The sequence below is a fragment of the Furipterus horrens genome, unplaced genomic scaffold (assembly GCF_987537825.1).
Source record: "Furipterus horrens unplaced genomic scaffold, mFurHor1.1.pri manual_scaffold_3, whole genome shotgun sequence".
NCBI lineage: Eukaryota > Metazoa > Chordata > Mammalia > Chiroptera > Furipteridae > Furipterus > Furipterus horrens.
Genome location: NW_028327173.1, coordinates 36,358,012 through 36,480,177, shown reverse-complemented (window position 1 = coordinate 36,480,177; position 122,166 = coordinate 36,358,012). Strand labels below are relative to the sequence as shown.

General features: G+C 38.7%; 1 protein-coding gene, 1 non-coding gene and 1 pseudogene across 2 annotated transcripts; 1 reads left to right on the top strand and 2 right to left on the bottom strand.

The window, feature by feature from the left end:
• Window positions 1–9,163: 9,163 nt before the first annotated feature.
• ZYG11B (zyg-11 family member B, cell cycle regulator) lies at window positions 9,164–101,974 on the bottom strand. Its single transcript, XM_090269473.1, has 14 exons — window positions 101,784–101,974; window positions 75,600–75,765; window positions 60,864–61,618; window positions 53,022–53,162; window positions 49,739–49,915; window positions 48,757–48,821; window positions 43,189–43,288; window positions 42,929–42,979; window positions 39,046–39,207; window positions 38,886–38,933; window positions 26,406–26,603; window positions 26,221–26,273; window positions 24,537–24,634; window positions 9,164–13,896 (listed from the first exon to the last, which is right to left on the bottom strand). The coding sequence occupies exons 1-14, from the start codon at window positions 101,811–101,813 to the stop codon at window positions 13,706–13,708; spliced, it is 2,235 nt and encodes a 744-aa protein (XP_090125599.1). The 5' UTR covers window positions 101,814–101,974; the 3' UTR covers window positions 9,164–13,705.
• Window positions 18,478–18,586, bottom strand: LOC150014912 (U6 spliceosomal RNA). Its single transcript, XR_016510202.1, has one exon. It is a non-coding gene; the product is annotated as a U6 spliceosomal RNA (small nuclear RNA).
• On the top strand, window positions 92,612–93,123 carry LOC150014911 (acyl-CoA-binding protein pseudogene; annotated as a pseudogene).
• Window positions 101,975–122,166: the final 20,192 nt, after the last annotated feature.

Here is a 122,166-nt window from a genome sequence, read left to right as displayed (position 1 = left end):
GATGTTTCTGTCTCTCTCTTTCTCCCTGCCTTCCCCTTTGTCTAAAAATAAATAAATAAAACTATCTACAATTTTTACAGTACAGTAATCCCTCTCTATATCACGGTTCACTTATCACAGCCTCACTGCATCGTGAGTTTTTTAAAAATATTATGTTTAATTATTTATCGCGAATTTTTCGCTATATCGCAGGATTTTGCAGTACTGTATATGTATGTTAAAGTTACATAGGTTTAAGAGTGTAGAATATGTTTAAGAACATAAATAGTGTTTATAAAAGTGTGGAAAAGGTTAATAAGGGAGTGGGAAAGGTTAATAAGGGACCAGGAATAGTTTATAAGTGTGTGGGAAGGATTTAGAAAGCCTAAAAATATATATAAATACTAAAATAAATGTAATGTTCCTACTTCGCAGATTTTCACCTATCATGGGGGTGGGAGGGTCTAGAACGTAATACCTGTGATAAGTGAGGGAATACTATATTCTCTTTGTCTGGTTTCCCTGCTTTCCCTCTTGTTCCTTTAATATCTATTCTCAACATAGGAACCAGAGTGATCAATTTAAATGATCATGTCATTCTTCTGCCCCAAAGCCTCTAATAGCTTCCCATCTCATACAGAATAAAAATAATAATAATAATAATGCTCTACAAGATTCTACATAATCTGTCCTCCCCATGCCCTTTTCTCAGCTCATCTTCTGTCACTCCTCCCTTTGCTTATTCCACTCAGGCACTGTTGGACTCCTTGCTATCCTCATGGATGGCTCTTATTTTCTTCAAGTTTTGCTTAAATGTTGTCTAAGCAATAAGGACTTCCTTCACTATGATGAACTAAATTGAAATCCTCACCGCCCCATCAGCGCACCCTCCCCATATTCCTTGTCCCTTTTGTTCTGCGTGCATACTTAACACTCTTTGTTATGCTATATACTTATTTTATTTCTGTTTATTTTCTTCCTCCTCCCACTAGGAAAAAGTCTCTAAACCACACAAAGGGAAGGACTTTATTATATTGTATCCCCAGGCCTAAAACAGTGCCTAATTTATACAAGGTGGTCAATAATATTGTTGGGGAAAAAATACATACAATTTTAACTGGAACAAATGAATTGTAGCTGTTGAGGGAAGTTTCTCTCTGAAATCAGACAAGGTTGCATCTATTTAGCGAGGGGCAAGTTTTGGAATAACCTGTTCCTCTACCTCTTTCTTCCATAATCTCCTCTTTATCTATCCTATACCTTTTCTCCAGTTTTCTCCTTTAATCTAATAAACCATTTCTGAGGATTTAGTTCATGCTCCTAACTGACCTGTTACCAGACTCATTCCTTCCAATCCTCTACCTAAAACATAAATCTGATCTGTTGTCCCTAGTTTAAACCACTTGTGTGGCTCCCCATTATCCTCAAAAACTAAATATAAACTTGTTAGGATGGTTTTAGGTAAGCTTTCATGATCTGACTCCTGGTTACCTCTCTAGTTTAAACCATCAATATTCTTACTATAACCTTTCTTTTGGCCATTATATATTGAAATTGTTTCAGTTCTAGAAATGTACTTTTGCACATTCATTGTTGCCCGCTTTGCCTCCCCCTAATAAGTAATTCCTATCAATCCTTCAGATCTCACTTTGATGTCATTTCCTCTAGAATGCCTTACATACATACCCAACATTCTTCCAGCCAACTCTAAAGAATAGGTAGGATAAGTATAGTACAAATACAGATATATTGGGAAGTTTAAAGAAATTAAATTTCTAAAATGAAATTACAAAACAATAGTTAAGATCTCTTTAAATCATGGTTGGAGTTTTTTAAGAATTTTGTATAAAATTTTTCTTCGTTGATTTTACAGAGAAAGGGAGAGAGAGAGAGAGAGAGAGAGAGACAAAGATCAGTCTGTTGTTCCACTTACTTATTATGTATTCATTGGGTAAGTCCTGTATGTGTCCTGACCAGGGGTTGAATGCCACAGCTTTGGTGCAGCAGGATGACACTCTAAACAACTGAGCTACCTGGCCAGGGCATGAACTTTGTAAAGTTTTTAAAGCTTTCTTGCCATAAAGTATAGGGAAAGATCATGAGCTTTGAAGTTAAAAAGCCTGAATTCAAATTTTATCTCCACCTCTCCTTTAGGTAGTTACTTAACCTACCAATTTCAGTTTCCGCTTCCTGAAAATGAGATAAATAATATCAAACGTGCAGAATTTCAAAAACTAAGAGACTGTTTAATACTTGATGTGTTATTTTTGTCTTCTCAGATAGGATGCTTTCTAAGGGAGAGGGTCCTGTCTTTGTCTCTTTCTGGGCATCAAACACACAAACACTAGCTGTTAAGATTTGTGATATGTGTTAGCTTTGGCTTACTTCTCCCACTGCAGTGATCAGCAGTAAAATCTTTATTGTAGAAAGGGCCTGCCTAGGAAATAAAGAAAGGAACTAGAACCTTAGAGGAGTGTCAGCAGAGTTAAACAGGAACGGGTTAAGCAGTCTTCCTGGAAGATTATTGGTAAAGGTAATACAATAAAGTAATGACCTTGAAGAAAGAGAAAGGGCTCCTGGGGAACCAAATTAACTAGGGAAATGGCTCCCTAAGGCTGTTTTATAGATTCTTGCTGTCTTTTTGAAATTATCACAGGTAGGCGGAAATGAGTAAAATAAGGACAAGTGATACATAAAAATCTAAATGCATGTATTTAAAGGATTGTCCCTGCCCTGGCTGGTGTGGCTCAGTTGATTGGAGCATGGTACCCTTCTCTGAAAGGTTACTAGTTCAATACCGGATAGGGCACATACTTCAGCCGCAGGTTCTATTCGTGTCCCTCCCTCCTGTCAGGGCCTGTACCGGGAAGGCAACCAACTGATGTTTCTCTTTCTCCCCTCCTCTCTAAAATCAATAAATTTTTAAATTTTTTAATAAAATAAAAGATTGTCCTATATTCTGACATGTCTTCCCATTTATTGTTGTTAATATTTTTAAATGAACTTACTATGAGCCTTGTTGGGAGGAAAAACTCTTCTACTAATTTATGTCCAATTGGTTGGGGGTAAAGGGAGATCTTGAATTAACTGACAATAAATGAACAGGAGAAAAATTGTATCTAGGAATACCCGATAGAAATTAGCTCCCAGAACAGCTAGGGACAAAGGTTTATGTTTATATGCAAGAGAGTGATTTAGAGCTTCAAAGGACTGATGGTTCTGATGAATGTTGTTTATGCCATCGTTTTGGAATGTCTTGGTGCCTGAGGTCAGCGCCTCCCTGACTGAAGACCTTCCTGAAGGTACCCGGAGTTTGTGGCATCTGACTCTCATAAAGACCTGTTCTAGTCAGATAAGGGATGTCAGATAAGATTCTTTCTGTAACTTCTGTAGTTCAGGTATTTTCACATGAAGTGGCCTCCAGACCAGTTTGGTGGGTTGTTTATCTCGTTAGCCTGACCCAATAAATTTTCTCCCCAAATATGTAAAATGGTATGTTTTATTGTAGGGCCAGTGAGGTAAAAAAATTGTAAATTTGAAACGCTATCAATGGTGTCAGTTCTTTGAGATAGGCCAAAAAGGTACGTAGAGATAGCCTTAATGGTTAAATTGCATTCTTCCCCTTTATAGCACAGTGGTTTGAGAGCATAGATTTCAGACCCTGGCCCCTGGCGGGGTAGCTTAGTTGATTAGAGCATCATCCAATATGCCAAGGCTTCAGATTCCATCCCAGACAGGGCACATACAAGAATCGACCAATGAGTGCATAAATAAGTGGAATTACAAATTCATGTTTCTCTCTCTCTCAAATCAATCAATAAATTTTTTTTAAAGAGCATAGATTTCAGAGCCTGACAGACCTGAGTCTTCTGTGTGACTCTGACACCTTTGTGACTATGGCAAAGTTATTTAATAATTCACAATTTCCTTATCCTCAAAATGGAATAATGATCTTCTTTTCAAGGCTGTTGCTGGCTTAGCTAAGAAAATATACATTAAAAAGGTTTAGCATAGTGCTTGCCTTGATATATTGTACTTATTGGCTATATTGGAACTCCAGGTCAACTACTGGAATCTGCTTAATAACTAGTGGTTGAAATGATAGACCCCTTGCAGTAGTACTTGGCCCATAGTGCTAATTGATTGACCCTATTAACGAGAAAACCAGAGGCCCAAGATCACTTGTGTTAAAACTCATGATACCAAACATAGATTTAATAATTGCTGTTTCAACATCTCCCAGAAACATATCTTAATCAACCAGTCTGAAGTTTTCTGGTCAACACCAATGAGGTAATCTGTCACATAGGCCCTCTCCATTTCCTGCCCCTCCCCCACAATAGAAAGAAGAGGTGATCTGCATGATCAAAACCCAAAAGAACATATCCTGGTCTAACTATATATAATAATTTCTCAGCTTTTGTTAATAAGTCCCTTGCTTTATCCTTCTTCCTATAAAAATTTTACATTCTGTACCACCCCCTTGGAGTGCCCTTCTATTTGCTAGATAGGATGCTGCCTGATTCACGAATCACTTAATAAAGCCAATTAGATTTTCAAATTTACTCTGTACAATTTTGTTTTTTATCCACCCCTAATCCTAAACTAGTTGATCTATTCCCATAGGTTTTTTTTAAAAAATATTTTTTCAAAAGATTTTCTTTATTTTTAGAGAGAGGGGAAGGGAGGGAGAAAGAGAGGGAGAGAGATATGTAGATCAGTTGCCTCCTGCACCCCGTCACCCTGACCTGGGCAGGGCTGCAACCCAGGCATGTGCCCTAAGCTGGAATCAAACCAGTGACCTTTTGGTTTTCAGGAGGACACCCCACTGAGCCACACTGGGCAGGTTTTTAAAGGAGAACACTCTTTAAATCCACTGCTAGTATCCACAAACAATAATGTGATTCATTTCATGAACCAGTTTCAGAGGGCTTTTTTTTAAAAAGGACTTGAATTTTTTTTTAAGATTTTACTTATTTATTTTTAGAGAGAGGGGAAGGGAGGGAGAGAGGGAGATAAACATCAATGTGTGAGAGATACATTGATTAGGTTGCCTCTCACATGCCCCCAACTGGGTACATGGCTTGCAAACCAGGCATGTGGTCTGATTGGGAATTGAACAGGTGACCTTCCGGTTCACAGGCCAGTACTCAATCCACTGAGCCATACCAGCCAGAGACCAGAGGGTTTTTTTATTACACTTTTGTCTTCACATACAAAGACACCACTGCTGAGACTGTACAAAGCAGAAAAGGGTCCACAAAGAGTGGGGATTCTGGTATTAAACAGTGTCTAGTTTTAATCTACAAGTTCCTCTACTTATTATCTGTGTGAATTGATGTAAGTCATTTGACATTAGGCTTCCCCTTATCTGTAAACCAGGAGATGATTATCTCCCCTTATAAGATGTTTGAGGGTTAGATTGAACACAGTACTTGGTTCATTATTCAGATTTGCAGTTTTGAACTGACGAGATCAAGAATTAGGTAGAAATTGTATTTGGTAACTCAATCTCCATATTAAAATATGATAATCATATTCTAAATATGTGATTGAAATGGTTCCCTTTAAAAAAAATTTTTTTTAAGTTTTCACCCTGGCCTGTGTGGCTCAGTTGATGGAGCATCTTCTGTACACCAAAAGGGTGCAGGTTCCATCTCCAGTCTAGGCACATGACTGAGTTGCAGGGGTTCGATCCCCAGAGGTGCATGCGGGAGGCAACCAATTGAAGTTTCTGTTTCACATCAATGTTTCTCTCTCCTCTCTCTCTCTCCCTCCCTCCCTCTCTCTCTAAAAATCAATGAACATATTTTCAGGTGAGGATTTTTTTTTTTTAATTTTGTAAGAGACAAAAATGACCAATGTGAGTGCTCATGATTACTGCCTTTTAGCTCCTCCCCTCAATTTGAGGAGTTATGCAGTCAGTCAGACTAGTTCATTCAATTATTATGATGCAGATTAAAAATAGGAAATTGGAGATGGCAGGGTAATAAGAAGAAAAGAAAAAAATTAGCCAAGACAGAGTAGGTCTATCTACACAATAAAAACAGTGAGAAAGGGTGGGGGAGGCGGAAAAATAGAAGCAGGCTTTTCTTTTTTGTTTGTTTGTTTTTTTAAGATTTTATTTATTTTTAGAGAGAGGGGAAGGAAGAGAGAAAGAGAGGGAGAGAAACACCAGTGTGTGGTTGCCTCTCATGAGCCCCTAACTGGGGACCTGGCCTGCAACTCGGGCATGTGCCCTGACTGAGAATCAAACCAGCGACCCTTTGGTTCTCAGGCCAGTGCTCAATCCACTGAGCCACACCAGCCAGGGCAGGCTTTTCATTTTTAATTTCAAAGTGTTGGCTATAAACAAAACAGCTCGACAACTTTTTGGTTTAAATATTAACCAAAGATATTTGTTGTCTTCATTGGTATGTATGACCCATAGTAATATCATGTAACAATTGAGTGAATTATTGGACAGGCAATAAACTCCTTTTAAAACCCCTATTACTCCAATACACCTAATCTGATGTTTGTGTTGTGAAGTGGTATTTGTAGTGACCATTCATTAACAATTCTATAGCACCTAAACACTAATGCTGCCCAATAATACCATCCCCAAAGGACAGTTAATTCTACACTGACCATTTTTCTTTAAAAGGTTATTTATTTATTTATTTATTTTTAGAGAGAAGGGGTGGGAGGAAGAGAGGAGAAATATTAATGTGTGGTTGCCTCTCGCATGCCCCCAGCTGGGCACCTGGCCCACAACCCAGGCATGTGTCCTGATTGGAAATCAAACCTGCCACCCTTTGGTTCACAGGTCGGCGCTCAATCCACTGAACCACACCAGCCAGGGCTCTATTCTGACCATTTGGTGCATATTCTTTTCTGTACCAATGCTATCTATGTAAATAGTTGTTACACTGAATTGTTTAGGGAATAGTGAGAGGAAAAATAAGTATGTACATGATCAGTAGAGACACAAACATCATAGGCCCAATTATATAGCACACATCATTAACAAAGTAATTTTTTTCCAAATATTTTCCATCTAGTGTCAGTTGAATCTGTGGATGTAAAACCTGCCAATATAAAGGGTCAACTACATTGCCTAAATATAAGAAACCTCATGATATTAAGCAACAATATGGTGTGTGAGGGGTGGGAGCGTATCCATTGAATTGGAGGTTGGGAAATAAGAATGGTGGTAGAGTTTTTTACTGACTTGCTGTGAGACTTGGGCATGCTCATTTTACCTAAGACTTAGTTTCTTCAACTGTAAAATGAAGTTTCTGAAACTAAAATCATTAAGGATTCTTCCATGCCATGGGGTTCTTACATAATATTATACTTTGTTTTTTGGTACTCTCCCTGACTAAATTTACTTTACAGTTAATTATCTCAATTGTTTTGTGAATGAATGTCAACCCAGATATTATGTTCTCTAGTAAGTCTTCTTGGGCTGTCTAATGGGTGCCCAGTTTGGCTTAGGTATAGTCTCTGTGCCTCTACAACAAGCACTGTAGACTGGTCTGTAATACAATGTCAAATAATATTTATTTATCTACTTATTTAATATTCTCTTCCACAAATCTGTAAGTTCCCTGAGGGATTTTTATAAATGATATCTAAGTTCCAACACTCAAACAGAACCTAGCACAGGTATTTAATGAAATGAATAAATGGAGCTCAAGTACTAGAAAACTTTTGCAATAAAACTGAGGCAAAGCCCTAGCCAGGTAGCTCAGTTGGTTAGAGGGTTGTCCCAATACACAAAGGTGGTTTTTGTTTTTTATTGTTTTTATTTTTAAGATTTTATTTATTTACTTTTAGAGAGAGGTGAAGAGAGGGAGAAAGAGAGGGTGAGAAACAGCAATGTGTGACAGATACATTGACCAGTTGCTTCTCACATGCCCCTAAATGGGGACCTAGTCCACAACCCAGACATGTGCCCTGACAGGGAATTGAACCAGTGACCCCTGGGTTTGCAGGCCAGTGCCCAATCCACTGAGCCTCACCAGCCAGGGCAGTGGTGGTGGGTTTGATTACTGGTCAGGGCACACACAAGAATCAACCAATGAGTGCATGGATAGGTGAAACAACAAATTGATGTCTCTCTCTCTCCCTCAAATAAATAAATATAACAAGTTTTTTAAAAGGAAAAGACCTTATTTTTAAAAACTGAGGCAGGATAGTAAGAAGCAAGGAAATTCCTTGGCAGATGGAATGGGGAAACTGACAGAAGGCTGATTCAAACTGGCCTTATCCAGCATCTTGACTCACTTGCTTCAATCTCCCTTGCACAACCACTCCCTTAAGCATTAAAGTCCTCAGGGCAATGAGGTTCTAATTAGCATCAAATAATCTTAGGAAAAAAGCCTCAGGTCTCTTGAACACAGAGATAAGAGTTTTGGTCAAACTAGAAATAACATCTAGGCTTCAGCTGTGTTTCAATTCCAGGCCCAGAAAAGCAGCAAAACCAGAGGAAGCAATGCCATGGCTGACATCAGGACCAGATGCAATGACCAATGACCCCCTACTGTGGCACTAACCAATCAGTAGAGACCACACCCTGGCCCTGTAGACATACCTGGAAAGCTAATGAATATTCTGTTGAGATCCTCCCCTAAAATTCATGCCTGTAGAAAACAGATAAAAACCCTTAAGACAAAGGACCCAGTGTGTGCACTCTCTAGAGAAAGACTGTGGCTCCTTTCTTTAGGCATGTAACTTTGCTATCTTTCTCCTAAGCTCCAAGGGTCCCCACGAGACTTGCAACCAGGGGAGCAGGGGGCAGCAGCAATTAGTCTGGGGCTAATGACCTGAACCTGTCTCCACAGGCGCTTTTTTTTTTTTTTTTTTTTTTTGCCTCTGTAACTTGTTTCCTGAGCCTGTGCAGCTCAGCTGCCTCTGTGACTTTCTAAAAGGCCAAGGCAGCTCTCTCCGCAGTCCGCTGGAAGTTTCTCTTCCATTGCTTTGCAGGCTAAATATACTTCCTCTTGCATTAAGAGTTCTTGGCTCTGAATTCTTTCTTTGCTGAACTCAAGAACCAAGAGCCAACATTGCCGGTAACAGCACCACTGGTCTTTTTCAGAGAGCAATGTTACAAAGAGATAACTAAGAAATCTGAATCATGCTTTAGTATTAAACTTTAAAGCAAATGTTTAGAATTAAAGTAGACAAGACACACTTTACATAAAATTTATAACATTTATTTAGGCAAAAAAAAAAAAAATCTCAAAACAAAAATCTGTACACAAAACATTAAAACCTAAGGGATGTCCTGATTTAAAATACAGCATGATTCATGTCCAGAGTACTGCCATTCATCTGGCCACTGTGAGAACTGTGCCTTCAGTCCAGATAACTGAGGACCTCTGAAATGTGTACATTATACTTTCCAATAAATTTTTCATATCCTTTGAAAGGAGTTAAGCTAAACACTTGATTAGAATTTAAGCTAAAGATAGCTTTTCTCACACTCACAAGTCAGAAACTGACAGTGGGGTTTCTACAAGTCAGGGATTTTTACATTTTATTCTTGCAGATTATCTGAGAATATAAATCTTGAATAACATCCTCCCATTGTTAAAGGGAAAAAATCACTCATAAGAATTTCTTGCTTTTAAGAAAGTATGTTCAGCTTCCACTAGCTAAGTAGCTTCTTCCTTCCATGCTGATTAGAATAAGTTTAAAAGAACCCAATTTGAACAGTTATCCAAAAGGGAGACCCAAATTGAGCACATACTATTAATGAACTATATTTATAATTTCCTACAAAATAATTTTAATAAATTTGGATTTTCTAAATATTCTTAATAGTCACTCTGTCTAGCTATAATGTTAGGTTGTGCTGTCCAAAAGAGCTCTGCTTCATCCAGAGAAATAAGAAACAGCACTGATTTTCTCATAGATTAGCCCCCAAAACTGGGGAAGAAACAGGCAGAGAAAGCTCTTTCTTAGGCTACCTATCAGTTAACATAGAATATCTTACATTAAGATTTGGAAACTAAAGAATGTATAATTAGGAGTGTACCATGTCATGCAAAGACTATGTAATACTAAAAAAGATAAAGCAATTACTCACTTAAAGCACACTGGGCAAATTTTTCTATCATACTGCTGTTCTCATCACTGGGGAAGGCTGGATGTGCATTATTTCTAAAATAAACAGTTCATGAGTTAACACTAAAAATTAAAAATGTGTCAATACAAAGCAAATGGTAAAGATTAAACATCCAATATCCACACAATCATTTGAAACTGCTACAGTGGATTTGAGAGGGGAACCATGAGTTTACAACTCTCTCTGTAAGCTGTCTTAGAATACTGCTCTGAAGCCCCAGCCGCAAAGTCCCCAAATAAGTATTCAATAACATACAGATAAAACTGCCACATCAGCTAACAATGTGATAGTACCTTTAACTTAAACTTTTAGTTTAATAATACTGTTTATCCCAAAATAAAAGTTGCACAATAACCAAACAGTAAGTTTGTTTTCCCTGCTACTCAAGACCTCTTTTCAAACTTGGGTACTGCTGCCCATTGTTCTATGGCAGGGAAGGGGTGGTGGATGGTAGTGGGTGGGTATCATCCATGCATTTTTAAACATTAAGCCAAACCCATGATCCATTAATCTAGTCTATCTCAGTTTATCACATAAAATGTTTTAATTAAAATGTGCTCCAAAGGGCTAGAAGATGACCCAATGTTATCTTAACGTACGGCATAATAAAAAATTTAGCCAAATGAAAGTGACTGGGGAGATAAAGGACCAACTCAAAAGGTCCCACTAGTAAAAGCAACTTTCTAGTCTGGATATATAGAATTAATGTTATTAAACATGGGTCTTTCTTTGGGTGTTTGCAATCAAAAGATAAAATTAAATTCTCACAGTAGCCATATGGTAATTCACCGCTACCTTCGGTAATTCACTTAAATTGACCAGTTCCACTAAACAGCATTTCTATCCAGGAGTGAAGAGCAGCAATATTTAAGTCAATTCCTGGAATTGTGGGTCTGTTATGATTTTTAAAATCCTCAATTAAGAGCAGTAGCCACCGAGTCCTTGGCCAGAGGATAAATTAACCCCTTATTATTACAATGATTTATCTTTCTTTTCAAATGCAAAAGAAAAAAATTTTTTTAGAATACAAAGACCACAGCAAAACTCACTTGATGGAAGCAATGAGATGGCTTAATTATTTTTGTTTTAATTTCAGATTGTTTTTGTTTTACTCAATGATGCCAACATGCATCAGTATACTCTAAATTTAGAGTCTATTTTGATTTCCTTTAGCTCTAACTCTTGCTATTGCTTGTGGACTGATGTAGTGATATTTTACAGTAGCTGAGCGCACCTACAATTTGAGCAATGAGTGGTTCAACCCTAGACTAAATTGTGCTTGAAACAGTACCTTCAAGTCATTGAAGAGGTAACCTGTGAAGGCACCAAGTACTGTTAAATTCTATTATACAAATGCAAAAGGGAGGCCTAACAGATTCTAACCATAGAAACAGACCAGTTATGCCTTATAATTTCAATATACACATCTATTATATTTTGGCCAGATTCTAGACCTTAGAAACAATTCTGCGCCTTAATTAAACATACAATTTAAAGAACCATCCCAACAATAAAGGCACTACAATTTTTATGTATTTGGGATGTAATCAATTATTCTGCTTTTAAGACTCAGAGGTATCTGGCCATCACCAGTTTTCAAAGTAGTAAATTAAAATATTTTTGAATCTTCATCTATCAACAAGTTATTCTGCATAATGAAGAGATTTATTATTTTCTGTATATTTATAGTCATTTCGAAAAACAATCTGTTAAGACAAAAATCTAGGATTTGCCTATAGGGAACATGCACTTTTGTCTTCAATAGGAAGTAAGAAATATCTGAAGTCAAATTTTCAAATAGGCTTTTCCCTTAACCACACAAGTGAGGAGACCCGGAAATGGTCAACATAGTAGCAACTTCCAAGCTACTGTAGGCTGTCATTTCCTACTTTTTGCCTTAGACATTAAAATAAAAAAAGGATTGGCGGGTGGGAGCATTTAAAAGAATATTCCATTTTCTCGGAAATAGAATTAATCTGTGAAAATATTTCCTGTACCTGTAACATTTTCTTAAACCAATTAGGTCAGAATTAATCCATAATTTCATTCGATTTTTAATGGTTCTAAAAACCTATTTAATACTTTTTTTAGTTTAAATTTTCATCCCTGTGGAGGAGTAGCAAATAATTCAAGTATGATTACTGTAATAGTGGTATAAAATATGTATGTCAAAAATGTTAGCATACTAACAAACCAGCTCCTTTCTAAATAAAAATGTTTCTGAATTATCACAATAATTTAAACATACCATTTAAAATCTGTACTGAAAACATTTTGATCATCTATGAAAAACAAATTCAGTCATATGAGATTGTGATTAACCTTATCATAAACAAGAATTTTAAATGGGAATTAAGTTTCTTCATGATTTGCTGCCTCCCAACTGCCATTATTGATATAATGATAACTTATTCTTTACTATTCTGTAACAGGTATATTAAAGGAAAGGCAATTGTCTAAAAAAATAATCCATCAAAAAGTATTTCCTTTTATGCACTGCAACTGGAATCACTACATTTAACAGAACAGTCTAATTCTTCTTGTTCATTTTTGGCAGTGAGATATGGACATCTTTTTCCAACATGAAAACATTAAGATAAACATATTTCAAAACAAAAAAAATTTAACTTCTTGTGGAAAAATTTACTGTTATTAATTGTATTTTAACTGACAGGTAACATCATGTGTAGTCTCTATTCCACTGAACAAAATGACTTTGAAATAGAGGGACAAGAATGGTCAGTTTTAACGAGACATTTTAAAAATTCACATTTTCACAACAATGTGACATGTAGATTCAGACAGTTCATCTTTAACACAGAATGCTATAATATTTTACACTGTGATGCCTGGGGGGATATTTTTAGAGAGCAACCAGCAGTCTGCATAGGAAGCAGAAGCCCATGCTTCCAGGAATAAATATGAAGAAGCAGCTACTGCTCACTGCCCAAAGACAAGTGACCTTCAAAAGGATAGCCTGCTCCAGTTTAAAAACTATACATAAAACCAGACCTTTCCCCAGTTTCTAAACTCTGTTCTCCCTTAATAACTTTTCTTTTTAATATATTTTTCTTCCAGCCATCCAGGCTCCAGCCAGTGAGTTAGCTTCCCAAGGAGAGGATTCAGATTTCCATTCTTTCATACTAAGAAAGGCATCTTATAAAAGATACACAGATAGAGAATAAAGACATTTTATAGAGAAGCAGTATAAAATTTACAACTGAAGCAGTGCCAGAAATCAGATTAACAGCTTATCTGAAGCTGTAAACTGATTGTAAGGGTCTTTAAGATCAGAAAAGTATGGCCTAAGGGTTCGTGCAAATTTTATCAAGAAACTGTAGAATTTCAAGCACAGGTAAGTTCAAACACTGAAAGATGTGGAAAATTTCCTAAAAAGCAATGATGAAGAAAGAGAACCTTCTTACCTCATAAGTTAAAAATCACAAAACATATTAGACTGTTCACATGGGCAATACTGTACACGGTCAATCTCAAACTGATCTAAGTTTCTTGCCATTGAAACCCCAAAACATCACAGAGGGTAAATATATTCCAACTGAACCTATCACAAAAAGGATTCCTGTGATTCAGTTATCCAATTGCCTATAGCTATCAGTTTAGCCTGGCCTGGGGCTGCTTTTTACAGGGAGGTGGTCTCCCATGGCGAACAATGTGTTTTTCTAAGCTGTCCAGAATGGCCACAGCAATCTGTTGGACATGGGGATCAGTCTGTTCATGTTCTTTGATGTTGTATAAATGCTGCAATCCTCCTTCCTCAATCAGCATGCTGCAATACCTTGAAGCTGAAAGAAAATAAGAGAAAAAGCTTTTCTTAAATTACTTTAAAAAATTATTCCACACACACAAAAAGAGTTCTTTTTTCACTTAAATTTTAGCTGTTTTGTTATTGACGACGAACACATGCTAGAGCCAATGTTATGTCTACACTGCAAGGTCCCACACATAAACAATACACATACCATGTATATATTTACATTTATATTTTAATCATAACCTTAAGAAATAGACTTTCTGGAAAAAAATTTTATTTAACCCGAAATCACAGGTAAGGTAGGTGCCATTACACTTTTACATATTTCCTGTTTTTTTTGTTTTTGTTTTTTTATTTATGTATTTATTTTCACAGAGAGGGAAAAGGAGGGAGAAAGAGAGAGAGAGAGAAACATCGATGTGCAAGAGAAACCATTGGTTGCCTCTTGCATGCCACCAACTGGAGACCTGGTCCACAACCCAGGCATGTGCCCTGGCCATGAATCAAACCAGCAACCTTTAGGTTTGCAGGTCAGCACTCAATCCACTGAACCAACCAGCCAGGGTCTGTTTTGTTTTTGTTTATATATATAGATTATTATTTTTAAAGATTTATTTATTTATATTTAGATAGAGGGGAAAGGAGGGAGAAAGAGAGGGAGAGAAACATCAATGTGTGATTGCCTCTTCCACACTCTGACCTGGGGACCTGGCCTGCAACCTAGGTCTGTGCCCTGACTGGGAATTGAACCAGTGACCCTTTAGTTCACAGGCTGGCGCCCAATCTGCTGAACCACACCAGTAAGGACTATACACATTTTTCTAAAAATTTTTTTTTTTACCCTTTAATCAGTTTACATTTAATATCATTTTGTTTTAGTTTTAGGTGTACAACATAGTGGTTAGACAATCATATACTTTACAAAGTGATCCCCCAATATTTCCAGTACCCACCTGGCACCATACATAGTTATTCCAGTACTATTACCTATATTCCTTATGCTGTACTCTACATTCCTGTGCCTTCTTTGTAACGACCAATTTGTACTTCTCAGTCCCTGTCCCTTTTCCACCCAGTGCCCCCACCCCTCTTTGTTTCTTTTTTAACTTAATTGCACTGATATTGTACATACAATTTTCTTTATTTCTAAATATTTTTTTGTCTTTTGATTTTAAAAATATTTTTGTGCACTTGAGTTTTAAAGTCTTTTAGTTTTAGTCATTTACTGAAGTATAATTTACACATAATAAAATGTGTACACTTGTGTAACCACCACCACAATCAGGATACAGAATATTTTCAACTAAAAAGTTTCCTAGCCCAGTTTTTCAGTCCATCCCCCCTGCATCCCTTACTCCAGGAAACTGCTGTTCTAATTTCCATGACATGAACTACTTTAGCCTGGTCTACAACTTATTATAAATGGAATCATGCAGAATGTATTCTTTTATGTCTACTTTTGTTCAGCATGATGTTTCTGAGATGCATCCATGTTTTTACACATATGTAGTTTTTTTTTTAAACTGGTAAGTATTCCATTGCATTGAATATACTTCATATTTTTAATGTTATTGTACTGATAGAATTTGTTGGATTGTTTTCTCCAAGCGGTTTGTTACAGTAACAAAAATGCTATAATCAGACTTCCAGGCACTATCAAGTCCTACCTAGATAGACACGCTGTGTCTCCCTCCACAACTAAGAAGGAATACAACTATCTCAACACTAGAGACAACCAGAAGTTCCAGAAAATCGAGCTGCATGGAAGTACAACAATGATATAAAGAAGAAATACTCAGCCAGACAGGTAAGAGGGGCAGAGAAGAAGCAGTGTGGTGGCAGCAGTGGTAGGCTGGTGGAAAACGCAGTCATGTTTTAAAAAGTTGGAGGGACACCTGGGGAGCACTCCCAGCACAAGACCAGCTCACAGTTTCAGTGCCGGGGAAAATAAATTCTCATTGCTTCTGACTGTGAAAATCAGTGGGGTCTGGGGCAGAGGAAGAAACTGCCAGTCTCTCAGCAGAGTCCACTTGTTTAAAGGACCCCCATGGTCCTAGAACATCCTCAGACCCACCCACTCTGGGAACAATGGCCAGGGCAACAGCTAGAGGGGCGCTAGTCCCATACAGAAGTGGGAGAAGTGCCTGGAAAAGGAGCAAGTGCTGAGCAAGTGGCACTGTCCCCTCTCAGACCCCTCCCCTACATACAGTGCTGCAACCTGATGAAATGGGTTGCCCCACACTAACGAATACCTAAGGCTCTGCCCCTTACAAAGTAACAGGTGCAACAGCTCTACCTATGACACAGAGGCAAACAAACACAGGAGTCTGTCAAGATGAGGACACAGAGAAGTATGGCCCAAAACAGGGATAGGATCAAGATTCCAGTGATAGAACTAAGTGACGAGGAGATAGCCAACCTAACAGACATAGAGTTCAAAACACTGGTGTTAACAATGCTCACAGACTTGACAGATATGCTTAAGTATGGCAAACGGAGAAAGGAAGAAGTGAAGGTTATACTAAATGAAATAAAGGAAAATCCACATAAAACCAATGGTGAAGGGAAGGAAATCGGGATTCAAATCAATGATTTGGAACATAAGGAAGAAAAAAACAGTCAACCAATACAGAATGAGGAAACAAGACTTGAAAAAAATGAGGAGGCTTGGGAACCTCTGGGACAACTTTAAACGTGCCAACATCTGTATCACAGGGGTGCCAGAGGGAGAAGAGGAAGAGTAAGAAATTGAAAGCTTATGTGAAAGATAATGAAGAAAAACTTCCCAAATTTAATTAAGGAAGTCGACATACAAGTGCAGGAAGCACAGACAGTCCCAAACAAACTAGATCCAAAGAGGACCACACCAAGACACATCATCATTAAAATGCCAGAGATTAAAGATACAGAGAAAATCTTAAAAGCAGCAAGGGAAAGAGAGCTACCCACAAAGGGGTGCCTATAAGACTATCAGCTGATTTCTCAAGAGAAATTTTGCAGGCAAGAAGGGACTGGCAAGAAGTATTCAAAGTGATGAAAAGCAAGGACCTATAACCAAGATTACACTATCCAGCAAAGCTATCATTTAGAATGGAAGCGTAGATACAGTGCTTCCCAGACAAGGTAAAGCTAAAGTTCATCATCACCAAGCCATTATTACATGAAATGTTAAAGGGACTTATTTAAGAAAAAAGAAGATCAAATCTATGAACATTAAAATGACAACGAACTCACAACTATCAACAATTGAATCTAAAAAATAAAAACAAAATCCAACTAAGCAAACCAGAACAGGAACAGAATCACAGGTGTGGGGATCATTTGGCGGGTTATCAGCTGGGTGGGGGAAGGGGGAGAATTGGGGAAATGGTGCAGAGATTAAGAAGCATAATTGGTAGGTACGAAATAGACAGGGGGAAGTTAATAATAATATAGGAAAGGCTGAAGCCAAAGAACTTACAAGCAGGACCCATGGACATGAACTAAGGTGGGTGAGATTGCTGAAGGGAACAGGGGTAATGGACAGAGGGGAGCAAAGGGAAAAGAAATTGGGACAACTATAACAACATAATCAATAAAATATACTTAAAAAATAAAATGCTATAACCATACTTGTTCAAATTTACTTTTTAAGATTTTATTTATTTTTTATAGAGAGGGAAATTGAGAGAGAAAGAGAAAGAGAGAAACATCAATGTGTGTTTGCCTCTTACATGTTCCAACTGGGGGCCTGGCCCACAACCTAGGCATATGCCCTGACTGGGAATTGAACTGGTGACCCTTTGATTCACAGGCCAGTACTCAATGTACTGAACCACACCAGCCACTGCTACTTGTTCAAGTTTTTGGTGGCCTTTTCATTTAAGGAAATACCTGAAATCACCAAACTATTTTCAAAAGTGGTTGTATCATTTTTCCCTGCCATCAGCAATGAATGTGTAAGTTGTTTTGCACCCTTGTCAACTCTTGTCCTTGTCCACCATTTTGATGATAGGTAGCCTTCCTAGTAGGTGTGAAGTGGTATCTCATTTTTTTTTTTTTAAACGAGAGGGAGAGAAACATCAAAGTGTGGTTGCCTCTCGCGTACCCACAACTGGGGATCTGACCTACAAATCAGGCATGTGTCCTGACTGGGAGTCAAACCAGTTTGTAGGCCAGCACTCAATCCACTGAACCACACCAGCCAGGGCTGAAGTGTTCTCATAGTTTTTCTTTTTTATTCCAGAGAGAGAGGAAGGGGAGAGGGAGGGAGGGAGAGGACAAAGGAGGGGGTAGAGGGGTGGGGAGGGAGAGAGGGGGAGGGGGAGAGAGAGAGAGAGAGAGAGAGAGAGAGAGAGAGAGAGAGAGAGAGAGAGAGAGAGAGAGAGAAACATTGAGGTTTGAGACAAACACTGATCGGTTGTCTCTTAAATGTGACCTTTTGGTTCATGGGATGATGCTCCAACAAAGAGAGCCACACTGGCCAGGGGTCTCACTGTGATTTTAATTCTTATTTCTCTAATAACTGATGATGTTGAGCTTCTTTTCATGTGCTTATTGGACATTTGTATATTTTCTTTGGAAACATGCCTATTGAGATCCTTTGCCCATTTTTATTTTATTTATTTATTTATTTAATACAAAATGCTTCACAAATTTGCACGCTTATCCTTATGCAGGGGCCATGCTAATCTTCTCTGTATCATTCCAATTTTTATTATACATGCTGCTGAAGCAAGCACTTTGCCCATTGTTAAACAGGATTATTTTTCTTTTTATTATTGAGTTGTAAGAACTCTTTATATTAGTACATTCTGAAAACAAGTTCCTCATCAAATACACAATTTTCAAATATTTTCAATAATTTTGTGGGGTTTTTTACTTTCTTTTCTTTAAAGATTTTTTTTTTCATTTATCTTTTATAGAGAGAGGGAGGGAGGGAGAAAGACAGGGAAGAAAACATTGATGTGAGAAAGATTGATGGGTTGCCTCCTGCACACGCCGCAACAGTGGACCGAAGTGGCAACCCAGGCATATGCACTGACTGGGAATCAAACTGGCAACCTTTTACTTTGTGAAATGACATCCATAAAACTGAACTACACCAGTCAGTGTTCTTAGTTTTAAAATCTTTTATTATATCCAATTAAACTATTTTTTCTTTTGTAACTTACACTTTTGGTACCCTATCTAAGAAACCATTGCTTAATTCAAGGTCATAAAGATTTATACCTAATTCCTTCTGAAAGTTTTATAAGTTTATGTTTATGTAAATGTAGCTCTTACTTTTAGGCCTATAACCCATTTTGAGTTAATTTTTACGTATGGTATGAGGTAAGGGTTCAACTTACTTCTTTTACATGTGTCTACTCAGTATTTCCAGCATCATTCTGAAAAACATTATTTCCCTACTGAACTGTCTCAGCATCCTTGTCAAAAATCAACTGACCATAGATGCATGAATTTATTTCTGCACTCTCAATTCTGTAAAACAATTCTTTTTCATTTATTGATTTTTAGAAAGAAAGGGAGACAGACACATTGATTTGTTGTTCTACTTACTTATGCATTCATTGGTTGCTTCTTGAATGTGCCTTGATCGAGGATAGAACCCTCAACCTTGGTGTACTGGGAAAATGCTCTAACCAACTGAGCTATCGGGCCAGGGCTGCATTCTTAATTCTTTTTTTTTTTTTTTTTCAGATTTAATGTGTTTTATTGATTAAATTATTACATTTGTGCCAATTTCCCTTCCCTCTGCTCCCCTCCACCCGGTGGCCCCCCTCCCTCCAGTTGTCCCCCCCTTTTAGATTATGTCCATTAGTTGTGCATACAGTTCCTCCCAACCTCTCTTCGTCTATTCCATTCCCTCCTACCTTGATCCCCAATTCCTATATCATCTCCCTCCCTTTCCCCATTCCCCCTCCCTGTTGACCTCCCCCCAATATGCTTCCCGTACCCACAGTTCCTCTTCCACTCTCGTTGCCTATTTAGTTTGTCTTTGTTTCATCTCCCTAGCTTCTGTTTTTTTTTAAACCAGTCCCTTTAACATCTCATATAACAGTGGTTTGGATCTAATGAACTCTTTCAGTTTTATTTTGTCCTGGAAACACTTTCTCTGTCCTTCTATTCTGAATGACAATTTTGCTGGATAGAGTATTCGTGGTTGTAGGTTTTGGATTTTCATTACTTTGAATATTTCTTGCCAGTCTCTTCTTGCCTGTAGGGTTTCCCTTGAGAAGTCAGCTGATAGTCTAATTGGGACCCCTTTGTACATAATTCTTTTCTTCTCTCTTGCTGCTTTTAAGATTCTCTCTTTATCTTTAATTTTTGACATTTTGATTATAGTGTGTCTTGGAGTGGTTCTCCCTGGGTCCAGTCTCTTGGGAACTCTCCTTGCTTCCTGGACCTGCAGGTCTATTCCCTTCCCCAAGTCTGGGAAGTTCTCCTTTATTATATTTTCACTCAATTTTTCAAGTTCTAGTTCATCTTCCTCATTCTCTGGCAAACCAATGATTCTTATGTTGGGCCTTTTATAGCTGTCCCAGAGGTTTCTGATCCTTTCATTGTTGCTTCCCATTTCCTCTCGCTGCATTGGTTGACTGCTTGTTCCTTCTCCATATTCCAGTTTGTTGAAATGAACTCTGGATTTTATTTCCTTTCCTTCTGTCTCGTATGCGGTTTTGTTCCTTTCGTTATGAAAGTTTTTCGCTTCTTTCATATCTTTTTCCTGCTCTTTTGTGAATTCTGTAAGCCACCTGATAACAATGGCCCAGAACTGAGCCTCTGACAGGTTTCTTATCTGTTCATCTGTCAGGTTCTCTATCTGCTGCCTGGTGAGTTGTGTTACCGGTATTTCTATAGTTGCCTGCCTCATTTTGACAGATGCGTTTTGTTTTCTTGGGCTGGCTGTCGGGGGCAGTGCCTGTGTACGTGTCACAAATTAGCGACCGGCGCCTGCCTGTCCGCGACCTATTTCGCAGCCCTGTGGTGCTTTCTTTGGGGGCGGGGGTCCAAGATGGATTCACACAGTTATTCAGCTAGGAGACCGGGATCCGTCCTCCCGCCCCCCTGGGCCTCACTGTTCAAGGCGATGCGGCGGCCGCTCTCCCCAGCGCCGGAGTCGCGCACCGCCAGGGGCTTGGCCGCCGGGATTCCTCGCTGGGGTCGCGCACCGCCAGGGGCTTGCGTAGCCGGGACTCCTCGCTGGGGTCGCGCACCGCCAGGGGCTTGCGCAGCCGGGATTCCTCGCCACCCGCCGCTCCGGGTGCGACTGCAAACAGCACTGCCCTCTTTAACTCTTACCTGCCCAAATGGCACCGCTGGTTTATAACTTCATATGTTGGACTTCCGTGTAGTTTTATTTTCTGGAATTTCTAGTTATCCTTTGTTTTGAAGTAGTTGTATTCCTCTATAGTTGTAGAGGGAGACCTAGCGTGTCCATCTAAGCCTCCATCTTGGCCGGAATGACTTGCATTCTTAATTCTAATGCATTAATCTATATGTCTATCCTAATGACACTGAACATCTTTTCATGTGCTTATTCACTATCTGTGAAGAGTCTGTTCAACTCTTTTGTCCATTTTTTTTTTTTTACTTCTATTGTTTTCTCATTAATAAGCTTTGAGAGTTGTCTATATATTTTGCTTAATCAGATATTTGATTGGCAAATATTTTGACCCAGGGTGTGTACTGGCTTTTCATTCTCTAAACAGTGTCTCTTAAAAGTAGACATCCTAATCCCCGGACTCCTGGTCAAGATGGAGGCATAGGTAGACAATAAAAGAATTACAACTAGATCTCAAAACAAATAACACCCAAAACCATCAAAAAAATGAGCTCTAAGGAAGTCTGACAACCAAGGATTTAAGGAAGTCACATTCATCCAGATGGATAGGAAGGGTGGAGAGGCAAGGAGACGTGGCGTGGCGCAGAGAGTTGGCAATGGCGGTGGAACTGACGGTCCCACATTCACCCATGGTGGATAAAAATCAGGAGGGATACCTTGGGAGCAAGCAATCCCAGACCCAGGCCAGACCACATAGCCCGGGGTTCCACCACCGGGAAGATAAATCACAGTAATGTTTGGCTGTAAAGACCAGAGTGGGTTAGGAGGCTGAAGAAACTGCCTGATTTTCAGGAGACTCTGTTTAAAGGGACTGCGTGGACATAGAATGTATGCAAACCCACCCACTTTTGGATTAACCATCAGGGAAACAACTGGAAGAGCACCAGTCACATATGGGAAGTGTGTGAAGTGACTGGAAACAGGGCAAGTGCCAGGCAAACCTCCAGAAGCCAGGCAGCATTGTCCTCTCTGGGATCCCTTCCCCAACACAGAGTCACAAAGCAATGAAGAGGGTTGCCCTGTCCTGTCTATTACATTAGGCTTTGCCCCACACAGAAGAAGGCGATGTGAAATACACATGGAGAAGATGGCCATCTGACTAGAGTGAATAATCTGCAAGCCAAGGAATATCGAGGATTGTCAGCAGAAGAGGCAAGGAAGGATTCTCTCCTAGAGCTGTCAGAAAAAGCATGGCCCTAATGGATACCTTGATTTTAGACTTCTAGCCTCCAGAACTGAGAGACAAATTGTCCTGTTGTTTTAAACAACGTACTTGTGGGACTTTGTTATGGTAGCCATAGGAAACTGATGTACCATATAAGAGAGATTATGTGATTATTACAAATCATGTTGTCAAAAACTTTCTAAGATATAGAAAAATGCAACCCTGGCCAGTGTGGCTCAGTTGGCTGGGCATTGCCCCAAGAAAGTGAAAGGTTGCCTGCCGGTTGGATTCGTGGTCAAGGTACATGCCTGGGTTGTGGGTGTGCATGTACGAGGGGCAACTGCTCTGTTTCTCTCGCACATCGATGTTTCTCTCCCTCTCTTCTCCCTCCCTTCTCCTCTCTCTAAAAATAAATAAAATCTTTTTTTTAATATGGAAATATGTTCATTATAATGTATGAAATAGATACTATTATTATTGCCATTTAACAAATCTGGAAACTGAGGCCCAGGCTTAATTCAAGATGGCATACAGAGTAAGTGGTGAAACATGACTTGATCCAGGTAGATTCCTGTGTGTTCATAACCACTACACTATAACTATCACTTAATTGTTAAAAGCTGTAAGCAGCATTAAAACTTTTTAATGCAAACTGAGAAGTAAATTTCATTTAAATATAAACAAAATAAGCCAGGAAAGCAAGAAAGTAGGTACCTGAAATACCTGAGTTGGAGATAAAATATTCTAACATTCCCCGAATTACAGTACCTTTTAGAATAAATTCTTCAGAGTGGTCATTCCATAGGATAAACTTAAAATAACACTGACATGTAAAAGTAGTCACAAAAACAAACACGTATGAGAAAATGTACTATTATTTACTTATTATGTTTTACTTTCTCCTATGGAACTGTGAAAAGTCCATTCCTTGAATAATAAGGAAAGAAGCCCAGAGATCAGAGGCAGACTCTAAGATGGATAGACTGTTCATAAGCTAGGGAGTTCTCAGAACCTGTGTGTACAGTAAAAGAAGAAAATTTCTATAGCAGAGGCTGTTTAATATAGCTAATAAGGCAGTCTTATGTTTATGAACAACTCTGCTTCTGAGGAATTTAGTAGGAGGGGCCAGAAAAGCTTCCAGGTGGAAGTGTAGGTGGGTACAAAGCAGTTTTTCTGTCACATCCCATTCCCTAAACCATCCTTCTCTGTCCATCTAATATAGAAGAACTTTTAATGAGTTGCCTTTCTGTGATATGCACTGAGTTTTCATCACAGAATGCAGAGAGAAAGACTAACAAAATGTAACTGCTATTTGCTATAAGATTATTGTTGAAAACAACTTCCACATTTCCTACATAAGGCTATTTATGATATGGCTATTATTAAGGTCCTATAAAATAAATTTAATTTGTAGTTAATTACCTAGAAAAGTTTTACTTTTCTTTCTCAGGATATGGAATGTTTTTTTTCCTCTAACACAAAAAAGGAACCATGTAGCTGATTGTTTGCAGCCCAGCCACAAAAAGTATATGAAGCACTATGTGTGGCCTAAATACGTATCTATATTCTATTTTCCCTCCATCCTTTTTTTTCCTCAAATTATTTTTCCTTGATCCTAATTTTTAATTTAAAAAAAAAACCTTTAATTTATACTTTACTATTAGTGTTTCCCTGTTTTTCTTGTGTAATGTTTCAAATCATTTATGGAGAGAGCTTACATTAATAAATAACTGACAAATAGTTATATCACAACCTTCAAAAAAGAGCGATATAAAACTTGATCTAAATGTTTTGCATCTCCATAGACCATGGGTACAGACAGCAACATCTTGAACAAGAAAATTTTGTGTAGATGAGGACTGGGCACTGGAATGTACCACCAACACTGGATCTCCTTAAGACCTTTTGCGCAACAAATAAACTTACTGTAGGTTCCCAATCTTTATAGCCCATGATGTTAGAAGAGTATAAGTCTCATTCACCATTGTCATTTAGTATCTATTATTGACAAGCTCCTTCTGAAAAAATAACTTTAGTTTATAACCTAAGACTCTCTTACATTGTATTTTTTCAAGTCTGTGTCCTTAAAAATCACTTCAATGCACAATTCAGAAATGGCTTCCCTATGTAAGAAGAATTTTCCTTGAAAAGAAAACCATAGTTTTGTTTTGATACATACGATTCTTGCTGCAGACATGTTGCATGGCCCATACTGCCCATAGCTGGACTCCTGGTGTTGTGAAACATCCAAGTAATGGGAAAAATGGATTAAAGGACCTAAAAGTTCAAGAGAAAAGAATAAAAGTTACATCCTACACTTGGTGTCATTTTCTAAATCAATTATTCCTGAGCTTTTAATTCTAGAAATTCCAAACAACTATTTTAACTAATATGAATGAGTTATAGTATATATTTCCTTTATCTTAGCCATTTGAAAAAGGACCATATTCTGACAAATCTTGGTAGAAAAGATGGAAGGTGACTAGAACAAGATACTAACACAGAAATTTATTTTTTTTCAAAAATGTTTTTGGTCTTGAAGAGACACATTTAAGGAATAGCATCCCTGCCTGGTGTGGCTCCATGGATTCAGTGCCATCCTGCGAACCAAAGGGTCACAGGTTCGATTCCCAGTCAAGGCACATGTCTGGTTTGAGGGCCAGGTCCCCAGTTGGGAGCATGTGAGAGGCAACTACACAGTGATGTTTCTCTCTCTCTTCCTTCCTCTCTAAAAATAAATAAATAATATCTTAAAAATAAATAAATAAAAATAAAGAATAGTGAACCTTGGCTGGAAAACCTAGAAAAGGCGAAGTTAGTTGCTAACGAATTGGTAGAACACCATGAAGGAAGTCTAGAATTAGCCTTTATTTCTACTGGTCTTCTGCCCAAAAATGAGTAGGACATAATTCCAGGGAATCAAAAATGTTGGCAACATCAACATTTATGAAGCAGACAACAAAATTAAGTTGTAATAATATTATTTATGCCGCAATTCGAAATACTTCAGGTAATTAGTAATTAGCTATCAAGTCATCCATTTGCCATAAACAGAGTTAGGCATCCAGTATGCACTTTAAAAAATTTTTATTTATTTATTTGTTTTTTTAGAGGGAAGGGAAGAGAGTGAGAAAGAGAGGGAGAGAAACACCAATGTGTGGTTGCCTCTCGCACACCTCCAACTGGGGACCTGGCCTGCAACCCAGGCATGTGTCCTGACTGGGGATCAAACTGGAGACCCTTTGGTTTGCAGGCTGGAGTCAATCCACTGAGCCACACCAGCCAGGGCCAGTATGCACTTTAATAAATTATTACAAATTTCTGTAAACTAATCTGGTGCTACATCTAGTTCTCTTTACGTGTCGTCTTGTTTTAGATCTCCTTGCATGAATACACTGTTTCTTGTTTCTAAAATGTTCTGTCACTAATAAATTATCTCTCAAAACTCAGCTCACAATCTACTTCCACTGCAAGCTTTTAACCATCTTCCACTGTAGATATAAGCACTCTCATCTTTAATTTTATAGCATTTTATGCACAAACTGGCATAATAGTAAATTATATCTGATTCCTATTTGCTCTCCCTTACTAGGCTGTAAGGCTCTTGTGTGCAAACACCACATCTTACTCCTCTTTGAATTTCAAGAGCATAGAACAAGTCTCTGGCACTCATCTTCAATAAATGTGGAATGAAAGAAGTATTGATGAATGAGGGGTAACAGAAAAGTAAAAATACTTTGCTTCTTTGAAAGCCATTAGAAAGAGAGATGCCTGAGTGACAAATTATAAACCTAGTAGGAATGACCTCTAAGCAAGCAAAATGATTCTGTTACTGTCTTAATATTAATTATCTTGCTAATTACCTGTATGCTACCATCTCACACTCTGGAGTTGGCCACTTCAAAATAGCTGAATGCTGCAAAACACAAGACATACAAGAAAGGATTACAATATATAATAGCATTGCATTATTGCATTATAAGGCTTTGACAATTTAACCACTCTGAATATTGTTTGTATATTTCCAGAAAACACCATATGGTCCTACCAGATCATCCAGAAGAGAATTCCTCTGGCTACGGCTCAATGTCCAAGCTTGTTCACCTCTAGATATCAAATGGGCAATAATTCCTGCTGCAAAGTAACTGACTTCCACTTCAACACTATGTAGCAGGCTACTGATGTGGTCTATAAAATCCTTCCACATTAATTCAGAATGCAATTCTTGTACTTCAGCTATATTGTTCTGGGGAAAAAAAGATATAAAATTTAAAGTAATACGTATAGCAAATGTCTAATGAAACAACAGAGATTGTAAAGATTTAAACATGTATCTACGTATGAACAATAAGTGAAGACTTGCTATGTTAATACAGTGGGATTATAAGTGATTTTTTTTCTCTCCTCTCTAAACAAAATAATAAATAAACAGTAGTGAGTTCCTTTTTAGGCAAAATAGATAACCTAAAATATTTCTGACATAAGTGCTGGGTGAAAAATAGCTAACAATCTTTAAATATGAAACTTCACTTGCTGGGGTAAAAGGCACAGAGAACAGGCCATCACCCATGATGAACTGGGTTTTTATAGCCATGCAAGTGCACAAGGTAAAGGCTAAAAATTAGAACTAAGGTTTCACATACAAAGGAAGAACTTTCAAAGTGTTACACCTCAATAAAAGATTAGACTGACACAGATATATGAAAAAAACCTATTAAGACAAATATAGGTTAAAAGTAAAAGAATGGGAAAAATAAACCATGTTAACATTAATCAAAAGAAAGCTGGAATGGCTATATTAATATTAGACAAAGGAGATTTCAAAGTAAAGAACAGAAGCACTACTACGTTCATTGCAGTGTTATTTACAATTGCCAAGATATGGAAACACCCCAAGTGTCCATAGGTAGATGAGCAGATAAAACAACTATGGGACATTTACACAATGGAATTCCACTCGGTGGTAAAAAAGAAGAAAATTTTACCCTTTGTGACACTATGGATGGCCCTGGAGAACATTAGTCTAAGTGAAATAAGCCGGTGAGAGAAAGATAAATATCATATGATTTCACTCATATGTGGACTCTAATGAACAAACTGAACTAACAAGGAAAATGGGGAGAGACTCATAAATGGAGAGCAGAATGACAACTAAGGGACGGAGAGAGGAGGGAGAGAAGGGATTAAGCAAAAAGAAAAAAGGACTCATGGACATGGACAACAGTGTGGTGACTGCGGAGGGGAGGTGGACATAAGGGGACTGAGTGGTAATAACAACAAAAAAAAAAGGTCAAGATGGCAGCATAGGCAGACATGGCTCACCTCTTTGCAGATTACACTAAAATATAGAACAACCTCAGGTAGAACCAACAGAAATTGAGCTAAATGGAAGTTTAACAACTATGGAATTTAAAAAACCATATCCATTGAGACAGGTAGGAGGGGCGCATATGCAAAACGGGCTGGTCTCTCACCCGTGTGTGGTGATAAAAATTTGGGAGGGATATCTCAGGAGCCTCACACCAGGCCCCTAGCCCAGGATTCCAGTGCCAGGAAGATAAGTCCCCATAACTTCTAGCTGCAAAAACCAGTAGGGATTGAGTTGGTGGAAGAAAAACTGCTGGAGCCCTATGCAGTTCCTCTTAAAGAACCCACACACATGGACTCACCTACTATAACTCACTCCCTCTGAGCTCCAGCACCAGGGTAGCAGCTTGAAAGGCACCAGTAGCATACAAGGAGAAAATGTAGTGTCTGATACCAAGGCCAGCAGAAGCCATTGTCTCTTTTCTGAGCTGTGCCCCCCACAGAGCCCACAAGATAGTGCCATATCTGAGACTCCATCAACCTGGCTTACACCGTTTGACCTGCCTTGGAGATCACTAGAGACTTGGCCCCATCCAACTTATGGGCCCACCTAAGCTACTTTTCCATATGAATGGCTGGTCTTGGCTCATGCTTCACAACTTACTAAATCCTCTCAAACAAACAACAGCTTGTCTCCATGAGCTCTAGGTCTGGCACTACCAGTACCCTACTTGGCTTCATTTCATCTGGGAATCTCCAAGCCCAGCACAAGTAGCAGCCATTTCAGATTGCTTTATAGCTCAGGAAAAAAACAGATGGGGGCTGACCTTGGCTTGCACCCCAGGCCAGCACACCCAGTGGTCAGCTACAGACCACGTAGGAGCACCACCACCCTGCGCCTGCACAGCTGATCCTCCATGGAGGGTGGAGGGTGGTGGTCCATTAATCAGAGCCAGTCCTTGCACCTGAATGGCCTCAGTAAATTGCTCCCATTGATCTGCCAACAGCAACCAAGGCTCAACTACAAGAGGAGAATATACTCAGCCCACACAAAGGGCGCACTTTGAGTACTCAGCTTGGGTGATAGGGGAGGCTGTGTCACTGGACCCTGCAGTACACCTACTACATTAGGCCATGCTACCAAGACATGGAATCAAAGCAGCTCTACCCAATACACAGAAACAAACACAGGGAGGCTGCCAAATTGAGGAAGCAAAAAAAATATGGCCCAAATGGAAGAATATAACAAAACTCCAGAAAAAGAACTAAATGAAATGGAGATAGCCAACCTATCAGATGCAGAGTTCAAAATACTCATGACCAGAATGCTCACAGAACTGATTGAGTACAGCCACAAAATAAAGGAAGAAGTGAAGGTTATACAAAGTGAAATAAAGAAAAATATACAGGGAACCAACAGTGATGGAAAGGAAGCCAGGATTCAAATCAACAATTTGGAACATGAGAAAGAAATAAACATTCAACCAAAAGAGAAAAAAGAAACAAGAATGCAAAAAAAAAAAAAAAAACAATGAGAGGCTTAGGAACCTCTGGGACAATTTTAAACATACCAACATCTGAATCATAGGGGTTCCAGAGGAGAAAAGGAAAAGCAAGAAATTGAAAGCTTATGTGAACAAATAATGAAGGAAAACTTCCCAAATTTGATGGCAGAAGCAGACATACTGATGGGGGACTCAAATGCTGGAAAGTTTTAGTTTCAGGTAACAGCTAATAAGCTTAGTAATCAATGTATGTAAGAAGCTATTGTTTCAGGAACTGGAGGTATGACCCACCTTGACTCCAGGTAACTACAAGCAGTCCCACCTGTGTGCCTCAGGAGGACTGCAAGCAATCAAGGTGGTATCTAAGCAATTATACCCCAGGGTGACCACCACCCAGGACACAAAGACCACAGCCCAGGGCACAAGGACCACCGCCCAGGACACAGATGAAAGAATGCTGCAGCTTTTATCCAATTAACATTTTCCCTGAATTCCAAACCCCTTACCTACTCTTCTTATAAAAAGGGCCTGTTTATAATGGAATTTAAGACAGCCTGTTAGGGTACAAACCCACTGTCTTCTCAGATCGCTGACCATCTGAATAAAGCGCCCATAAAGATGCAATCCCTGTCTTTGCTTATTGGGTCTGGGAGATGACAGGCAGCGCAGACACCGGCTTTTCCGGTTTCGTAATTTGGTGACTCCACTGGGACAGACTTTGGGACTCTCCAGTAAGTCTGGGTATTTGGCAGGGAGTCCCACTGGCTGCCTGGACTGGGAGCCCCAGGGTGTGGATTTGGCGATTCCCTGGCAGCTGCCAAGTGATTTCACTTGGGGACTCTCCTCCTCCGACTCTTGGCACCTCCTGTCGTCTTCACCTTTGATTGGTTTTGATTGAATCACTGAGCTTTCTGCTTCAGGTTACAATCCCGGGTCATGACTAAGATTGTTAGGTAGAAAGACATCTTTTGGTTTTGTGATATTACAGACTTCTGTGTCTGGTAGAATGGAGGGAAAAGCCTCTGTTCCAAGAAGCAGCCTTTGAGGCAAATTTTGGCTGATTGGTCGACTTACGCTTATAAACCTATGACTAAAAAGAAAATGCTTTTTTTATTGTAACACTGTTTGGCTTATGTATAATCTAGACACAGGAGAGCACTGGCCACTGAATGGGTCTTTAAACTCCTACACTATACTGCAATTAGAGTAGTTCTGTCAAAGATCAGGGAAGTTGGATAAAATGCCTTACAAAGATTTTATGAGTTTACATAATAAAGATGCATGATTAAAGGGAAATAAGTTAATGGTACAGAGAAAAGGGAATTTGCCTGTGACAGATAGCAAAAGCTCAGAGGAGAGGGACCAGGAAGATCTACATATTACGGCTGCTGTGAGCATGGTCAGGGTTCCAATGGCCCCTCCAGCTCTGGGGGATCTTTCTCCTTATTTGACTGAAGGAACTGGGGAAAGTAAGCCTGAACAGGTCTCACCGTCTGGAACCCATCAGGGGACCAAATTCATTGGAGAACAAATCTCTACCAGGGCTGGGCAATATCCTTTGTGAAAACTTCCAGTTGGAGAAAGGCCAGAGGGCAGCCCACTGGATATTATTAGGCATATACTCCATTTTGTAAATCAGATCTGTTAAACTGGAAAAACTCTGAAAGGACCAGAGTATATCCCTTTAGAATGGATGAAGGCGTGCACCCATGCTTTAGAGTCCCTGAAGCTGCACCTGGCTTCTACAACAGGCTTGGGGCTCCCAAACCTACTAAAGCCCTCTCAGTTATACCTTCATGAAAGGCAAGGCATTGCCTTAGCAGTTCTCACCCAAATGCTTAGTGACATTTTGCAAGCCATCACTTATTTGTCAAGGAAACTAGATCCCACTGTCCAGGGATGGCCAGCCTGCTCGAGAACTGTGCCAGCCACCACCTGCAAGCTCTTACAGGAAGCTGAAAATCTTCCTTGGGACAGCATATTTATGCACCCCACCAAGCGGTGAGCCTGCTGGAGCAAGAGAGAAATTTGTGGCTCTCTGCTGGAAGAGTGGGCAGGTACTAAGCATTCTTCTTGACTATCACAACGTCTCCCTGAAAATAGTAAGTGAGTTAAATCCTGCCTCTCTTCTCCCAGAATCTGACTTGGCTGTGCTAACACATGACTGTGCTGAGATAACTGATGAAGTTTATTCTAGCAGAATTGATTTACAGGACCATCCTCTAGAAGTGGCAGACTGGACCTATATGCAGGTGGAAGCAGTTACATGAATGAAGAAAACAAAAAGGCTGGGTATGCAGTTGTGACTCTTGAAGGGACCTCTGCTCAGAAAGCTGAACTGATTGCATTGATGAGGGCACAGGAATTGTTGCACAAAAGAAAGTAGATGTGTATACTGAGACTCAAGGTAAGCTTTCCTAATTTTGCAATTATATGGTTCTATCTGAAAGAAAAAAGAACTGTTAATATCCAATAAAAAAGAAATTAAGCATGCAGCAGAAACTTCAACATTATTAGAAGCTGTTCAGGTACCTTTACAGGTGGCAGTTAAGCACTGGCCTGGGCATAAGAAAGAGGACACTGAAGTGGCTAGGGGAAACAATCTGGCTGATTGAGCAACAAAAGAGGCTACTAAAGGAATATTTATAATGTCTTTGGTACCTGTTCTAGACTTGTCACAATTTGACCCTGAATATTTGACTGCAGACTTAGAGAAAGCTGAGAGCTGGGGTTTTGATGAAGAAGGAGCTGATGGTGGATGAAGAAGGAATAAGAAAGGAGTTATGCTGCTTCCTGAACACTCAGTAGAGCCAGTCACAAAGCATTTGCATAAAGCCACTCACTATGTAAGGAACTCATTAATCACATATATTAACTGTGGCTCACAAGTCCTGGAATTTCTAAAGCTATACGAAAAATAACTGCTAAATGTGTTGTGTGACAGAAGAACAACCCCAAGAGAGATCCCCATCAAAACAAAGAAGAGAAACAATACCAAGGGCAGTATCCACTTGAGGACTGGCAAATAGACTACCTACATGCCAGAAGTCCAAGGATGGAAATTTTTGCTAGTCTTTGTTGACACCTTTTCAGGATGGGTAGAGGACTATCCTACTAGAACTGATAAATCCTCGGATGGAGGGAAAGCCTTCCTGAAGGAAACAATCCCTCTCTTTGGCCTCCCTGACAGCATACAGAGCAATAATGGACCTGCTTTTGTTTCAGAAATTACATGAAGGTTAGTAAATTTTTAGGAATCAAGTGGAGACTCCACATGGCATGGAGACTTCAGGCTTCTGGGAACGTACAGAAGATGAATCACACCTTGAAGAAAAATATAGCCAAGCTGTGCCAAGAAACTCATCTCCATTTGGGATCAAGCTTTACCTATTGCCCTGCTCAGGATAAGGGTGAGTCCTCAAAGTGGGACTCAATTGAGCCCTTATGAAATTGTGTACAGGCAACCATTTCAGGCTATGATTGGGGTGGGAGACATGTATGTGGATCAAGAATTGAAGGTAATGAAAATGTACAACATTTAAGTCAGACCTTAGCTGTAATTAAGGACCTTGCTTGTATTAGAGGTCTCTCCCCTACAGGTTTGCTACATATTATTGAGCCTGGAGATAAGGTGCTACTGAAGACCTGGAAGACAGGATTTCCAGAGAGCCAACTAGAAGAAAAGTGGATTGGACCTTGGGACATACTCCTCACCACTCTCACCACGGTGAAGCTGGCAGGAATTTATTTATCCAAGGCTTTAGCCTTGGATTCAATGCACCAGAGTAAAGAAAGCACCGGAGGAACACCGACCACTAAGCTTCAAGGAGACCTGAAAGTCATCTTTCAAAAACAATGTCTTAAAGTCTTTTCATTACTTTTTGTTCAATCTAATGTTATGGAGAACTTGTTCCTTTCAAATTAGATGAAAATATTTGGGTATATTTATCAAAAATATTCTAAACAGCTCTGAATTTTGACTTGCAGGAGGAACTTATGTTGAACAAACTTTCACTACATGTCTTATAGGTGTTTGTACTCCCCTGGAAAGCCTTCGAAATTATACTTTATTTGCTTAAATAACTTACTCCAATATTTATAACTGGGAATCTGTAGTAACTCTAAAAGACAGGGAAATGTTTTTCTTAAAAGTCACTAATGTAGCCCCAGCTGAAAAGTGTGCACTTTTGTCAAATATGCTAAAAACTGTTTTTTGCTTTATCATAGCATGTGGTTGCATAAAATGTGCCCCCTTATGTGGATCTGCGTTTAAATGTATTCCGAATGCTAAGATATGTGATCAACAGCATAATTAGTACTTTCAAATGAAACTGATCTCATAGAAATAAGATAGTTTAAACTAACAGTGAGGGTATTAAGGGGGGACTCATATGTTGGAAAATTTTTAGTTTCAGTTAACCGCTAATAAGCTTAGTAATCAATGTATGTAAGAAGCTATTGTTTCGGGATTTGGAGGTATGACCCACCTTGACTCCAGGTAACCACAAGCAGTCCCACCTGTGTGCCTCAGGAGGACCACAAGCAATCAAGATGGTATCTAAGCAATTATACCCCAGGGTGACCACCACCCGGGACACAAAGACCAACACTCAGGACACAAAGACCACAGCCCAGGGCACAAGGACCACTGCCCAGGACACAGATGAAAGAATGCTGCAGCTTTTATCCAATTAACATTTTCCCTGAATTCCAAACCCCTTACCTACTCTTCTTCTTATAAAAAGGGCCTGTTTATAATGGAATTTAAGACAGTCTGTTAGGGTACAAAACAAACCCGCTGTCTTCTCAGATCGCTGACCATCTGAATAAGGTGCCCATAAAGATTCGATCCCTGTCTCTGCTTATTGGGTCTGGTAGATAACAGGCAGCATGAACATCGGCTTTTCTGGTTTTACTACAAGTCCAGGAAGCACAGAGTCCCAAACAAATGACCCAAAGAGGACCACACCAAGACACATCGTAACTAAAATGCCAAAGATTAAAGATAAAGAGAGAGCCCTAAAAGTAGCAAGGGAAAAGATGAGACTTACTTACAAAGGAGTTCCCATAAAACTGTCAGCTGATTTTCCAAAAGAAACTTTGCAGGCTAGAAGGGGCCAGCAAGAAGTATTCAAAGTGATGAAAAGCAAGAACCTACAACCAAGATTAACCTATCCAGCAAAGCTATCATTTAGAATGGAAGGGCAGAGAAAGTGCTACCCAGAAAAGGTAAAGGTAAAGAAGTTCATCATCACCAAGCCATTATTATATGAAATGTTAAAGGGACGTTTTTAAGAAAAAGAAGATCAAAACTATGAACATTAAATGACTACAAACTTATAACTATCAACAACTAAATGTGAAAAACAAAAACAAACTAAACAATCAACCAGAACAGAAACAGAATCATAGGTATGGGGATCATTATCAATTGGTAAAGGGGAAGGGAGAGATAGGGGGAAATGGTGCAGGGATTAAGAAGCATAATGGAAGGAACAAAGTAGACAGGGGGTGTTAAGAATAGTATAGGAAAGGGTGAAGCCAAAGAACTTACATGCAGGACCCATGGACATGAACTAAAGGGGAGGCGGGACTGCTGGAGGGAAGGGGGGTATGAGGCAGAGGGGGGCAAAGGGAAAATAATAGGGACAACTGTAACAGTATATTCAATAAAATGTACTTTAAAAAAGAAACAAACAAAAAAAAGAATATAACCAGGGTTAAAGGAGGTCCTTTTATATGACAAAGGAACCAATTTAATCAAGAGAGCATAACAATTTGTTTATAAGCCTAACAACAGAGCCTCAAAATGTATAATGCAGAAACTGATACAACTCTTGAAGCTTTTGACACTCCTGTCAATAATTGCTAAGGCAAGTAAACATATGGTAGACTTGAACAATATCACCTAACTAGACCTCACTGACATTTACAGAACGTTATATCCAACAACAGCAGAATACACATTATTCTCAAGTACACATGGAACATTTATCATGACAGAGCATGTTCTGGGCCATACACAAGTCTCAATAAATTCAAAAGAACTCAAATCAAGCAAAGTATGTCCTATGATCACCAATAATTAAAAATGATAGAAGATTAAGAACAGAGTCTTAAACTTTTAAAATACATTTTTGCACTGTTTCATGAATTATAATGAGCATGTATTAAAAAAATTTTTTTTAGAAAGCATTTTTTAAGGCCTCTGAGATCTGCTTTTCCTCTTGTAATGACTTGAGCCAACCTCTGTATCTAATAATCCTACGAACATTGAATAAAACAATCATATCTACATTTTTTTTACTCACTAATCTATGCCTCTATGATCTAATTCCTCAAGAACACAGATCTGTTCCAAAATGGTTTCTACCACACAGGCACTTTGTTTGTGATTAAAACATTAGATCCTTCATCTTTGCCTCAAAATCCTAGAGGGCTCATGTTCACCTATATCCAATACATTTACAGAATATCTGATTTGTTAAGCAGTCTTTTAAGTAGTAATTAGTAATTACCAAACATAGCATCTAAAAATACTTTTAGATTAGTGACATTTTTTAATGATTTTTTTTTATCATAAAAGTAAAACATGCTCATGGTGAAGCTTTATACTATACCAAAAAACATAAAGTATGTAATTCATATTTTTCCTTTTAATGTGGTGAAAACCTTACTATGTCCATATAGTTTTGTACACTGCTTTTTTCACTTAATTATAATGTATATATTTTCTTTTATTATTTGGTTTTTCAATTACAGTTGTCCCATTTTTCTCCCATTGCTCCCCCCTCCCAGCCCATCCCTTCTCCCACAATCATATCCCTCCCTGTTGTCCATGTCCATGAGTCATTTATACACGTTCCTTGACTAAACCCTTCCTTTACTTATTCCCCTTCTCTCCCTCTCCCCTCCCCCCTATTGACTGCTATTCTACTCTTTGTCCTATTTAGTTCGTTTGTTTGTGTTGTTCTTTAGTTTCCTGTATTAGGTGATATCATATGGTATTTTGCTTTCTTTGCCTGGCTTATTTCACTAAGCATAATTCTCTCTAGTTCCATCCATGTTGTTGCAAATGGCAGGAGTTCCTTCTTTCTTTCTGCTACATAGTATTCCATTGTGTACATGTACCACAGTTTTTTGATCCACTCGTCTACAGATGGGCATTTAGACTGTTTCCAGTACTTAGCTATTGTAAACAGGGCTGCTATGAACATAGGGGTGCATAAGAAATAAAACTATCACTATATGCAGATGACATGATAGTATACCTAGAAAACCCTATAAACTCCACTAAAAGACTACTCGATATAATAAGTGAATTTGGCAAAATAGCAGGGTACAAAATAAATATACAGAAATCTAAGGCATTTCTGTACACCAACAATAAAATATCAGAGACAGAGACAAAAAAGAAAATACCATTTACTATAGCAACAAGAAAAATAAAGTACCTAGGAAGAAACTTAACCAAAGAGATAAAAGACCTGTACACTGAAAATTATGCAACATTGAAGAAAGAAATTAAGGAAGATACAAATAAATGGGTGCAAATACCATGTTCTTGGATGGGAAGAATCAACATCATCAAAATGGCCATACTACCCAAAGCAATTTACAGATTCAATGCAATCCCTATTAAAATACCAGCAACATATTTCACTGACCTAGAACAAGTACTCCAAAAATTCATATGGAACCAAAAAAGACCCCGAATAGCAAAAGCAATCTTGAAACAGAAGAACACAGCAGGAGGAATCATGATACCAGACATCAAACAATACTACAAAGCCACTGTGATCAAAACAGTCTGGTACTGGCATAAGAACAGACATATAGATCAGTGGAACAGAATAGGGAGTCCAGAAATAAACCCAGGCCTCTATGGTCAACTAATCTTTGATAAAGGAGGAAGGAACATAAAATGGAGTGAGAAGAGCCTCTTTAACAAATGGTGCTGGGAGAACTGGATAGGGACCTGCAAAAAAATGAAACTAGACCACCAACTTACACCACACACAAGAATAAACTCAAGATGGATCAAAGACTTAAATGTAAGCCGTGACACCATAAAAGTCCTAGAGGAAAACATAGGCAAGAAAATATCAGATATCTCACGTAACAATCTCTTCACGGATACATCTCCTAAAGCAAGAGAAATAAAGGAAAAAATAAATAAATGGGATTACATCAAACTGAAGAGTTTCTGCTCAGCAAAAGAAAACATCAGCAAGATGAAAAGGAAACCAACCATATGGGAAAACATATTTGCCAATGACATCACAGACAAGGGACTGATTTCCAAAATATATAAAGAGCTGATATGACTCAACATCAAGAAAACAAACAACCCAATTAAAAAATGGGCAAAGGACCTGAACAAATACTTCTCCAAAGAGGACATACAGAAGGTCCATAGACACATGAAAAAATGCTCAACATCATTAGCCATCAGGGAGATGCAAATAAAAACCACAATGAGATACCATTTTACACCAGTCAGAATGGCCATCATCAACAAATCAACAAGCAACAAGTGCTGGCGAGGATGTGGAGAAACGGGAACCCTACTGCACTGTTGGCGGGAATGCAGACTGTTGCAGCCACTATGGAGAACAGTATGGAATTACCTCAAAAGATTAAAAATGGAACTGCCTTTTGAACCAGCGACTCCACTACTAGGATTATACCCGAAGAATCTTGAAACACCAATTCAAAAGAACTTATGCACTCCTATGTTCATTGCAGCACTGTTTACAATAGCCAAGTGCTGGAAACAACCTAAGTGCCCATCTGTAGATGAGTGGATCAAAAAACTGTGGTACATTTACACAATGGAATACTATGTAGCAGAAAGAAAGAAGGAACTCCTGCCATTTGCAACAACATGGATGGAACTAGAGAGAATTATGCTTAGTGAAATAAGCCAGGCAAAGAAAGAAAAATACCATATGATATCACCTAATACAGGAAACTAAAGAACAACACAAACAAAGGAACTAAATAGAACAAAGAGCAGAATAGCAGTCAATAGGGGGGAGGGGAGAGGGAGAGAAGGGGGATAAGTAAGGGAAGGGTTTAATTAAAGAGCCTGTATAAAAGACTCATGGACATGGACAACGGGGAGGGATATGATTGCGGGAGAGGGGGTGGGTTGGGTGGGGGAGAGAAATTAGGGGAAAAGGGGACAATGTAATTGAAAAACCAAAATAAAAAAAAATAAAAAAAAGAAAAAAAAGAAAACAAACAACCCAATTAAAAAAGGGACAAAGGACCTGAACAAACACTTCTCTAAAGAGGACATACAGAAGGTCCATAGACACATGAAAAAATGCTCAACATCATTGGCCATCAGAGAGATGCAAATAAAAACCACAATGAGATACCACTTTACACCAGTCAGAATGGCCATCATCAACAAATCAACAAACAACAAGTGCTGGCGAGGATGCGGAGAAATGGGAACCCTACTGCACTGTTGGTGGGAATGGAGGCTGGTGCAGCCACTATGGAGAACAGTATGGAATTACCTCAAAAAACTAAAAATGGAACTGCCTTTTGACCCAGCAATTCCACTGCTAGGATTATACCCGAAAAATCCTAATGTATATATTTTCTAATGTCATTGTGTTTATAAATAGAGTAGCAACTTCAATGTATTACTTAGACAGAAAACAATTACAGTTTAAATTTAGCCAGAAATACTTATATCTTACCAAAAGTCCTAGGACTTTCTGTTGAATGGACGACTCAGTGGGAAAAGACTGTAAAAAGGAAGAGAAATGTATAACTACTTCAAGAATCAAAGATAATAACTAAGTGCTAAAATCAATAATCAATAAATGTCAAAACTGTAGGCTAAATTCCCATTCTAACCTCTAGAACCCTCATGAAGAGTTCTAACCCTTGATTTTCAATAAAGTGTCTGCAGGTAGTTGGAGATTCATCTGTGAGGTTCCAAAGTGCACTCAAGGTAAATTTCAAAGTAGTGTCCACCGAATTTTGATTGGTTTTCTGCTTCACTATTTGAAGAAGTTGCTGAAAGAAGAAAAACAGCATTAGTTTCTCATTATTGAATTGTTATTGCAATTATTAGTGGTAACAACCACAAGTCCATGAGGTTGAGTCTCATGGCTTAAGACATTTCCTATTAAGGTTTTTATAAGTACAACAAACAACCTCCTGGATCAGACTTTTCCTTCAATAAGAAAAAAGTGTAGGGACTTCATAAATACTTCTATATTATATTGATCATACCTATAGTATAATCACCTGTAAGTATAATGAAAAACAAAATGATTAAAGTTTAGAATCAATTTTTTTACCAGTTGGTCCAACATATACTCATTTCAGATCCTGGAATTAAAAAGGTGAAGAGAGAGAAGGGGAGAATAAAGCAAACAGTTATTTAGCAGCAGCAAATTATATCCTAAATTGTATTAGTGCTACCCCCATTTTTTAGAAGAAAAAATTGAGTCTCAGAAGTATTAAGTAATTTGAATACAGTAAACTTAGTAAGAGAAAGTAAGAATTGGAAGATCTAATTCTAACTTCAAGTTTTTATTAAGGAAAAAAAGAATGAATTAAATATACCAGTAAGAGAATTAAAATTTATATTGAAATTAAATAAGATATCTTTGAAATTCCACTTGCAAATGATTTCTATCAGAGCTTTAACCTAAGAAATTTAAAGTCTGAAAGATAACCATTTTAAGACCTACATAAAGCATCCATAATGCCATTTTTAGATTATATTTTGGGGGGAAGAGGGAGCTCTGCTAAAACAGGTATAAGAAAACATTGATGAACACTTACTTAAAGTTACATACAATTCAGGAAAAATTCTTTAAGAAACACAAACACTGTCCTGGCTGGTATGGCTCAGTGTACTGAGCGCCAGCTTGCAAACTGAAAGGTCATTGGTTTGATTCCCAGTCAGGGTACATGCCTGGGTTGCAGGCCAGGACCGCAGTTGGGGACATGCGAGGCAACAGATCAAAGTATTTCCCTGTCACACATCAATGTTTCTCTCCCTCTATTTCTCCCTCTCTTCCCTTCACTCTAAAAATAAATTTTAATAATCTTTTTAGAAAATTAAAAATAAAATAAATGTGGAAGTAACAGGTGATTTTAAAAAAAGAAACACAAATACTTAGGTGCAATTATTTAACATAATAGCATAGTGGCTAAGAAAGAGGCATTAGAATCAAGTTACCTGAGCTTAAATATAATCTCTGCATCTGATTAACTGTGTAACTTTGTTTGCCAATTTTTTTGTTTCCTGATCTGTAAATTGCAGATGATAATTAAAAGCTAAAAACAAAAAGGCTACCTATCATTACTACTACTACTACTACTACCACTACTCGTATCGGCAGCCGTCCGTCTCGAGAGACGATGGTGTAGCTTCTTAAGAGTCTATCTGCACCGCCGAGAATGGCTGTGCAGTCCGACTCGGGAGTGACACGGTATCTGTCTCCTCCCGTGTTGAATCGACATCTTGCGATGACGCTGGAGTGTCCTCTCCAGTGAAGCTGAAGCTACAGAGCCTGGGCAGGGTGATATGGAGGGTCTGCTGTTGCCCATGCAGCAGACCCCCCCTCTCTTCGCAGCTGAAGGGTCCAAGGGAAAGACGGAGTCAATACAGCTTGGCTTCAGGTGCGCCGCAGGAGTTGCCGGTGTTGACTACAACGTCAAACCGCCTTAGGGACTCCGGCTCCGGATTTTCTGTCGGGGTTTACTCCCTTAGCCTTTCCCCTGAAGAGGTATGCCGCAAGGCAGCGGAGGTTTTTTGGAGTCAGAGTTTTCCTTCTCTGATGTGCCCTGACTGGAAGATCGAACCAGCGACACTTAGCTCGCAGGCCGACGCTCAATCCACTGAGCCAAACCAGCCAGGGGTTACTACCACTACTAATTTCTGCTAATTCCTGCTTAAACTAAGTTTAATTTTCCCCAAAGCATATGAGAATTATTTCCTTAAAATTTTTGACTATATCTCCAGCTGAAATTACTGAAACACATATACAGCAATAAGAAACCATATTTATAACTTAAATATCATCCCTGAGAATAATAAAAATAAGTAAAATCAGTATTCTTTTCTACTCATCATATATATATTGTATTTTATGCTAGGCACTTAGCATACATATTCCTTCAATTTTTTCCTTTTCATTTAATTTTCATAATAACTATATAAAGTACTTTTTATTACCCTTAAGAAAATTAATGCCCCAAATCACACCATTAGTAACAGAATTAGGAATAAACCTAGATATGTCAACTTACAAATTCCTACTCTAGCTCTGACCAGACAGCTCAGTTGGTCAGAGTGTCGTCCTGATATGCCAAGGTTGCGGGTTTGATTTCCAGTCAGGGCACATATAAAAATAAACTAATGAATATATAAATAAGTGGAACAACAAATCAATGTTTCTCTCTCTCTAAAATCAATAAATTTAAAAAAATTCAACTCTTTCCACTTACCATCATAGCCTTCTCTTTATATTACCTTTTTCATTCATATCTTCATTATACTTATTAGACTGTATTACAACTATGTCTACATACTGTGAGATTCTTATGGGAGGTTATTAGAGATATAATTCAGTGTGAATCCCTAACATTTTAAGGCAGTAGGTGATGAGTATTGTTTAATTATCTATTGAATGACTTACTTTGTAATTACATACATAATTTGTAAGTCAGAGGAAAAGGGAGTCTCTCACTTGACTTTTTTAAACATATATTTTTATAGAGATTTCAGAATCGTTTTGATGTTTTAAAATTTGTTTATTTATTTTGAGACAGAGGGGAAGGACAGGAGAAAGAGAGGGGGAGAAACATCGATGTCAGAGAGAAACATTGATCAGCTGCCTCTCAGAGGCCCCAGCTAGCAACCTGGGCATGTGCCTTGACCAGGAATTGAACTGGGAACCTTTGTGGGACAATGCCCAACCAAGTGAGCCACACCAGTCAGGAGATTACATTTTCCTTTTCTATCTACTATGGTTGTTCAAACACCTCATGCCAGGATTTTAACAGGAAGTCCCTAAGTGGACGTTTTGCCTCCAATCCTCCTTAAGACACTGTTGATATTTATTCTCCTTTAAGCTTTTTTACTTTTCACCATTCACTATGTTATTTCCTCAACTGTGTAGGCAAGTAAAATAATATAGTAAATTATCTTCTTCCCCAAAGCATCTAGCACAATCTTATGCCTATAACAGTCTTTAAATTTTCTTCATAAATTTAACAAAAATCACAGAATCTTAGCATTAGAATCTTAAGGCTTAGCCCTGGCTGCTGTGGCTCAGTGGATTGAGCATTGGCCTGCGAGCCAAGTGTCGCTGGTTCGATTCCCTGTCAGGGCACATTACTAGGTTGCACATCAGGTACCCAGTTAGGGGTGCGAGTGAGAGGCAACCACACAGTAAAAATAATAATAATAATAAAAATAAAAAATATATTTTAAAAAAAAGAATCTTAAGGCTTATGTATACCCCAATAGTTCAGGTAATTTTTCTAAATTCACAAAATGCTATACAAATTAAACCCTAGGTCATCTGATTCCTAGTGTAGGGCTCTTTCCATCTCTGTTAAGGAGTAGAGCTGCCTCTATGAAAGGAAATGAATACACTAATTTAGAAGTAACAAAAATAATTTTTTTAAATGTAAAACATTAGAAGGTATACAACATTGCCCAAAAGCAATGAAAATGAAAACCGTTAGTGGTCTGCATAGAGAAGATAACACTTACCCTGACAATGAAGAGCTCAGCACCAAGTTGTGCAGTTTGTTCTGTAGAAAGCTGCAAGCAAGCAGACAGAGTCAATGTTCAAGAACCCACAAGTGTGACTTTACTGTTATTCACTGTAACAGACTCTTAAGGCAGGACTAAAATCTCTGACCAGCCTGGAATTCTGCAATATTGAATGCAGCTTGAATAAGCAGGCTGGCAGAGAGGCTCACAGATTTTGGGAAAATACTAACTCTAAGGGGAAACATGAGTTCAGGTACCTTGGCAGCTAGGATGGAAATGATAGCAACTGCCATCCTTTGCATGTTTTGATCCTCATGGTTGCAGAGCCACTGCATGACAAGCTTGGCTGCTTCAAACCTGAAAACACACAAATGGGTTCATGAATTAATCCTGGAGGCCCAGGTACAGTTTCAGAGCCCAGGGTGGAAACTGACACTACAGTTTAAGTGGATGAGAAGGAAAGGAAAAATTACTGTTAATTAATAGAGAATAATAATTATACTTAGTGTTCTGGAGGTGGTACCTCGTTATTAATTGAGACTTTGTAAAGAAACAAGAGTCAAAACTATTTGGCATTCATCTTCTACAATTATAACATATTTCTATTATATAATGATTTCTATACTGTAGTAATAAGTTAAGTATTTTCTGGGTTCCTCACAGTACCTAGCATAATGGGAATTGATTCATTCACAAATATTTATTGACCTCCTGCTTTGTGCCAGACATTGTTCTTGGTGCTAGAAATAGAGTAGTGAATAAAATAAAAATATCTCTACTCTCACAGGACTTACACTCTACAGGAGAAAACAAATAATAAATCAGATAATAAGTAAGGTATGTGGTATGATTAAGTACTGACATATGCTATAGAGGAAAAAAAGCAGGGAAAGAGAAGATATGAAATGTTGAAATTTTATGTAGGGTGGCTAAAGAAGGTCTCACCGAAACTTTTGAAGAAGTAAGAGCTAGACATGTGGAAATCTAGGGGGAAAGTATTCCAGGCAGAGGAAATGAGAAACACAACAACCCTGAATTGAGAGTGCGCCTGGAGGTTTTGAGAAATAGCATGGAGGCCAGTGAGGCCAGGACACAGGGAACAAAGGTAAGAGTAGTACTAAGAAATGAAGTCGAAGACTTCTGGTCAAGATGGCTTGCCTCCTCAGACAACCACATCAAAATTACAACTAAAATATAGAACATCCATCACTCAGAACCAACACAAATCGAGTTGAATGGAAGTCTGACAACCACAGAATTAAAGAAACCACATCTACCCAGACTAGTAGGAGGAGTGGAGACGCGGAACAGGATGGTCCCACATCCACATGTGGTGGCTAAAAATTTGGGAGGGATATCTCAGCAGCAAGGAGTCCTAGTCCCACACCAGAATCCCCACCCCAGGGTTCCAGTGCCATGAAGATAAGTCCCCACAACTTCTGGCTGTAAAAACCAACAGGGATTGAGTCAGTGAAAGAAAATGCTGGAGACCCAAGCAGTTCCTCTTAAAGAAACCATACCTAGACTTACACAGACTCTGTTCTTCTGAGCTCCAGCACCAGGGTAGCAGCTTGAAAAGCACCAGTGGCATACAGGGAAAAACTGAGTTGTCTGGCAGAGGCCATGGTCCCTTTTCTGAACCCTCCTGCCACAGAGTGACACAGTCGGCAGGCTGGTGCCATACCTGAGACTCCATCAACCTGGCTAGCACTGTTAGCCCCGCCCTGAAGATCCCCGGAGGCTGTGTACCACCAAACTTATGTGCCCACCCCAGCTGCTTTTCATATGAATGGCTGGTCTTGGCTTATGCTTTACAACTTCCTAAATTCTCTCAAACAAGCAACAGCTGGCCTCAGTGGGCCCCAAGGCTCTGTACCTCTTGCTAAGTGGCCCCAGGCCTGCACTAGCAGCAACCAGCCTAGCTAGATTCACAGCTTGACTTCACCTGGGAATCTTCAAGCCCAGCACAAGTAGCAGCCATTTCAGATTATTTTATAGCTCAGGTATGGTCATCCCAGGTAAAACACAGGTGGGGGCTGACTTTGGCCTGCACCACCCAGGAAACCCCAGCGCCTGCACAACCAGTGGACAGCTACAGACAATGTAGGAGCACCCCACCCTGCCTCCACATAGCTGTGCCTCCACGGAGGGTGGAGCTTGGTGGTCAGTGGTCACAGTCAGTCCTTGCAACTGACTGGCCTGGGTAAATCCCTCCCACTGACTTGCCAACAGCAATCAAGGCTCAACTACAAGAACAGGGTGTACTCAGCCCACACGAAGGGTGCACCTCTAGAGTCCAGCTTGGTTGATAAGGGAGGCTATGCCACTGGACCCTACAGGACACCTACAACATTAGGCCACACTACCAAGAAAGCAAATCACAGCAGCTCTACCGAATACATAGAAACTAACACAGTGAGGCTGCCAAATGACGAGAAAAAGAAACATGGCCAAATGAAAGAACAGATAAAAACTCCAGAAAAACAACTAAAAAAATACAGAGATAAACAAGCTATCAGGTGTAGAGTTCAAAACACTGGTTATAAGGATGCTCAAGGAACTTAGTGAGGACCAAAACAGCATAGAAATGATCCAGTCAGAAACGAATGATACACTAAATAAAGAACAATTTACAGGGAAACAACAGTGGAGTGGATGAAGTTGAGAATCAAATCAATGATTTGGAACATAAGGAAGCAAAAAACAACCAATTAGAACAAGAAGAAGAAAAAAATTTTTAAAAATGAAGATAGTAAAAGAAGCCTCTGGGACAACTTCAAGTGCTCCAACATTCGCATCACAGAGGTGCCAGAAGGAAAAGAGAAAGAGCATGAAATTGGAAATCTATTTGAAAAACTAATGAAAGAAAACTTTCCTAATTTGGTGAAGGAAATAGACATGCAAGTCCAGGAAGCTCAGAGAGTCCCAAACAAGATGGATGCAAAGAGGTCCACTCCAAGACACACCATAATTAAAATGCCAAAGGTTAAAGATGAAGAGAGAATCTTAAAAGCAGCAAAAGAAAAGCAGTTAAGTTACCTACAAGGGAGTTCCCCTAAGACTGTCAACTGATTTTTCAAAAGAAACTTGCAGGCTAGAAGGGATTGGCAAGATAAATTCAAAGGCATGAAAATCAGGAACCTATGGCCAAGATTGCTCTACCCAGCATAGCTATCATCTAGAATTGAAGGACAGATAAAGAGCTTCCCAGACAAGAAAAAACTAAAGGAGTTCATCTTCACCAAACCATTATTACATGAAATGTCAGAGGGACTTATTTAAGGAAAAAAAGATCAAACTACGAACAATAAAATGGCATTAAATACACATCTATCAACTGAATCTAAAAAAACTAAACAAGAACAGAGACAGAATCATGGATACAGAGAGCATTTTCATAGTTGCCAGATGGAAGGGGAGTATGGGAGAATGAGTAAAGAGATGAGGAGATTAAAAGGAGAACAAATAGAGCCCTGGCTGGTGTGGCTCAGTGGACTGTGCCCTGGCCTGCAAACCAAAGGGTCACGAGTTTGATACCCAGTCGGGCACATACCTGGGTTGCCAGCCAGGTCCCCAATTGGGGGCGTGTGAGAGGTAACCACACATGGATGTTTCTGTCCCTCTCTTTCTCTCTCCCTTCACCCCTCTCTAAAAATAAATAAAATAAAATCTTAAAGAAAAAAAAAAAGAAGTACAAATAGGCAGTCATGGAATAGCCATGGGGATGTAAAGTACAGTATAGGAAATGGAGTACCCAAAGGGCTTACATGCATGACCCATGGACATGAACAATGGTGTGGGGATTGCCTGAAGGAGTGGGAGGTGCTGGGTGAAGGGGGGTAAAGGGAGGAAAATTGGGACAACGGTAATAGCATAATCAATAAAGTATAATTAAAAAATAAGAAAAGAAATGAAGTCTGACTAACAAGAGAGCCATACTATATCGTCCTTTAAAAAAAAAAAATCCTCACCGGAGGATATGTTTATTGATCTGAGAGAGAGAGAGAGAGAGAAACATTGATGCGAGAGAGAAACATCAATCCATTGCCTCCCATACGTGTCCCAACCAGGGACTGAACCTGCAACGTTTTGGTATATGGAATGACTCCCCAACCAACTGAACACCCCAGCCAGGGCAGATACTATAGTCTTAATAATGAATTAACTTTTATTCTGAATGAGATGAAAAGCCACGGCAGAATTCTGAGGAGAGATATGACTTGAACAGACTTACGTTTTTGATAAAATTATTCTATCAGTTATATTTAGAAAACTTCACAAGGGCAAGGACATAAGCATGGAGATCAGTTCAGAGGTGAACACAGTAATTCAGGAGAGAAATCACTTTTACCCTAATTAAAGTGATAGAAATGGAAGTGAAGACAAATGGCTGGAATTTGGATATATTTTGAAGATTGAGCTGGCTTTGTCACAGGACTGAATGTGGGGTGTGAAATAAGAAGAGAAATCAAGGATGACACCAAGGAACATATCGAATTAGCTATAATTTTATCTTTCAAGACTCAAGTCAAATATCACATCCTTTAAGAAGCTTTCCTTGACAAAGTTTTATCATTGTCTTCTTATTACTCCTTAGCATTTGTTTATAACTCTCTCACAGAGTTGTGATTATCTGTAGACTCACCTGAATCCCCCATTGGCATGTAAGTTTCTTTTTTTTTTCAACATTTTTTTAACCCTGACTGGTGTGACTCAGTGGATTGAGCAGTGGCCTGCGAACCAAAGGGTTGCCAGCTCAATTCCCGGTCAGGGCACATGCCTGGGTTGCAGGCCAGGTCCCCAGTTGGAGGTGTGCAAGAGGCAACCACACATTGATGTTTATCTCCCTTTCTTTCTCCCTCCCTTCCCCTCTGAAAATAAAAAAATAAAATCTTAAAAAAAAAATTTTTTTTAATCCTCACCCAAGGACTTTTAGAGAGAGAGGAAGGGAGAGAGAAACATTGATGCAAGAGAGAAGCACTGATCGGTTGCCTCCCATACATGCTGGGACCGAGGATCAAACCCACAACCTAGGTATGTGACCTGACCAGGAACTGAACCTGCAACCTTTTGGCCACAGGCTGATGCTCCAACCAACTGAGCCACACCAGCCAGGGCTGGCACGTGAGTTTGTTGACAGAAGAGACCGTATCCTATTTAGCCCTTCATACCAAGACCCAATATAGTGCTTTACACATAAATATTGTTTAATATATTATGGTTGAATAATTACATTAAGTAAATGACTATTCTGCAACCTCTTCAAATTTACCATTACCTCCTTTCTATTCTCAAGGCCATCTCTGATCAAGCTCATTACTGACATTCTTCCCCCTTCCCTCAACATTACAGTAGACTGACACGTCTTTAAAGGACTTTTTAATCTGCAGGTTTCTTTTACAACTCACTCCTTACCTCCTTGTCTTCTTGTCATTTATTTGATGAAGAAATTGGATTCTTTGCCCTGCAGAAATTCACAATCTGTATTTTTCTGACTGAAGCCCCATGGAGCTATTTAACGTGTTCATCTACTATCAGTATTTCCTATAAATTGGTAGTTTGATTTAGACATTTAATCAGATTTATATTTGATTTTCTGGGACAAAACTACTTCATAGATTGTGTTGTGCCCTCTTGTCAGAAGGCACATAATATCCAGTTATCTCTCTTTTTGTGGTTTTAGCAGCCATTGGTGTTTATTACTTATATCTATTAGTTAATTAGGATTAATCACACACCAGGGATATCCTAACTGGTAAGAAATGATGCAAGACAAATTTCTATAAATTGTTTTTTCCATTTTAAGTTACAGCACTATCACTTGCCTGTTAAATGGAACATCTTGAAGGATCCGGTCACTGCAAAGTGAAAGGAGGCAATTCTTCTGTAACTAAAGAACCAAAGGGAGAAAAAAAAAAAAAAATCCTGAATAAAATATTGCTTTGTTATTTTTTAAACAGGGGTAACCTCTATAAAAAAATTAAAAAAAAAAAAAAAAGGAGGAAGACTGATGAAACACCACTTATTTCTTACAAACTTTACTGTGGCCATCTACTGCTGAAAGACTGACTTCCACCAAACCCATATAAGTTTACCAGCACATATTTATATTTCCTTCCCATTTGATGAGAAATGAGATGATAAATAGAATAATTCTAGCTGATTTCCCTCTCTCTGATACACTTTGGATGGGTACTGCTTTGTCTTCTGTCCACCTGGCTTCCAGAGGCCATGAAAAACAAAGCCTAAAGTTCATCTAGTTTGAGGGAAGCTGGCTTTAATGACCCACTCACGAAGTTTTGGACCTCATGAGTATTTTTTTTACTAACTTGCCAACTCACTGCTAAATTTTAAAAGTTAAAAATATCATTCAAGCAGTATTTTGAGTTTTCAGCTGGAGGACAGGCTACGTTGTATAGTCTACCATGCTGCCAGAAAGAGAAAAGCCATGTCTTATTCATTTCTGTATCCAGTACTGGATAGTATCTGGCCCAGAACAGATTCTCTATGCCTGTTGATTGAAATTACCACAAACTCAAGATCTAGGTTAAGGATGAGTTTTATATGGCTTGCACTATTTCCCTCAATGTTTATTTAGATTTAACTACTGTTTAGGCAGGGAATACACGCTGTAGTTTTCTACTTCTCTGCTGTCCTATGCTCAATTATACCATAAATTTATTACTTTACAGCTTCCAAAGGCATTTGAATTTCCATGCTTGGTCTACTAAATTGAACTATATGGAGGTAGGAGGTGGATAGAAGACACTAAACGAACTATTTGAATGGAGATTCCCATATACTTACCTGCTGATGATTAGGAAAATGTTCCATGGCTTTGAGCAGTAAATGGGTCACATCAGCCAGCAGTCGGACAGGCATTCCTGCAGCAAGATCCTGCTTGGTTAAGTTAAATACACAGGCGCTTGCAGCAAGTTGCACTGGCAAATTCATAGGATGGTTTCTCATACCAGTGACCACAAGCTGTAAAAAAAAATTAGTTCTCTTAATCCACCTCATAAACCCAGGTCCACTTCATGTAACAACATTATTTTGTTGACCTATAATAATTTCTGAGATGTTTTAAGTATCTTTTTTATCCACATGATCAAAGATCCTAGGACATATCAGTTACTCACTAATACTTAGTTCCTGCCTATCTGGTGGAGGTAGGCATCAAGGTGTTCATGTCCAGAGATTTTTCTGTAAGGCTAATGAATCTTTTCTACCCAGGTCATTTATCTTTGTATTTCCAAAGTACAGTGCCTGTTATATGCTTAACATTAAATAAATTCTTACTGACTTGAATAGAGTAAAACAGACACAAACTTCACTTTCAGACAAGATTGGGCACATTCACCCAATATGGCAGTAAACTAAACTTCACTTTCAGACAAGATTGGGCACATTCACCCAATATGGCAGTAAACTAAACTTCACTTCCTTTTTTAATTTTTCTACTTTTACTTTTATTAGCATTTATTTTATGCTGAATTTACTTCTGAGCCACAGTTTTTGTTTCTTCAGTTTCTTCTGGGATATCTTTTTCTTCCATGCAACTTCCTTTTCTGGTTTAGGAACAATCTGCTGTTTTTCAGTAGGATCATCTCAATGTGGCAGGGAGAGCTCACATATGGGTTAACCCACTCATGAGCTCTGTAAGTTCTGCACATCTTGGGAGCTTTGATTTTTGGATGTGCTCAATGAATCTATATCTAAACCCTAAAGTTCAGTGCTACTCTCTGCATTTTTAAGCATGTGCAGCAAAAATTTAGCTCTCTTTTTGGGCCACTGACCTGCATCCTGTTCTCTCCCACTGGTTGGCCTGGGTAAACCTGCCAACTCCACCATTCCAATGACAGAATGGCACACACTGCTACTATAAAGTGACATCCTTCAGATACTTCATGGCTTTTCATATATGCACACCCTTCATGGCTTGGGCAGTTTCACAAGTGTCCTTAAAGTGAACACAAAGATTTGAACCTCTTGATTTGGAAGATTTTGGGGGGTTTTCTGGGAGAAGTGAATAGTGAACCATTTTCAGAAGTCACTTCAGACCACTTACAGAAAGAGTTAAACTTCACTTTCAAATTCTAACATTCAGTTCCTTGAGAACACTGTTATAAAGTACAATAAAATCCATTCACTTCGCTCTGGCTTAGATAACTATTTTTCACCTTTTCCTCTCTAATCAAACCCCCAACAAATCCTTCCCATTCCTCATTATCAACTAAAGACCCTGCTTCCAACTACACCGAGAAAACTGAAGCAATCAGAAAAGAACCAGATTCTCACTACCACATATATGCCCTTACTAGCATATATATGCAATCTGAGTTTCATTGGCTACCTTCCTGCCTTTTAACATAAATGATTTTTGTGGGCTTCTGTTTAAAGGTAATCCCTCTACTATGTGACAGATCCTTCCTTTCTTGTCTATTCAATATTGTTTCAGCTGTTCTCCCCTCTCACTTTTACATCATTTTAAAATTCTGTACTAGATCATTCATATCACCATATAAAATATAAACAAACTATTTTTAAATTTATTTTTTGTTTGTATATACGAGTATTTTTTCTTTATTTTTATTGTTGACACTATTGCATATGTCCCCATTTCCCCCCCAAAAAAGCTATTTTGTCTCCCGTCTTAAAAACAAACAAACCCACTTCCTCAGCCAACTACTACCTTTTTTCTTTGCTCCCTTTTGCAACAAAACTCCTTAAAGTAATTGCCTATATTATTATATTTCTCTGTGTCTCATTCTCTGAATGAATGAATGAGTAAAGACTTCAGATCAGGACTAGAGGTCTAATCCTTTGTTCCTCAAAAAAAAAAAAAAAAAGATAATGCATATACCAAGTGCTAATATCCTCTGGTGTATATGGAGTGGGTGACAGGTGTTGCTGTTGGGGATAACATCCTAGGAACTGAAATGTACTTGGTCCTATCCAAGCACCACATTCTCCAAATTTAAGATACCTAAAGGTTAAGTCATTTCTGGTTGTGCCACTAACTTATTTTTATTTAACCTCACAGTCTCTAAAATAGAAGATAAAACTTAACAATTGGGATTGTTATACCCACTAAAGGAGGTACCAAATATGATATAGTCCTATACTTACTGGCTTCAAATATAAATGTGCATAAAGATTATGTTGGGGGATTATTAAAATGCAGATTCTTGTATCTAGTCTAGTCCTATTGAATCTACATTTCTTCGGGTGGGGTTCACAAAAGTGCTTTTTAAAATAAGCAATAATCCAGACTTCTGGTGGACAAAGACCACATTCTGACAAGCACTACCCTAAGCAATCAACAAAATTAAGAATCTTCCTTTCTTGCCCTTTAAAAGATGTCTTGGTTAAAATAACATGGATTACTTATGAAAGCACAGGAGGTTCATAAATGGCATGGAAAAGTAAGTGCCTTATGGAATTCCAAGATTGTATTCCTTTTTTAATTTTTTTTAAAGATTTTATTCATTTACTTTTAGAGAGAGGGGAAGGCAGGGAGAAAGAGAGGGAGAGAAACATCAATGTGCAAGAGATAAATCAATCAGTTGCCTCTCTCACGCTCCCAACCGGGGACCTGGCCCACAACCCAGGCATGTGCCCTGACTGGGAATTGAACTGGTGACGTTTCAGTTCGTAGGCTGGCACTCAATCCACTGAGCCACACCAGCCAGGACCCAATATTGTATTTCTCCAGCTTATATGGAAGCAATATGGGGCTAATACATATTACAGTGTGCTGATTCCAGTTATATACTTCCATTTTCTACTAAAACTGGTGAAAAAATATCACACTGGTCACTGGTTTTAGGTAGTTAAATATAATCTGGAAGGCATTTATATTGCTTAATGAGACCACTATAACATTATATAACATTCAATAACATTATGCAACTATCTTCTCTCTTATTTATTGCTAATAACAAATTATACATCATCAATCCTATAACAAAAGAAAAAAAAAGAAAAAAGTCAAAGACTAAATGCAAATTTTCACCAGTTTTCTTTATAAAATCATCATCTATTCAGGCAGATAATTTCAAAATTTTCATATTCAGTTTCTTATTCTTACCTTTAGAATTTCTGGCTTTGTTTTTTCCATCACATGTGTCAGGCTAAAAAGGTGAAATAGAGCTTCCCGGACAAAGAATGCCCGTTCACTGTACCGCTTCAATGCTTCTGCAATCTGAGTTTCATTGGCTTCTCCAGACACCTTTGAAGATAGCCAAAAAAATTAGCTTTCAGGGTTCTTTTCAACCCCCTAACTTTCTCTATCCAGACATCATTTGTATAGGTGGCATCCAGGACAGCTATGTAAGGCTTAAAACAAAGAAGAATTATAACTTTCCAACCCACCCAGAAATCATCCTACAGGTGTAAATATGCTAAAGAGATATATATTTTAGATAGGCATAGACCCTACTCTAAGCCTATGGGTAATATTTTCTACAATTCACCTAAAATAAATTTCAAGTTACTTAACACTATCTATAAGGTCTTGCCTTAAGATCAGGCTTTTACTTGCCTCCTTTTTTTCCTTTTGCCTGTTTTTTATTGTTGTTCTTTTACAGTTGTCCCAATCCGGCCCCCTCCACCCCAACACCCTGTTGCTCTCCCCAGCCCTGCCAACACTCCCCACCCCCAAAGTCAATCCCCACCCTGTTGTCCCTGTTCTTGGGTCATTCATACATGTTCCTTGACTAGACTCTTCCCCTTCTTTCCCCCCTTATTCCTGCTCCCCTCTGGTCAGTGTCAGTCTATTCTTTGTTTCCATGCCTCTGGTTCTATTTTGCTCAATTGTTTTGTTCATTAGATTCCTCTTATAGGTGAGATCATATGGTATTTGCCTTTTGCTGCCTGGCTTACTTCACTTAGCCTAATACTCTCCAGTTCCACCCCCCACCACCCCGGCCCCAATAAACAAATCAACAAACAACACATGCTGGTGAGGATGTGGAGAAAAAGGAGCCCTAGTGCATTGTTAGTGGGAATGCAGACTGGTGCAGCCACTGTGGAAAATAGTATGGACCTTCCTCAAAAAACTAAAAATGGAACTGCCTTTTGATCCACCAATTCCACTGCTGGGATTATACCCTAAGAATTCTGAAACCCCAATTCAAAAGAACTTATACACCCCTATGTTCACAGCAGCGCTATTTATAATAGCCAAGTGCTGGAAACAGCTTAAGTGCCCATCAGTAGATGAGTGGATCAAAAAACTGTGGTACCTTTACGGAATGAAATACTATGCAGCAGAAAGAAAGAAGGAACTCCTTCCTGCCTGCCTCTTAAGGTAACCCTCTTCCCCAAAATACAATGTTATAGCCACACTGGCTTTTTTCCTTATCTTTCAATAAGCCAAGCTCTTTCCCAGCAAAAGGCCATTATATATAATATCCTCTGACTAAACTCTTCCTCTCTTTCTTTGACTAATTTCTACTTAACTTTCCCAGTTCAAGTTAAATGATACTTCTATAGAGGCTTTCTCTGAACCACCAATCTAAATCAGGTCCCTCTGAAACATCTCCTTCAAAGCCATTATCATAATCCTCCCACTAGACTCATCCATTCACCACCGTATCCCAATGGCTAGCATTACGTGAGCCTTGCAATAAGCATTCAGTAAGTATTGATCACATAAATGTATTAATTAAATTCTCCAGATTTATCAAGCTCTCATTCAGCATCAAGAGGTTCTGTTCAAAATTAAGTCCACCTAATAATTTCTAACTTATGCAATTTAATACACTGAAACTATGGTTCATGTTTCACTGGATAATCAAATGCATATAGCAAGAAGTGGCTCTTTATAAAAGTAACCCAATAAGTGAAAAAGAAAGTATTAGAATACCACCGTGGTCCCCAACTAATTAATGCAACTAGATATTAACAACCAGACATTATGTACTTCCTTAATGAAAGAGCACAACACCTTAAGGTCCTACCAAAGATATCAAACATGAGTGTGATTAAGCCTCCAAATCCAACTACCAATTTTCAGAAAACTCAAAGACAGAAAAATATGCACCAAGAGAATGCAGTCAAGAAAATCCAGATTGGGGGCAACTATACAGGTCAAAAAGGCTGGATTCTTTTCACAGACAAATCACAAGGAAGAGAAATGGAGAGGGAAGTTGTAAATTAAAAAGATACTCAAAAGACACAATTTTGGAAAATGGGCAAGATTAACTAAGTGCTTAGAGATAAACAGTTGGGTCATAAAACAATAAAGAAAAGCAAGGACATGATTATTATTATGAGCCATGATAGAGGTTATTTTTGTGGGGAAAGAAGAGAGTTGTAATCAGTACTGGATACACGGAAGAGCTTCAGGTAGCTTACAAAGTTCTACCGATTAACCTGAGTGATGCTTTCAAGTGTGTTCACGTTATTTTCACTCAGTAAGCTATACATTTGTTTTGTTTTTTTAAATAATTTTTTAAAAGATTTTATTTATTTATTTTTAGAAAGAGTGGAAGGGAGAATGAGAGGTAGAGAAGAAGCATGGATGGGTTGCCTCTCAGCCCACAAGCCAGGCATGTGACCTGACTGGAAATCGAACTGGTGATCTTTCGGTTCACAGGCTGGTGCTCAATCCACTGAGCCACAGCAGCCAGGGCTATTTGTTATTTATTTTATAATAAGGTTTAAAAGCATGTAAAAAAAACTGCCATTCAGAGAGCTACAATCTCATTGAGCTGAAAGACTGAATCTTTTTTTGGCAGAAGCATTATACAGGGTGACACAAAAATAAATATTTAAAAAATACTACTTAGCAACTAGGTTTTATATGACATCCACTATTCAGGTGGGAATATGCAGCCTTGAGGAAATGAAGGGATGTGTCACAACTGACATTTCAGCCATGTTATGATACGCTTCAAGGTCTCACATAAACTAGAGTACAGATGTGTGCCAAATGACACATGGGGACATACTGAGCGTTTGTAAGACTGTACAAATAATGTTATTTCTTTACAAATGCTTTTAAAACTATTTATGAATACATACATACACACTGGCTGTGACTATGTATTCAGATATATAAGCAGTAAATGAATAATAAAAATTTTCCAAGTGTTCACTTCTTTTTTAATCACCCTAAATTTTTTCTTAGATTCCCTTAGATCTGGAAAGACAATGAAATACTATGTGAAGCAAAAAAGACTATAAGAGGGACATTATTTAACAATGATTTCTGTCAGACTTCATTTATCCACATTTGGGTGATTCTAAACAGTTTTATAATATCTTAAATGAAATATAGCCCCAAGTTATCCTTGAATATAAAATTAAAGAATTTTTGTTACTGGAAAGTTATTAAATACTGTAAACCAATTTCACTGCCAGTATGTTTTATTCAACAACACTTCTCGAGTCAGTGATAAACCCTCAAATCAAGCGATGTGGTTCCTCAAACTGTAGCATCTTCAGTTCAATCAATTTCATATGCTAGATCCAAAAAAACAAATGTCTGCATGTACTAGTTTCAGCAAACAATTTAAAACAGAGAAAATGTCCTTAACCACCAAATTAAGCCTTGTTAAGATTTAATATATTGATTAAAACTAAAATTTATATTTGAAGGAAGAATTTTCTTATAGCACTCTGTATGTAACTTTACTATAGTATCTCACACCAGATTAAAGCTATTTTTAAATCTGTCTGTCTCCTCTCCACTAAACTAGAATTCCTCAAGAACAGGGGCACTAAGTCAGACATCTTTAAAAGGTACTTGGTAGATGTTTTCTTATAATGGATCAACTCCTCTGCTTAAAAAACCTTGTATGTACCTTCGCTGGATGTTAATTACTGCAGCTCAATGCAGGGAGAAGTCTAGGCTGGAGATTAAATTTGGAAGTCATTAGCATATAGATTTAAGGATCAAGGCCTGGAATACTCCAATATTTAGAGGCCTGAGACAGAAAGAACAAGCAAAGAAAACTGAGACTGAGTAGTTAAAAAGGTAGAAAAAAAACAGGACAAGTGTAATATTGTGGAAGTTAAGTTAAAAGAGTATTTCAAGGAGGGAGGACAAGATCAACTGTGTCAAGTGCCATTTTAGGTAAAATAAGATGAAAACTGAGAATTAATATTGGGTTTAGCACATTTCCTGTGACTCTCATGGAAACCACAGCTTCGAAGATAACCCCAGAATCTGAGAATGAGGTGGCCCACAAACCTAAGAATCCTAGTTGTGGAGAAGTAGAAGGTTCAGGAACTGGATGGTGACAAAAGAGGAAACTGGTGAGGAAACAGCAATGACAGAGTGGGAAGTTCTATGGTAAGAAAGCCCTCTGTGTTGGGACTAGAAACTGAGAAGAAAAAAAAAAGAACTAAAATACTCAACAAGAAGAGAAGCAATGAGATGTAGTGGAAAGGACACATACTCTGAAATCAAATAGTCTAAGGGCACAGGGCAGACTCTAATGTCATCTGGTTGTGACCCTTAAGAAAACATTCCCTCTCATTGAGTGAAGAGATCAAAATAAGTAATATATATACAAATGTAAAAAAGAATTCCTAGAAGCACCCCACTCAGAGTACCATATATGTATATTGGGGAATCATACTGTATCTATTTCTTGCATCTTTTAGTGTGACCTAAAAAACTCAGGAATGTAAAGCTAAAAAAAAAAACAAAAACAATCTAAACTAATTTAAAGCATCACAATACTAAGACAATCATTTCAGACAAGTTTTTCATCAACTTTGCTAAGTTAGACAATTCTAAAAAAGATGACATGGCAATCTCAACTCTCCTTCCTTAACATTATCTTTTATTTTTCAGTTTTCAAATCAATAGTCAAATAATCTAAAAGGAACATTAGTTTTCATACATAGTTGAATAAAGGGCAAAGATCCAATGATCTTTTTTTATTTTTAAATATTTTATTTATTTTTAGAGAGGGGGAGGGAGGGAGAGAGGAAGAGAAACATCAACGTGTGGTTGCCTCTCAATCACCCCTATCCGGGGACCTAGCCCACAACCCAGGCAAGTGCCCTGACTGGGAATCAAACCAGTGGCCCTTTGGTTCGCAGGTCAGCACTCAATCCACTGAGCCATACCAGCCAGGGCCCAATGATCTTTATTTTAAAAAATATTTTAAAACAATGATTCTCAACTTCAGCTGCATATTGCAACCACCTATGCAGCTTTAAAAAATAGTGGAGCCTAAGCTCCACTTCCCTGTGATTCTTTTTTCTTTAATTATTTATTTATTTATAGAGAGGGAGGGAGAAAGAGAAGGAGAGAAACATCAATGCGCCAAAGATACCTCAGTCGGTTGTCTCCGTCACATCCCCAACTGAAGACCTGGCCCACAACCCAGGCATGTGCCCTGAGTGGGAATTGAACTGGCAACCTTTCAGTTTGCAGGTTGGTGCTCAATCCACTGAGCCACACCAGCCAGGGGCTCCCTGTGATTCTGATTAATTGTCCAAGCTTCCCAGGTTATTTCTTTTTAATTAAAAACTTGTTTCCAGCTTTAATAAGAATGATTGACATATAACATTGTGTTAAGTTTAAGGTGTACAACATGATTTGATGCACTTACATACTGTGACATGGTTACAATGGTAAGGTTAGTTAACACAACTACCATCTCGCATAATTACACTCCAGCTGATTTTAATTGTAGTCAAGGTTGAGAATCACTGCTTCAACATTTACAGAGGTGGAAATTAGATAATGATAACAAAGTTTTTGCTGGGTTCAAGATTTCAAAGTAATATCAGTTGCATTTGTGAAATCAAACTTGTTTATCAGAGGCATTGTGGAATACAGATGTCCTAATAGCCTCAATTTTAAAATTTAGGCTAATTCACTGCTCTTGGATCACATCTTTTTAGGATCTTTATCTTGAGATTATTTAGCTTAATGTACCAAGAACACATTCCTTTCATCCTTCAGAACGCAAGTCAAGCTTACCTATTCGGGAAATCCTTCCTCAATTCCCAGCACACAGGGCTTTCTTCCCCTTCAATTTTTATACTTCTTAACTATCTGACCCATCTGTTAGGCAGTGAAGTACAATAATATTAAAGTAGTAATTTACATTGTTGTGCTTCCTTATCAACAAGCCATGCACTAGAAATCTAGCTTGATCCATAACAAGTTAAGTAAGTTCCTCCTACTTCCTGTTGCCCTGCACCTGGCTTATGTGATGTTGCCAAGTCTGGCCCTGGCACCTACTTCTCAACTTGACTTCATCACTCTCTGACTTTTTACCATTGAGCTCTAGCAACAGTCACATTCCTTCAGTTCCTTGGATGTACCATGCTTCTTCCTACCACACATCTTTGCATATATTATTCTCTCTGCCAAGACAGAATATGTTCTCTACCAAGCTACTCACCCTTAAGATCTTCACTCATTTCCTAGTTCCCCAGAGAAGGCTTAAACTAAGTCATCTCTCTTAAACATTCTCATATATAGTATTGTGTATACCTTCTAGATTCTAAGCAATACTATATAGTTTAAGGCATATGTGTGTGTGTGAATATATAAAACATAAATATATTTGCATATAATACACATATTTAAAGTGCATATACACACATATGATATTTGATTATCTGACTCCCTCACTAAATTACAAGCTCCATGAGGGCAAGATCTTATCTCTCTGGCCTCACAATCAAATCCTCATGTCCAGCAGCACAGTAATTAATGTACAGAGGTACCTGATAAAATACTGAATGAATGAATAAAAAAGAGTAACTCGAAATCATTTTCTACATTCTATTTTTTAAAGTCTGAATTTACAAGTCACCTAGGAATTGAATGTTTATAAGGTATTTATAATTAACCTTTCTTTCTCCTTTACTGAGGTCAATGATGGTAGCTCAAAGATACCTTGCCACCTTGCCGTTTTAGCCACAATATTCACTTTTAGGCCATCTCTGACTCTGCTCCAAGTAAGATCAAGTAATGCTTCTGCTTAAGTGGTGTAGGTGATAGGGTGGGGTAAAATGGGGCTCTGGAACTAGACATGTAAATCCAAATGTTGGTTCTAGCAGTGAATCATATCATTTCTGGGTCTATTTTTGGCACCTATAATATGGGGTTAATAATTATCAGTATAAAGCAGCTAAAGGATACAATGTATGTTAGAAAAATATTAGTTTTCCTTAAATTTGTCACATTCTATCCTTCAAGGTCTGACTCAGACACCATCTTCTCCATCAACCCCAAAATTCTCCAGCTAGAAGAAATTTCTCCTACTCTCTTACAGCAACTATATCTATTCTTAGCTTTATAGGATTGGTTTTTGTTTGTTTTTTGGTGATCATATCATCACCATTCCTATTATACTAAGCTCCTAGAAGGCAGATCCTATATATCTTATATCTTTGGATGCCGAACTGTGTCACAGCTCAATAGATGTTTAGCAAACATCTATTGAGATTAGGCATAGGAAACCTAAGAAAAGCAAAAATTTACCATTTCTGCAGTAGAGATCTCCTTGGAGAACCTGATCTCCCATCAGATACTCAAATCAACAAGGAGTATCCATAGTTTCTTTAAAGTGATTCATTAGAAATGGTATGTTTAAGTGGTTCAAAATATCTAAACATATCATCAAGAGAACTATCATTTATCCAGGGCCTACTACATGACTTGCACTTTATATATATAATTATTAATCTGCAGAAGAAGTCTGCAAGTAGGAATGATATCTATTTATAAATAAAGAAATGGAAACTCAAGTTATATCATAGCTTGCTCTAGGTCACGAAGCAAGCCAGCTGGGATTGTAATTAGGACTGACTCTAAAGCAAGATCTTTCCTCTATACAATGCCCTGTTTTATGAACATGTTCCACATATCATTACACATTCACCTTAATGGAGCCGTATGCAATAAGACATTGGTCAGCCTATAGAGTAATACATTTTTTTAAAGTCTAACCTTCAAATGCCCTTCGCCTGTGAGGAATTCAGAATAACCAGCATCAGTGGCCAGCAAACCTACAAACTGCATGCTGGGCCGTTGTTGTATGAAGGCTTCAACAGCTTTATCTGTCACGTGCTTTCTCCCAGAAACATCCAGGGAGATGAGGTTAGGAAGAATGTCCTTTTGTTCTAGTAAACGAAGAGCTATGTCTGATGTAAACTGTTTATCATCTGAAATATCAAGATGATTCAGATGTTTTAGTTCTCGAACAACATCCAGTATCTGGGTAGTTGTCATTTTTAAACATTTCAAGTGGTGCATGGTTAAGGACTTGAGTCGGTCTTTGCAGGCCAGCAGAGCTGTGATGTCTGTGATTGAGGTGTTAGAAATATCCAGGCTCTCTAATCTTGGCAATGAGGCAACTTCAGCCAGGTCTTCATTGTAAAAGAGAACATTGGTGATGCTTAATGCTCGAAGGCCAGAAAGCCGGCTGAAACACCGCTCATAAGGATCTTCAAGGGAAAGAGTTAATGAGTTCAGCACCAGACACTGGAGATTTTGCTGGATCCATTTATTACTGCCAAGCCCGCTGATGATGTCTGTAATCGTGATGTCAGCATTCACACCTGTTGCATCAAGTTCCACTAACTTGTGGTGGCAGAAGGCTTTCCGAAAAGCAACAGCAGAGATCTTGGCTTTGCGAATGTACGCTCTCTTTAAGCGCATCTGGTTGCCCCTAAAAATACCTACAGTTCCGTCATTCAGGAGACCTGAAAAAAAAAAAGCAGCATTTGAACTTCAAAAAAAATCGTTAAAAGGAAAGTTAAAATTTCCAGCATACTTTACATTTCCAAAGTATTCTCATGTAACAGTACTTAGGTAAAAATATTATTATCAACAATTTATAAATGAGTGAACTGGAGCTTGGAAAAGTGGTTTTTCAAGATCACAGAGCCAGCAAGTGGCAGAATCAGGATTGTGGTAGCCATTACTGAAACTAACATCTGGTTCTCCTCGTCTCCCTGAACACATGGACAGTCACATTCCCAGTCCACTCTTGGAGTTAGGTAGCGTCATGTCCCTAGTTCTGGCCAACAGGCTGTGAGCTGAAGCACCTAAGAGCCAATGCCTTATTTTCCATGCTATCTTTTCCTGCTATGACAAATGAGGAGCCTTTAAGTTTTAGACAGTGCAGCTCTATGAGAGTGGAGTTCTCATCAGCCTAGGTCCTCAGGTGACCATGGAGAAGAACTCTCCATGGACTTGCAGCGTTTATGCACGATGAGTGAGGTATAAACCTTGTGTTATGCTACTAGATCTGGGGGTTAATTTGTTACTAATGCATTTCTAGCCTATCCTTTAAATTCACTATAACACATTATTATACAAATAAACACATATCTACATACAAATCTAGTTAGCATAAATGTCTATAGTTCATTATTAAACCACTAGCTAATATGATCTAAAATCTTATTAAAAGGATCTAGAGATTCTAGTCCCTCCCTGTCAGATGAATTCAAATAAAGTGAACACAGTAACCTCTTGAAGTCCCTAAGAGATTTAAAAAAATAAAAAATCACTCATTATACAAAAGACCAGTAAGGTCTCATATTTTTTAAAAAAAATCTATAAATGTCAACATGAGATAACAAAAATTTTTTAATTATTTGACAGCCCTGACTGGTGTGGCTCAGTTGGATGGGTGTCATCCCACAAAACAAAAGGTCACCAGTTCAATACCAGTCAGGGCACATGCCTGGCTCGTGGGTTCGGTCCTCAGTCAGGGTGCATACGTAAGGCAACCAATTGATGTTTCTCTCTCACACTGGTGTTTCTTAAACTCTCTTTCTCCCTCCATTTCCTTCTCTCTAAAAATAAATAGATAAAATCTTTAAAAAATATTTTTGACAAATATTTTAAAGGACCCATCATAAGAATGCTTAAGTGAGCAATTATAAACATGCTTGAAACAAATGAAAAATGGAAAGCCTCAGTAAAAAAAAGGACATAAAGAAGAACCAAATGGAATTTTAAAACTGAAAAGTACAATAATAGTTGGATTCAAATAGATTGAAAGGAACAGCTGAATTAGTAAACTAAAAGATAAAACAATAAAAATCACTCATATCTAAACAACAGAAAAAATAAAACACTGAAAAAAATTGAACAGAGCTATTTGTATCACTGAAGTCCCAAAAAGGGAGGATAAAGAAGGCAGGGTTGATTGAGCGTCGGCCTGTGAGCCAAGTGTCGCTGGTTCGATTCCCAGTCAGAGCACATTACTAGGTTGCACGTCAGGTCCCCAGTTGGGGGTGCGAGTGAGACGCAACCACACAGTGATGTTTCTCTCCCTCTCTTTCTCCTTTCCCCTCTCTCTAAATATAAAATAAATAAACAAATAAATTATAATAAATAAAAGAAGGCAGGGTTGAAAAAATACTTTAATAAATAACGGCTATACACGTATTAGAATGACTCAAATAAAAAATAATAGTAACGGTAATAATAACTAAGACTGGCAAGTATGTATAGAAAATGGATCAGTCACATATTGCTGGCAAGAGTGTAAAATGGCACTACCCCTCTGAAAACAGTTTGGCAACTTTCTTAAAACCTGAACATGCAACTACCATACAACCCAGAAAGAACACTCCTGGGTATTTATCCCAGTGGATGAATGGTTATACAAACTGATGTACTTCATAACATAGACTACTACTCAGAAATAAAAAGGAATGAACTGATATACTCAACAGTCTAGAGGAAGCTCCAGAATAAATTATAATGAGTCAAAAAAAAAAAAAAAAAGCCAATCATAAAAGGTTATAGACTGAACGATTATATTCATTTAACATTCTTGAAATGACAAAATTACAGAAATGGAGAACAGAAATGGTTCCCAGGGTTTACAGAGGGGAAAAGGGCAGGAGAGAAGTGATTGTGCTATAAGAGGGCAACATGAGGGGTCCTTAAGAAGATGGAAATCTTGACTATATCAATCTCAATATCCTGATTGTGATAATGTACTATGGTTTTACAAGATACTACCACTGGAGAAAGAGGATATCATCATCTATATTATTTATTACCACTCCATGTGAATCAACAACTGTCTTACAAATAAAAAGTTTAATTTTAGAAAAAAGATCATTGCAGAAAATCTAAAGGAGTGTTGACATGGAATTAAAGAAATTCCATCTGATGACTTTAATTTTCTTGCTAAGAGTAAGTCTTGGAAGTCTGAGAAGAGCAAAGAACATTTGAAACAATTATTATGAGCATAAATAATGATCAGAGAAATGCTCAAGAATTCCTTGGCAATGCTGAGGGGCCTTATTCTTATATTACTCACCTGCCTCCTTCTTATCATTCAGGTCTCAGCCTAATAATCACCACCTTGGAGAAGCTTTCTATCACCACCCAGGCTAAAGTAGACACCTTCCTTTTTTACCTTCCCTGAGAACCATGTTCTTCTCCCCTCAGAGAATCTATCACAAGTTGTAATTCTATGTTTGCTTCCTAATTATGTCTCCCACTAGACTATACATGCCATGAGAGCAACATTTATGTTGTGTTCAATATTATACACTCAACACCTAACATAGTGCCTGGCATGCAACAGGTGGTCAATAATTTTCTTCTTCTCTAGAACTTCCTTCTTATACATTTTACTTGTATTGAACCTCTTTTGCACTCACATATATGTTAAGGATCTTTTGTTAAGGATGCTTGTAAAAAAACAAAAATGGGAACAGACCCTGAGTTAAGATCAATGTTTTCCTTGTTTATGCCATAAAACAAATTTTCACATATTTTTAAATGTTAGTTTTATTTTTTACAGGTGAAACTTCAGACTCTTCAGTTAATTAAGACTGATTTTAATCTTAGTGATTATCACAGTAACTCACAAATTTTGCTCTCAAATTTTGATACTGTATACATCGTCGTCGTCGGCAGCCGTCCGTCTCAAGAGACGATGGTGTAGCTTCTTAAGAGTCCATCCGCACCGCCGAGAATGGCTGTGCAGTCCGACTCGGGAGTGACATGGTATCTGTCTCCTCCCGTGTTGAATCGACATCATGCGATGACGCTGAAGCTACAGAGCCTGGGCAGGGTAATATGGAGGGTCTGCTGTTGCCCATGCAGCAGACCCCCCCTCTCTTCGCAGCTGAAGGGTCCAAGGGAAAGACGGAGTCGATACAGCTTGGGTTCAGGTGCGCCGCAGGAGTTGCCGGTGTTGACTACAACGTCAAACCGCCTTAGGGACTCCGGCTCCGGATTTTCTGTCGGGGTTTACTCCCTTAGCCTTTCCCCTGAAGAGGTATGCCGCAAGGCAGCGGAGGTTTTTTGGAGTCAGAGTTTTCCTTCTCTGATGTACCCTGACTGGAAGATCGAACCAGCGACACTTAGCTCGCAGGCCGACGCTCAATCCACTGAGCTAAACCAGCCAGGGCCATACTGTATACATATATTTGATAAAATATATGTATATATATATGGCCTATTTGGGTCAGTCTACATTAGGTGAATTTTTCTAATAACTAAGTTTAAGTGTTTATATTTGAAAGTAATGCAATTAAAAGAGCAAAGGAATTAGAAGAAGGAGAAGGGTAGGGGGGAGGAGGAGGAAGGAGGAAGGAAAAAGGAAGACCTGTGTTTTGAGTCCAGTTTCCATTATTTATTTGTTATTTGACACTAGAAAATTAGTCCACAAGTCTAAGATTACTTATCTGTAAAATGTGAATAGTTATATCTCCGTCAAAAGGATTGCTGTAAAGATATACATAGAAATCATTTTGCAAATTGAAAGCACTACACAAATGTCATTAACTATATTTGAAAGAAATATTTCTACATCTTTCCCTTCTTTCAAACATAAAATACGGAAGGAAGAATCATCTGTCTTTTTCCATGACCAATAATTGTACTTGTTACAATGTATTTAAGCTAAATATTCCTTTGCTATCACACTGTCTACTTGGGTTGTAGTTGGCAGCCTTCAGATTATCAGTTCTTAATTTGCTGTGGTCAAAGAACAAAGATAATTAGAACTGTGTGTCAGGGTCCCCCTGGGAAAGTATCAAGACTTGGAGGCAAAGGAAATGAAGCCGGTAAGATCTGATCAGCAAACTGGGAAAGCTGGGTGCATATGTGCCTCGATGTTATAGCCAGTGGACCTTGGTGGGAATCAGGCCATGAGAAAATGCTTTATGTCCTTTGAAGCTTGATCACTTTATTGTACCAGCAGCAGAGGTTTTAACTTTAACTCAACATGAACTCACCCTCCCAATTTTATGGCCATCTGAAGTCTTTGTGTCCAACACACCCTGACCTGATAGAGATCTCAACGTTCCTTCAGTTGTTATCCCTGAACAATATCTTCTTTCTGTAATCAGCACTGTTTGACATTGATTGATGAGCTTTACATGTGTGCTATATGCCCTTATGCTTACTGCACTCAATAAAAGACCCTGGAGGAAGGCAATCCAGGCATTTGTCAGCCTTCTCTCCCCTAGCACAAGCTGCCGAGGAAGTCTTCATTTTATCTGCGACACCAGGGGATCTCTGCGGGTGGGGGGTCCCCAACAGCCTAGCGCCCAACATGGGGCCTAGGGTCTAATCTTCGGGCTTCACCCACACCGGGAGGCTATGAGCCACCGCCACAGACGGCACACCTAGACCGACGGGAATTGGTGCCTTCATGTCACAGTAAGGGACAGCGGTACCGACTTTTGGTATATCCAGCGGTGTGTCAAAGATAAGAGGAAGGTCTAAAGCCAGTTTTTCGGCTATTTTGGTTTCGTTTCTCCCTTCCCATCCTCCACCATTTTATTTCTCCCCACTTAAGAAACCCTAGCTTAGTTTAGTGGTGGAGAGGGGAATCGGGGAATTTCGAAACTGAAACTAGTCTGTCTGCCATTCTTTCAGCGCCAAAGGTAACATGGGGAACGGACTTTCTAAGGAACTGGAGATTTATTTCCGAGTAGTTCAACAATTGTTCGAACACTAGGGGTGCAAAGTAGAGGAAAAAGCTTTAATTGCACTCTTAAAATCTGTCAAGGATCATTACCCTTGGTTCCCTGATGGGGGGACGCTAGACCTAGATGTTTGGGGAAGGGTCGGGCAGAAACTGACTTGGCTCCAGGAAGATAGAACCTCCATAGGTCATCAGAATTTACTTATCTGGAGCTTAGTCCGCTGCATACTGCCGTGGCTCAGAGCACTGCAGTCTCAGAAAAACAAAGGGAAAGTAAGGAAAATAACTCAGGCTTAGAAGGCGCCTCAGCTGCGATGGGAGTAGGCGAGGGGGAGGAAGAAGGGAACATGCGGAAATTTTCAATCCCTACCAGAAGAGCCCCACGGGCCCCTCCCCCCTGGGATCCTGGAAAGCCACAATGGCTCTTGCCACCTCCACCAGCTGACACAGGTTCGCCTACTCCTGCCTCATCCCAAACCTTGACAAAAAAGGCTGTGAAAAAGTTTTTCCTATAATTGCCTAAAAACTAAGGTTCTGTTTAGTAAAATAATTATATATTGTGGTATATTACTCAAATACTCAACTAATATTCAAAAATTCATGTCTCTCAATGCTAAGAACTGAATTTTTGTCAGTCTATATTGTTATATACCTTTTATTATCACTTTAAGTAAACAGTCAAAGATCATTTCATAAAATATATTCCTTAGTTGACAAAATTTCCAGAATTTAAAATTTAGAAGACTTCCTTATAACCTTGAGGTATTTCAAAGGGCCCTTGAAATATCTCAAGGATTTATTATTTTCTTCTTAACCAAAAAGAAGATTCTAGACCAATCAGGCTTAATACATTCTGAGATACTTCGAAAGCTTTGTCAAGTAAGGAAATTCTACAGGAATCTCCAAAAGACTGCAGAGTTCTAATGTACTTTCATTGATAATTCCAATGGGGAAATAAGTCTTTAAAACAGTAACTAAATTCTAATCCCCTAAGAAGCTACTAGGTCCTGAAAACAATTAGGGTAATTAACTAGCTACAGGTTACAGAAACAGCAAGGTGCCTGCCTTTCCAATGCAGAAAAAAACAAGTGACACTTAAAACTCAGGCCGTTTTTCTTCAAACTGTGGTGGAAGCGGCAGCAGTAGCAGCTGCTCTCCCCTCTCCAGCAGCAGGAGACACACGGCTTGGCTGCCAATTGGCACCACCTCTAGGGTTGTAACAGGGAGCCCCCCACGAGTCATACAGCACTAAGTTCCCCCAAGACACAGCTGAAGCACCATCTATTGGGGGGTGGGGGTACTGGCTGCACTCCAGAAACAGCTAGAATCCCTAGCAGGCGTAGCTCTACAAAACTGGAGGGCCCCCAACCTCCTCACTGCTTCAGCAAGGGGAACATGCCTATATCTTAAAGAAGAGTGTTTTCTTTACATGTGGACAGAATTATGTCCATTTTAGACATTCTCTTCAGTGGGGAAGAAAGAGGAATAATCAGATGGGCTGCTATAAGGGTGTGGAAAAGAGGCATCCTCCCCGTTGGGGAGATGTCCTGGCTGAACAAAAGTTTCCAAATACAGATCCTAAATGGGATAATAACAGGCCAGAGGATAGGACTCAGATAAAAGACTTTAGAAGTCTTGTTATGAGAGGAATCTAGTCCATGCCCTGAGCACAGAATGTCTCCAAGGCATTCGAGATACAGCAAAGAGATGAAACTCCTTCAGCATTCCTACAGAAGTTCAGGGACCAGATAAGAAAGTATTCTAGTCTAAATCCAGAGAATGCTGTAGGGCAGGGACTCTTAAAAGGTCACCTTTGTAAAAAAAAAGTCTGCGAAATATTTATAAGAAATTGCAAAAGGTAAATGAATGGGCCAAATAAATCAATTGAAAAACTCCTCAGAGAAGCTCAAAAACAATTAGCTAATACCTTTGCTCATTTACAGCAATCTATAGTCCAGGCAGGCTTACAAATAGCTCCTGAAAAAGTACAATAGGAGCCTTGGAAATATTTGGGATATGTTCTTTCCAACAGAGCTACTTGACCTCAAGTGCTCCAAATTAATCCTCCAAAACCTTTAACTCTCAATAATCTCCAACAATTGTTGGGCGTTGTTAACTGGCTACTACCTAGCCTTGGTATTACTACCCACCGATTAGCTTACCCATCTTTTTAATATTTTAAAGGGAGATTCTGATCTTACTTCACCATGAGTCCTTCCACCTCAGGCTTTAGAAGAATTAAATCTTGTTAACCAACATATCAGTAATCAGCAACTGGAAAGAATCAACCTTCAATATCCTATTATACTTTTCTGTTTCCCAACCCTCAGTACTACCACGGGATTAATTGGCAAGCTACAGCTGCACTTCAGCATGATTGAGCGGCTGTTTCTCTCTCATCAGCCTCAACGTACTATTACCACTTACGTAACAGCACTTTGCCGTCTGATTATAAAGGGCCGTGAGAAAACTCAACAACTTTTCAGCCATGACACAACTGTCATCCATGTTCCTCTTATGCAGCTTTATTCACAACAGTTGTTTAGTCAGCCTTTAGGATTCCAATGTGCTAGAGCAGATTACATAGGAAAAAGTGAATTTAATCTTCCCTCTGATAAGCTTTGGCAAAATATTCCAAAGCTAAATATACACTTAAAAGATAAAAGATAAACTGAGTCAGACACCTGTATCTGGAGCAAAAACAGTATTTGTAGGTGGGTCAGGAAAATCAGGTAAAGCTGCCATTACCTGGCAGGAAGGTGAGGAATGAAAACATGTTACCCGTGGACACTCAACCATGCAGCAAGCAGAGCTCACTGGAGCCATTATGGTCTTGTGGCAGTGGCCCCGTGAACCTTTTAATTTAGTTTGTGACTCTGGTTATACAGTATATACAGTCCTTCATCTAGACCAGGGCCTAATTAAGGAATCCCTTAATTCTCAAAATAAAAACTGATAATGAGCCAGACTATAGCCTGTTGCACCCAAGACTTTTTACAAAGATGGGACATCAAACATAAAACAGGAATCCATTATAACGCAATGGGCCAAGCTATAGCTGAATGGGCCCACCACATCTTTAAAAACCTTCTTAAAAACCAAAAAAGGGGTACTATGGAGTCCTCCCCTAAGAACCTAATTATAATAGCAATCTACACTTATAATTTTTTCAATTTTGATGATTCCCTCACCTTAGGCATGGAAAGGCATTTCTGCCGCCATGGGCCAGAAGACAGAGAACCTCCTCGCCCCTTAGTATTATACCTGGACCCTCAAGAAGGGAAATGGGAAGAGGCGGTTGATTTATTATTTGGAGGAGAGGGCATGCTTGTGTTTACAGGTCCCCTGTGGCTGCCGGCAAAATGGGTGAAACCATATCATGGCGAAGCAACACCTCCGTTCTGGTGGGAACCCCCTGCTGGGCCAACAGCCAGAGAGATCGAGGAAGTGAGCAGGATCCATTTACGCCAACTGCCCACCAGGCAAAATATCACCCAACCACACCAGCCCCTGGCACAGCAATTTGTGGCATGTTGGCCTCCCGTTTATTGAACACCTTAGAGGTTCCACTCATTTTGAAAGCATTTCATTTTGTCCTATACTGTTAATGTTACTAATACTCCTGGATGACTATTTATACTTCTCATCCATATCTTTTATTGACCACTCCCGGGCTGCCTCAGCTAACCTATAACAATGGGTCTAGACTATAATCTTACTCTTTCCACAGGTTCCATCTATGCCTTACTTGCAGTAATGTTACCCAGCTTAATCTAACCAGTTTTTGTAATTTGAAGGCAGACCGAGTTATGGCTACCAGCTAACGTCACCAGGGAATGGGGGGACCCAGAAAGACTAGCAGGCATTAACCATGTCCTTTCCCAAGTGAGAGTAAAACGCTTATTAGGAATTCTTACTGCTTGTATCGTATCAGCTACTGTGTTGCCACGGCTGCTACTGCTGCCACAGGGCTAGTTCAGACTACTCAGGCTGTTGATGTATTATTAACCGACACCACTCAGGAGATGATCCAACAGAGCCGTATTGATCAGGAAATTCTAGCCTGACTCTCAGCCACGGAATCAGCTGTACTGTGGCTGCAGGGAATGACAGGATGCCCTGGTCACCAGACAGCAGCTCACCTGTGACCCAGGGTTCTCAAAACTCTGTGTTACTCCACTGAAATGGAACCCCAGCCAGCATTCTTGGGCAGCCATACAGCATCATCTTCGAGGGGCCTTTTCTACCAACCTTAAAGGCCAAACCAATCAGCTGCAGCTTGAACTCCATCAACGACTCCTCAACATTAAACAATTTACCGAACAGAAGGTGTTTCAAACCTTGAGTGAAAACTTGCAGTGGCTTAACCCTAAGAACTGGTTTCAAGGACTAAATTTACGCATATGGGTTTTAGGGGCAGCTGGATGTTTATTGATCATTATGCTGCTCTGTGTACTTAGATGTATCTGCAAATTGTTCCTGCGGGACTGCTTTCACAAGAAACAGGTGGCAGGCTTTACTGGTTTAACCACTGTCACAGTGATATCAAACAAAACAGGGGGAGATGTCGGGGTCCCCCTGGGAAAGTATCAAGACTTGGAGCCCAGTGCAGGCCAGGCAAAGGAAACGAAGCCTGTAAGACCTGACTAGAAAACTGGGAAAGCTGTGCACATATGTGCCTTGATACTATAGCCAATGGGTCCCAGTGGGAATCGAGCCATGAGAAAATGCTTTATGTCCTGTGAAGCTTTCCCTGCTCTTGTACCTCACTCAATCAGTTATTGTACCAGCAGCAGAGGTTTTAACTTTAACTCAACATGAACTCACCCTCCCGATTTTATGGCCATCTGAAGTCTTTGTGTCCACCACACTCTGACCTGAGGGAGATCTCAATATTCCTTCAACTGTTATCCCTGAATGATATCTTCTTTCTGTAATCAGCACTGTTTGACATTGATTGATGAGCTTTACGTGCATGCTAAATGCCCTTAATAACAGGGCATAAAATAAAAGACCTTGGAGGAAGGCAACCGAGGCATTTGTCTCTCAGACACTTGCTGGCCTTCTCCTCCCATAGCACAAGCTGTCTGGGAAGTCTTCATTTTATCTGCGACACCAGGGGATCTCTGCGGGTTGGGGGTCCCCAACAATTATCTATATTTAAGAATCAATATTCTAAATGAGGGTTCCTCAAGGAGTTTTTTCAAAGAGTAAAATACAGAAGTCAATGTAAGGATTTTGCCCAAAGCATATTTTTTTATTTCTTTCTGGTTTAGTTTATAGACAACTGAGGTGACCAATAATGTAACCTCCAGATAAGTAGGGTATTGGGGTACAAACCCTCAATCTTTTAGTAAGTCTATGTGGCTATACAAGGATATAATCCATGTTTCAAAAGGTTTCAATTTAATCTCAAACCTGAATATGTCAAGGTGTATCAATTTAGGTTAGGTAGGCAGTATAACACAGACACATTATCATTAGATGGCAACATTCTTATTCTGATTCCTAGCTCTTATATGCACATTTCCTGGAAAATGTTGAGCACTGAGACACAGATAGAATGAGCAAAGATTACAGTAAGAGAATTATAGATCCCAATAAATAAAATTGTAACATCCGGTTTATTTTAATAGACAATTACCCATAGAATTAATCCTTTGAATTGGGTAAATAAGTAACACATTTTAAGTGTAAATAATAAGTATTTTCTAAAATCGTGATGCTATTAGAAAAATATATTATTAATTTTAAAAGAACTCATGGAACTTTCCCCCAATTTATTATGATAATTTTTAAACAAACAGAAAAATTTATGGAACTTTTTAAAATTGTGACAAGAATTGGCAATATGTTATATATATATTTTTAGTACTAATTAATTTTTTAACAAGGTTACTTTATTTAATTTAATTTTAATTTTATTTTATTTATCTGTTTTTAGAGAGAGGGGAAAGGAGAAAGAGAGGGAGAGAAACATCACTGTGCGGTTGCCTCTCATGCACCCCCAACTGGGGACCTGACGTGCAACCTAGTCATGTGCCCTGACTGGGAATCAAACCAGCGACACTTGGTTTGCAGGCCAACGCTCAATCCACTGAGCCACAGCAGCCAGGGCTAATACGTTATATATTTTTTAATATATGTTTATTGATTTAAGAGAGAGAGAGAAATGTCTATTTGAGAGAGAAACATTGCCCTAATCAGGAATCAGACCTGCAACCTAGGAATGCACCCTGACCAGGAATCAAACCCACAACCTTTTGGTACACCAGACGATGTTCCAACCGAGCCACATCTGCCAGAGTGGCAATAGGTTCTTTTGCACGTTATCACTAGTATCTACTCTTGCTTATTTGAAAGTGAATATGATTTTTTTAAAATTTATTTTATTTTTATCTTCACCCGAGGACATTTTTTCATTGTTTTTAGAGAGAAAGAGAAACATCAATGTGAGAGAGAAGCTCTATTGACTGGTTGCCTTCCATATGTGCCCAGATCAGGGATAATATGCACCCAGACTAAGGATCATATCCACAACCTGGGTATGTGCCCTGACCAAGAATCGAACCGGCAACACTTCAGTTATAGGACAACACTCCAACCAACCAAGCCAGTGTGTTTTTTTATGATTTTTACGAAGAGATTAAGTAATTCAGAACACTTTTGGGTGAATAACACAGGTAATCACATAGGAGTAACACAAATGGGGGCAGCAAGTTATTTCTCTGACCCTTAGTTTTCTCATCTGAAGGCAGCTTGAAAAGAAGTAGAAAATACATTTTGATCAAGCATATAGCCTCTCCAAGACACTAGTCTTGAGAACAATTATTTGGTTGGAATGACTTAAAAACTGTTATACTTCCATTATTTTATCCATTTAAAGCATTTGCCACAGTACTTTATTATAAAATAATAAGCATTCAATACATGTTAGTGGCTATCATTAGCTATCAGTAGTTATATTTCAAAAGAAATTTGGCAAAGTTAAAACTTTAGTTAATTTTACTCTTGATTTACCAGACTAGTTATATGTATCAATTTAAATATATAAATTTTATTTACTGATTTTAGAAAGAGAAAGAGGAAGACACAGAGAGAGAAACATTGATTTGTTGTTCTACTTATTTATGCATTCATTGGTTGACTCTTGTATGTGCCCTGACCAGACTGCACCCACAAGGCATATGGGAATGACGCTCTCACCAATTGAACTACCCGTCCAGGGCCTATATTTATTATTTTTTTGTTTTTGTTTTTTTCAGGGCCTATATTTAAACTGAATATGTTCATATAAAATGAAATTGAATATGTTAAGCATAATCATTAAATTGAGACTAGAAAGAAATGTTAGCACTGGCATAATCTCTTTTTAAAAGATTTTTTATTTATATTTTAGAGAGAGGGGAAGAGAGGGAGAAAGAGGAAGAAAAACATCAATGTGTGAGAGAAACATGGGTGGTTGCCTCTCCTACGCCTCCAAATGGGGACCAGGCCTACAACCCATGCATATGCCCTGACTGGGAATCAAATTGGCAACCTTTCAGTTCCCAGGTCAGTGCTCAATCCACTGAGCCACACCAGCCAGGGCAGTAGTCTAATTCTTTACTAACCTATTCCAAAATGACTTAATTACAGCTTTATTTCTCCTACCCTTCCTTGGAGTGCATTATCTACATTTATGCTTTAAATATATATACATACCATTATCTGCCATCTAGGAGCAGGGCAGACTTGGAGTCAGACATACTTGTATTTAAACCAGGAGTCCACTATTTACTAGCAATGTAACCCTTAACAAGTTACTTCTCTGAACCTCAGTTTCCTTATCTGTATATAAGTGGGATAATAATAGCTTCCTTAGTTTTTTGAGAAAATTCAAGGAAAACATATAAAATGCCTGGAATGTAACAGGCGATCAATAAATGATATTAGTATTGCCATATTTTCATTCCACTTTATGGTGGTGGACAAATTATATTTCCTATGTAAGAGTTTATAAACCCTATCTATAAAGGTGTTATAATCTCTTTCAACTTAAAACTTAAACAGAAAACCCTTAATATACACAACCAGAATTTCAGATGAGACTTTCCCAATTTATTTTTAGAATTCTTTTTGAAAACAAACATACTAAATTAGCTATGATTTCCCATTTCAAAAGTCAAAAACATAAACTATTTTTGCTATAATAGTATTTATTGATTTTCCTGCTGCCAAAAAAAGATGTAAGGTATTTTTTACACCAGCAGACTTCTAAATGGAATTTTGAAAGTTAGAGAAGTTATTTTTGCAATGAGAATGGCTTCTCAAAGAAAAAAAATTAAAAAGAAGAATGAGAAAGTAATTTGCTCACTAGCTGGGTGGCTCAGTTGGTTAGAGCATTATCCTGTACACCAAAAGACTGCAGGTTCGATCCCCCACAGAGCACATACCTAGATTGATGGTTTGATCCCCAGTCAGGTGCGTATTGGTGAGAAACTAATAGATGTTTCTCTCTCATTCTCTCTAAAATCAACAAAAATATCCTTGAGTGATGATTTTTTTTAAAAAGTAATTTTTCCAGATTAGAAAAAAAAAAATGCTTATTCTAAAATACACAAAAGTGGCAGGGGAGGCAAAACAAAATAAATATCTTTTTCTGGAATCAGGCTCATCTGGTGTTTTCTGTTATTTCTAAGAAAATAATTAAATGACCACAGTAGCACTTTAAAATCCAATGTCAATTAACAGCATAAATTTTTGTTTCCTCTGTTTATATTATTTTTTACCATGAAAGGCCATGGTCTGAAGCAGTCGATCAGCCACTTCCTGTGGGAATACTCCAGGTTCTTGCAAACACAATGTTCCATCTTGTCTTGCTGAACAAAACTTCTCAAGGTGTGTAGTCAGGAAATTCAAACAGATATCAAGTAAGGAATAGGGAGATGCCTCCTCCTTGGAGCCCAAGAAGAAACATAAAGGGAACACAAAAGCCAACAAGTTAGTTTCCAGAAAAGTAGAGAACAAAATGTTGATTTCCACATTGAACAAGTATTTTTACTCAATGCGTACCATATGCTAGATACTGTGATAGGCATTACAACATGTGATCCATGTTTTCAAGAAGTAGGCAAAGAGAAACATTTAAACAACTATTTACATAAAGTCTATTAAATACTATAATAGAGGGTATATATTGGATAGTATGTAAGAATATAGCAAAGTACCCTAGTACGTCAAGGATGGTCAGGAAAGACCTCAGAGATCACAGTAGATTAATCTTCCTAAATTACCACCCATGACCTACCCCTTGCAAGAACCTGACCAAAACCACACCCCCCACAAAAAAACTTAGATTGTTAGATTGACGCTTGAGTTTGAAAATCTAGCCTCAATTTACTTTCCAACTTGATTTCCCACAAAATCCACATCTCAATCTACAGTTCAAATATAATAAATTTATTTGGGTAAAAAAAAAAATTGCTATAGGTATTAGCATGCCCAAAAAATAAAAAATTAACCTGGCCCTGGCCAGGTAGCTCCGTTGGTTAGAACATCATCCCAATACTCTAAGGTTGCAGGATCAATCCTTGGTCAGGGCACATACAAGAATTAACCAGTGAATGCATAAATGAGTGGAACAACAAACTCATGTTTCTCTCTCTCTCTCACCAAAATCAATTAAAAAAAAAGAAAAAAGTGAACCCAGTTATTCCAGTTTGAGAAATAAAGACCTAATCAAATAAGCACAAAAATTTAAGTGTAAGGTTTTTAATTACACAAATAAATACTCCAAATGTCCCCTACAACAGTAATATAATTGTAATATAATTATGGCAGCTACCAACCATTAAGTTCTTTCAATATGACTGTGTTGAGTGTTTTACATGAGCTATCTATTATTTTACTTATTCCTCATCCCAATTTTACGAAGTCAAGGTATAGGCCTAGGAGAAATGGAAACATGTCACATAAAAACTTTTACATGAATGTTTATAGAAGCATTATTTGTGATAGCTAAAAAGTAGAAACCCAAATGTCTATCAATTGATAAATGGATGAACAAAATATAGTATAGCTATACAATGGAGTGTTATTCATTAAAAAAAAAAAAAAAGGAATCCCAACACATCATATAATATGGATGGACCTTAAAAACATTATGCCAAGTGAAAGATGCCAGTCACAAAAGACTACATATTGTGTGATCTATATGAAATGTCCAAAATAGGCAAATCTATAGAAAGTACATTAGTGGGCCCTGGCTGGTGTAGCTCAATAGATTGAGCACTGGCCTGCAAACCTAAAGGTCACCAGTTCAATTCTCAGTCAGGGCGCATGCCTGGGTTGTTGCTAAGGTCCCGAGTTGGGAGCCTGTGAGAGGCAACTGATCGACGTTTCTCCCCTTCTCTTTCTCCTTCCCTTACCCTCTCTCTAAAAATAAATAAAATATTTTTTTAAAAAGTATATTAGTGTATGCCTAGGGCTGGGGGAAAGGAGGGTTGGAGGAAAATGGAAAATGAATACTAATGAGTACATGGCTTCTTTGGGGGGAATTATATGGTATGGGAATTATATCTCAATAAGACTGTCATAAAAAGTTTATAAAACTGTAAAAATAAGACAGAAATAAATACATCAAAATGTTAATACTAGTTAACTCTGCGTAATGTGCTATCAGTTTTCTTCTATGAATAAATCAAACTTTCTATACAATATGTTATTTCTATAATCAAAAAGTTATTAAAATATTTATGGTATCTTACAGTTTATAAAGTACTTTCACACTGATATATTTAATATTGTAATGACTCAATAAAGTGGGTAACAAAGACATTATTTTATAGATGAGAAAGGCTTCATAAAACTTAAACGGTTGGCCCCATTGTGGTAAAGACTGTTAGCTGTTTACTCTTAATTCTGTTCTTCTCTTAGTCCACATGAATAAAACCTTTTATTTTTACCCAGCACAAAACCACTTGTAATAAAGACTATATACTTCAGTCTCCTCTGCAGCTAAAATGTAGCTGAGACAAAGTAAAACAAGTTCAGAGGAAATTAGTAAATTCAACTTCTGCCTCATAGAACTTTGCCTATTCTTATTTCCTGAGTTGTAACAATGAATTCCTTTTGCTTTTTCTACTCTTTAGTGTACCATGTTCCTAAATGTTTAAAACTTATTACTCAGAAGAAACAAGCTGCTCTTTTACCTCAAATTTCATCTAAATTTCAAAGTAATATACTTATTTCACGGAAGAGAAAATAAATAAAAGTTGGATAACTGTCAGGGGGAAGATGTAAAACCTTCTGGTTTTTAGAAGTCATTTTTGCAGAACAAAACCAGGCAGTAATATATGAACACTTAGGATATTTAATTAGTCATTCTAAAAATTTCTTTTCCAATTGTTAAAATACATTCAGCAAGGAACAAAGGTAGGTTTTAGGACCGCATAAACTTTTCCTTTTCAAAGAAACTCTCCCTTATCTCTATGTTAATTCCTATTAGCAAGCATAAGACTTTTCTTCTGTTGGGAAGTTCATCTACCTAATAGTTAATAACCTGGTCTTTGAAGCTAGAGTGTAAATCCAGACTTTGCTTGCTAAATGTGTGACAGTATACAAATTCCGTAACCTCAATTTTCTCGTCTTATAATACAGATAATAGTAATACCTACCTCATAAAGTTGTTTTGAGGATTAAATGAGATAAAACAGGAAACACAGCTTGTATGGGAAGAGCCAAGATTCAAACCAGAAAACGTGGCTCCAGAGTTTTTGTCCTACCCATTGCAAAATACTATTTTCAACTTTACCAATTTCAAATATATTATTATATCACCTGATACTCAAAGCAGGTGTGTGAGGTGAGCAAGGATAATGATCCCCATTTAAAGATTAAAAAATAGGAAGGTTATATATCAATCAAGTGACAGAACTAGAACTGTACAGTATTTAGGTTATCTGAGATCTACTCTAAAACCTATATTGACATCTGTGATTTCTCAAGTCCCGAGTAATCTATGCTAGCCCAGAAGTATTGAGAGATCAGTGTTCCCACTTCATTTTTAAACAAATAGCAGCAGCACAGAAAGACTAACAAAAGGAAAGGATAAAGCAAAAGCTGGAATTTGGTGTCTGAAGAATTCATCTCCTAGAAATTCCTGCCCAGAGACTTTTCCCTTCACCAATTAGGAACACCCTAGGCAGAGTAAAAACAAAGTTCCTAGTAAGAAAACAAAAGAGAGAGGAGGTCAAGCCTGACTTCATTAGGATCATGAAGTAATCCACACAGGTCAAAGACTAAACCATTTCTAGGAAGAACAAACAAGAAACTTCTTAGTTCATCAAAATGAAGCTTCTACTCAATCTGACCCAACACACAGCTCTTATCCTATGCTCTCCTTCTAAAAAATCTCAAAAGTACCATGTCATCTATAACCAGTTTTTTTTCTTAAGAACATTTTATTGATTATGCTATTACAGTTGTCCCAATTTCTTTTCCCTTTGCTCCCCTCAACCCAGTATGCCCCTTCCCTCCAGCAATCCCACTCCCCTCAGTTCATGTCCATGGATCATGCATACCGGTATAAATTCTTTAGCTTCACCCTTTCCTATACTATTCTTACCTTCCTCCTTTCTATTTTGTACCAACCAATTATGCTTCTTAGTCCCTGCACCATTTCCCCATTTCTCCTCTTCTCCCTCCCAGCTGATAACCCTCCAAATGATCCCCATACCTATGATTCTATTCCTGTTCTGGTTGTTTGCTTAGTTTTTATTTTTTTTAGATTCAGTTGTTGATAGTTGTGAGTTTCTTGTAATTTTAATGTTCATAGTTTTGATCCTCTGTTTCTTAAATAAGTCCCATTAACATTTCATATAATAATGGCTTAGTGGTGATGAACTCCTTTAGCTTTATCTTCTGTGGGAAGCACTTCATCTGCCCTTCCATTCTAAATGATAGCTTTGCTGGATAGAGTAATCTTGGTTGTAGGTCCTTGCTTTTCATCACATTGAATACTTCTTGCCAGCCCCTTCTTGCTTGAAAAGTTTCTTTTGAGAGAAACCAGTTGATAGTCTTATAGGCACCCCTTTGTACCTCTCTTCTTTTCTCTTGCTGCTTTTAGGGTTCTCTCTTTATCTTTAACCTTTGGCCTTTTAATTATGATTGTCTTGGTGTGGTTCTCTTTGGATCTAGCTTGTTTGGGACTCTTCTGTGCTTCCTGGACTCGTATGTCTATTTCCTTCACAAAATTAGGGAAGTTTTCCTTCATTATTTTTTCACATAAGTTTTCAATTTCTTGCTTTTCCTCTTCTCCTTCTGGCATCCCTATGATTCAGATGTTGGCACGTTTAAAGTTGTCCCAGAGGTTCCTAAGTCTCCCTTACTTTTTTTCAATTCTTGTTGCTTCATTCTGTACCTAGCTGTTTATTTCTTATGTTCCAAATCATTGATTTGAACCCCAGTTTCTTTCCCTTCACCATTGGTTCCATTTGGATTTTCCTTCGTTTCACTTAGCCTAGCCTTCCCTTCTTCCCTTCTGCATTTGCCGTATTCAAGCAAGGCTGTCAGGTCTGTGAGCATCTTTATCACCAGTATTTTGAACTCTGTGTCTGTTAGGTTAGCAGTCTCCTCATCTGTTAGGTTGGCTGTCTCCTCATCGCTTAGTTCTCCCACTGCAACCCTGACCTGTTCCCTCTCTGGGGCTATGCCATACTCTGTCTCCTCAACTTGACAGGCTGTGTTTGTTTTCCTTTATCTTAGGTAGAGCTCTCAAACCTGTTACATTGTAAGGGGTGGAGCCTTAGGTATTCATCAGTACAGGGCAACCATTTCACCTGAGAGGAAACAATGCCACTTGCTCAGCACTCGCCCCTTCTCCAGGCACTTCTCCCACTTCCCTATGGGACTGGCGCCTCTCTAGCTGTTGTCCTGGTTGTGGTTCCCAGAGTGGGTGGGTTTGCAGATGTTCTAGGACCATGGGGCCCTTTAAGTAAATAGATGCTGCTGAGAGACCCAGCAGTTTCTTCCTCCGCCCCAACTCCCACTAGTTACACAGTTAGAAGCAATGAGGCTTAATTATCCCCAGCGCTAGAATCATGAGCTGGTGGTCTGATCTGGTGCTGGAAGCGCTCCCCAGGTGTCCCTCCCTACTTTTCTTAATGTGTGATTTGATTGTGCTTTCCACAGGCCAGCCACAACTGCTGTCATCGCTGCTGCCACTGCCGCCGCCGCCGCCACTGCCTCCACACCGCATCCTCTCCACCCTGGATCCACCCCTCCTACCTGTCTGGGTGAGTATTTCTTCTTTATATCTTTGTTTGTTGGACTTCCATACAGCTCGATTTTCTGTAACTTCTGGTTGTCTCCAGTTTTGAGGTAGTTGTATTCCTTCTCAGTTGTGCAGGGAGACGCAGCGTGTCTACCTATGACACCATCTTGGCTGGAAGTCTATAACCACAGTTCTAATGCTGGGAATACATACAAGGAATTCCCAGCAGAATTGTGACAAGGGGCTAAAGCTACAAAAATGAACCTGGTACATCTTAGAATCTCAAACATACTAACATTATTTGAAAGGATGAGAGTATGGGAGGACTGGAGAAGAGGGAATTAAATTATGTAACCAGTAAATAACTTAAAATATTTTTGTTTGAAACAAATGTTATATAGAAGGCAAACCCTACATGAGTTTTAAGATAAAACGTAAGATTACCAAGAAATGCCTGTTTGTAACACTGGTTGCAAGTAATTCCCTTCCCTATACCACAGCAAATTTGCTTTCTTTTGCTGTTAGAAGGTGAAAATCAGGGACCTAAAGAATAAGTGTAAACACTTTAGCAAGGTATTCAAAATGTTTTGCTAATTGGCTCCAATCTTCCTTTCTAGCCTCCTTTTCCACCTTCTCCCTCCAAACGTGCTACCTACCAGATACACTAAACTAAGTGTTTCTTAATGTAGCCTACTTCCCTAAGCACTATAACAGGCATTTTCATACCTCTTAAGCTTTTTTTCAATTAGTTCTTTCATACAGCAAAATCACACACATCCTTCAAAATTCAGTCAAACCTCACTAGCTCTGCAATGACCTTCCTAATTTCCAAGGCAGAATTAATTGTACTCTCAGCACCTGAGAAATTAAACTGCACCATTAACAATAGCTATTATGTACTGAATGACAGCTGTGTGATGGCAGGCACTAATCCAGCCAATTTATACATACAGTTGACCCTTGAACAACATGGGTTTGAACTGCACAGGCCCACTTATACAGATTCTTTAAAATAAATACTGTAAATGTATTTTTCCTATAATTTTCTTAATAACATTCCTTTCTCTATCTTATTTCATTGTAAGAATACAGTATATAATATAACATAAAATAAGTGTTAACTGACTTTATTTTATTGGTAAGGCTTCCAGTCAACAGTAGGCACTTAGTAGTTAAGTCTTTAGGGAGTCAAAAGTTATACATGGATTTCCAACTGCATGAGAGGTTGCCACCCCTAACCCCCATGTTGTTCAATGGTGAACTTGCAGTCTTCAAAACAACGTTGTTTTGAACAAAGGAGGTAAACTGAGGCTCAGAAGGATTAATTTACATACCAAAGATAAAAACAGCCAGCAGATAGTAGAGCAAGAAAAAAAGTTACAACTGCTATCTTTTATGAAACACTATGTCTCAGGTCTTGGTTCAGAGCTTTTTAGAAACATGAGTTCTTTCAATTTCTACACCTTGTGAGTTAAGAACTGTTTCAATATTCATTTTAAAGACAAAAAAGCAGGTTTAGGTTAAATATCTTCCCCATACTCGCATGGCCAACTTGTTGCTAACCTAGGACTCCAACTCAAGAATGAGGCCAAAATCTATATTTTTTAAGCCTTAACCACTATACCATGTCATAATCATAATTATTAAGCTCATACTTTTTGTTAATATATGCTATGTTCTATATACTATAAACTATGCTAAGTTAAAGTATCAGTGTGCCTATTCTACAAAGATAAGAACACTGAAGCTTTGAGGGGCTAAGTAATTTGCCAAAGAATGATACAGTTAATAAATGATAGAGTCAGAGCCTGGCTGCTGTGGCTCAGTGGATTGAGCGTCGGCCTGCAAACCAAGTGTCACTGGTTTAATTCCCAGTCAAGGCACATGACTAGGTTCCACACCAGGTCCCCAGTTGGGGGTGCGTGAGAGGCAACCGCAGTGATGTTTCTCTCCCTCTCTTTCTCCTTTCCCCTCTCTCTAAAACCGTCGTCGTCGGCAGCCGTCTGTCTCGAGAGACGATGGTGTAGCTTCTTAAGAGTCTATCTGCACCGCCGAGAATGGCTGTGCAGTCCGACTCGGGAGTGACATGGTATCTGTCTCCTCCTGTGTTGAATCGACATCATGCGATGACGCTGAAGCTACAGAGCCTGGGCAGGGTAATATGGAGGGTCTGCTGTTGCCCATGCAGCAGACCCCCCCTCTCTTCGCAGCTGAAGGGTCCAAGGGAAAGACGGAGTCGATACAGCTTGGGTTCAGGTGCGCCGCAGGAGTTGCCGGTGTTGACTACAACGTCAAACCGCCTTAGGGACTCCGGCTCCGGATTTTCTGTCGGGGTTTACTCCCTTAGCCTTTCCCCTGAAGAGGTATGCCGCAAGGCAGCGGAGGTTTTTTGGAGTCAGAGTTTTCCTTCTCTGATGTACCCTGACTGGAAGATCGAACCAGCGACACTTAGCTCGCAGGCCGACGCTCAATCCACTGAGCTAAACCAGCCAGGGCAATCTCTAAAACCAGATAAATAAAATAAAGTAACCTTGTAAAATATATATATATACTTTTTTAAAAATTTAAAAATAAATAAATAAATGGTAGAGTCAGGATTAGACCCCAGGCAATCTGACTCTAGAAAGCCAGTTTTCTTTTACAGTTCCATGCTATACCATAGTTATTTAGGACTATCTCTCTCTCCCCTACTAGAGCATGACAGTTTTTCAAGTTCAAGGAAACTGTCCCACATATATCTACCAAAACACAGGTAGATATAGGTCACACTACACTTCGTGTATAGTTCTATTAGTTATCCACTGTATAACTTTTATTTGTTTAGATAGCTGTCTCCACTTCTAGACTGTAATAGTTCAAAGAAAGTTAATTACAGCCTACCCACCCCTCCTGGTTCCCAAGTTACAGTGGAAAATAGTATTAACAAGGAAGTACCACTGCAAGAAAATCTTATAGACATCTGCTTTAACAAGAAAATGAATGTTTCCTATTTGAATAACAACTAACACATTGTAAAAATCTAAAATTGGAAATTTTCATGTCAAAGTATTATTAAAGCAAATATACATTACTATATTAACCAAATAAACCCCAACAAATGATAAGAAATAATTAATGATAATTCATAATTGAGACAAAACCAACAGCAATAAAAAACTACCACCTCAAGACAACACTGCTGATGTACTGATTACAAAGCTCTCTTCCAAGAAATTAACCCTTTGAGTGCCAACATCGCTGTGAGCGATGCTAACAAATTTCCCCCTAAGTGCCAGCATTGCTCCCAACAACTCTTTCTTCATTGGCTATAAATGTAAATAACAATGGAATAATTCGTATTTTATGTTTTGTTCTCTTTTTTTGTACCTCAGGTTATATACTGATATAACTTTTTCTCATGTTGATCCAAATTTCGAATTTTTTTGCTTGTTCAAAATCTGACATATTAATTCTGTTATAATTTTTACCTACATTTTAAACAGTCTTTTTAATTTCATTTACATTTGCAATAATCGTCGAAACTCCATGCAGTGTGCATGATAAGGAAGCTCTTGCTAATAGACATTTTCATTGCTTCACGGTATAGCGTTAGCATTTTGTTTATAAACTTTTTCACTGTTGATATCTATTGATATATGTCTCTAGTGTAAATGCCATTTGGGTTCATTTTTTTTGTACATTATGAAGTTTTCTTTTTCCAAAAATTTATGCAATATTTGGCATACTTCTTGCTGTTTTCCATGTTGCTAGATGTTTTTTCAAATTATAATCATAGCTTTTATAGTGTGCTATATATTATACTTCAAAAGCCATATTGAAGGAGACTTTTTTTCTAAAATAACTGTTATAATAATTTGAATGCAATAAATTTTTTTGCTAAATTGCATCAAAGAACACTTTACAAAAGAAGAGTGTATTTACTATATGTCGTGAAATTTTCAGCAAATTATTATGAATAATAATGTTTTCATAGACATTTTTCGTAAACTCTGCATCTCAGCAAAATAGCCTGGCATTTCTCACACGAATTTTAGCAATTATGCATGGTTCTCAAAGGGTTATGAGAAATTCCAACAAGTTACATTTGTAGTAGGAGCTTACAATATTTCCAAATGTCAGACTTTTTCATAAGACTACAGTCCACGTCAGTAAACTCCAGTAATCGGCTTACTTTAGCTTTATGATTACTAAATTACAGTAATTCTTAGTAACCCACTAAGTAGTTCTCTAAATGGAGTCCTTAAAGAGAGATAAAAACTAAAAGTCTGGGGAACTGCATCATTTACCAGCCACTAGTGTGAGAAACGCTCACAATAAAAATACTGGACACAGGACTTAAGCAGTAGACAAGGCATTGTTTGTTCACGGGTCTGCAGGTCAGAGCACAGCCAAATCAAAGGTGTGCGCCCACACAGGCAGCAGGCTGGTTTTATCCTAACTCGAGTAAACTCCCCCTCCGCCCCCCGCTTCCCCCTCCTCCTCCATTTTTCCATGCTGGATATTCCGGAGTTACAATCTAATGTGATTAAGTAAATTAACCGAGGGTAGTAATTAACTAAGGGTATTCTGGTTATAGGTCTGTCTTTACTGTCCCTTGAAGTCTCCCTAACTTCTTTGCTGGGCTGTCTAGCTACATTTTCCCATTTCTCTGTGTATGGTGATGAATATCTTTCCCCTTTGATCTCAGAGGCAGGCATTTCTGCTGAGCTGCGGAATGTCCCTTTCTGACTTGTAAGTGTGCTACTAATACTGTGGACTCTGCAGCTAAATATTTCCTACTGGTTTGAGAGTTACCAGTTTCTTTGTCCTGTACACTAGGAGTTAAGGAAAGGATTTTTAGAACAGTTCATCATGAACCAGGAGGAGCTGTGTCCCACACATGGAAATCCACTAGGGTTAAGACCCATGCCTTATACACTTCTGTATTCCCTACTCTAGAAACAGCAAATGCTCAGTATCTATTGAGTAAGTGAATAAATGAACTACCTATAAGCAGATTCCCTGCTTTTGAACAACTGCTTCTTATAAAAACACAGCAGCACACCTGGAGACATGGGGCAATAAAGATAAGGCCCCCAAAAAGGAGTAGAATAGCTTCCAAAAGCAAGAAAACATCCAACTCAGAGATTAATACTACCACACACCCTCCAGAAAAGGCACACATGCCCTTACAGCAGTACTCTATCTTTTCTTTTCTTTTCTTTTTTTACTGTTTATTTTTTAGAGAGAGGGGATGGCGGAAGAAAGAAAGGGAGAGAAATATCCATCACTGGTTGCCTCTTGCATGCCCCCAACTGGGGACCTGACCCGATACCCAGGCATGTGCCCTGACTGGGAATCAAACCAGTGACCTTTCAGTTTACAGGCCCAAACTCAATCCACTGAACCACATCAGACAGGGCATATCTTTTCAGTTGGCCTTCCATTTCTTCAGAATGCAGCTCCTTATCTCCCTGACATCAAAGAGGATTACTAATCTATTATTCATTAAAATCCAGGTCCAGTATTCCTCCATTTACTAAAACAATGCCTCTGACAAAAGCCACTTCCTTTTTTTTTTTTTTGTGCCTCAGCTTCCTTATCCATAAAATGGAATTTGTAATATTTTCCTTTCACTTCTTATAGTTATTGTATCAAATAAAATAAAGGATACGAATGTTTTGTTTACTGTAAGATATTGTTACCAGTGTCATCCATAAAGAGTATTTTTCCTTATAATTAGCCAAGAGAGACTTCATTGCTCAGATTCTAAAGGCTGCAGGGTATGTCACTGAAGAATCTCGTATCAACATTCATTAGCCCTTCTTAAGCCTTCTCAAGGCTTTCTTTTAATCTCCCTTATAATTTTGCTTTCATATATTCTCTTTCCTTTAAGTATTTAGTCATTTATGCAATACTCAGCTACAGACATTTTCAATCATTTCCCCATTATCTGGATATCTATTTTGTTGGTTGGTTCGCTTTATATATTTAAAGGCTTCATTCTATTACTGTATTGCCAGGGTCATGTCAAAGAAGCATTTCAACCTTCTGAGCTCAGCCCATCCATTTCTACCAAGTGGGGAGATGGGGAACACTGGGAATTGACTACATATAGTAACTGTAGTCTATCATTAGAGGGGACTGGGGATTCTATTGCTGTTGATATGACAAAAATGAAATGAATCTGCACAAATCAGGCATCGTTTATACCTGGAACTAAAGCTCCGTAAAATGCATCTAATAAATTCTTTGTTCAGTGAATTATTAAGGCACTAGATGGTAACCAGCCTCAAAATTCATATTATTTCCTTTGTACTTTATAAGGATATAACACAGTTTTCTCTTTTGGCTTTGAGACTTTTGGGGCGAGTGTAATTATCTTGTGACAGTGCAGGGAACAATTTATGACAGTAAATAAAAGTTGAAAACTATGAAATTTTAATAAGGTTTTTGATGCATCTAGTTAACCATTCAAACTCTGGTGCTTCTAACAGTCTGTTGTGCAAAATAATTTATTGCTTAAGCAACTCTATTGGGAGTCCTCAATTACTTGGAGCAAAAGCATGCTAAGTAATCCATAATAACATCATTGAAGTCATGAGGGAAAGTCACCTACTTTTCTAACATTCCACTCTAAATAAGCTCAAAGTTGCATATTAAATATTGTTAGCAAAAATAAAAACTAGATAATATAACTTTCTGATATTAAAAAATTCATTTTATTCTCTTCATAACACTGTTACATCTGACATAAAAAGTATTAAAATTGGTCCTAGCTGGTGTGGCTCAGTGGACTGGGTGCTGGCCTATGAACCCAAAGGTTGCTGGTTCAATTCCCAGTCAGAGCACATGTCTGGGCTGCGGTAAGGTCTCCAGCTGGGGGTGGTGAGAGGCAACTGATCAGTGTATCTCTTGCACACGGATATTTCTCTCTCTCTCCTTCTCCCTTCCTTCCCCACGCTCTAAAAATAAATAAAATCTTTTTTTTTTAAGTATTAAAATAGTCTTAACTCAAGACAGACCTTGTGGACTTGACAATGAGTAAGAAGGTCTCTCTTTTGGTTAATTATTAGGAAAAATACACTTTATGGATGATGCTGGTAACAGTGCCTTACAGTAAGCAAAGCATATTCATATCCTTTATTTCATCTGATACAATAACCTTATGAAGTGAGAGGAAAAATATTACCACTTTAATTTTATAGATAAGGAAGCTGAGGGATAAAAACAAAGAGACTTTGCCAGAGGTATTGTGGTTAGCAGGGAGACTACTACATCCAGATTTGAATTCTAGTGCTGTTACACTGCAAAATATCTAGCTTTAATGACCCTACATTCTGTCATTTGTAGAATGGGGATAATATTGTATTAGTACTTGTCTCATGATGCTATTGTTAGGATGAGACACAAACATGTGTGTAAAGCCCTCAGCACAATGCCCAATGGAATAATAACTCAATAAATGTTCCCTTTCCACTTACTAGACACAATCTTGCACAAGTAATATAAATTTATGTTTCAGACACACAGGACAGCAAGTTCATGGCTGTAAATCCTCAAGAGAGACTTTTCCCATCCAGAGTCCATACTGAGACAAAAAAAGCCTTTTTGTCTCCCTATACTACCATCAGGCAGGTATTTTTTAGTTTACCTTTTCACTAAGGGTGTAGGCATTTTAAAGTCCTGATTTTATGTAGCTGTCTTAGTTCCAACTCATGAATCAGGCTCCAAATCTCATCTCCAACCTGAAAGGTTCCTAAGACTGACAATTCCTCCAATAGGAAAGATAATGGCACCTTGGCTGGCATGGGTCAGTGGACTGAGTATCGGCCTGCAAACCAAAGGGTTTCTGGTTTGATTCCCAGTCAGGGCACATGCCTGGGTTGCCCGCCAGGTCCCCAGTTGGGGGCATGCGAGGTAACCATACATTGATGTTTCTCTTCCTCCCTTCCCCCTCTCTAAAAAAATAAAATCTTAAAAAAAAAAAAAAAGATAATGGCTCTGATAGAGCTCCATTTTCTGTATCCCTGGATGATTTTTTTCTAAAGAGTGGGCCAGAAACCAAGTACCTACAAAGATTACAAACTTGACAATTTTATGATTATGAATAAATTTTTTATTGACATCTCTCTGCAGGACTGTGTAATACCGTGGGTGAAAAGTGCAAGGTTGGGAATCAGGCTACCTAGGTTAAAATGCCAGCTCTACCACTTACAAAACTATGTAACCTTAGGCAAAGTACTTACTCTCCCCACACCTCAGTATCATGATCTGTAAAATGCAGACAATAATAGTAACTATATCATAAGACTGTTGTCAGGATTAAATAAATTCCAAGTGAAAGACTCATAGAATAGTGATTGGCATATATTAACTGCTCAAGAAATGTTGGCTATTATTATAGAATATAAACTCCATAAAACGAACATTATGTTTTGTTATTGCCAGAACCTAAAACAACACCTACTACACGGTGGACACTAAATATTTATTGAAGGATTAAATGAACAAGCAAGCACAAATTTATTGTTAGGTATACTTAAAATAATGATTTTTCCCTAGAGAAAGAGACTGGATGTCTAGAGAGAAATATAAGCCCCAAGTCCAGCCCAGAAATTAAAGAATGGAATTGATGTGCTCGCTTCGGCAGCACATATACTAAAGAATGGGACTGACAGGCAAACAAGTATCATTTGAGTTTATGGATATAAGGAACTTCAGATATTGACAATCCTTGACTCCTCATTTTTGTACTACCCCATGGGAGATCTCTCATTTGTTTATGGTTTTTTTTCCCCTTATATATTCTACTACTAATTCAATCAAGTCAGACTTTCAAGAATAAATACTAATATAATCTTAGATATATCAAATTCCTTTATATTCTCTTTCTCTAAACAATAATTTAACAAATGAGGAAGAAGTTTAAGAAGACAGTACCAAAGGCATAGATATACTGTGTTCCAGGGTACAGATATAATGAACTATTTGACATGGACAATGGGGAGTATTTTCCTTTCTTTTCTTTTTCTTTTTCTTTTTTGGTATTTTTTTTTAAAACCACCAACTACTTTGAGAGATCCCTAGATGTCAAATAATGCAGGTAAGACAAGCTTTTTGCATATTTCACTTCAAAGCCTGGCCAGTGTGGCAAACAACTCTATGTGCTGAAGGACAAAAAAGCTAGAGTTCCAACTGTAAGAGATCAAGGCCTAGAAAGGTACATAAATCCCCTTCCCTTCCATTTTATCCCATGTAACTATTCCAAGAAATGAAACTAAAATTCAACTCAGTAATCACTGAACTGATGAGCAGATCATAGGAATCACTAACTCAAAGAGATACTTCAGCATCATTTCCCTCTTAACTATCACTGTAAGTTTTGAAATGTAATATGGTAAACAGAGAAGCCAGGTTAATAATGGAAAGAGCACTGGGCTTGCAGTCAGTAGTGGCTCTGCTACTTACTAGCTGTGTAACCTTAAGAAAACTGGGAAGGTAATTTATTTTCCTATCTGTAAAATTGATGCTAAACCTTTATTTTGACAACCACACAAAATGGTAGTGAAGAATAAATGGAATGAATATGGAAATGCCTTTAAAATACTAAAGTACTATGCAAATATTAACATAATTGAACGAATAGTTTCTGGTACGAAAAGTTGGGTAGGGCTTTGGTTAAGATGCAGTTGTAGGTAGACAGGCTCTGCCTCCTTGCACAACCATAGAAATAATTACAACCATATTTCAAAAACAAGTTACAACCAGAACTGTCAGAAAAGTGAGCTATAAGGAAGTCCAACAACCAAGAATTTAAGGAAGCCACATTCATCAAGATGGATAGGAGGGGTGGAGTCATGGAGATGGGGCAAAGAGGCAGTGTGGCTTGGACAAGCTGCATCAGTGGGTCCCACATTCACATGAAGTAGATAAAAATTGGGAGGGATACCCAGTGAGTGAGCAATCCCAGCCCCAGGATACCCCGCACAGCCCAAGGTCTCAACACCAGGAAGATAAACCCCCCATTACCTAGGGCTGTAGAAACCAATTGGGGTTGGGACAGTGGAAGAAACTGCTGGATTTTCGCTGCTTAAAGGGACTGCACGGTCTTAGAATGCATATAAATCCCAGGGCAGCAACCGGAAGGGCACCAATCACATAGGGGAAATAGGCAAAGTGACTGGAAACAGAGTGAGTGCTGGGCAAATCACCAGAAGCCAGGCAGTGGCACGTTCCCTCTCCAAGCCTCCCATCACAAACAGAGCCACAGAGCGGTGAAGTGGGTGGCCCCACCTTGGCAATTACCTAAGACTCTGTCCCATACAATATACAGGTGCTTTTGCTGCATAGGCCATGCTATGAAGACAAAGAGTGAAAGCACCTCTATCTAATACACAGAAACAAACACAGGGAGGCTGCCAAATTGAGGAGGCAAAGAAATATGGCCCAAATGAAAGAACAGAAAAAAATAAACCTCAAGAAAAGAACTAAATGAAATGGAGATAGCCAACATATCAGATGCAGAGTCAAAACACTGGTGATCAGGATGCTCAGAGAACTCACAGAGTACGGCAAAATAAATAAATAAATAAATAAATAAATAAATAAATAAATAAACGTTACACAAAGTGAAATAAAGAAAACTGTACAAGGAACCAACAGTGAAGGGAAGGAAGCCAGGATTCAAATCAATGATTTGGAACAAAAGGAAGAAATAAACATTCAACCAGAACAGAAAGAAGAAACACAAATGCATAAAAATGAGGAGGGGCCTAGGAATCTCTGGGACAACCTTAAACATACCAACATCTGAATCATAGGGGTGCCAGAAGAAGAAGAGAAGCGAGAAATTAAAAACTTTTTTGAAAAAATAATGAAAGAAAACTTCCCTAATTTGATGAAAGAAAGAAACATACATGTTCAGGAAACACAGAATGCCAAACAAGTTGGACCCAAAGAGGACCACACCAAGACACATCATAATTAAAATGCCAAAGGTTAAAGACAAAGAGAGAATCTTAGAAGCAGCAAGAGAAGAGTTCCTACAAAGGAGTTCCCATAAGCCTACCAACTGATTTCTCAAAAGAAACTCTGCAGGCAAGAAGGGACTGGCAAGAAGTATTCAAAGTAATGAAAAGCAAGGACCTACAACCAAGACTACTCTATCCAGCAAAGCTATCATTTAGAATGGAAGGACAGATAAAGTGCTTCCAAGACAAGGTAAAGCTAAAGGAGCTCATCATCACCAAGCCCTTATTATATGAAATGTTAATGACACTTATTTAAGAAAAAGAAGATTAAAAATATAAACATTAAAATGACAACAAACTCACAACTATCAACAACTGAATCTAAAAAACAAAAAGAAAAAGAAACTAAGCAAACAACCAGAACAGGAACAGAATCATAGGTATGAAGATCACTTGGAGGGTTATCAGTTGGGAGCAGGAAGGGGGAGAATGGGCGAAATGGTGCAGGGATTAAGTCGCAGAATTAGTAGGAACAAAGTAGATAGGGGAATGTTAAAGATTGTGTAGGAAGAGTCGAGTGTTGGGCTACTCCTTTCTGCTCATGGCCGCCTCCGCCAGCTCCCTGTAATCCTTGCAGCCAACCCTGCCGGCATGTCTCTGGCTGAGTTTGACAAAGCTGCTGAGGAAGTTAAGCACCTGAAGACCAAGCCAGCAGATGATGAGATGCTGTTCATCTACAGCCACTACAAACAAGCAACTGTGGGTGACGTAAATACAGAACGGCCTGGGATGTTGGACCTCAAAGGCAAGGCCAAGTGGGATGCCTGGAATGAGCTGAAAGGGACTGCCAAGGAAGACGCCATGAAAGCTTACATCGACAAAGTAGGAGAGCTGAAGAAGAAGTATGGAATCTAGGGTCTAGGTCTGGCTGCCAGCCATGCATTTCATCTAAACTGATGATCATCCCTTGTTTTTCTAATACTGTGGATGGAGTAAGATAATAGAACCAATCCTCTTCCTGAACACTGTCCAGGATATGGCTCTAATATATAAAGGAGCTGAAATGGTTACTGACCTTGCTGAGTAGTTTTTATAACTAGGTCAATTAAAACTATATTTGTTACTTTAAAAAAAAAAAAAAGATTGTGTAGGAAAGGGAAAAGCCAAAGAACTTATATGCATGACCTATGGACATGAACTAAGGGGGTGGGGGGCTGCTGGAAGAAAGGAGGGTACTGGGTGAAGAGGGGCAAGGTGGTAAAATTGGGACAACTGTAATAGCATATCAATAAAATATACTTAAAGTCAAAAAAGAAAAAGAAAAATTGGTATATATATTCATGGAGTTAAGAGCTCAAAAAATGTCAAGCTATAAAAGCAGCTTGCCATAATTCCATAGTACAATTGCTAATAGAGCACACCTATTCTACTATAATACTTACCTTTAACTTGTCAAAACTTTACTACACTTTTTTATGAGGTGGAAGGGGTCACAGAGAGGATATAACATAATCTTTTCATTTTATAGAGTTAAAAATGGAGGCATAGAGAGGTGAAATGATTTACCAAAAGTTTCAAAGCCCATGAAAAGAAACTGACATTACATAACCAAGAACATTCAAACATTTAATTTTTTAAATTTGATTTTTTTTGAAAGAGAGAAAAACATCGATTTGCTACTCCACCACTCATGTATTTCCCAGTTGATTCCTGTATATGCGCTGATTGGGAATTGAACCCCCAACCTTGGCGTATCAGAACAATCTCTAACCACCTGAGGTTCCTAGCCAGGGGTGGTCTTTCATATATATATATTTATCTTCCATGTTTATGTTCCACTTGTCAAACATAAGAAATATATTTGTAATTACTGTTATTACTGTCCTCTACTAATTTTAAGATTGGTGGCAGTTCTGGGTCAGTTTCAAATGATTAATCATTCTCCTTATTTTTAGTTGTGTTTTCTATCACTTTGCATCCCTAATAGTTTTTTAAAATATACTATTAATTTTAATGATTTGTAGAGAGCAAAAGGAAGAGAAAGGGATAGAGAGAGAAATATTAATTTGTTGTTCCACTTATTGATGCATTCATTGGTTGATTGTTCTAAATGCCCTGACCAGAAATTGAAGCTGCACCCTTGGTGTATTAGGACAAGGCTCCAACCAACGGAGCCACCAGGCCAGGGCCAAGAACATTCAAACTTTTTTAAATGCCTTTTACAAAAGGAGAATATGACATTGAACAGTCATTAAGTTACTGGAGAGCTAAGAAAAATGTTTTTACAGAAGAGAAATGGAGATAGGAAAAAACAAAAACAAAAGATCTTCATATAAAGCCAAAAAAATGTTTAAATGATTAACCACCCCTCTAGATTTACCTGTAACTGATTCCTTACTATCCGTGTTTAAATATTCTATTCTCTGGAAGGACACCTCCACACATTATAAACAAGTAATTTGTAAGTATTTATACATTGTTTTTCAATTAATCTTGAAAATCACTTGGCTTCCTTCTTAGCTCTTCCAGCTCAACTCTTCTGGACAAACAAATGTATCCTACCTGAAAAGTACCATTTACGCTACTAAGAGAAACTATCTAATCCAACATTTCTTAACTATCTACCCTTTTTTCCCCTCAGGGGACCTATACAAAGTGTTCACTTTTTTTTTTTTTTTTAAGGTTTATTTTATTCTTAAGAGAGAGGGAAAGGAAGAAGGAAAGAAACATCAATATGAGGGAGAAACATGAATCAGCCCCCCTGTGCATTTGTGCTAACCAGGGATCTAGCCCACAACCACAGTATGTGCCCTGACCGGGAATCAAACCAGTGACCCTTCAGTAAAGGGATGATGCTCCAACCAACTAAGCTGCATGGGCCAGGGTGAGTGTTTACCCTTTTTGCCCTCTTCTATAACTCACATCCCAGTTAACACCACCTTATTCAATTCTCTACAAAATACACACATTCTTTCACTGAACAAATATTTATCTTCTTACTACGTCTCAGGAATTATGCTAAATGCTTAAGACATGAAGTTGATAAAACACAGTACTGTCCTTGCCCTCAGAAAATTCACAATCTGGAGAGACAGCCAGCAGTGTTAACACACAATACCACCACCACAGAATAACTGTTGTAACCAGGACATACACAAAGTACAGGAAAGGCATATGTAAAAAAGTAACACAAGGCTACCTGGAGGTAATGAAGGCTTCAAAAATGAGGTAAGGTTTAAGGCAGTGATTTTTAACCTTTTTCATCTCATGGCACACATAAACTAATACTATAATAAAATTCTGTGGCACACCAAAAAATATATTTTTGCTGCTCTGACAAAGATAAAAATAGGTATAATTTTGATTAATTCACACCAGGTAGCTATTGTTGTGCTGGTTGTTGTCATATTTTAATTTGACAAGCTAAGGGAAAAGAGGCCAGTGTCCCTGACTAAATAAACAGTCAGGTATTGCAAGTTTTAAAAATTCTTGCCAATGTGTCTCTTGAAGCACACCAGTTGAAGATCACAGATTTAAGGTAACACATGACGGTTAAACAGGATAGAGGGACAGCATTCTAGGCAAAAACAAACAGTGTAATCAGGAAAAAGTATCCGGTGTGCTGTTACAGAGCATAAAATGCAAAGACTTTTTCCTCATAAAATGATTAGATCATTAAATGATTAGGTCATTAAGTAATTAGATGATAAGGGTCCTAGTATACTACTCAAAACACTTCCATTCAACAACTACTTGCTGAGCTCTACTATGTGCTAGACACTGACAAGTAAGTACACAGGACACAGGTCCTTGTAGACCCACTGCTGTCCATATGTATGACTGTCACTTGAGTTGTGTAGTACAGCCTGTGTGGCCACAGCACCCTTATAAGAACACTAAATTAGCAGAGTCTAAACTGCAGGCTTCTTAAGTATCAGAAAAAGTCCACGAAGTCACATTCATACCAAGTATGCTCTCTATACAATACTATCTTGAAATACACACTGTTTTCAATGCATAATAGATGCTGTTAGAATTAAGAGCAGTATCATTTTTAAATAATACTGAATTCCTACCAGCCTTTTGCTTTTTTCTCCCATTAATGTATTCTGAAAGTACATTCCCAAGCTTTCAAGGTTAAAAAGTATCTAAATGCTAATGGCAGCATGGCATCTATATGCTTTATAGAAGGCAATATGGACCAAGAACCATAAAATTATATATACCCTTTGACCAATTTTCTTTCAATAAATATAAATTATTTTTATAATGGAAACAATGACACAAATATTACTACAACCTCATAAGAGCCCAGAGAAGGTGTTTGAAATAGTACCAGCTTAGGGGTCAGACAATCCTGTGCTTGAATCCTTCTCTGTCACTTATTAGCTATATAACCTTAGGAAAGTTACTTGATTTCTCAAAGCCTCACTATTCATATGTGTGCAATGAGAAAATATCATCAGCCTCATGGGACTGTGAAGATTAATTAGCACATCATCTGATACATTGTGTGCTCACTAGATGAAAGCTATTGTATGAGATCATGCTCCTCTAAATAAATGTCCCAGTACTCAAGAATTATGTTTTAACATTATTTTTCTATTTTAATTACTATTAGCATTAAAAATGTTTTATTACATTGTAAATAATGACTATTTCTTCCACTTATTGGTTAAATGTGTTTTTAAGGGCTAGCTTTAGAACCTATGAAAAAAACAATGTTCTAGCCAGCATTTCCCAATCGCTCAAGTCATTAAATTCAATACTGATATCTGTCTCAAATTTATATATTTTTAACCATTCAATAAAATAATTATTAAAAATTTTCCCCTTTAAAAACAGAATAGTTTGAGAGTATCCAAAATTTTATCTGCTGTGCATAAATTAATCAATGAAAATTAGGAGACTGGCTCATGATATTATCACTCAATTATAACTTCATCTGAACACTGAACAATCACAGTAGTTTAAAATTACTTCTATTCTTATAATGAACTGTTGGTTAAAGACAAGAAACACTGACGACACAAGTAAATGAATGTATTTACCTAATGAGGTTCTTCTTTTTAAAGAAGATTATATTTATTTATTTTTAGAGAGAGGAGAAAGGAGGGAGAAAGGGAGGGAGAGAAACATGAATTGGTTGCCTCTCTCACACCCCCAACTAAGGGGCCCACCTGCAACCCAGGCATGTGCCCTAACTGGGAATTGAACTGGCAACCCTCTGGTTCGCAGGCCAGCGCTCTCAATCCACTGAGCCACACCAGCCAGGGCTGATCAGAATTCTTAAATGGTACTACATCAAGATAGATCATTATTTTTTAAGCATTAAAAAATAATAAAAAGGAAGTGTGGTGATAGTTATATCCAATTAAGATCTTCATTTATTGGAAACAAACTATCAATACTTCCAATGTTTTATTTGTGGCAATAAGCTTTCAAGTAGCAGCCTGAAACCATTCCTTTAATTTGGTCATTTAGAAACAAAACAGAACAATTATAAAAACCTGTTGATTTTTTAAAAAATAATTTGTTTATGTATTTATTTACTTTTAGAGAGAGGGGAAAGGAGAAAGAGAGGGAGAGAAACATCACTGTGTGGTTGCCTCTCACTTGTGCCCCCAACTCAGGACCTGATGTGCTAGTCGTGTGTCCTGACTGGGAATCGAACCAGCAACATTTGGCTCGCAGGCCAACGCTCAACCCACTGAGCCACAGCAGCCAGGCAAAAAACCTGTTGATTTATTTAAGTACAAAAATGCAATAATTCCAAATTTAAGGTTAAAAAGTCAGTTCTTATCTATTCTGATACCATAAACATAATTAATTTCAATACACATTGTAATATATATTCATTTTAAAATACGACAATAATGATTTATCTCATGTTAATGTCATTTGTAAAACTGGAAAAATAAATTTGTTTTAATGTATTTTGTTCAAAGCATTATTAAATTATATATGTAATTTAAAATAAAATATATTTTACTTCAAATCACTCCTTTCTCATACCACACAAAATTTTTTTTTTAATTAAGGTTGGGAAATGCTAATTCTCTCTACATGACCTCATACATGACCTTTGGGAGACTTACTGTTTGTAAATAAAAGGACTTTGGTATAGTAAATTTACTTTGTTTTAATATTCTCATATATCCCTGAAGGCAGCACATATGAAATCTGAGGCCCTGTGAGCAAAATTGCAAAGCTGTTTGTTTCTTATACAACTCCGTAGTAATGTCTCTATAGAAAATTCACAAAAAGTGGTGTGCCAGATCTTCATATTTCATATCCCTATATTCTCCCTCCTCCAATTAAATCACCACCACCATAACAAGGCTAGGGAGAAAGTGCACATAAAGCACATACTTATTTTTCACCCAGACTATTGTAACAGCTCTTCCCACTTGTAATCATGTTTCATATTGATTTATAATGATCATCCTCCAAATCTCTTAATTATGACATCCCTTCACACACACACAAACCTTTCAAGGTACTCAGTGTCTTTATAATGAGACCAAAACTCCTGAGACTAGGATTCAAGTTCCTCCATGATCTGACTGTAGGCTCACCTAGTCTCATTTCCTACTGCACCCTCAATGCTAGAGTCATACATTTCCCAGAATACATCATAACTGCTTCTATCTCAGCTTTGACACTCAAGCTGGTCCCTTTGCTAAAAATGGCTTTCGTTCCCAAACACCCAATAAAACCCCACTTGTTAAGACCCCCAGTTCAAATGTCCCCTTCTCAATTAAGCCTCCTTGTCTTTCTGATCATGCCTAAAGTCATTCACCAAATACTGACTGAGCACATATGCACGAGTCACTAAGTGTTAAGAGTCCATGATGAGCCAAACAAATATGGTCTCTACATTCATAGAGCTAGTACTTATTTCATTAGGTTGCTATAAGGATTAAATGAGATAAAATATGTAAATCACTTAAAACAGGGCCTATACAATCATGTTCATTAGATATTAGCTATTAGTGTTGCTGCCTAACCATATTACCTAAAATATTTGCCACATATACACATACATCACTTTATATCTTATCCTGACTTATTTATTTGTAATTTTTATGAGTTTATTTGGGCAAAACTGACAATATATACTGGGAAGCAAGATCTCAAATTTTCCCTGATTTATTTCTTCTTAGCATTTGTAATTATGTCTCATTACACATTAATTTATTTACAGTCTACCTTTCTCCCTATGCAGGGACGTCTTTTTGTTAATCATTGTAACCCCAGTGTCTAGAACATCACATGGCCCTTACTTAGAAGCTGGTCAAAAACCACCTCTACATCAACGATTTGTATGGTCTGGGGTTGGATACAAATATTAACCAAATAATCACTTCAAAAAATATAAAATTACAGTTTATATGTATTACATGAAAGAGGGTTATAGAAAAGAGGTGTGTGACTAGTGTTTTTTGTTTTTTGTCTTTCATGGGTAGGCAGGGCAGATGGGGTTTCCTTGAGTTCCTTTAGCTGAAAACTCCAGGATATGCAAAGTTAAACTGGCAAGAGAGAATACCACCATAGGTCATTCACATGTGCTATTCCTTCTATCTTGTTTTCCACAACACAATTCCTATAAATTAATCCTTCAGTTTTCTTCCTGAAAGTAAGATCCTCTAGGAAACCATCCCTGACTATCCCATACCTTGATCCTGCAACTTTTCTGTTTTTAGTACTCTTTACATTTAAAATTACTCTTTCTACTTGATGTCTACATTGTCCACACATATAAGATACAAAAAGGCAGAAACTACTTCTATCTTATTATTTGTAATATCCCAATGACAACATAGTCAGTAGCACTAAAAAAACTGTTAGACAAATAAAAAGTAAGGACTATATATTAGACTAGTGGTTCTCAAAGTGTGGTTCACAGACCAGAAACATCAGCATGACATGGGTGACTTGTTAGAAATGCAAACTCTCAGGCCCTACTCCAGACCTAATAAATCAGACTCTGGAAGAGGCAGCCTGCAAGCTCTCCAGCAGATTCTGGTTCATGGCAAAGTTTGAGAACCTCTGTCTTAGACATCTCAACTACAGTCATGCACTGCATATTGACATTTCAGTCAATAATGGGCTGCATATACAACAGTGGTGTATCATAAAGTCTAGGTGTGTAGTAGGCTATACCACTACGTTTGTGTAAGCATACCTACTCTGATGTACAAACGATAGCAAAATCGATGCTTTTCTCAGAACATACTCCCATTATATTTAAGTGGGCACTGGGAATAACAGGAATAAGTAAGGCACAGTTGCTACCTATAAGAACTCATGTCTCAGGAGAAGAGGTTAACATACTGACAGTGTGATGGGCTGTGAATGTGAAGGGTTGCTGTGAAGACAGACACAGGAGGATGACAACCCAAAGATGCAAAGTCAGCAAGTTAGGGAAAGTTCACAAATTAAATTATTTCATTATAAACCTCTTCTCTAAAAAACAAGATGGGGGGTGGGGGGCACAGAAATTAACTAACCTCTTAGGAGAACATGCTTACCAAGACTTAGATTTGACTAGAATGTCTTATTCCTCCCAGAGACCAAAATATAGATTGCTGCATATGATGGAGAAATGTGTTCATTAAATGAACTGTAAACCATGCATGACCCAACTCAATGAAAAACCACCTGAAGCCTCAATCTATTTTGAAACAGGAAGGAGAAGAATTGCAAATATAAAGGTTACCCAACTAAATTCAGAAAGGGCAAAACAAATGAAGGCATAGAAGGTGTTAAAGAGTACTGTCACAATCTGACTGCCAAGCTGATTTTCAGTCTTTAGAAGCCCTGGTCTCTGCCTCCCAACTACAAACGATTTGTTCTGAGTAACAGTCAAACCTGTAAATAAACATTTTTTAATTTTCCAAATTGTACCTCCACATTAAAAGACCCTCAAGATAAAAATACATTCGAAAACATTTTTAGTTTTTTCTGTCAAAAGGCTACATATCTCATAAGGTCACAGGATGTATGCCGGCCTCATTCCATCACTCCAAAACACACGATCACTCAGGTTTTGCAATGACACTAGGTAATAAGGCCCCGAGGCTCTCCAATACCTCCAGTAACGCCTTTATACCCTACAAAAAGAAGATGAAGAAGACAACCAATTCCCATCTGCCCTTCCCGGGAAGCAATCGCCCTCAAATTGTTCCTGCTTAGATCCCTGAAACCCGGAGAAGGAAACGGGGACAGCTGTGAAGCGAGGTGGGGGTGGGGGGTGGCCGATAAAGGGGAGAGGAAATGTGGATGGTAGAGGTCGAAGGGGAGAAAAGGCACAGAAAGGAGGGGGCAGTGGAGATAAAATGGTTAAAGGGGGTAAGAAGCGAGAGCAAAGGGCAGGAACGAAAAACGGGGAGGAAAAGAGGTAAGTAGTGGAGATCGCAAAAGCGAGATAAAGGCAAAATGGTAGAGAAGAAAAGGAAGGTCGGGTTAAAGGACGAAGAGGGGGCAGCAAAGGGGAACGCGAAAGAGGCTGTCAGTGGGGGAGATTTTTTTAAAAAGGTGTCACCAAAAAGGAAAAAGAAAAGGGGGACTGTCACCCCAGCAGGTGGCCGGGAAGCAACGGGAAGGGGGACGGGCCGCCAAGAGGGTGGAAACAAGAGGGTGAGGTAAAGGCGGGGCGCAGAGGGGGCACCGAAGCTAGGGAAGGGCAGGCCTGCGGGAGCCGGGGTGGCAGGCAGCTGCGGTTCGGGCAGGCCTTGGTCCCTCACCATGGCTGTGCTGGCCTGGTCCTCGGGCATGCAGCCTCTGTCCTGGGCTCGGCGGCGGGCCGGGCCTGAGCCCGCCCCCAGGTTGAGCCTGCGTTGGGGCTCCAGGGGGCTCCAGCGAGCGGCGGCTCTGGCTCTGCCCAGGCCTCAGCCTCCTTCGCTCAGAAGCTGAAGTGCAGGACCAGCAGCGACAGCCGAACTGGGAGCACAGACTCCGCCCCCTGGAGGCCCCGCCCCCGCTCACGAGCCGAGCTTGGCCCCCGCCGCCTTTTTTACTGCGCAGACTCAGCCGTGGAGTCTGGACCCCGAGATCCCTCTCTGGCTTCTCCTTATCCCAGGCCCTTAAAGGAGTCACACCCTTTCAAATCCCATCCTCCCTTTAAAAATAAGAGCTTTAACTATTACGTTGTTAAGGGAAAGTAGAGCAGTCACTGATTTCAGTCACCTATAGGCCCCTTTGCTTCTGGTTCTTTGTCATTCATTACTAGTGTCATTCATAATTCTTGGTGATTTGCCCTGGCCTCTCAGGTTTCTCTCCCCTAGGGATTGCCTTTGCCACAGCCTCTCGTTTCCATGCTCATACCTTTGATCTCTTCATTACCAATAACTGTAACCCCTGTAAAACTCAATTTTAATCATCCAAATCTCCACCTTTCTAGCTACTCCTCTAACACTCAACCCCCCAAATTCAACTCTACCACAACTCGAAACCCACTGATTCTACTACCTTTCCACTATTCCTCACACTACCCTATGTCCTCACTTTCTTTTGTGAACAGTTTAGATTCTACTGCCCCTCAGGAAAATCATTCCCAGGTTAACCTTCATTTCTCCAGTTTTGCTTTCCTTTCCATATACTCACTTGACAAAACTAATCCTGAACCTACAGCAAAACAGAATGGGAGAGGGGGAGTGGGGGGAGTGGAGAAAAGTCCAAAACTATACTGACTGGACTGATTGGTCTCCCTCTAAATTTGTTATCATTATCCTCAAATAGGACCCTAATGTTTGGCTATACTACTACATTTTTCCATCCATACACCCTTCCACCCTGCTAGGTAACTACTTCACATCTCTCCCTTCAAACCTTCCTTCCCCCCTTGTCCTCACTAAACTGATTATTTTCCTACCAATTCACTGAGAAAATGAGAGAGAGAGAGAGAGAGAGAGAGAGAGAGAGAGAGAGAGAGAAAGAGAGAGAGAGAGAGAGAGAGAGAAACATCTACAATTTCTCACCAGCCACCATGACTGCCAACTACCTATAAGTCTGCTCGGCCTGTAACTCTCTGCTCCTATACTCTGCTTTCCTTTCCTTCCTACTAATGATTTGTCTTTTATCAAAGGCCAAACCCTCTTCAGTTTTTCTCAAACTATCTGGGCTAAAAGATTTAGTTTGGTTTTTTATAAACTCACAATCAGTTATAAACCTATATTTTTGTAAAATGCCATAAAAATTATTAGAAAATAAAATTAAAAACCAACATACAAAACGTAAACCCAGATTTTTTTTTAACCATTGTAACCACTTTTAAGTGTGTAATGCAATAGCATTAAGTACATTCACATTTTCGTGCTACTATCACCACCACGGAGCTTCAGAATTCTTTTCATCTTACAAAACTGAAACTCCAAACCCACTAAACAATAACTCCTTGTTGCCTCCTCTCCACAACACCTGACAATCACCATTCTACTTTCTGTCTCTATGAATTTGACTATTCTAGGTCAGATTTTTTATTATTAGATCCAACAGACATAAAATTGCTATACAATATTTAAAGATTTTAAATTTAAATACTCTCAATTTCTGCCACAAACTGGTGACAAATTGTCCATAGACCACCACTAGTCCATAGATCACACTTTGCATAGCACAGCGCTGAGTCCCATACTGTTTCATTTTCTCAAAGACAACTTATCCAGCAATTCTTTCTCTCTTCTACATCATTTTCGTGTTTTCCTTTCCCATTGACATACCAACATGAACTTATTTCTACTATTTTTCACCTATCAGATTGACAAATATCTATGAGAATTTGGGGTGGTGAACACACAATACAATATACAGTTGATGTATTTTAGAATTGTACATCTGAAATCTATATAACTTATTAACTAATGTGATCCCAATAAATTTAATTTCAAGAAAAGACTGATAAGACACTGTGTGTTGAAGGGAACTTTGACAAGTACACTTATATTTTGTTGGTGGGAGTGTAGGTTGTAACATGTTCTATGGCGAACAATTTACCAAATTTTTAAATGGACATTCCCTTTGACTCAGAAATTCTACTGCTAAAAATTTAATTATACATATGCTCAAGTATATGTACAAGCCTTGTAGTTACAAAGGATTGAAAACAACTTCAATGTTTAATATTAAGTATTAATAAACATTTTACTGATAAACTGGTCAAATAACAGTGTATTTCTATAATTCATACTCTGCAGCCATAAAAAAAAGGAGATAGTTTTTTGTATATTGATTTAGAATCTTCCACATCTATTGCTAAGTGAAAAAGCAAGGTCCTCCACAATGTATATTGCATACTATTTTTCTTGTAAGAATTTTTTTTTTTTTTTGAATACCAACAGCTCCTTTTATGTGGTAATGAACTCCAAGTAATTGTATAGACCGTGGATTCCATGCATGCCCCCTGCAATGTGGCCACACCCCAGAGAAAAACGGCCCCATGATATATCCAGGAATGTGGGACCCCAGCAGGCCTTCATCCCCTCACCCCCACACAAAGCACAATAGTGGCCGAGGGCCACGGGACCGGAGGGACAGCAGGAATGGATAACAGATTGGAGGGTGACCCACATGGATAGAGACAAGCCAACGTACACCCTGCCCCCGATGGCTTGGTAATTTGTAAATTTGTAAAAACTTTCATGGCAATGGGGTAACCAAGGAAGGCCAAATAAATGAAGCTTTGCCAACTTAGCAAAATGAAGACATGGATAAAAAAACAGACAAACAGACACAAACTCAGGTGAGGTGAAGAGAGAAAAGGACTTGACCCCTATTTCCTGAGAGTTAGACCTTCTGCAGGCAGGCAAGTGGGTCAAGTTTAAAGTCTAAGTCTCCGTTTTCTCCTCTGCCCAGACGGGAGAGGGCCTGTTTTAGGAGGCTGGGAGCATTGAACAGAAGGAACCAGCTGTGGCAAGCCTTGAGTATCGTAAGTGTTGACCACCACTACCTTGTTTTTCCATTTAGATCCTTGGACGGCAGCAACTTCTAACATAACTTAATTTGCAGGGCTAGTGGGTGGGTAGCATCTTATTCCCTATGGAACTTCCTGTTATTATAGCATTTTGGGGCTTAGCAAGTAGGGACAATTTCTCTTCCTCCATCTCTCTCCAACTGTAAACTAAATACTACATGGAATTTTAAGTGAGTAGTTATCAGACAGGGTGCCTTAAGGCACAGCTGAGGTTAAACCTAGGAAGAGGTGACAGTTACTTACGACTGGAGGTGGTTTTGTAGACAGCAAGAACAACAGAGATGTTAAAACCAAATCTCTGAATAGGAAGAGCACAGCCCCATTTCTGCCTAAAAATTTGTCCAACGATTGAAGTATTTACAAGAGGGTTACATTGAGTTTGTTGGTAAATTACATCATCTATCCACAACTTCAGGTTCTTGTAAGAATTTATGGTAGCAATATATATTCATAATTACTTGTTTATGCAAAAATATTCTTGGAAAATTTTTAACAGAAACTAATATCATTAATTACCTGATTGCTGCTAGGAAGGACAACTATAAGGCAGGAAATAGGTAGGAGGAAGACTTTTCATAGTATAACCTTTTGTAGCTAATAATTTTTTAATCATGAAAATGTATTACCTATTCTAAAAGTAAATAAATAAAAATTTAAAAGATAATCATTTAGAGTCACTTGTTTATTTCACAAGTAAAATAATATTTTACAATGAAGAATGACTTTTTTAAAAGATTTTTATTTCATTATTTTTAGAGAGAGGGGAAGGGATGGAGAAAGGGAGGGAGAGAAACATCAATGTGCAAGAGATACATTAATCGGCTTCCTCCCACACACCCCAAACTGAGGAACTGGCCCACAACCCAGGCATGTGCCCTGACTGGGAATCAAACCAACAACCCTTGGGTTCACAGGCTGGTGCTAAATCCACTGAGCCACACCAGCCAGGGCAAGAATGACTTTATCGATGTTCCTAATTTTAAAAGCTTTTGTACAGTATTTTATTCTTGTTGACTTGATTAGAACTAGATTGGTAGGTACTTATCAAAAACTTGGTGAATATAATCGACCTCCTTTGGCAAACAGAATTTATAACTTTAAGTGGAAAAATACTGTTTTCTACAACAAACACTAACAATTTGTAATTTCAAGGTTACAAATTGAGATTCTTTGGAATTACTAAAATAAACCATTAGAACTTTAGGCCAAGATGGAGGCATAAGTAGGCATGTTGCATCTCCTGCACAAGTAAGAAGCAATTTACAACCACTTAAAAACTAAAAAGAAAAACAAAAACAGAAAATCCAGAAAATGCAATCTACAGGGAAGTTCAGCAAAGAAATAAAGAAGAAATATTCGGCCTGAAAGGTGCAACAGCTCCACCAGGACACAGAGGCAAACACAGAAAGCTGTCAGGATGAGGAGACAGAGAAGTATGGCCCAAAAGGGGGATCAGATCAAGATTCCAGTGGGAGAACTAAGCAACAAGGAAATAGCAAACCTAATAGACTAGGAGATAGTGAACTTAACAGATGAGAAGATAGCCAATTTAACAGATGCACTGTTCAAAGTACTGGTGATAAAGATGCTAACAGACCTGACAGAAAAGATTAAATATGACAGGCAAGAAATGAAAGCTATACTAAGTAAAATGAAGGAAAATCCACATGAAACTAGTGGTGAAGGGAAGGAAACCAGGGCTCAAATAAAAAAATTAGAACATAAGGAAGAAATAAATAGTCAACCAGTACAGAAGGAGAAAACAAAATTTTTTTTAAATGAAGAGAGGCTTAGAAACCTCTGGGATAGCTTTAAATGTGCCAACATCCGAATCATAGGGGCGCCAGAAGGAGAAGAGGAAGAGCAAGAAATTGAAAAGCTATGTGAAAAAATAATGAAGGAAAACTTCCCTAATTTGGGAAAGGAAATGGACATACTGGTTCAGGAAGCACAGAGAGTCCCAAACAAAATAGACCCATGGAGGACCACACCAAGACATATCATAATCAAAATGCCAAAAGTTAAGGATAAAGAGAGAATCTTATGAGCAGCAAGAGAAGGGAGTTACCTACAAAGGGGTTCCTATAAGACTGTCAGGTGATTCCTCAAAAGAAACTTTGCAGGCAAGATGGAACTGGCAGGAATTATTCAAAGTGATGAGAGGCAAAAACCTACAACCAAGATTACTCTATCCAGCAAAGCTATCATTTAGAATGGAAGGGCAGAGAAAGTGCTTCCCAGACAAGGTAAAGCTAGAGGAGTTCATCATCAGCAAGCCATTATTATATGAAATGTTAAAGGGACTTATTTAAGAAAAAGAAAATCAAAACTATGAACATTAAAATGACAACATATTCACAACTATCAACAACAGAAGCTAGGGAATGGAAACAAAAGCAATGAAGCAGACAACCAGAGTAGAACAGAATCATAGGTATGGGGAACATGTGAAGGGGATGGGTATCAGCTGGGAGGGGGAAGGGGAGAGAAGGAGGGAAATGGTGCAAGAATTAAGAAGCATAGTAGGAGGACGCAGAATAGACAGGGAGGTATAGAGAAGAGCTTATATGCACGACCCATGGACATGGACTAAGGGGGATGGGACTTGCTGGAGAGAGGGGGGTGCTGAGTGGAAGGGAGCAAAGGGAAAGAAATTGGGACAACTGTAACAGCGTAATCAATAAAGCATACCCAAAAAATAAAAAATAAATAAATAAACCTTTAAATATTATTGGGAAGCTTTGCTCCTTTCAGTAAGCATAGAAACTCAATTTTATGAGGAAAGATTCAGAGTAAGTATAGCTTTAACAAATTCAATGATAAATGGTATATAAGTATACACTAGTTTTTCCTCTTAATCTATGTAAACAAAAATTAATGGTTAATTCAGTGCTTTGCCCTCTCAAAATCACTTGTATCCCTTAAAAATTTCTGCTATTAAAGCTTCTGGCCTTTGTTCTCTAACTATAATCAAGACTGAACGTAAGGTATTCAGGGCTTATAATAATTTATTTCTCCAGAAACCCAATTGCCTACAGAAATTGGAAGATTTCTTCACAATTTTAATAATAGCTCACATTATTGTTATAAAGAGAATATGAATTCCATTTTACTCTAAAATGTAAACCTAGAGGCAAAAAGGGAAGCTATAGGAAGGTAGATTTCAGTTCAACAAAGTGAAGAGCATTCTAAGAGCAAGAACTATCCCCACGTAGGATGGGCTACTAACTCCTGGTTACCAAAGAAGTGCAAAAAGGGGCAAGTTCACAAAATGTTAGGAATACGATAGACAGGAGCTCTATAAGGAGTTAAAAAATAGAATTGATAATTGTTCAGATACCTTCTAATTCTAAAAGACAGTGGTTCAAAAAGTTAAATGCAAAAGCAAAGGAATAGGAATTTCAATACAACTCACTTATTTCCGGGGCAGGATTTTGTTACTTTTAATATCCGGTGCCCTGAATCTTTAAGGGTGGAAACTATCCTCAAGGTCTACTGTCTTTTGTACTTGGTGGAATAATGAAAAAGACTCCCAGTTAAAAATAAACCAGCTCCTCCTCAGCAATTTAATAAGGGGAAAACAAACTTACTGAGTATGGTGATATTTCAGCTGGCTACTCCTGAGCATGAGGTGCTGACCTCCATTCCAACCATTCATCAGAACCCAAGACTCAGGGCAGACATTTCCAATAAGCATCATTTATTGAAAGTTCACCCCGGTTGGTGGGCTGGCTACACTCCATATAGAGCTAGGCAGTATCAAAGAGATAGTTTTTTCAGAGCTAGAAGTAGCAGTCCAGATACAAACTCTAGCAATTCCTCACAAAGTCACAACACAGTTTTTTAGAAAGCAGTTTATCAGGCAACCTCATATTTAATCTTCATGACAATCCCCTGGGACTAGTAGAAGGAGTTATTATCCCATTTGATAGATGAGAAAACACAGGCTTAGAGAGAGGAGACCTCACCAGTCAGCTGTGGAAGGGCTAAATCTGATCCCAGAGCTCATTCCACTACCTCACAGCCTTGGAAGGGACTGGAATTTCTCTCTAAGATAAGAAGGACCAGGTGAACAGGGTTTTTTTCTAATGCATAATTTTCTACTATAATTCATCATCAGTTTTTGATGTCTATTAGAATCAACTGGAGCACTTGTTAAAGTTGTTTTCTAGGTCCTTCCTCCAGGGTTTCTGATCCATTAGGTCAGGGTTGGGGCTCAAGATTTTGCATTACTAGCACATTCCCAGAATCAGAATATGCTGATGAACTGGAATAACCACTCTCCTACTCCCTCCTTCCTTCTTAGTGTCTTCTATCAGATGCCAGAAAGCAAATGATGATTGGAGCAGAAAAACAGAAGGGTTTTATACCTCTCCAGCCTACTTCTGAAGCACAAGTGTACTGTCTCAGGATGAGAATGAGGAGCACTGTACTAGGAGTCAGAGGATTGACTTCTAGTCCCCGGCTCTGACACAGGGGAGGTGGGATTTGGTACCTTTAATTGAGGCCACTTGGACCCCTGAAATACTGAGGCCTTGGACAAATCTTTCTTCTCTCTGTGGGGGTGGGTTTGATCATCTGTAAAATGTCCAAGGGGATGAGTGGTCAGGAGGGGTAAACTCCAAGGTCTCTACCAGTTTTAACATTCTGGCTCTGTACTTATCTAGCCAGAGCCTTTATTTCTCTAGGTACCTATGCCTGCATGGTAGACAGAGAGTAGCTAATATTAAACATGAGCCTCAGGAACTCTGAGAAATCAGGCTGTGTTTGGGAAATCCTCTAAACATGATGGTTCCAAGACCTCATGGTCTTTGGAGCTAGTGAAAATCCTGACTGTAGAATCGGAAGTTATGTCTCCAGAGAGGAGAAATGTAGATTAAAAATCAATTATGTATCTTCTCATCCTGTCTTAACTAAAAAGGAAGAATGAACAGAGGGTTTTGTAAAGACAGGAAACAAACTCCTTGGACCTGTAAGTACAGTGATATAAAATGAATCTTTTTTTGTGACTATTCAGGCTGTAGTCTAATAAGACTACATTCTACCATGCTCTGCTTTTTAATATGTTACAAGTTCTTCCTGTATTTTCCTTACTTTCAATGCAAATAGATAAGGTTAACTTCTGAAGCTTGTAAAATATATTTCAGAGAGTTGCAAAAAGGCACAAAACATGCTTATTGTGAGAAAGAACATTAGTTTGGAAATTCTACTTGCTATTTATTCACTTAATCTATAAATGACCTCTCTAGAGTTTTATTTTCCATTTTCTTTCTTCACTCCTCACACAGTGAAACCTCTCGGGGTAGAAAGCAGGTTGACAGTTATGTCTTCTTTTCCCCCATGAAGTTCCTGGTTTTATTGTAAAGGTGGCTTTAGCCCTCCCTTTCCTTCCTTCCTTCCTTCCTTCCTTCCTTCCTTCCTTCTTTCCTTCCTTCTTTCCTTCCTTCCTCTCCTTCCTTCCTTCCTTCCTTCCTTCCTTCCTTCCTTCCTTCTTCCCTTCCTTCCTTCCTTCCTTCCTTCCTTCCTTCCTTCCTTTCTTTCTTTCTTTCTTTCTTTCTTTCTTTCTTTCTTTCTTTCTTTCTTTCTTTCTTTCTCCTTTTCTTGTGTACTTTATTGATTATGCTATTACAGTTGTCTCAATTTTTTCCCCTTTACCCCGATCTGCCCAGTACCTCCCTTCCCTCCTGCAATCCCCCACTTAGTTCATGTCCATGGGTCATGCATATAAGTTCTTTCGCTTCTCCATTTTCTATACTATTCTTAATGTCCCCCTGTCTATTTTGTACCTACCAGTTGTGCTTCTTGATCGCTGCACCTTTTCCCCCATTCTACCTCTTCCTCCTCCCCACTGACAATCCTCCACATGATCTCCATATCTATGGTTCTGTTCCTGTTCTAGTTGTTTGCTTGGTTTGTTTTTGTTTGTTTTTTAGATTCATTTATTGATAGTTATGAGTTTGTTGTCATTTTACTATTCATAGTTTTGATCTTCTTTTTTTTTAATAAATCCTTTTAACATTTCATATGATAATGGCTTGGTGATGATGAACTCCTTTAGCTTTACCTTGTCTGGAAAGCACTTTATCTGCCTTTTCATTCTAAATGATAGCTTTGCTGGATAGAGTAGTCTTGGCTGTAGGTCCTTTTCATCACTTTGAATAATTCTTGCCGGACCCTTCTTGCCTGCAAAGTTTCTTTTGAGAAATCAGCTGATAGCCTATGGGAACTCTTCATGGGTAACTCTCTGCTTTTCTCTTGCTGCTTTTAAGGTTCTCTCTTTATCTTTAACCTTTGGCATTTTAATTATGATATGTCTTGGTGTGGTCCTCTTCGGGTCTAGCTTGTTTGGGACTCTCTGTGCTTCCTGGTCTTGTATGTCTATTTCCTATGGCCAAATTAGGGAAGTTTTCCTTCATTAATTTTTTTGCATAGCTTTTCAATTTTCTCCTCTTCCTCTTCTCCTTCTGGCATTCATATGATTCAGATATTTGTATGTTTAAAATCGTCCCAGAAGTTCCTAAGCCTCTCCTCATTTTTTTTTTCCAATTCTTGTTTTTTCATTCTGTACTGGTTGACTGTTTATTCTTCCCTATGTTCCATATCATTGATTTGAACTCTGGTTTCCTTCCCTTTGCTATTGGTTTCGTGTGGATTTTTCTCCACTTTGCTTAGTATAGCCTTCACTTCTTCTTTTATGCGTTTGCCGTGCTCAAGTATGTCTGTCAAATCTGTGAACATCTTTATCACTGGTGTTTTGAACCCTGTGTCTGTTAGGTTGGCTATCCTCTCATCACTTACTTCTCTCACTGGAACCTTGATCTGCTCCCGCTTTTGGGCCATAATTCTCTGTCTCCTTGACTTGACAGCCTCTTGTGTTTGCCTCTGTGTCTTAGGTAGAGCTGTCCCACCCATTACATTGTAAGCGGCAGAGCCTTAGGTATTCCTCAGTGCCGGGGCAACCTGTTTCACCGCCTGTGGCTCTCTATGTGGAGAAGAGATCAGAAACAGAATAACGCCACTTGCTCAGCACTCACACTTTTCCTGTCACTTCACCTGCTTCCTATATGCAACTGGCATCCCTCTAGCTGTTGCCCTGGTGATTGCTCCCAGAGTGGGTGGGTTTGCGGACATTCTAGGACCAGGGGACTCCTAAACAGACTCTCATGAGAGACAGTTTCTTCTGCTTCCCCAGCCCCTACTGGTTTTCACAGCCAGAAGCAATGCAGCTTTACTTTCCCGGTGCTGGAACCATGAGCTGCGAGGTCTGGCCTGGGACTGGGATCACCCCAAGTGTCCCTCCCAGTTTTTATAATGTGTGACTGCTCTTCCTGACAGCCGACCACAGCCACTACCTTGCTGCCACCATCACTGCCTCCACCACAGCCACCACACCATGTCCTCTCCACCCCTCCTACCTGTCTGGATGAATATTGCTTCTTTATATCTTTGTTTATTGTACTTCTACGCAATTAAATTTTCTGGTAGCTCTGGTTGCTTTTGTTTGAAGGTAGAGGTAATCCTTCTTATGTTTATGGAAGGAGGCAAAACCTGTCTACCTATACCTCCATCTTGTTCAGAAGTCGGCTTTAGCTATTTCTAATTCAAACACCAAGGTGAAGCATATTCCATAGAACAAGGAATCAAAGCAGAGCTTAAAATTTTAAACCAAGGAGGGGAGATAAAAGCTGTCCAAACTTCTAATATAGAGGGCAGGGAGAAGTATGTGCCCAAGGTAGATGTGGAACTGACCATTAAGGGGGTGTCTAAGTGTCAGGGCCACATTCTAGATCAACTGTTCAGGGTTGGTGTCTCTCCCTCCTCTTTGCTCTCATCCACTAAACACATTCATGGAAGACCTTGGCACCTGACCCAGGCTTTACTCTGTTGCAGTAATTGTCAAAGTGTGGTCCTTAGATCACCAGTATCAACGTTACCTGGTAACTTGTTAGAAATGCAAATTTTGGGGCCACCAAGACCAACAAAATCAGAAATTTCTGGGGCCCAGAAATCTGTGTTCTAACAAGTCTTCCAACTGATCCTGATCCATGCTAAGGTTTGAGAGCCACTAGGCTATTGCAATCCTACAACAACTTGGGTGACTTCAATACTCACCTCAGTGACCCACCTAGTACTCTGGCCTCTTCACTCCTTGATATTCTCAATTCTAATGACTCTCCCTTCCACTTCAGCCACCCACTCCCATGTCCCAATGTTATCAAACTCAAATTTTATTCATGTCTGAAGCCTGAAAATATCTTACACATACATTAGAATCTCTTTATATTTGTATTCTCTGTGCTTTCCTTGAATGGTGGCCAATTCTCCGATAGCTTCATGTAGACAGGGAGAGGCCAGCCCTACATTCTGATGAGTCCAAAAATTTTCTCCCAAATCTTTCTCCCAAGCTTCTGCATGTCCAATGCCAAATGCAAACTCCATCTGGATAGCCCACTGGTATCTCATAGCAAGAGATTCCAAAAATTAACCCCCTATGTTTCCCCATGTCTCTTTCCTTCCTTGTGCTCCCTATCTCAGGAGCCACAGATGAGATTTTAAGGGTGACCTGGGTGTCATCTTTGACATCTTCCTTTCCTTCACCCCTTACAACCAAGAAATCACCCCAATTCTACCAATTTTACCTCCTGGGGGTCATATATAAATTATTAACTTATTCTTCAACAGATATTAAGGCCTGCAAAGCTGCCACCAGACCAGAAATTCTCTGGGTGATTTACTTCTCAAATATTTTCCCTCTCCTTTGATATCCTATCACCAGTGCCTTTGTTTAAATGGTTCTCAATCCTGAGTTCATATTGGAATTATCTAGAGATTTTATTTATTTACTTTTAGAGAAAGAGGAAGGGAGGGAGAAAAAGAGGGAGAGAAACATCAATGTGCAAAAGATACATCTATCAGTTGCCTCTCACATGCCCCTTACCTGGAACCTGGCCTGCACCCCAGGCACATGCCCTGACTGTGAATTAAACCAGCGACCTTTCAGTTTGCAGGCAGCGCTCAATCCACTGAATCACACAGCCTTGGCCCACTACCTAAATAATCTAATTTAACCAGACTGGACTGGGACTCCAGAAAGGGTTTTTTTGTGTTTTTTTAAGAGATTTAATTTTTTAAAGGAAGTTTTAGATTCACAGAAAAATTGAGAAGTACATAGATTTCCAAAATACCTCTTGCCTCCATACGTGCATAGATTCCCCCATTATCAAAATCCCACATTATATGTACCAAAGTGGTACAACAGATGAATCTAAACTGGCACATCATAATCAATCATCTAGAGTCTATAGTTTATGTTAGAAACATAATTTTGGTAACAAAAGGGGCTTGAGTTAGAGGTTTAAAACTGGAGACAGCTTTCAAGCACATGGAAAGTTGCTCAACATCATTAGTCATTAGGGAAATGTAAATTAAAACAAAAATTATCTTTCTAATCCACATTAAGCTTTTATTTGGAACTTTTCAAAGGCTCTACATCTCCTACAGGATAAGGTCAGACCCTTTAATTTGACACCTAATGCACTTTCCCATCTGTCCTGTGTCTATGCCTTGGGCAACAACACTTCCATTTCATGTCTCCTAGCTCTGTTCTAGCCATACTGAACTATTACAGTTCTTGGAATATATAGCCTCTGTATGTTTGCTCATAGCATTCCCTCTGCCAAGAAACCCTTCTTGTTTTCTTCAATTATGTCTTCCATTTGCATTTAATACTAGACTCCTGTCTCCTCTTTCGGAAGACCTTTCCTTATCAGTTTCTCCATAATTAAGTTAGATGTCCCTTATGAGCTTCCCTCTACAGCGGTACTATACTGGGGTTGTCTCCTCAGCTAAGCTGTCTTTAGGGCCTAGAACATGGCCTGACTGGAGAAATTAATTTCATGGGATCCACATGTCCCTTAAATGCCCTCTGGCTGAAGTGCTAAGAACTTGCTTCAGTTCCTCAGGAGAAGCCAAAGCCAGCTCATCTTTAAGGCATCTTAAAATAGCCCAGATTACTCAGACAGAAAAACTTCTTTCATCCAGAGGAGTATGTAATAGTTGAAAGATAAGACATTTTAAAAAGGAGTAATGTAGTACTTGTTAAGAGCATAGACTGGAGCAAGCCAATCTGTCTGGTTTTCACTCCCAGCTCATACTTAACTAGCTGTATGATCTTGGAAAAGTTATGTGACATGTGTCTCAGTTTCTTTATCTATAAAATGTCCATAAAAATTCTTCTTATTTCATAGAGTTCCAGTGAGGATTAATTAAGTTACTATTATATTTAAAGCTCTTAGAATAGGATTTGGAAGGGTGTAAGTGTAATATAAGTATTAACTATTATTATAAAATTCTCCTGCCAATACTGCCACTAGCTATTACTATTCCTATTTTACAGATGAGGAAACTGAAGTTTAGAGAGATGAGTGACTTCCTCCAGGTTATAGAATTAACTTGACTCCCAAGTTTGGTAACTAATCCAAATCTCATACTTTGTATGCACATTTTTTCTTTGTCTTTAACCCTTCTGTTACTTTCTGTCAAGGTAGGGTGGGAGAAAGGAAGATGCGGCAGCTAGTTTGAAACAGTCACCCCAATCAGAGCATTGGGGCCTGGTCTCCAGGATACCCTTCTGTAGAGGGTCATTTCTCCACGTACGACAAATAATGTGTCTGCCATGGACAGTGTGTGTGTGTGTAAATTCCACTTCTCCAGGCACCCTTACCTGTCATTTACTATTCACCACTGTCATAGTCTTTTCCTAGGAGTTCATATGCATATAAACAATTTATTCTTTAACGAATATTAAATAAGGTTTTGCAAAGCCCTCTTTTTAAAAAAAAGATTTTATTTATTTTTAGAGAAAGGAGAAAAGAGGGAGAGAGGGAGAGAAACATTGATGTGGGAGACATACATTGATTGGATCGGTTGCCTCTCGCACGCCCCCAACTGGGGATCTGGCCCACAACCCAGGCATGCATCTTCACTGGGAATCAAACCGGTGACCTTTTGGTTCACAGGCGAGCACTCAATCCACTGAGCCACACCAGCCAGGACCCAAAGCCCTCATTCTTAATTTAAAATTGTTTTCAATTACAGCTTACACTTATTATTAATTTGTGTTAGTTTCAGATGTAACAAAGCTCTTCTTAAACCCGGAATTCTACAGATGACAAATACCCTAATGATAACTCTTCTACTCTACATTCTTTCTACTGCACCATGTGCCTTTTTTTGTGTCATGCCATGTGTTGGACACTGAGGATGCAGAAATAAATAAGATACAACCTTTTCCCTCAAGGTACGCAAGTCTTGTTGAAGGGGTGGGGGGAGATAGACAACAGCAAAAGAATGTGACCAGCACTTTTATAAAAAGAAGCATGGCACCTACCAGAGCACGGAGAAGACATCCAGCCTAGTGGAGCAGTCAGAGAGGGCTTCCTAGAAGAGGTACTACATGACGTGGGCTTCGAAAGACAAATAAGAATTACTTAAATTAAGAGGGGAGGAACGAGTATTCTAGGTATAGGGAACAATGTGTGTGAAGGCATGAAAACAGGCTCTGCAAATAGTTTCAAATGAGGCACAAAGAGCACACATAGGAGGGGAAGAGGCAGCTGGAGAGGGAGGCAGGGGCAGATTACAGCATGACAAAGATAAGGAACTTATACTTCATCTTTAACACTATGTGACATTTGGTCACAACTCTCTCCCTGCACCACTGCTTCTTACTGACAGTCATCATTTGGTTACATTTAGAAGCCTAGGTTAATTTACCCATTCATTTACTCACTCACCAGCTTGTACTGAGCACCTACTTGTATCAGTTCTTATGTAGGGACAGGAAACCTCAGGGTCACAATTTGAAATCTTGTGAGCTTTTTTAGAAGACACTAAATCTCAGCCCAGACTTGAGATGATTTACCCTGAAATCTGATCCCTTTGTTACCCTTGATGTTGCAACCTATTGTGTCAGTTGGGCACAGCTGAACCAGTTTGGGGGCACATTACAGGAATGACTACAATTCTAACAACTAAGTCAGTCAGCCTGGGTGGTGAAATGAGTGCCTACTGTGTTCCAGCACAGGGGGGAATATCAAGTCCCTACTCTCTGGGAATTCACAGTCTCAAAATGCTGAAAGGTATACCCAGAAGACACCTTAGAAATCATTAGTCATATGGGATAAATTGAGCTCTTGCAAAGTGCTTGATGCTGTGTGTGGACCTGAGACCTGATTTCTACCCTTAAGGAGCTCAGTCTGGTAAAACAGGTTTTGTTAAAACAGGTGACCACAGAGCTTCAAAAGGTGGAGGAAATCTCAGCTGGCTAACCACAGCCCACTGTCAACCAGGAAAGTATCCTAAACAAAGACTGGGGGTGTCATGTCTGAACTTGTATCAAGAGTGTCATAGTCTCAACTGAGGCTAAAAAGAAGTAGAAAGGACAGCCCACACAGAGAAAACTGCTTGAGGAGTTCAGAGCAGAGGAGAGGGTCAGAGTGATTGGCTTGTCTGGTATGTGGAGAAGTAATCAATATCAAGTGCAGTGGTAAGCAGGGACCAGATGAGCTAAGTGGTAAGCAGGGGTCAATGCTGAGCTAAGAATGTGGGTAACATGGAGCCATTGGCTTCCAACATGGGGGTGGCAGAGTTAGATCTGCCTTTTAGAAAAACAAATCCCTTTCTTTGCTGAGTTCCAGCATACTCATCCATAAAATGAGGGAGTTGAAGAGGATCTTCAAAACCTTTTCAGTGTGTGTGTCCTATGAGTCTGATTTAAAGCAGTACTTCTCAAACTTAGTTGTGCATCTGAATTCCCCAAGGATCTTGTTAAAATGTAGATTCTGCTTTAGTAGGTCTGAGTGGGGCCCTAGAGTATGCATTTCTACCAAGATTTCAAATGATACTGATGCTGCAGGTCACACTTTCAGTAGCAAGGATTTAGAGTTGTTGCCAACCTGTAAATTCTTTTTTTTTAATATTGTATTTATTTATTTTTAGAGAGAGGGGAAGGCAGGGAGAGAGGGAGAGAAACATCAATGTATGGTTGTCCCTCCTGCTCTCCCAATTGGGGACCTGGCCCGCAACCCAGGCATGTGTCCTGACTGGGAATCAAACCATTGACCCTTGGTTCACAGGCCAGTGCTCAATCCACTGAGCCGCACCAGGCAGGGCTTTTCTTTTTTTCTTTATTTTTATTTTTTAAAGATTTTAAGGCCCTGGCTGGGTAGCTCAGCTGATTAGAGCATCGTCCCAATATTCCAAGGTTGTGGGTTCGATCTCCAGTCAGGGCACATATAAGAAGCAACCAATGAATGCATAAATAAGTGGAACAACAAACAGATGTTTATCTTTCTCTCTTGCACGGGCTATCTCTGAAATCAATAAATTTTTTTAAAAATTAAAAAAAAAGATTTTACTTATTTAGGTTTTAGAGAGTGGGGAAGGAAGGGAGAAAGAGAGGGAGAGAAACATCAACATGCAGAAGATAAATCAATCAGTAGCCTCTCGTATTCCCCCAACTGGGGAACTTGGGCTGCAACCCAACCATGTGCCATGACTGGGAATTGAACCTGAGACTCCTTGATTTGCAGGCAGGCACTCAATCCACTGAGCCACACCAACCAGGGCTCCAACATGTAAATTCTATAAACTGCAGACTATCTAATTAGAAGTAGTATCTTAATTTTTACAGTATTTGAAGGTTTACAGAAAGCCCTACCTACATGATCCCCTTTTACTGATTTCAGTAATTCTTCCTGAGAGGAATTATTTAGTGGAGGTGTGAAGCATCCTTAAAACCTAGGTATTAAATTGCTCTGTCCCCTACCAGCATCCTGGTGGGTTAGTGATTATGAGTCCAATGTTACAGATTAGGAGACTGAAGATCTGGAAAAAAAGTGAACTTTGCCAAGGCAAAATACTATAGAAGAAGCCAAACAGGAATTAGAATGGAAGCTTCCTGATCCCTCTTCCACTGCTATTTCCAGTACATTTCTATGCTCCTTCAGGCATCCATTCACTCAACACAAATTTATTGTGCACCAACTACATTTCAGACCTGTCACAACACATGAATGTGAAGAAATTTACTTTTCAATAACTGGGAAAAGTAAATACACAAATGTAGGGGGAGAGGAAGGCTTATTGAAGAGTGTGGCTTATTGCTGAGATGACAGTTCTAAAGATGGATTATAAAGTATTAATCTCTGACTTCTGTACATACATTCATCAGATATTTACTGTACCCTGATCTGCACTAGGCCCTATGTTAGATTTGGATGACATAGGCATGAGTCAGACAACTCTCAGGGAGGTCATAGCTCAATCTAATATTGCATTTCACTGTTTACACGTCCTTTCCCCCACATGAATAATAGCTGCCATTTGCTGAGTGCTAAATATGTGCCAGTGTTGTACTAAGCTTTATACATCATTATCATAATTATTTTAATTAAGCCTCAAACTCTCATTAGAACAAATACTAATTGAGGGCAAATTTTTTTTTCTGTTTTGTTTATTGATGTATCCCTAGAATCTGAAAGTGATTGTCACATAATAGGCCCGTAAAAATAGTTGAATGAATAAACAATTGTTGTGTAGATATAACTATTACTTCCATTTCACAGATGAGTAAACTAAGGAGCAAGTAGGTCAAATGCTTTGCTTGAGGCTTCCCAAATAGTAAAAGTCAGAACTAAGACACTTTTAGAAGAACCCAGAATTGTCTGACTACAAACCCAATGACTTTACCCACTGTATACCAGCGATTCTCAAACTTTAGCATGTGACTCAATCACCTGGAAAGTTTGTATAAATACAGATCGCTGAGCCCAAGTTTTGGTTTGTGGATTTGGGGTGGGGGTAGAGAATACTAATTTCTAACAAACTTCCAGGTGGTTCCAATTCTGCTGGCCCAGGGACCATACTTCGAAAACCACTGCTCTATACCAAACTGCCTCCCAATTTCTCATTTATTTCTTTCAGGTAAACAGAGATTAATATCCCATGGAAAATGAGGACAATAAAGGCCAGAAAAGTAACACAACTTGTTCAAGTTCCTACAGCAAGTATGAGGTTCCAAGGTTAGTGTAATCCTGAAGTCTTTATTATTCTTGATAAACCTTGCTGCATAAGATAATGATATATGTGAAAGGGGAACAGAGGAAACCAGAGACAGAAAAGAGGGAGGGTGTTTGTCAGGAGGAGGTGAAGATAAAGTTGGAAAAGTTACCATCCAACTTGTCCTGAAGGAAGGGTCCGTGGCTTTCTGTGTGCCCTGGGTCAAGCCTCTTCCTCTCTCTGGACCCTAGTCCTCTTCTCTGTAAAGCAGTGGCCTTTCCAGCTTGAAGCACAGCCTAAGAGCCCCAAAGACAGGCATGAAAGTAGAGGTTGCATTGAATTCCTGTTTCTGATAGCTTTGCACTGGCTGGAAGCCATGCAGGTCATGTGGGGACTATGTGATGTGCAATCATGCTGCTGAAACAGGAGTCTGAGCAGAGCTGGCATCTGTCTTGGCCCTTCCCTGTTTCTGGTAAGAAGAAGGATGCAGGGTGGTGGGGCTGGAGGCTAAGCAGGCTCGGACTTGGGGAACTGACCGCAGCAGGAATGGCAGGGCCCCTCCATGACTAACAGACCCAATGTTGAAGGTTCCCAGGGGACCTGAGGAGGATAAAGAACTCTGGGAAAGCCTAAGCATCCTGAGTCTTTGGCCACCCACAGCTGTGCCAGCCTGCACCAGACACTGAGGACTGCTGTCTCAGTTTAGACACAAGTACCAACCCCAGGTCTTTAAAGTGACCTCACAGCAAATGTGATTGGTCTTGTCTTTCCCCACTGGGCATATCCTGTCTGTTCTTGGATATGTAACCTTTGGGGGAGGCTTGCTGGGCTGTGTGACCTTTAAGAAATCACTTTACTTCTCTGAACCTTGTTTATACAATGGAGATATTAATACCTGAAATGACCCATAAGAGAGTTAACATGTCTAGGGAAGATATCATGTCTTTAAAACACTTGCAAAAGTAATATATGATTATTATACAAATAAAGATAGAACACATACACTGCAAGTCCCCTGTACATTATACCTTTCTCTCCTTCCCAGCCCATAGCTAACTATTAACATTTCAGTGTATTTTGCCTCTGTTTTTTCCTATGACTATACAAAAGGTTATTTAAAAAAAAAAATTTGAACATCTTTCAATGTTGACATGACTAGACCTATTTCATTCTTTTAAATACCTACATTGTATCAAATCTCCTATTCTTGGATATTTATTGCTTCTATTCTCAAAACAGCAGCAATAAAAACTACAGCAAATGCTTATTCATGAAAGTCTAATTTCTGGATCAAAAATATAAGCACATTTTAATGACATCAAAAGCACAGGCAACAAAAACAAAAATAAACACATGGAATTATATTTAACTAAAAAGACTCTGCATAAGCAAAGAAAGCAATTGACAGAATGAAGAGGCAACCAAGGGAAGAAAGTGTTTGCAAATCAGATATCTGATAAGAGGTTAATCTCCATGATATATGGGGAACTCCTACAACTTAAAAGCAAGAAACTAATAACCTGTTTTAAAATGAGATAGGGACACTTTGGCTGGTGTGGCTCAGTGGATTGAGTGCCAGCCTGTGAACTGAAAGGTTGCCAGTTCAATTCCCAGTCATGCAGGGGTTGTGAGCCATGTCCCTAGTTGCAGGTGTGTGAGAGGCAAGCAATGGATGTATCTCTAAGTAAATTTCTCTTAAGTAAATAAATATAAATCTTTAAAAAAAAGCACCTGGCTGTTGTGACTCAGTGGATTGAGTGCCAGCCTGCGAACCAAAAGGTCACTTGTTCAATTCTCTGTCAGTGCACATGTCTGGGTTGTGGGCCAGGTAACCGGTTGGGGGGGGTGTGAGAGGCAACCAGTGGATGTTTCTCTCACACATCACTGTTTCTCTCCCTCCCTCTCCCTCCATTCCCCTCTCTCCCAAAATAAATGAATACAATCTTTTTTAAAAAATAAAAATAAAAATTTTAAAAATCTTTAAAAATAAAATGAACTAGGGACACCAAGGTTGCAGGTTCAATCCCTGGTCAGGGTACATATAAGAAGTAACCAATGAATGCATAAATAAGTGGAACAGCAAATCAATGTCTCTCTCT

Bases quoted from the DNA above. Each gene is read 5' to 3' on its own strand.
- ZYG11B (XM_090269473.1), bottom strand. From the start codon at position 101,813: ATGCCCGAGGACCAGGCCAGCACAGCCATG. The intron at 39,208-42,928 runs GTAAGTGTTATC...TTCTTCTTTCAG, and splicing joins CTGAGCTCTTCATTGTCAGG to CAACTTCTTCAAATAGTGAA. The intron at 13,897-24,536 runs GTATGTATCAAA...ATTTTCTTTCAG, and splicing joins ACATGTCTGCAGCAAGAATC to CTTCAAGGTATTGCAGCATG.